Below are 107,618 nucleotides of genomic sequence, written 5' to 3'. Positions count from 1 at the left end.
AACAATAGAATGGGAAAGACTAGAGATCTCTTCAAGAAAATTAGAGATACCAAGGGAACATTTCATGCAAATATGGGTGCAACAAAGGACAGAAATGGTATGGACCTAACAGAAGCAGAAGAGGTTAAGAAGAGTTGGCAAGAATACACAGAATAACTATACAAAAAGATCTTAATGACCCAGATAACCATGATGGTGTGACCACTATTCTAGAGCCAGACATCTTGGAGTCAAGTGGGCCTTGGGAGGCATCATTACAAACAAAGCTAGTGGAGGTGATGGAATTCTAGCTAAGGTATTTCAAATCCTAAAAGATGATGCTGTGAAAGTGCTGCACTCAATATGCTAGCAAATTTGAAACACTCAGCAGTGGATTCAGGGCTGAGAAAGGTCAGTTTTCACTCCAATCCCAAAGAAAGGTGATGCCAAAGAATGTTCAAACTACTGTACAATTGCACACATCTCACACATTAGCAAAGTAATGTTCTAAATTCTCCAAGCTAGGCTTCAACAGTATGTGAACTGTGAAATTCCAGATGTTCAAGCTGGATTTAGAAAAGGCAGAGGAACCAGAGATAGAACTGCCAACATCTGTTGGATCATAGAAAAAGCAAGAGAATTCCAGAAAAACACCTACTTCTGCTTCATTGACTACTTCATTGACTTCTTTGACTGTGTGGATCACATCTAACTGTGGAAAATTCTTAAAGAGATGGGAATACCAGACTGCCTGACCTGCCTCCTGAGAAATCTGTATGCAGGTCAAGAAGCAACAGTTAGAACTGGACGTGGAACAATGGACTGGTTCCAAATTGGGAAAGGAGTATGTCAAGGCTATATATTGTCACCCTGATTATTTAACTTATATGCAGAGGACATCATGAGAAACGCTGGGCTGGAAGAAGCACAAGCTGGAATCAAGATTGCCGGGAGAAATATCAATAACCTCAGATACACAGATGACACCACCCTCATGGCAGAAAGTGAAGAGGAACAAAAAAGCCTCGTAATGAAAGTGAAAGAGGAGAGTGAAAAAGCTTGCTTAAAACTCAACATTCAAAAAACGATGATCATGGCTTCCAGTCCCATCACTTCATGGCAAATAGATGGGGAAACAATGGAAACAGTGACAGACTTTCTTTTTTTAGGCTCCACAATCATTGCAGATGGTAACTTCAGCCATGAAATTAAGAGACATTTGCTCCTTGGAAGAAAAGCTATGACCAACCTAGACAGCATGTTAAACAGCTACGGGACTGCCCCAGGCCTGTTTGGCCATACATCATGCCTCATCTCTCCCTTGCCCTTCTGGGGCAGGCCTCACTGCCTCCCTCTTCCATGCTGTGGGCTCAGTGGCCTTCCAGCTAGGATGGACGGCAGGAGGCCTGAGCAGAGCCTAGAGAGTGGGAGGGGCTGAGTAGAGGGGTACTGCCTGTCTTCCTCTCTGCCCCCAGGGCACCTGCTGCAGCTCCTACAAAGGCCCTCCCAGATTCCAGATCCTCTCTTGTGTTCCTCCAGTGACTTCATGCCTCACTTCTCCCCGTCTACTTCCCAGTGGTCCTAGGTGCCCCTTTCCTGGCATTCAATGCCCTCAACCAGAGTGGTTTTTGAGAGGACCCCAATGGATAGACTGGCCACTAGCCAATAGATAGGAAACCATAGTAAGGAACAGCCCTGCTGGGCGTCATGGTCGAGCAGACAGACGAAACAGTGACCAAATATGAAGCTGAAAGAAACTCCAATAAAACAGAAAAGAAAGTAATCCAAAACACATGCTTGGCATAGAACATTAATAACAAAAATGGAAAAGAAAAGAAAGAAAAAGCCTACCTGTAAAATTTAGGACTTGCTTTAAAAAGCATCTTTGGTTAAAAAAAATTCAAAAGAAAACTTGTAGACTATTTGTATGTAGTAGAAATTGTAGAAAATTGTAGAAAACAAAGATGATGAGAACAGAAAGTACTGAGTTGGAACACAGAGAAATCAGAGAACTAATAAACGAATCCCTAAACTGGTTTTCTGGAACCCAAAAATGAGACCAAAAGATAGAACAGTAGCCAACCTAAGAAAGGGAAAAAACAAAGGTAAAAACTTAAACTAGCCAGTGGTTAAAACTTCACCTTCCAATGTAGAAGGTGCAGGTACGATCCCTGGTTGGGGACCTAAGATCCGCATGCCTTGTGGCCACAAAAAACAAAACCATAAGACAGAAGAAATATTGTAACAAATTCAGCACAGACTTAAAAAAAATAAAACCTAAACTAGGAAATAACAACTCATACTGATGAACTCTCTAATCTCCCAAGGCCTCACAGAAGTGGCTATAAGCCACCCAAGGGCCACAAGCACCTTGTGATTGAGGCAATGAACAAAGTAGTTATATCAGGGGAACCCTTAACCACAGAGAAAGTTCTAAAGAGACTCCCAGGGCTTGATTGAGCTACTGCCACCATTTCAGATGTCACCTTCAGCTGGTCCAAGCAGATTAGAGAGGCTGAGCCCTCCCAGAAGCCCCTGAAGGATCGGCCTGAAGTTTTCTTCAAGTGGAACGAGGTCACGGGTCACGCAATTCCTTGCAGCAGGATTTCTTCGTGAATCACACAAGAGTGGAATTCAGAATCTAAGCAGAGTTCGGCTGATAAAGCAGAAAGAGGATCTTCCCTGACTGTGTCTGGGTCTTCTCAGTCCTGTTGATATTTTGTCTCTTTCAGCACGAAAGCTGCATTATTTTCCTGTCATTTCCATGTGTGTTTGGGTAGCTGGTATGGCAAGTCTTCCCTTGAGTCAATATTTTCTTTACTCATCTTGTGCCTTTATTCTGATGAATCTTAGAATCATATTGTCATGTTCCATGACTCTCAGGTAGGAAAAAAATGGATAGGATTTCTTTGTTGTTGTTCAGTTGCCAAGCTGTGTGTGACTCTTTGAGACCCTCGTGGACTGCAGCATGCCAGGCTTCCCTGTCCCTCACCATCTCCTGAAGTTTGCCCAAGTTCATGTCCATTGACTTGATGATGCCATTCAACCATCTCATCCTCTGTCGCCCCCTTCTCTTTCTGCCTTCAATCTTTCCCAGCATCACAGTCTTTTCCAGTGAGTTGGCTGTTCACATCAGGTGGCCAAAGTATAGGAGCTTTAGCTTCAGCATCAGTCCTTCCAATGAATATTCAGTGTTGATTTCCTGTAGGATTGACTGGTTTGATCTCCTTGCAGTTCAGGGGACTCTCAAAAGTCTTCTCCAGCACCACAGTCTGAAAGCATTAATTCTTTGGTGCTCTGCCTTCTTTATTGTCCAGTTCTCACATCCATACATGACTACTGGAAAGACCATAGCCTTGACTGTATGGATGTTTGTTGGCAAAGTGATGTCTTTGCCAACTGTCTAGGTTTAACACCCTATCTAGGTTTGAAATAGGAGACTGAAAAAGCTGGCTTAAAACTCAGCATTCAAAAAACAAAGATCATGCCATCTGGTCCCGTCACTTCATGGCAAATAGATGGGGAAAAAATGGAAACAGTGACAGATTTTCTTTTCTTGGGCTCCAAAATCACTTTGGATGGTGACTTCAGCCATGAAATTAAAAGACGCTTGCTCCTTGGAAGAAAAGCTATGACCAACCTAGACAGCACATTAAAAAGCAGAGACATTACTTGGCTAGCAAAGGTCCATCTAGTCAAAGCTATGGTTTTTCCAGTAGTCATGTATGGATGTAAGAATTGGACCATAAAGAAAGGTGAGTGCCAAAGAATTGATGCTTTTGAACTGTGGTGTTAGAGAAGACTCTTGAGAGTCCCTTGGACTGCAAGGAGATCAAACCAGTCAATCCTAAATCAGTCCTGAATATTCATTGGAAGGACTGATGCTGAAGCTAAAACACCAATACTTTGGCCACTTGATGCAAAGAACTGACTCCTTGGAAAAGACCCTGATGCTGGGAAAGATTGAGGTGGGAGGAGAAGGGGACGACAGAGAATGAGATGGTTGGATGTCATCACCAACTTGGTGGACATTAGTTTGAGCAAGCTCCGGGAGTTGGTGATGGACGGGGAAGCCTGGTGTGTTGCAGTCCATGGGGTCACAAAGAATCGGACATGACTGAGCGACTGAACTGAACTGAATTGAAGTAGGTTTGTCAAAGCTTTCCTGCCAAGAAGCAATCATCTTCTAATTTCTTGGCTGTAGTCACCATCTGCAGTGATTTTAGAGCCCAAGAAGAGGAAATCTGTCACTGGTTCCACCTTTTCCCCTTCTATTTGTGATCAAGTGATGGGGTTGGATGCTGTGATCTTAGCTTTTTTTTTTTAATATTGAATTTTAAGCCAGGTTTTTCATTCTCCTCCTTCACCCTCATCAAGAGGCTCTTCAGTTCCCCTTTGCTTTCTGCCACTTTAGTGGTATCCACATATCTGAAGTTGTAGATATTCCTCCCGGAAACCTTGATTCCAGCTGGTAACTCATTCAGACAGGCATTTCGCATGATGTGCTCTGCATATAAGTTAAACAAACAGGTTGACAGTAAACAGTCTTGTCATATTCCTTTCTCAATCCTGAACCAGTCAGTTGTTTCATACAGGGTTTTAACTGTTGCTTCTTGATCTGCATACAGGTTTCTCAGGAGACAGGTAAGATGGTCTGGTATTCCCATCTCTTTAAGAGCTTTCCGCAGTTTGTTATGATCCACACAGTCACAGGCTTTAGTGTAGTCTGCAGATGGTGACTTCAGCCATGAAGTTTAAAGACGCTTGCTCCTTGGAAGAAAAGCTATGACCTCCTCCTCCATTTCCTCCTCCTCCACCTTCTCTTCCTCCTCCTCCACCACCTCCTCCTCCTCCACCTCCTCCTTCTTCTCCTCCACCTCTTCCTTCTCCTCCTCATCCCAAATGAACTGTGCCTCCATAAGGCCCTTGTCCTCTCTTGGATTCTGAAAGACTTGCTCAGGCTGGCGGAGCTCATGCATCCCTTGCATGATGACTGGGGTCAAAGTGCAGACAGGAGTGAGGAAGGGGGACAGATGGGGACCTGAGGCAGAGGGGGGTTGTAGTCAATGAAACAGAGGTAGATGTTGTTCTAGAATTCTCTTGCTTTCTCTATGATCCAGCAGATGCTGGCAATCTAGTCTCTAGTTGCTCTGAGGTTTCTAAACCCAGCTTGAACATCTGGAAGTTCTCAGTTCACAAAATGCTGAAGCCTAGCTTGGAGGATTTTGAGCATAACCTTACTAGGATGGGAGACGAGTGCAATTGTCCAGTTGTTGTCCATTCTTTAGTACTGCCTGTCTTGAGAAGTGGGATGAGGATTGACCTTTGCGAGACCTGTGTCCACTGCTGGGTTTTCCAGACTCACTGACATATTAAGTGCAGCACTTTCACAGCATCATCTTTCAGGACTTGAAATAGCTCTGCTGGAATGCCATCACCTCTGCTAGCTTTATTGACAGCAGTGCTTCCTAAGGCCCACTTGACTTCACACTCCAGAATGTCTGGCTCTGAGTGAGAGACTACATCATTGTGGTTATCTGGGTCATTAAGATCTTTTTTTTACAGTTCTTCTGTGTATTTTTGCCATCTCTTGTTGATCTCTCCTGCTTCTACTAGTTCTTTACCATTTCTGTCCTTTATTGTGCCCACCTTTGGGTGAAATGTTCCTTTGATATATCCAATTTTCTTGAAGAGGTCTCTAGTCTTAACCTTTCTGCTGTTTTCCTCTATTTCTTTGCATTGGCCTTCTTGTCTCTCCTTGCTATTCTCTGGAACTCTGCATTTAGTTGGGTGTACCTTTCCCTTTCTTCCTTGCTTTTCACTTTTCTTCTTACCTCACCTATGTGTAAAGGCTCCTCAGACAACCACTTTGCTTTCTTGGATTTCTTTTTCTTTGGGATGGTTTTGTTTGCTGGCTCCTGTACAATATTATGGACCTCTGTCTAGAGTTCTTCAGGCGTTCTGTTTACTAGATCTAATCCCTTGAATCTATTTGTCACCTCCACTGTATATTCATGCTGCTGCTGCTGCTAAGTCACTTCAGTCGTGTCCAACTCTGTGTGACCCCATAGACAGCAGCCCACCAGGCTCCCCTGTCCCTGGGATTCTCCAGGCAAGAACACTGGAGTGGGTTGCCATTTCCTTCTCCAATGCATGAAAGTGAAAAGTGAAAGTGAAGTCGCTCAGTCGTGTCTGACTCTTAGCGACCCCATGGACTGCAGCCTACCAGGTTCCTCCGCTCATGGGATGTTCCAGGCAAGAGTACTGGAGTGGGGTGCCATTGTCTTCTCCCGTATATTCATAGGGGACTTGATTTAAGTCATACCTAACTGGCCTCATGGTTTCCCCCGCTTTCTTTAGTTTAAGCCTGAATTTTACTATGATCTGAGCCATAGTCGGCTCCAGGTCTTGTTTTTGCGGAGCGTAAACAGCGTCTCCATCTTCAGCTACAAAGAATGTAATCAATCTGATTTCAGTATAGACCATCTGGTGATGTCCATGTGTAAAGTCATCTCTTGTGTTGTTGAAAAAAGGTGTTTGCTATGACCAATATGTTCTCTTGGCAGAATTCTATTAGCCTTTGCCCTGCTTCATTCTGTACTGCAAGGCCAAAGTTACCTGTTACTCCAGGTATCTCTTTTGATAGGTATTTCCTACTTTTGCATTACAATCCCCTATGAAGAATAAAACATCTTTTTTTTGGTGTTAGTTCTAGGAGGTCTTCTGGGTCTTCATAGAACTAATCAGTTTCAGCTTCTTCTGTTATTTCTTGAGCACCTTCAAACCCCAATATGCTTTTGTTCCCTGAATTTCCTCCAGTCTCCTACATCCCCCTTAGTGATTATCTTTTCATCTTTATCAGGATGGTATATAAATGCTAACTCTGACAATATACAAGTAAGTATAGCTGATACCAACTGGTCAAAAATACATGGCTATAGAAAGTTAATAACAAGAGATCTGAGTGTATTATTCAAACTTACAAAGAACTAAAGATAACAGTGTGAATATCAAATGTCGTACATCAGGTCAGCAAGACCACCCTCAGAAACACCCAAGGCTGATGAGTTAACCCTTTACTACCCCTGGGGGGAAGAGAGCTGTGTCCCACCCTATAAAAAAAACCTCTCTCCATGTTTTGTGCATAGGTTGACTCTAAAAGTTGAAAAAACAAAGACAAAAATTCACATTAGGATGTTTCTGTAAATATTTTAAAAAGCCCAGTCAAAAAAAGGATTACATTTCCTTCTTATAAATCAAATTTAATGACCCCTGGGCCATTTGAAAAGAGAAATTTCTTAGCATCAAGGGCTAACTGATTCTCTTTTATTAAACATTATCAACTGGTAGAATTATATTTTACTTTGCTTCTTATTTTGGTGATAGCTTCCAGTGCAGTTCTTTTCCCCCCTGCTGTTTCTAACTGCTTTCCTTATTTTCTTGAACTAATTACCATCATCAAATTCAATTTTCTTCAAACTCCCAATCACACTATCTAACATGTTGAGTTCACATACGTACACTTTAGAAGTTTTTTTAAAGTTTTTTTTTTTTTTTTTTAACTTTTCCTCTCTCCCAGAGCCTGCCATTCTCATCTTCCAATCTGGACTGATTGCCAATCAGGCCTTCTGCCCAGTTGGCAACCTTGGTATTTCCTGTCACAGCTTTCCTGGATTCGATCCACTGTCTTATGGATACTATGTCTTCCTTTTTCTTGGCTTATGCTCTTGTTTTACTGGAGAACATCCTTAAGTAGCTTCCTAGTGAAAGTCGCTCAGTCGTGTCTGACTCTTTGCGACCCCATGGACTATACAGTCCATGGAATTCTCCAGGCCAGAATACTGGAGGGGTTAGCCTTTCCCTTCTCCAGGGGATCTTCCCAACCCAGGGAGGGAACCTAGGTCTCCCTCAATGTAGGCAGATTCTTACCAGCTGAGCCACAGGGAAGCCCAAGAATACTGGAGTGGGTAGCCTATCCCTTCTCCAGCAGATCTTCCTGACTCAGGAATCGAACCTGGGTCTCCCTGCATTGCAGGCAGATTCTTTACCAATGGAGCTATCATGGAAGTTCAAGTAGCTTCCTAAGAAAATATATTTGAGAGGTAAATTTTCTTAGGTATTACATATTATTAAATATTTTTATTTCATTGTCACGCTTGATGGATATTTTGACTGGTGTAGAATTCTAAATTGAAAATCATTTTCTCTTAGAAGATGGAAAGCATTGCCTTATTATCTTTTTAAAATTGTTGTCCTATTATCTTTTATCCTCCAGTATTATTATGAGGTCTGATTCCTATTCCTTTTTCTTGCTTTTATTTGACAAAAACTATTGTTGGCTGCTGGCTGGGCTTCCTAGATCACTCACCAAAATCCTTATGTTTTCTCTCATATTTTTTGTCTGTGTTGCTTTGTTCTATTTTCTAGGAGACTTCTTCAGTTCTATCTTTAAATATTTCAATTGAAATTTGAACTTTAATAATCACATTTAATTTCCAATAATTATTTCTTATCCTCAACTCCTTTTACATAATATTCTGTTCTTGTTCTTTGGATAAAATATTTTCTTAGTTCTCTGATATGCTAATTAAAATTTTAAAATTTCTCATGTTTTCCTCCATATTTTCTGGGATTCTTCCAAGTTCATTTTTCACCTATTTCACGTTGAAGGCTTTCTTCAAATTTCTGATGATGCTTTTTGGTTGGTTTATATTCAGCAAAGAAGGGCTGGATAGCTTTGGAGATTTAATCAGGTTTAAGGGGGATAGGTCCATTTTCCTGCTTTGACTCCTCAATGGAAAGCAAGGAGTTGAGGAACAGAGTTGCCTACATGCCTGCTGGAATCCCCAGTTTTCAACAGACGTTTCATTCAATTGCTTTAGAGAATCGTCCGGTATTTTCCCTGCAGGCCTGCTCCAGCTGCTAACTCACCTGTCTGGTAGAGGAGAGGAGGTTTCAAATGATGCAACCATTCTGTACTGGGGCCTGCAATGAATCCCCAGGTGTTCAGACCCATTTAATTCTATTGCCTTCCTCCACATGCCTGCTGATTGTGAGCCTGCTCTCTGGTGTTATATCTGGCCAACTGGCTCCCACCTACTCCATAGTCTCTCTGTCTAATATTCTAGGCTGAATGTTTCCTGCCTGTTTTACTCATCAACTAATTCCCATCTTGATCTCCAAAAAACTGTTGAAATCTGTCACTTGAGGATAACCTCCCATCCTCACCACATTCCCTTCACTCTGATGAATTTATACCTTTTTGTTCCTGGATACTCTTCTCATAGTAAGCATCTCACGATAAAGAAAGGAGATCGCCTGTGTGTGTACATGTGGGTGTGCACACAAAAATGTGAGCATGGTGTGCCAGAATCAACTCATTTCTTATCTATTTTCCTCTTTTTAGTAAGTCAAATGTTTCTTTGTCTTTTTATATTGAAGTATAGTTGATTTACAATGTTGTGTTAATGTCTGCTGTATAGCAAGATGACTTAGTTATACACATATAGACATTCTTTTTCTTAAAGAAATTCTTTTCCATGATGCTTTATCACAGGATATTGAATATAGTTCCCTGTGCTATACAGTGGGACCTGGTTGTTTAGCCATCCCATGTATAATAATTTGCATCTGCAAATTGCAAACTCCAACTCCATCCATCCTCTATATTTTCCTCTTTCTAATAAATGTAGTTATAGTAATTAATTTTTCTAGATGACCAGTTTGGCCACACAGCATAGGTTTTAATATGTAAGGCTCTCATTGTTGGTCATTTCTAAAGAGTTTATAATTTTACTCTATGTTTCCTCTTTAACCAAAGAGTTATTTTGAAGCCTATTTTAAAACTTTCAAGTGGAGAGTGCATTTTTGGTTTAGTTTTACTTTTGCCCATTCTTTTGTTCTTAAGTTTTAATTTTATTGTATTGTTGCCAGAGACTGAACTGCATGATTTCTACGTTTTGGAATTTACTGAGTTTAAAACTTTAATTCATAACCAACTTTATGAAATGTTCCATAGTGTTTGAGATATATTTGTGGTTTTATGTTTTGTGGTATCATCTGGGATGTTAGTTCTAAAATTTTGAACTGTTTTACCTTTCTTATTTTCTGTGGTCGTTTTGGATTTGCTCTAAAAACATATATGCTTTCTATCAGTTCAGGGATTTTTAGAAATAAATCTGTTTGCCATATCAGTAAAATCCTCCAGGTTGTGGCTTGTCTGTCAATTGCTATCTATACTATATTGTTCATGTTTTTTATCTTATATAGTCCCATTTTCAAGGGGATGCATTTAAAAATTTTTATAGTTGTCCCATTTTTTTTAAATGGCCCATTTTAAATTCTACTAGTAAATACTTTAGACTCCAGTTTATTTTTCTACTTTTCAATGGCAAGAGTGAAATTGTATCATTTAAGTTCCATTTATTCAAACTAAGGAATTTGGCAAGACCCTCACCATTGGTTTTCTGTTTCAAAAATGTCTTGAACACTTCCTCTTCTTGATCTAGAATTAACTTGTTAAAAGTCCATAAAAACGCCTAGATTTTGACTCAAGGAAACAATTTCCAGATTAATTTATGAAGAATTGACATCTTTATTACATCAGCTCTTCCTTTCCAGAACTGTGGTAGTTTCTATTTTTTCAGGTCTTCTTTTTTTTCAGTAAAGTTTTATACTTTTTAATATAGTTTTTTGGCATGTTTTATTGTTTATTCCAAACTGTTTTATAATTTTTGTGGCCTAAGTTGAATGTTTTTTTCCCATTTCTTTTCCAGCTTGTTACTGGCTGGATCTGTATGCCTGTATCCTAACAGCAAGGGGATCCATTTGGGGTTAATGGGTGTTTCTCTTCAGAGTGAAACTCCAAGGATAAGGTTTAAAAGAGAATGGACGATGAAGGATGTGTGTTTTATTTTACATGAATGATGTTGCACCAAAGATCTTCTGTTTCTTGCTTTGTTCCCATTAACACCATTAACATGATGTTTGCTTTAAGTTTTTTAGTAGATGATTTTGATCAGATTAAGAAAATTCCCTCCTATTCATAGTTCTCTAAGTTGTTGTTAATTTTCTTTTTATCATAAATAGGTATTGAATTTTATCAAAGGCTTTTTCTGCATATATTGACATGGTCATATAATTTGCTTGTGTTAAATTTGTTAAGTCTGATTTTCTAATTTTAAACCATCCTTGCAATCTTAGAATAAAACTCAGCTTGGTTAGGATATACCAATATATACTGCTGGATTTGGTTTGTCTAGAATTTTTACATCCATTTCCATATTTTGTGTCATCCTTTCATTGGTTTGTTATAGTAATTATATTAGTCTCATAAAATAAGTTTGAAGGAACTCTTTCTTTTCTGTTTATGATTGGAATTGTTGTTGTTCAGTCACTAAGTCGTGTCTGACCCTTTGCAACCCCATGGACTGCAGCATGTCAGGCTCCCCTGTCCTTCACTATTTCCCAGAGTTTGCTAAACACTTGTCCATTGAGTCAGTGATGCTATCGAACCGTCTCATCCTTTGCCACCTTCTTCTCCTTTTGCCTTGATTCTTTCCCAGCATCAGGGTCTTTTCCAATGAGTCAGTTCTTTGCATCAGGTGGCCAAAGTATTGGAGCTTCAGCTTCAGCAGCAGTCCTTCCAATGAATATTCAGGGTTGATTTCTTTAGGATTGACTGGTTTGATTTCCTTGCAGTTCAAGGGACTCCCAAGACTATTCTCCAGCACCACAGTTCCAAAGCATCAATTATTTGGCGCTTAGCCTTTTTTAGGGTCCAACTCTCACATCTATACACGCCTACTGAAAAACCTATAACTTTGACTCTACACCTTTGTTGGCAAAGTGATGTCTCTGCTTTTTAATACGCTGTCTAGATTTGTCATAGGGCTTCCCAGGTGGTGCTGGGAATTAAGAAACCACCTGCTAATGCAGGAGACATGAGAGACATGGGTTCAATCCCTGGGTAGAGAGGCATGGCAACCTGCTCCAGTATTCTTGCCTGGAGAATCCCATGGAAAAAGGAGCCTGGTGGGCTACAGTTCATAGGTTTGCAAAAAGTTGGACACAACTGAAGCAACTTAGCAAGCACAGGGTTGTCATAGCCCTCTTTCCAAGAGCAAGCTATTTTTTTTTATTTCATGGCTGCAGTCACCATCCACAGTGATTTAGGAGCCCAAGAAAATAAAATCTGTTACTGCTTCCACTTTTTCCCCATCTATTTGCCATGAAGTGATGGGACTGGATGACAAGATGTTAGTTTTTGAATGTTGAGTTTTAAGCAAACCTTTTCACTCTCCTTTTTCACCCTCATCAAGAAGTTCTTTAGTTTCTCTTCACTTTCTGCCATTAGGGTGGTGTCATCTGCGTATCTGAGGTTGTTGATCTTTCTCCCCGAAATCTTGATTACAGCTTGTGACTCATCCAGCATGGCATTTTGCATGATGTACTCTGCATATAAGTTAAATAAGCAGGGTGACAATATACAGCCTTGACGTACTCCTTTCCCAATTTAGAACCAGTCCATTGTTACATGTCCAGTTCTAACTGTTGCTCCTTGACCTGCATACAGGTTTCTCAGGAGGCAGGTAAGATAGTCTGGTATCCCTGTCTCTTAAAGAATTTTCCACAGTTTGTTGTGATCCACACAGTCAAAGGCTTTGTCGTAATCAATGAAGCAGATGTTTTTCTGGAATTCTCTTGCTTTTTCCATGATCCAATGGATGTTGGCAATTCGATCTCTGGTTCCTCTGCCTTTTCTAAATCTAGCTTGAACATCTCAAAGTTCTCAGTTCATGTACTGTTCAAGCCCAGCTTGAAGGATTTTGAGCACTACCTTGCTAGCATGTGAAATGAGTGCAATTTTGCGGTAGTTTGAACATTCTTTGGGATGGCCTTTCTTTGGGATTGGAATGAAAACTGACCTTTTCCAGTCCTGTGGCCACTGCTGAGTGTTCCAAATTTGAGTACAGCACTTTCACAGCATCATCTTTTAGGATTTGAAATAGCTCAGCTGGAGTTCCATCACCTCCACTAGCTTTGTTTGTAGTAATGCTTCCTAAGGCCCACTTGACTTTACATTCCAGTATGTCTGACTCTAGGTGAGTGACCACACCATCGTGGTTATCTGAGTCATTCAGACCTTTTCTGTACAGTTCTTCTGTGTATTCTTGCCACTTGTTCTTAATCTCTTCTGCTTCTGTTAAGTCCTTACCATTTCTGTTCTTTATTGTGCCCATCTTTGCATGAAATAGTTCTTTTGTATCTCCAATTTTCTTGAAGAAATTTCTAGTCTTTCTCGTTCTATTGTTTTCCTCTATTTCATTGCAGTATTCACTTAAGAAGGCTTTCTTATCTCTCCTTGCTGTTCTTTGGAACTCTGCATTCAGTTGGGTATATCTTTCCCTTTCTCCTTTGCTTTTTGCTTCTCTTCCTTTCTTAGCTGTCTGTAAGACCTCCTCAGACAACCATTTTGCCTTGTATTTTTTTTGGGGGGGATGATTTTGGTCACTGCCTCCATACAATGTTATAAACCTCCATCCATAGTTTTTCAGGCACTCTGTCCATCAGATCTAATCCCTTGAATCTATTTGTCACTTCCACTGTATAATCATAAGGGATTTAATTTAGATCATACCTGAATGGCCTATTGTTTTTCCCTACTTTTTTCAAGGTAAATCTGAATTTTGCAATAAGGAGCTCATGATCTGAGCCACGGTCAGCTCCAGGTCTTGTTTTTGCTGACTGTATCGAGCTTCTCCATCTTTGGCTGCAAAGAATATAATCAATCTGATTTCAGCGAAAGTAAAATCCAATGCTGTGAAGAATATTGCATAAGAACCTGGAGTGTTAGGTCCATTTATCAAAGTAAATTGGATGTGGTCAAACAGGAGATGGCAAGTGTGAATATCAACATTTTAGGAATCAGTGAACTGAAATGGACCAGAATGGGTGAATTTAATTCAGTTGACCATTATATCTACTACTGTGGGCAAGAATCCCTTAAAAGGAATGGAGCAGCCCTCACAGTCAACAAAAGAGTTAGAAATGCAATCTCAAAAACAACATAATGATCTCTGTTTGTTTCCAAGGCAAACCACTCAACATCACAGTAATCCAAGTCTGTTCCCCAACCACTAATGCTGAAGAAGCTGAAGTCAATTTGTTCTATGATCTACAAGACCTTCTAAAACTAATATCAGAGAAAGATGTCCTTTTCATCATAGGGGATTGGGATGCAAAAGTAGGTCAAGAGATACATGGAGTAACAGGCAATTTTCGCCTTGGAGTACAAAATGAAGCAGGGCAAAGGCTAACTGAGTTTTGCCAGGAGAAGACACTGGTCATAGATAACCCTATGGGGGAATAAAATGAGAGCAAAAGCCAGTGGACATCTAAATAGCACCCCTTTCACTGTTGCTTTATCTACCTCAAATTCTTATCACTATGTGACATTTTATTTTATACTTTTTGTATGTTCACTCTGAATCTTCCCCTACAAGAATGTTAATTTGGTGTCTTATTCAGTACTCTGCATCCAGAGCCTGGAACAGTGCCTGGTACATAACAGGGATTTAATAAATGAATGGGGGTGGGGTAGGGAATCATCAGAATCAGACGGTTCCTTCTTAACTGGAGAAGTAGCAAAAAGAGCATCGGATGGATTGGATGATAGCTGGAATCAGAGTAAAGTCGCCTTGACAGACGGTACTATCCTGAACACTCCATTAGCTAAAGTGAAGTGAAATGAAAGTCACTCAGTCGTGTCTGACTCTTTGAGACCCCATCCAGGCCAGAATACTTGGAGTGGGGTAGCCTTTCCCTTCTCCAGGGGATCTTTTCAACCCCAGGATGGAACCCAGGTCTCCCGCATTGCAGGTGGATATTAACCAGCTGAGACACAAGGGAAGCCCTCACTAGCTAAAACTTTTTCCATACTCTTAAATATTTTTCTATACCAGCATTATTGGATCTTAAGTCCCAAATCACCTCTTCCGGGCCGAGCGCTTATTTCTTTGTGTTTCCACTGCCCCCTCTTCCCACTCACCCCAAACCATCTCATCCAACCATGACAGGTTTCGTGCAAGCCTTGCCATGCACCCTCTTGCCCCACCAGAGTTGCAGGAAGGTGAAGGCTACAATTCGTTGTTCAATTATTTCCCTGCCCCTCCGAGAGTGTGGCATACGGTAGGCTCAAATGAAAGAATGCCTTCGGTAGGCCTCGTAAACCAAGGTCCCTTGTCTGGAACAATGTCAGGCAACTTTGCTGCTTCTACTGAATGTGGTGATACTGAGAAAATGCGGGTGTTGCGGGAGGCTTATAGCAATGTACTTTGTGTGTTTGCGGACAGCAGGTCAAGGGCCCGGGATGGTCGCGCAAACAGGCGTCCGGAACCGAGGCCTTCCCTTGCCCCAGCATCCGCAAAGGCCTATTAATCCTTAATATTCAAATTCCGCCCACTAAACCATCCCCTCGGCGCCCAAGCCGCCTCTTTTCCCCAAATGACGGCCGTTGGCAGCCAATCGGCAGCTAGACGGGGCGTCCGCCCCCTTTTCCCTCGCCGGAACGGACACCGAGTCCCGCCAATTGGGGGCGTCGCCACCGAGGCCCCGCCCCACCCCGGCCACCACATCCAATGGCGCGCCAGCTCGCTCAAGCATCGGGGGCGGGGCGCAGGCGCGCAGGTGCAGCTGTGCGCAAGCCGGCCGGGAGGGCGGGGCGCGACGTCGGCCGTGCGGGGTCTCGGCGTCGGCGGCGCGCGCGCTCCCTCCTCTCAGAGAGAGGGCTGTGGTAAAAGCCGTCCGGAAAATGGCCGCCGCCGCCGCTGCCGCGCCGAGCGGAGGAGGAGGAGGAGGCGAGGAGGAGAGACTGTGAGTGGGACCGCCGCGGCCGCGGGCGGGGACCCTTGCTGGGGGGCGGGGGGTAGGGGCGGGACGTGGCGCGGGAGGGGCCCGCGGGGTCGGGCGACACGGCTGGCGGATGGCGTCCCTCCTCTCTACCCTCCCCCTCCCGCTGGTGACGGCACCCCCACCCCCCCCCGCGGCGGCCCGTTACCCGCACTTGCGGGTGACCGTCTTCGGCGCGGCCTCCTCAGGCTGCCTTTGCCTGCTTTCCCCCACCCTCCCGCCTTCGGCGCGCATCCCGGCCCCCCGGCCCCGCGGGCGCCCCTGTCGCCGGGGCTTCGCCTGTCGGGGCTGCGCGCGCGTCGTGCCCTTCGCGGGGCTTCGGGCCCGCGGCGCCGTCGCGCGCCCGCGCCCCCGGCCTCTCCCTGGCTCGCGCTTTCCCGTCTCCCTCCCTCGCGCGCCCCTCTCCCGTTACTCGGCCCCCCCCCACTGGCGCGCGTGCGCAGTTCTTCTCCCGTCGGGAGAGTGCGCCACAAGGGCTCCTGGGCAGTCGCCCCCATCTCCAAGCTTTGCCTCCCCCTCCTTCTCGCCCATTCCATGACTTTCTGCCCCCCCACCGTCCCCGCCGCGAGCGAGTTCCTTTCGCATCTAGCAAGAACAAGTAGGTGGGAATTATTGTCCACCCACAAAAGGCACTAGACATTGTGTTCTTGGCCCCAGAGCTCATCAGAAAGAGGCGGTGATAGTTGCCATCAGGAGCCGTGGGGAGGGGACGGGGTGTCCAGCAGCACCCGTAGCGCTTCGATGGGAGCGCGCTCCCAGGGCGTTTGCGGGGGGGGGGGGGGGCATGGCCTCAGAATACGAGCGCCCTCCCATCCTTCCCCCCCGCCCGCCCCGCTTCGCCGGCGATCTTCCAGTTACATAAGTGGAGTGGGACTCAGTCTGTGACGGGCTTCCATAGTCCCGGAGCGCGCCCGGCTCAAGATCACCGCATCGCCGGGGTGCCCATCGCTTGGTCCCTGAAAGTTTATTTTCTTTCTAGTTTGCTTCTGAGTCACCCATACTGAAACTCAGGTGACTGATTAGTGGTGTGGCAATGTTTTTTGTGGTTTTGCACTGAAGACTTAAGGTCATGGTGAAGAGTTTAAAAGATTGCTTTCACAGAGGAGACCGTTCATGGCCTTGCTGAGTGTGGATTCCAAGGGCGGGGAAGGCTGGCTGTGGAATACACCTCTGTGGCCGTCGCTTCTACTGTGAGTGTGTTCGGTGTGGATTGGTCACAGCCGAAATGGGCTCCACCACAAAATTGATATTCCTGACTCATGGTCAGGCAGATGTGTGCTTCTCGTTTTTCAGGAACAGGAACGGGCTGCAAAGCCATTCAGAGTTGTGTCTCTGTTGTGCCGATCAGTGCCCCAAATTGTGAGATGGTAGCATAGAATTCTGTGGGTGGTTGGTGATCACAGAACCGAACCTACTGGCCTGTGAGGCTGAGTGGCTTAAGACTTGAGGACTCTGGCAAATTTTAGGCATTTTGTTACATTACAAAAATGAAGCATATTCGGGCCTTGGTAGCAAAAATCATTATTAACAGGCAGTTGCTATCCAGGAGAAATTTGGGTTCCACCGTCAGAATTTTCATCTGCATCTGAACGATTTCAACTAAGAATGCCATTAACCTCTTGGGTCCTTTGAAATATGCTGAATCTTTATGTTTTTTTTAAATCTGGTTTTTAGTTTTAGGTCTTTGGGGAATTTCCACTAGGGATTTAGGGAAATAGATTTATTTATGGGCTTTGAAGGACTTCTAAATCCTAGTCCTGGAACCTAGGGAAAAATTTGCTTTCATTTTTTACCCGGACGTATCAGAACCTTAAAGGGCACAATCAGTCTCAGAGGTGTAGAGCTGATTGAATAAGTTGCCACAGAACACCCATTCGTGGCATGTCAGCGAGGGGGCTGATCACTGAGGTGCATTCCTGTCTGCACACACAGATACACAAGCCTCACTTAACGAAGATTCCAAGGTTTGTACATCTGAGCCTCAGATGTGACCGGCAAGGGCTCTATTTTGTTTCCCATCATTGGCAGTGCGTTAGCCGCCTCGGGTGCCCTTCCAGTGAGCTGTTCCATCACACCCCTATCCCACAGCCTACAGAATATAGTTTGTCTGCAAAGTACCTGGTGGCATCTGAAGTCATGGTGTCCTAACAGCTTGAGGAAACTCTCTATGGCTTTCTTGCCAGTACACACCATACTCATTTTTGTTGTTACAAATTTGCCTGGAATGCTTGCAACCTAGAATCCCAGGTCTTTGTTTCACCTGACAGAGCACGATGCAGTCCAACCATACTCCAACTTTTGCGCTGCTTATGTTGCAAGAGGGTTCGAGTACTGTTTTGCATTTTATTTGCGATTTCCAGCCACAGCCCTTGTTTCCCGGCTGGCCCTGCCTCTTTGTGGCTGAATCTAGTGGGATGGGGAGGCACGCTGTGAAATTTGACAGAAGAATTGGCTAGAGGAGTCCAATATGATGATATCCTCCTCCTGAATACCCCTTCCCCCATGTGGAGACGGAATGAGAACCTTGCTTCTTGAACCTAGAATAAAGAAGAGCCGATGGAAAAGTGTTAGTTCCTTCCTGGAGGGCGGTTTCCACTGTTAATATACCTGCCCGGGATTATTTACATGGTAAATGATGTCTCCTGGAACCCGTGATCTTTTGTAAAGGTGAATATCAGTGAAAATCTTTTAACTGGCTAAGAGCAGTTTGTGGCCAGCTTGCCCGAGTTATCTATGAGAAGAATATTATAGAAAGGGTTTGACTTTTGCTGTAACTAGTGTTTCAAGCACAGAGGGGGTAAAACATAGTCCTAGACTGGTGGTTCCAGGGAGCGTGGCAGACACCTGTTTGTTTTCCCCACCCTTTGTTGGTGATGCGCACGCAGACCAGCCTTGTGTGGCTGGCAGACAACCTTTTTTTCTTGGGTAGAGCATTATTACTGCTCCAGTTGGAGGACCTTGTTCTCAGTGCTTCTGTACCAGTGCCTTCCAGTCAAACTGTCATTGTCACCACTGTGCCTTTACCTCAGTTTGGGTAGGATGGATGTAAAGTCTCTTTTCCTTGGACTCACTGACACAAAAGTTGTGCTCTTCTGCATTTACCTGGTCTCTTCTGCCTTTCTTTGGCATGGAGCCCCTTCCTGTTGAAAGCTTGCTTTGTACGCCTTTGCTTAAAATATTTGGTTCTACCTCTTTGATGGTAGGTATGGTGTGGGGGGGAACAGAGTGAGAGCAGGGCATGGCCACTCCCATATTTAAGAGGCGCTGTGACCATTCTGTTAGAGTAAAGCCTTGGCCTTTTTCGCTTCTTCAAGGCACAGTTAACGTTGGTTCTGCTGGTGTATGAATGTCTTGAGCATAGCTGTTTTGTTATACTGCAGAAGTCTGGACTCTTGGGATCAAGCCTTAGAAAGGCTTCAGTGCATAAGAGCTGGGGGCACTCTATATACATATATATAGGCCTGCAATTCACTGCTTTATTGGGTCTTCACCTAAGTGCTCTCATTTGCTGGCTCTTTTTTTTTCTCCACGAAATCGTGAGTTATCAGAGATCTTAAATTCAGAGCTCGAAGGAACCTTAGTTTAGGTCCCTCGGTTTACAAATAAAAATGCAATTTACCAAGAAAAAAAAAAGGCAACTGTGAAAAGTTGTGGCTCTTCTAGGGCCTCCCAGCCAGGGTGCCGGTTTGATTTTTATTATATAGCTAACTGAGTAATAGCTCAGCTGGTAAAGAATCCACCTGCAGTGCGGGAGACCCTGGTTCGATCCCTGGGTCAGGAAGATCCCCTGAAGAAGGGATAGGCTACCCACTCCAGTATTCACGGGCTTCCCTGGTGGCTCAGATGGTAAAGAATCAGCCTGCAATGTGGGACACCTGGGTTTGATCCCTGGGTTGGGAAGATCCCCTGAAGGAGGGCATGGCAACCCACTCCAGTGTTCTTTACTGGAGAATCTCCATGGACAGAAGAGCCCAGGAGGCTACAGTCCATGGGGTTGCAAAGAGTCGGACACGACAGAGCAACTAAGCCCAGCAAACCTGAGTAATACTGTGACTTTGACTTGTGAGATTTTAGAGCGTTCTATGACTCGACTGTTTAAGGGAATTCTGAGGCCTCACTGCACCTCGATAGGTAATTCCAGATACCATCCTGGTAGTTCCAGACCAGCAGTAAAAGACTTGGTTGGTGCTGCACTTCTGAGTTTGATTACATGAGTAATTGTGTGAATAGTCTCTTAAGTTGTACATGCTAGGCTTTTTTTAGTCTAAAGATAAAAGTGCAACTCTTGGGCCGGCAAGATATCAGCAATTAGCTAATATGAGGCGGTTGAGGTTTTAACAGGGAAGTGATGGTTGTCTTGATGAAAAGTATAGTGGCAGAAGACCTTCTTTGAACATGTGTTCAAAGGCAAAAGAGAAAGTATCACACTGTTAACTCAGTTTATTGAACATTTTACTGATCAGAGGCCTAAAAGTGAGTGCTCAAAAACAGTCTTGTGTATGTCTGAGGATGGCTTAGGATCTCCCAGGGTACTTGGTTTCTGTTGGTTCTGCCTGTTTTTTTTCCTCTCCTGGCTAAAGCCTTTTTACATGATGTCACAGCAGCTTGTTGCAACTTCAGCTGCTTGCAAATGACAGGATACTTTGCCTCTGCATGTCATGTGTTCTTGGGATGACATTTTGATGTTGCGTGTTCTCTGGAATATATCTTCTGTCTCTGTATGAGATGTTGCCTGAAATACTTACTGGAGATCGCTTCCTAACTGTACGTTTTAGTGACAAAATGTCCCTCAGAGGTGACAAGACCTGTGATAGTGTCAGTTCTAACACTCATGAATCTTTCCTTTAGCACTGTGTGTTATCTGGCAGTAAATTTCAGTGTATCCTTTGTTTCTAGCTAGGTAAGCTGGGAAATAGCATGGTACTTTGTCTGTATCTTCAAAATGTCCCAAATAGCCCTGGGAAAAAGGTCGTGCAGCACAATGGGGGCTTTCAACTTACGATTTTCTTTGTTTTAGGCTCCATAAAAATACAGACTCACCAGTTCCTGCTTTGATGTGACATGTGACTCCCCAGAATACATCTTGCTTCTGTAGACCAGCTCCAACAAGATTCCATGGTAGCTGGAATGTTAGGGCTCAGGTAAGTAACCTTCCTTTTTTTTTTTTTAGTATATGTCCTGGTTTGGCCATCTGTTTTTAAAAAAAAAAAAAAGGAATCAAACAAGATCTACTACTCTTGAACCATTATCAAAGTACCCCAAAGACTAAAGACATACGGTGCCAAACTGTGCCATATAATAAAAAAAAGTCACTTCCCTGAGCCCTGAAAGGTCAGTTGGGTTAAGGCTCCTTGGTAGCCACGGTATGATCCGGGGGCGGGTGTCAGATTAGAGCTGGAACTGGTGACCTGCCCCTTCAGTTCACCTTCAAGCAGGTCAGCTAAGTGGAGCTCTTCACCGGCTGCTCTGGCTCTCACCTAGCAGCCTTCAGCGTAGTGCTCTGTTTGTTCTGGTCTTGGGTAAATGACTTCCTGGTCAACATTAGCGAGTGGTGGTGGTGCATTTGCAGATACGGGAACCCACATGTGGTCCCCTAGAAGGATGACCTTCTGCAAGCTGTGGCCAGATAGCAGAAAGAAAGAAAAGAAAGTGAAGTCAATCAGTTGTGTCCGACTCTTTGTGACCCCATGGACTGTAGCCCACCAGGCTCCTCCATCCATGGAATTTTCTAGGCAAGAGGACTGGAGTAGGTGGCCATTGCCTTCTCCAGGGGATCTTGCCAGCCCAGGGATCGAACCCAGGTCTCCTGCATTGCAGGCAGACGCTTTACTGTCTGAGCCACCAGGGAATCGAGCGTGTGCATGCCACACACCTCCCACAGGGGCAGCAGAGAGCACCCTGAGGCCCTTTGGGCTCTTGAGACTCTAGAGCAGGAGGAAGGCCTTTTGAGAAGCTGGGGAGCTAGGCCCTCTGAGTCTGCCGTGCAGGGGTCCTGTCATCCACACATCGGGTGCTTGGGCACCACCACCTGGCCTTTGAATTTGGTCAGATCGAACAGTTCCTTCATTTCTAAACTGGCAGGCTCAATATCTTAAGCTTTTTTGGAGGCCACATCCACATTTGATGTTTTGACATCCGGATTGCAAACATCCCGTGTGGTAAGACTGAACACTCTAATTTGATTTCTCCATTTCTTTTCCAAAGAAAAACACGTGACTTTACACATATGCGGTCCTCAGGATTCCAGCTGACCCCCTCAAATTGTGCACTTAGTTGTATCTCTCTAGCGGCTTCTGATGCTTCAGTTTGAAGCTGTGTGGACATCCATCTTGGCCCATTTCGGGGCTGAGTGAGGGGCAGAGAGTTTGGGTGGAGGAGCAGAAAAGGTGTAGACGGAAGTGAAGAGCATCATGCTGCCTCCAAGTCACAAATTTGGTTCCGCTTCTGATCCTATGACTTAAATTGTCATTCCCATTTACCACTGCGGGGTGTGCTCTGGGCCCTGCTGACAGGACGTTCTTTGTACGCCACGTATTTATGCTGGTGGGAGTTGTGTGGCTGCTGCTTTGTGCATTGTCTCAGAAACTGTGTGGATGAAATGTAATATAGGCAGTGAATGGGTTTCTTCTGATAGATATTAAGCCTGAAGGGGTGATTGATGTTTTTAATAGTCTTTTTCTCTGATTGCACATGGATTTCATAAAACAGACGGTGGTAACTCTGTACAGTTTCTTCTAAACAATGTAGAAAGGAAGAGATGTTTTTAAAAATATCTCTTATTACTTGTGAATTGGAGAGACACAGCCGTTTGAGCTTCAAGGGACTTTGAAGTGAGCGTGAGTGTGAAAGGCGCTCAGTTGTGTCTGACTCTTTGTGACCCCATGGAGCATACAGTCCATGGAATTCTCCAGGCCAGAATACTGGAGAGGGTAGCCTATCCCTTCTGCAGATCTTCCCAACCCAGGAATCGAACCAGGTCTCCTGCATTGCAGGGAGATTCTTTACCAACTGAGCTATCAGGGAGCTTTGAAGGGAATTCTCAAAGGATAGAATCTGTCTTTAATAGATAAGTACTTGATCTCTTACTACTTTTCTTTTCCTTTTAAATAAATTATAAAAAATAATACATGCTTTTTTTTTTTAAAGAAAAGTCAAACTATTTTAAAGTATATCAGTAAAAAAGCAAATGCTCCCAGTACTCTCCACACCCACTACCCAAAGTAACTGCCGTTAATAGCGTACTGTAGATCCTTCTGAGTCTTCTTCTCAGGCTCTGCAAATATGTTCCATTTGTGTTTTTGACAAAATAAGGATCGCATGGTACGTATTCGAGATCTACCCATGTGATACGTTTCTCTGCCTCGTTTCTGTTAAATAGAAGAGTGGTTTGGTGCTAATCTACTGTCATGCAGTGTTCCCCTTTTGATTTTCTTGATGGTTCACTATTAAAGATGCTATTGAATTGAATGTCCTCAGGTGCCAGTCCTTTTGAAGAATGGCTGCCTAGACTTGAAGTTGCCGGTGGGTACTTACCACGTCGCCTTCCAAAATGTCTATCCCATTTCCCATGACAATCTTAGCAAGTGCTACTTCCCGTATTTCCCATATCCTCGCAGAATTGGATGTCCTTTTTAAATGTGTGTTTCTTGGGTTATTACTAGGGCTGAACGTCGGTGGTCACTGGCCATTTGTATTTGGTTTTTGTGAATTGCCTGTTGGTGTCTTGCGTTTATTCTTCCATCAGGGTATTTCAAGTCAGTTTATAAGAACTCTTAATATATTAAGGATATTAATTCTCTGTCATCATGCAGAGATTTTTCTTTATTACATGATATGACGATGCTCATCTAGATTTTCTTTCTTCCTAAAAAACTTGATGATGTGCTATATTCGTACATATATATTTGATACATGCAAAAGATTCATATAGTTTCGTTGTCTTATGTTTTTTGTACGGTATTTGGAATACTTGTTTTTGTATTTAACTTTGGGATGGGATAAGGTCTGGAGTCCAGCTAGCCAGTATGTCATAGCTATCTGGTCTTCACCTTTATCTTATGCCGACTTCAAGTGAACAGAGCATCTTTTACTTCTTTCTTTCTGAAGTTTTGTCTTTGTGAGGCTCTTGAGGGCAAGCCCATTAGCAGATAATGGTTTATGCATTCATCCAACAAATATTTTTGCTCCTGCTTTGAGCCAGGGGTGGTGCTGGGCCCTGCACGTGCTGCCTTCTTCACTGGCCGTGGGGTACTGGGGAAGGCGACAGAGGTCATGATACCAGCTGCATGACTCCAGTGCCCATTCCAGAAGACTCGAGAAAATAGCGGATCTTCACAAAAGTAGGTTTTAGATAAACTAGGAGGACTCCAGAGGGTGTATATGTGCATGTGTGTGTTTTAAATTCTGACACGGAAGTCGGAGCCATAGGGTAGACTGCAACATAAGCATAGTTTGTTTTCTAACTTGGATAATTGCGGGCTGATTTGTGTCTTGATTTATGATGAGGGCTTTTTGCTGTTAAAATAGTTTTATATTCAACTGCCTTGGTTGTGATGGAATAAAAGTTGCACACTGATAAAAATGGTAATTTTCTTCTATGATGATTTTGAAGCTTTCTGTAATAGCTGATAAAAATAAAGACAGGGTTTTGGTGAATGTGATCTTTGGGGAACAAGTGTAATTTTTTGTGGCTGGCATCATTTAAATCTAATAAGTACCCTCAAAACTGAAGTGGAATCCTAATTTCTTTTTGACTTAAAGAAATGACATAAGTGACATGTGATTAAGGAAAAGGCTTCTTGTGTAAGGCTGAGGTTTTTTAATGATTACTGTAAATACGTATATAACAGTACAGCATTAAAAAGGTGGTATAAAAGGTTACATGGTATAAGGTCTCCTTGCCACCCTGTCCTCAGACAACCATTTCTCCCTGAAGGCAACCATCATTATCAGTTTCTTATAAATCTGTGAGTGTGCGTGTGTAATTTTGAAATTGTGAAATGTTCATAACAAAATTTTCTGTTTTAACTATTCAATGTGCAGTTTAGTGACACTGAGTACATTCTGTTTGCTGTGCAGCCATCACCACCGTGTATCTCCAGAGCCCTTTTATCTTGCAAAACTAAAATGATAACCATTAAATGAGAACTCCCCGCTCTTCCCCCTCCCTCAGCCCCTGGCAATTGCTCATCTACTTTGTCTCCTATGAAATAGACTATTCTAGATACCTCATATTATATATTTTTATGTGTTTATATATATATTTTTTATATGTGTTTACGTATATATCTTATGTGTATAGTTTTTTACCAAATAGTAAAACACTGCGCATTTGCACCGTTTGCTCTTTTTAGTTAATATATTTTGATGCTTGTGTGGTATCAATTTCTATACAGACATGTCACTCATTTTAAGGGTTGAGGTAGTAGTCCATTATGGATACACCGTAATTTCTTAACTGATTTTCTCTTGATGGATATTTATGTTTCCAGTGTTTTTTTATTTCATTGTCGTAGTGAATAGTCTTTTATATTATACCATTTCTCACAGCTAAGTTTATCTGTAGGAGAAATTCGTAGAGCTGGAACTTGCTGGGTCAAAGGATATATGCATTTTAAACTTTGATAGATATTGCTAAATCAAGGATGGCCTTCCAATTGCGTGGTTTTAGAGGGAAAAAAACTACATTTGAGTAGATAAGCAGAAATTTGTAGAGATTAGAGAGCTGTTTATTCGGGTAGGAAGAAATCATTTTCAGCAGTTAGCATGAGAAAGCAAAACTTCAGAAGCTTCCATTTAACAACCTAATGTGAACAGAGGAGCTGAGACGGGACCCTTTATTTGGCAAGAACATCATCCTGTTCTCATTTGTGGATCTTGAAGAAAATGGAGTGTTTTTATTTTGGTACCGTTCTAACTTGCAGCGGCTCCTTGGGACTCAGGGTTGAAGAGCACCCACAGCTGCTGAACGTTCTCTCTCGTTTGTGTTGTGACGTCATAAGGAATACCCTGAAAGTATTCAGGACCATATTGCTGTCGCCTTGTTTCTCGGTGACTGTGGTACTCTTTCTATTGCAGTCCTTTTTTCACTTAGCCTGGACTAATTGAGCATCTGTTATTTGTCAGTTCCTGCCCTAGATGCTAGGGACTGTTCATACACTCAGTGATTTTCTGGTTTAAAAGACAACAGGCCAATACACCTTTATTTTACAAGGGGCTAAAGGTGACAATGGCCACTTAGAGTGCACGAAAACATTAGACAGATCCCACCTGGGTAGCGTCAGGGGAGAGACTTCTTTGAAAAGCGACCCCCACTACCCAGGACCTGAATGATAAGGCACCGTTAGATTCCAGGAGGAGGCACATGCAAAGGAGAGGGTCACGTGTCTGGAGGCTCTGATGGGAGAGAACTCGGAGAGTTCAGGGTGGGAGGATGGGGCGGCGGGGGTCTCAGAGAAGTTGCGCTGGCAGGGATGCTGGTGGCAGAGCAGACCCAGCTGGCCCAGCTGGCCCAGCTGTGCCAAGTAGGCTCGGTCTTCCTTCCAGCGGCCTCACTCTGAGAGGGTCCCGAGCCCCAGGAGGTGGTGGCAGGTGCTCCGGCCACCTGGCCTGTCCCCCCAACCCCCGGGTTCTGGAGGCCATCAGACCCCAGGGGCTCCTGTTCCACGTCTCCTCCTCAAACCTTCCTTTCCTCCCTGATCTTGGAGACCGAGAGGTTGTCCATCCCCTGAAGGTGATGAGGCTACTCCCCAGCCAGGCTCTGTGCCGTGTTCCACAGGCCAGTTTATAACCTTCGAAAGTACTTTGCGAATTCCCAGGACGATGCCCTACCACAGGTGACATTCTGCAGCTAGTGCTTTTTATGCGCTCCTTGGCTTTTGAGCCTGGGCCATGTTGCTGTGTGCAGCCCTTCATTCATTTAACTTGTCTCCTTGTGCTGTGGAAACATCTTTACAACTGAAGTCCCACCAGAGCCCTGAGGGAGAATGGAATTGTCGAGAAACAAGGATTGACATCTGGTTTATGTTTACATCCCTCGGCTCTATTAACTGAGAAGATATTTTTATTTCGCTGTTTGTGAAAACTTTCCACAAAAAAAAGGCATCCATTTTCTAGACTTATTAATAGAGCAGTCCGAAGGTTTTATTTTTAGTTTTGAAAGAAATCAAAGCAGGCTTCTGAGATAGGCACATTTTCCCTCATTTCCATCTCCTTTTCATGTTTTGCTGCTAAGACACCAACTTGAGCACTTTTCAGCATGAGCTGGCTGTCTCCATGTAGATTATTTGTGAAAAATGTAAGCACTTGGGTTTTTCTGGGGTTTCTACTGGTACTTAAGTTTTGACATTTCTTTGAAAAGTATTTTAAATCTGTATATATATATTTTAGTAATTTGTTTTTAAAATACAAATTTCTGTGTTTCTGGGTTTTCTGTTTTTGTAAACAGCAGAAGGTATTAGTCCATATTAAGTACTAATTTGGTCTAATATTTTCAGCTGTTTTTGGAATTACACTTGGCAAAAAAAAGAGACAAATGTCTGCAGTTGTGACAGTTTGTCTTTTTGTTCTTTTAACTCCAGAATAAATAATTCTAGTGAATTTTTTTCTAGGCTTGTAAGAACACAGGAATAATTTGAGTCATTGTAATAAGTAGTTAGGCAAAATTGAAAGTTTTTTTTTCAGTGGTGTGACCCTGTAAGAAACTGTTAATACAGCCTGTGAGCAACTGTGTAAAATTTCTTAACCACTCTTCCAGATTGTTTAAGACAAAAGAAAATGAACAACCAAACAAAAATACTGTTCATTATGCGCTTTATTTTTAATTTCATAAGTAAAGCATCATTCTAGGAAATTTAGAAAATGCATGTGGAAATTACTCTGGAAATTCCAGCATGCAGAGAAAACTGCTGTTACGGTTTGATGTGTATCTTTCTAGACTGAGGGTTCTGGCTCAAGTTTGAGAAGTCAGGGGTTCTGTAACCTTGGATGTACACTTGGCCTTTAGTTTTACTAACCTCTCAGTAAAAATTTAATAACAAATATAGGCAGCAGACCATGGTAGTGTTAGGAGTATCTGTGCTTTTGTCACCAATAGAGAGCAAAGATGCTTTCATATCGTATTCCATGCAGTTACAGAGATTTTGAAATATTGCTTGTGTTTATCACAACTCAAACTTAGTTGTCAGACTCACTTCCAGATCTGGCTGTTTATTTAGTGGCTTACTAAAGAGGCACATATTACTCTTAATACCAATTCTCAAAGTAAGTTGTTAATCAGTTTCTATGTATTTTATTTTATGCATTTGAAAACATCCTTCTGAGGAGTGGTTCAGAGGGCCAAAGTCCATTATGCCATGCAACTCCAGATATAAGAACAGCCAACATTTGAGTGGTCGCTGTGCCAGGGTAAGAGATCAGGAAAGCCCTAAAACACAGGTGCATTAAAGAGAGAGAGAATGACATGAAAAGTGAGTTTAAATTACTGTATCAAATATTTTTTTATGAACACATTAATATTTTCCAGATCCTGTGCAGAGTGTACTGCAACTACAACTGGCAAATAATAACCTAAAGGTTACCTTTGCTATTGGCATTTTAAATATCCTTCTAGAGTCTTCTTTACACACCTGTGTATATGTGTCTATGTTTTACTTATTGAATATTTATTTGTTTTTTGGCTGCACTGGGTTTCAGTTGGGGCACATGGGATGTTCAGTTGGGGCACATGGGATGTTCGGTCCTCGTAGTAGCATGCAGGATCTTTTAGTTGTAGCATACAGTATCTAGTACCCTGACCAAGGATCGAACTCGGGCCCCTTGCATTGGGAGCATGAGTCTTAGCCACTGGACCACCAGAGAAATTCCTACATGTTGATTGAGATAAATGGGATCATATAATATGTACTGTTGTAACTTGCCTTCTTTCCACACTGATAATGTCGTAGATATCTTTCCATGTCGATAAAAATACGTATCATCACTTTTCTCTAAAATGAAAATAACTTGTGTTTTCTAATTATAAAAGTAATAACTGTTTTGTGGGGGAAAAATGTTTTTTAGAAAATATGGGAAGAGGAAACGGAAGGATTGTCCATAAAACTGCCATCTACACATAGATAATGTTTTTATGCCGTCATTTTTAATGATCACCTGACATTTTATTGATGCCTCTACCTTGATTTAATTAGGGCTGTTTCCATTATTTCTGTGCAGCTGTGTGCTGACCATTCTCCTCTGTGCCTGTGTCTCTAGCTTGCATCTCTAACCTCTTTTTTTTTTTTTTGCTTTTCTTTTCTTAATTACTTTATTTTAATTGGGAGATAATTACTTTACAATATTGTGATGGTTTTGGGCATCTCTAACCTCTTGAGCCCCACATTGGATGGCCTCTTCAGTCTTTCCCTTGGAGTTGCTCCTAGCCGTCTCAAACTTAACAAGTCCCAAACAGAACTCATGCTCTTTTCCCTCCTTCGATTCTGCTTTGGACATGACTGAGCGACTGAACACCAACAACAATGGATCTGCTTCTCTCCCTAGTTTCTGTTTCATTAAATATCATCAGCATCCACCCAGTTACCAGTCTAAAATTCTAGGAGATGTCCTAAGTTTTCACCTTCCTCTAATCCACCAGCAAGTACTATGGCCCTCCACATTCAAAATGTACCTCACAACCAATCACTTCTCACCACCTCCACTAAGACCTCAGTCCCCACCACAAGTCACTTCTCAGACGGATGCTGTAAGACTTCAGGTCACATATCGAACAGCTTTCTCACCTACACTTGCAAACAGCTACATCCTTCATAGGCCTTTTTTTTTTTTTTTTTTACAGTGGTACTTAATTCTAACTGATTAAATTTTTCCACATACAAGTACTGGGTTCCTTGCTGCTCTGTGTTGAAGGATCTGTAGTTCATCAGGCTGTCATCCAGTCATTCATCCCATGATGGAGTTAGGTATCTATGGTACCTGGGGCAGTGTGGTAGGCAGGCTGTAGGGTGACCGACACAGAGTGGCATCTAGTTTGCATGGAGCTTGAGTGTGACTGGAGAGACAGACTTTAAATAATTTCCAAGTGATTATGTAATTACAGTGGGTTCAGTGTTCTAAAGGAGGAGTTGGAAGAGGATTCACTGTGATCATGTGTAATGGAGGAATAGCCCAGCCTTGGGAGAGATACGGAGGCCCACCCTAAGGAGGCAGTGCTGAAGTGAGGGACCAAGGGAGCAAAGCCCAGAGTGGAGGAGGGCTTTCCAGGTGGAGAAGAGTACCTGTGAAAGCCCGGAGTCTGGCCAGAGCTTCATCAACTGAGATACTTAAGCAGGCTGCGGCAGAGCAGGAGTTGGGGGCTGAGATGCAGGCTGAGAGGCTGACAAGGTGGGTGCAGGATTTTTGATGTTAATGTCATAATAGTAGGAAGCTATCGAAGGGTTAGGCTGTTTGGATTTTGATTTTATAATCAAAGTATTATAGCCACTTGATAACAGCATAACCTCGAGGTTATGGTGAAAACAACAGTCTAGCCGTCTCCTCTCCTGTTCCATCACCCAGAAATGCGATGCCAGCTTTACATGGTGTCTCCTTTGAGTTTCTTTGGTTACTGTCAAAACTAAATTGTATATTTATGCATCTTTCTTGATTTGACAATGTTGGGGAGTTACGAAAGAAGACAGCTTACATCACCTCCCTTGTTGGCATTCATATTCACAACAGTGGTTCCTGTTCCATCACCATTAGTCCATAAAACACTCCCCCTTTATGGAAGGGGATATAATAACCCTGGATCAGTATAAATGCTGAATGTTTGCCTTTGATAACTAAATTCCAGAGTAAGGAGATGGTGTAATGATCACCTGAAATGGTGGCAAAATATTTGCTGTTGTATTTTCTGTTCTCTTTGATGTCAATACAGACTCATGGAATTTTACTTATTAAATGTTTTACTATGCAGCCAAAGTCACTATTCTTTCTTGATCAAATTATTCCAAATGTGGCCAATGAGATTCCCTTTATGCTGGCACCTGTGTTGTCTTGGCATACCCTTATTAATTAGTCTTTAAGTAATTCTTTGCTTTCTGGGATAAGACATTCCATCCCAATGTGTGCTTTCCTAACCCAGAGCTGGTTCCAAGAATTCTGGATCCTTTTAGTGGGAAATGATATTTAGAATCCAAGATTTTGGTGTTAGATGTGCACACTCTTACTGGGGTGCCATTGTATCTGTTATTTTTCAGTGGACAAAGCTAGAAAACATACTGAAAAGCTTTCTTACCTCACAAATACATAACGATGTCTACAATGGAAATTAACATTAGAGGGTTTGTCATTAAATTAACATTAGCGGGTTTGTCTTCAACTTTAATTTATCCTTATATATCTTTTTCTTACACAAAAAAAGTTCATTCCTAATTAACATTAAAGGTTACTTACTTTATCTTGTAATACACATAAAATCATTAACAGATTATAATATCATTAGTACTACGAAAATAATAATTATGAATGACGTTTCAGATTTCTTCTTGTCCTTAGGATATATCTCACCAGGATCGTAAAATCAAGATTATTGTGTTCAAAAACCACCTGGAGAATTTGCTTCTAGTAGTAGTGAGGTAGCTCATTTTGGACTACCTCCCACCTCCTTGCAGATAAAAGCTAACAACTCAAGACAAAAAGAAAAAACCACTTGTTTTAAGACACTAGAGAGAGACTGAAAACAGGCAGAAACTAGAGGGAAGTCGATACCTGGAAGAAGGAAACTGCGTTAGATGAAAAACAGCTGTTTACCCATGGGCAGTCCTCCTCAGTGCTGCTGCAGGGAAACAGAGACTTTGATAGAGACCTAGACTCGAGGGTTAAGGAATAAGAGGAATGAAGACAGAAATTCTGGAAATCAGATTAGCCACAGGCAGTGGGGAAGGTAGGCAAATTCTTCATAGAAACTCTATACTAAACTCCAGCTAAGGCAGAAGGAATGAATAGAGAGTTCAACTGCTGCTCACCACAAGGAAGACTGAAGATCTCTTCAAGAAAATTAGAGCTACCAAGGGAACATTTCATGCAAAGATGGGCACAATAAAAGAAACGGTATGGACTGAACAGAAGCAGAAGATATTAAGAAGAGGTGGCAAGAATACACAGAAGAACTACACAAGAAAGATCTTCATGACCCAGATAACCACAATGGTGTGATCACTCACCTAGAGCCAGACATCCTGGAGTCTGAAGTCAAGTGGGCCTTAGGAAGCATCAGTAAGAACAAAGCTGGTGGAGGTGATGGAATTCCAGCTGAGGTATTTCAAATCCTAAAAGATGATGCTGTGAAGGTGCTGCACTCAATATGCCAGCAAATTTGGAACACTCAGTAGTAGCCTCGGGGCTGAGAAAGGTCAGTTTTCATTCCAATCCCAAAGAAAGGCAGTGCCAAAGAATGTTCAAACTACTGCACAGTTGAACTCATCTCACACGCTAGCAAAGTAATGCTGAAAATTCTCCAAGCTAGGCTTCAACAGTATGTGAACTGAGAACTTCCAGATGTTCAAGCTGGATTTAGAAAAGGCAGAGGAACCAAAGATCAAATTGTGAACATCCATTGGATCATAGAAAAAGCAAGAGAATTCGAGAAGAACATCTACTTTTGCTTCATTGATTGCACTAAAGCTTTTCACTGTATAGATCACAACAGACTGTAGAAAATTCTTAAAGAGATGGGAATACCAGACCGCCTGACCTGCCTCCTGAGAAATCTGTATGCAGGTCAAGAAGCAACAGTTAGAACTGGACATGGAGCAATGGACTGGTTCCAAATTGGGAAAAGAGGCTGTATATTGTCACCCTGCTTATTTAACTTATATGCAGAGTATATCATGAGAAATGCCAGGCTGGATGAAACACAAACTGGAATCAAGATTGCCAGGAGGAATATCAATAACTTCAGATATGCAGATGACACCACCCTTATGACAGAAAGTGAAGAGGAACTAAAGAGCCTCTTGATGAAAGTGAAAGAGGAGAGTGAAAAAGCTGGCTTAAACCTGAACATTAAACAAACAAAGATCATGGCATCTGGTCCCATCATTTCATGGCAAATAGATGGGGAAACAATGGAAACAGTGACGGACTTTATTTTTGGGGGCTCCAAAATCACTGCAGATGGTGACTGCAGCCATGAAGTTAAAAGATGCTTGCACCTTGGAGGAAAAGCTATGGTCAACCTAGATAGCATATTAAAAAGCAGAGATATTACTTTGCCAACAAAGGCCCATCTAGTCAAAGCTATGGTTTTCCCAGTATGACTCTGGGAATGATCATGACTCTCACATCCCAGTCATGTATAGATGTGAGAGTTGGACCATAAAGAAAGCTGAGCACCGAAGAATTGATGCTTTTGAACTGTGGTGTTGGAGAAGACTGTTGAGAGTCCCTTGGACTGCAGGGAGGTCAAACCAGTCAATCCTAATGGAAGTCAGTCCTGAATATTCATTGGAAGCACTGACGCTGTAGCTGAAGTTCCAATACTTTGGCCACCTGATGCGAAGAACTGAGTCATTGGAAAAGACCCTGATGCTGGGAAAGATTGAAGGCAGGAGAAGGGGACAACAGAGGATGAGATGGTTGGATGGCATCACCAACTCAATGGACATGAGTTTTAGCAAGCTTCGGGAGTTTGTGATGGACAGGGAAGCCTGGCATGCTGCAGTCCATGGGGTTGCAAGAGTTGGACACAACTTAGCAACTGAGCTGAACATGCCATACATGAAATTTAATTCAAGATTAATTATGGATCTAAATACAAAGCTTTTATTCTTAGCATACAGAAAGCAGTAATTATTAAAGGGGAAAATGGATACATTGGACTTCATTAAAACTTGAAACTTTTTCTTTTCCAAAGGTAAGATTAAGAAAATGAAAAGACAGAAGTGATTGAGAAATAGTTGACACAAGTTGTAAATAGGAAAGTCGTATATCAGACAAACGACTTATATCCAGAATAAAACTCTTACAATCCAATAATAAAAAAGACAGTCTATTTTTGAAACAGGAAAAGATTTTAGTAAGTACTTCATAAAGGAAGGCATTTGAGTGATGACCAGTTTTCATGTGAAAAAGTACTAACATTAGTCATCAGAGTAATGCAAATTAAAGCCACAATAAAATACCACTACACATCCACTGGAAGGGCCAAAACTGAAAACTGACAACACCAAATGTTGCTGAGGATAGGGGGTGGGGCTGACTGGAAACTGGTGCCAGGGAAACTCTCTGTGACCATGGTAACATCTTTTATCTTGATAGGGTTTGGCTTATACAGGTCCATATACTTGACAGAACTCATCAGATGGTGCACTTAAAATTTGTCATTTCACTGGATGTAAATTTTTCCTAAGAATGAGTTTTCATCTCTAGTTAATGGTATACATGCTAACTTGTTTGGAGATGAAGCATACTGATGAACTTTGAAATGCATCAAAAATAAGATGGATTGATGTGTGGATGAATCATGTCAATAATGGTAGAATCTGGATGATAGATATATGGGTGTTCTTTGTACAGTTTGTTCAATTTTTCTGTATGTTTCAAATTTTTCTTCATAATGTGTTGGGGAAAAGTCACTTGGAATTCTTTTCTGCGTGGTTATGTTACTGATTTGATGTAGTTAGCTTTATTTGTTTTCAGTGTTGTGGTTTGCTTTTTTCTCTTTATTTGTAGAATACAGTCAAACCTAATTTAATTGGGGAATTGCTCCTTTAGCAAATTTCTTCAGTTACGATTGTGGAATAACAGAGTTATGAGTGTCATAATGATTCTTTATGTGTGTGCTAAGTTGCTTCAGTCGTGTCCAACTCGCCAGGCTCCTCTGTCCATGAGATCCTCCAGGCAAGAATACTGGAGTGGGTCACCATTTCCTTCTCCAGGGGATCTTCCCAACCCAGGGATACAACCAACATCTCCTGCGTTGCCAGGTGTGTTCTTTACCACTAGCGCCACCTGGGAAGCCCAAAGTCACTCAGTTGTGTCTGACTCTCTGTGACCCCGTGGACTATCCAGTCCATGGAATTCTCCAGGCCAGAATACTGGAGGGGGTAGCTGTTCCCTTCTCCAGCAGATCTTCCTGAACCAGGGATCGAACTCAAGCCTCCCACATTGCAGGCGGATTCTTTACCGTCCGAGCCACCAGAGAAGCCCAAGAATACTGGAGTAGTTAGACTATCCCTTCTACAGGGGATCTTCCCAACCCAGGAATTGAACTGGGGTCTCCTGCGTTGCAGGTGGATTCTTTACCGTCTGAGCCACCAGAGAAGCCCAAGAATACTGGAGTGGGTAGCCTATCCCTTCTCCAGCAGATCTTCCCGATCCCTGGAATTGAACCAGGGTCTCCTGCATTGCAGGTGGTTTTTTGACCAACTGAGCTACCAGGGAATGGTATGTGGTGTCCCTGGGTCCTGAGAGGTCCTGGCTGAGTGTGCGCCAGGTCTCCCTGCGTGCTGTTGGGGGCCTGGGGCTCAGACGTCTCTCCACCCTCACCCCCGCTACGAGTCACTGGCTGTCTCCTCCACATCTCCAGGCTCACTGTGGCCCCTGAACCCCAGACTTGCGCATCCAGCACTGACTTGCCATCTCTGGTCGGCTTCCAGCAGGCTTCTCCAGCTGAACCTATTCAAGCCTGAGCTCCTGAGCTTCTGGTCCCTCAGGCTTGGCCTTTGCCTGGCCTCCACTTCCTAGTAAATAGCAACTCCGTCTTCTTGGTGGTCAGCTCAGAAAGCCAGCACTAGAGCCCTGAGCTGCTCGCTCCCCAGCTCTGCTCCTGCCATCCTCCTCCGGCCTCCCATCCACTGCAGCCCCCCTGGCCCCTCCAGGTCCCACCCTGCTTGAGGGTCTCAGCCCGGCTCTTCCCTCTGTCAGGAACATTCTTCCCCCAGGAATTCCATGGCTCCCTTTCCGGTCTCCTTCAGGTTGGCTCAGTGGGCTCCTTCCCAGTGCTACCCTCCCTGAAGCTGGATGCCTGCTTCCACCCAGCCACTTTCCCCTGCCTCACCCTTCCCTTCTCACCATCTCCTATATGCTGTTTGACTCAGTTTCTCCCTGCCTCTCCCCTGGGGTATCTCCAAGGCCTGGAATCAAGCACACATACTGGGTGGATGGGTGGATGAAGTCTGTAGTGGGACCTTGCCCTAAGATTTTGTCTTATACTCAGAGGGGCAGCCTAGAATACAACCTGCTCTGCTGCTGACTCAGTAGCTTTCTCTGTGTCCAAGTGCACCAATATTCTTTATGGTTGAATCAAATCTGCAATCTGGAGCAGAAAGTGCACACAAAGGGCAGATATGTGGAGTTGAAGTTTTTTGGGGGGAGGTTGTTCTTTTTTAAAACTGATTTGGCTACCTTGGGTCTTAGTTACAGCATCCAGAATCTCTCGCTGCAGCACATGGACTTTCTAGTTGGGGCGTGCGAGCTCAGTACTTGTAGCGTGTGGGCTTAGTTGCCCCAAGGCCTGTGGGATCTTAGGTCAGTGACCAGGGATCAAACTTGCATCATCCCCTGCCTTCCAAGGCGGATTCTTAGCCACTGGCCCACCAGAGAAGTCCTTGGAGTTAGAGTTTAAGAGACTTTTGGAGGATTTGCAATTAGCCCAAAACACAGTATACACTGGTGAAAATCTAAATGGCACCCACACTACTCCCCCACTTTTTTTTTTGTTTGTTATTTGGGCCATGGCACACGACTTCCAGGATCTCAGTTCACTGACCTCGGAGTGAACCCGGGCCTATGGCAGTGAAGGTGTGGAGTCCAGATTGCCAGGGAATTCCCAAGTCCTCCATTTTTTGAACAGAAAGGCGTGACTTGTTTCATTGTGCTTTACTTTATTAATAGTGTTTCACAGTTCGTATGTTTTTTACAAACTGAAAACTTGCGCAACCATTCTTTTCCCGGCAGCATTTGCTGACTTTGTGTCTCTGTGTTATATTATGATAATTCTCACAGCATTTCAGGCTTTTTCATTATTACTATATCTGTTATGCTGACTTCTGATCAGTCATCTTTGATGTTACTATTACACGGCTCAGATGACGATTAACATTTTTTAGTAATAAAGTTTTTAAGTAAAATCTGCACACTTTTTGGACAAATGCTCTTGTACAGTTTGATAGACTGCAGTCTAGTGTAAACATAACTTTCATATGCACTGGGAAATGACAAAAACTTGTGTGATTCACTTGATTGTAATACTTGGTTTTTTGTGGTGGTTTGGAACTAAACTCGAAGTTTCCCTGAGGTATGTCTGTACATCCTTTACAAGTGTATAATTTAACAGCACGATTTCCCAGGGCAGCTTTGCAAAACAGGAGAAAGGAATTTTAAAGGCTGTCAGGTGCCTTTGCCATCTGTGGCTTCATATTTGGGTAACAATATTTGTGTTTTGCCAACAGATGTGCAGCTTAAAGTACTCAGGAGGATGGCCTTTGAAGAGGCAGATCCTGCTCCTCCCAGCTGCTGGGCCTGGGGGCCTGACTGCCCCTCACTTGGGCCCCAAGCGACCCCTACAGACATCTGGTGCAGGCCCTGTAGCCAGAAGGGACAGCTGTGTCTGGCATGTTGCTTTTCCCAGCAGGTCATGAACTTCTGGAGCAGGGAGCCCACGTGACTCCTCGGGGCTTTCCCCTGCAGAGTCCAACGCCCAGCATGAGTGACCAATGGCACCCTCCCTGGGTCTCTTCAGAGCCGTAAGGGACAGGCTTTCTGGCTCACCGGGCAGCTTTGGGGCACACGTGTGTGTGTGTCCGCTCCCTGGACCTGGTGTCCCAGCTCACTCTACGGGCTTGGGCTGTTCCTTTACCTGCCCAGTGGCTCTGCTTTGTGAGGGCAGGATGCTCTGGCTAATCGATCTTTCTGAGTCTCAGCAATTCAAACTTTTGTTTTGTTTTTGTTTTGGATTGATTACGACACCCACTACTATGAAGAAAAGAAAAGGAATCCGGTATTGTAGGAGGTGGTATGTGGTATCATTAATTGTTTGATTTTTAAGCTTTTTTTTTTTTTTTTTGCAGTGAGTTCTTTGAATAAATAATTCTGAGAGCTTATCACATAGAAGGCATATGTGTTATCCTTGGTACGTTCTGAATTATCTGGATTTATTTCTGTCTCTTGAATTCACTTACACACAATTCAAAGGCTGCCTTTTTAGCCTACAAAAATAGGAAGAAATAAGCTCAGAATTAATTGGCGTTTTTCAGTAGTTTGAGTTATATTGATTGTGATAACTTGGTGAAAAAGCTGTGTAGCAAGTAAACTTCACATATGATTTATCATGAATACTTTTTGTTTGTTTGTTTACTTCTAAGTACTCGATACCTTTTTTGTTGTAAAAGAATCTCCTACTCTTTGAATCTTGGGTTTGAAGCAGGTGAATCCTAGCTTCTACTTAAAAAAGCCTAAAGGTTGAGTTGGAGGCTTGTGGTGTCCTCTTGTGTGCCCTGAAGTCTAGAGGGAGGCTGTCCATGGCTACTGTTGTGGCTCCATAAGTATCTGGGATCCAGGGCCCCTCAGTCTTTTTCCTCCATCACCCTGTGCAGGTGACTTCCACCCTCAAGTTTGCCTGTGGTCACAAGATGGCAGTTGCAGCTCTAGCCACTGCATTTTGCTTTCCAGGGAAGGAGGAGGAAGGCATGGGGGAAAGGGAAAGGGAACTTGCTGGCACACCCTCCAGCCCCATTCAGTAGTTTACATTTCCATCTCTGTGTCCCTCTTTTTTTTCCTGAGGAAGAATCAGTAGCAGTCGTTTCTTTCTCACTCATGGGTTTGGGTGGGATTCAGATCTGTTCTCAAGCCTGTTGTTCCACAGCCCAAGAGGGAGAAGCAACTGCCAGGGATGGTCTCTTCTTAAGCCAATGTCAGGAGCCCAGGAGGAGTGAATTGACACCCAAAGGCCTTTTAAAGTCTCTTCCTAATCAAAATGACTATACTACCCAAAGCAGTCTACAAGTTTAATGCAATCCCAGCAAACTACCAATGGTATTTTTCACAGAGTTACAATAAAAAGAAAAATCACAATTCATATGAAACACAAAATACCCCAAATAGCCAAAGCAATCTTGAGAAAGAATGGAGCTGGAGGAATCAACCTTCCTAACTTCATACTATACTACAAGGCTACAGTCATGGAGAGAGTATGGTACTGGCACAACAAGAGAAATATAGACCCAGTGGAACAAGATAGAAAGCCCAGAGATACACCCACACACCTATGAACACCTTATCTTTGACAAAGGAGGTAAGAATATACAGTGGAGAAAAGACAGCCTCTTCAATAAGTGGTGCTGGGAAAATTGGACATGTAAAAGAATGAAACTGGAACCAACTTCCTAATCAGTTCATTTCAGTTCAGTCGTGTCAGACTCTTTGCGACCCCATAAATCGTATCACGCCAGGCCTCCCTGTCCATCACCAACTCCCAGAGTTCATTCAAACTCACATCCATCGAGTCCATGATGCCATCCAGCCATCTCATCCTCGGTCGTCCCCTTCTCCTCCTGCCCCCAATCCCTCCCAGCATCAGAGTCTTTTCCAATGAGTCAACTCTTCACATGAGGTGGCCAAAGTACTGGAGTTTCAGCTTTAGCATCAGTCCTTCCAGTGAAAACCCAGGACTGATCTCCTTTAGAATGGACTGGTTGGATCTCCTTGCAGTCCAAGGGACTCTCAAGAGTCTTCTCCAACACCACAGTTGAAAAGCATCAGTTCTTCGGTGCTCAGCTTTCTTCACAGTCCAACTCTCACATCCACACATGACCACTGGAAAAACCATAGCCTTGACTAAACGGACCTTTGTTGCCAAAGTAATATCTCTGCTTTAAAGTTTCACAAAAATAAACTCAAGATGGATTAAAAACTTAACTGTAAGGGCAGAAACTATAAAGCTCTTAGAGGAAAACATAGGCAGTACACTCATTGACAGAAATACCACAAGATCCTCTTTGACCCACCTCCTAGAGAATGGAAATAAAAACAAAAATAAACAAATGGGACCTAATTAAACTTAAAACCTCTTGCACAACAAAACTGTAAGCAGGGTAAAAAGACAACCCTCAGAATGTGAGAAAATAATAGCAAATGAAACAGCTGACAAAGGATTAATGTCCAAAATATATAATCAGTTAATACAGCTCAATATCAGAAAAACAAGCCAATCAAAATATGGGCAGAAGGAGGACTTCCCTTGTGGCCCAGTGGCTAAGACTCCATGCTCCAGTGCAGGGGCTCTGGGTTCAATACCTGGTTAGGAAAAAGTGTGAAAGTGTTAGTCACTCAGTTGTGTCTGACTCCTTGTGACCCCATGGACTAGAACCCACCAGACTGCTCTGTCTGTGGGATTCTCCAGGCAAGAATTATGGAGTGGGTTGCCATTTCCTTCTCCAGGGGCTCTTCCCAACCCAGGAATTGAACCCAGGTCTCCTGCATTGTAGGCAAATTCAGCGAAATAGAACCCATATGCCACAACTAAGACCCAGTGCAGACAAATAAATAAATTTTGTTTAAATGGCTAGAAGACCTAAACAGACATTTATCCAAAGAAGACATACAGATGGCCAGTAAACACATGAAAAGATGGTCAACATCACTAATAGAGAAATGCAGATTGAAACTACAATGAGATATCACCTCACACCAGTCAGAATGGCCATCATCCAGAAATGTGTACGAACAATAAACGCTGGAGAGGAAGTGGAGAAATGGGAACCCTCTTGCTCTTTTGGTGGGGATGTAAATCGATAGAGCCACTATGGAGAACGGTACGGAGAGTCCTTAAAAAAAAAACTAGGAATAAATCTACCATATGACCCAGCAATCCAACCACTGGGCATATACCCCAAGAAAACCATAATTGAAAAAGACACATGTACCCCAGTGTTCGTCACAGCACTATTTACAATAGCCAGGAAATGGAAGCAACCTAGATGTCCATCAACAGATGAGTGGATAAAGAAGCTGTGGTACATATATACAGTGGAATATTACTCAGCCATGAAAAATAATGCATTTGTGTCAGTTCCGTCCAATAAAGTTGATGAACCTAGAGCCTGAAGTATGTCAGAAAGAGAAAGACAGAGTTTGTATGTTAACACATACATATGGAGTCTAGGAAAATGGTGCTAATGAAGTATCTGCAGGGGAGGAATGGAGACGCAGACGTAGAGAACAGACTTGTGAACACAGTAGAAGAAGGAGAGAGTGGGACGAATGGTAAAAGCATCACCATATATGCACTACCGTGTGTAAAATAGATAGCTGGTGAGAAGTTACCGTATGACACAGGGCACCCCACCTGACGCTCTGAGATGACCTTGAGGGAGAGGTGGGACAGGTGGAGAGGAAGGAGGCTCAAGAGGAGAGTGGGATGTGTAGTATCACAGCTGGTTGTCATATGGGGGAAACCAACACAACCTTGTGATTTGCCTCCAAGTAACAAACATCTGTTTCTGCTTTATTGACTATGTCAAAGCCTTTGACTGTGTGGATCACAATAAACTGTGGAAAATTCTGAAAGAGATGGGAATACCAGACCACTTGACCGGCCTCTTGAGAAACCTATATGCAGGTCAGGAAGCAACAGTTAGAACTGGACATGGAACAATGGACTGGTTCCAGATAGGAAAAGGAGTTCGCCAAGGCTGTATATTGTCACCTTACTTATTTAACTTATATGCAGAGTACATCATGAGAAACGCTGGGCTGGAGGAAGCACAAGCTGGAGTCAAGATTGCCAGGAGAAATATCAATAACCTCAGATATGCAGATGACACCACCCTTATGGCAGAAAGTGAAGAGGAACTAAAAAGCCTCTTGATGAAAGTGAAAGAGGAGAGTGAAAAAGTTGACTTAAAGCTCAACATTCAGAAAACGAAGATCATGGCATCTGGTCCCATCACTTCATGGGAAATCTATGGGGAAACGTTGGAAACAGTGTCAGACTTTATTTGTTGGGGCTCCAAAATCACTGCAGATGGTGACTGCAGCCATGAAATTAAGACGCTTACTCCTTGGAAGGAAAGTTACGACCAACCTAGATAGCATATTCAAAAGCAGAGACATTACTTTGCCAACAAAGGTCCATCTAGTCAAGGCTATTGTTTTTCCAGTGGTCATGTATGGATGTGAGAGTTGGACTGTGAAGAAAGCTGAGTGCTGAAGAATTGATGCCTTTGAACTGTGGTGTTGGAGAAGACTTGAGAGTCCCTTGGACTGCAAGGAGATCCAACCAGTCCATTCTAAAGGAGATTAGCCCTGGGATTTCTTTGGAAGGACTGATGCTAAAGCTGAAACTCCAGTACTTTGGCCACCTCATGTGAAGAGTTGACTCATTGGAAAAGACTCTGATGCTGGGAGGGATTGGGGGCAGGAGGAGAAGGGGACGACAGAGGATGAGATGGCTGGATGGCATCACTGACTCGATGGACGTGAGTCTGAGTGAACTCCGAGAGTTGGTGATGGACAGGGAGGCCTGGCGTGATACGATTTATGGGGTCGCAAAGAGTCTGACACGACTGAGCGACTGAACTGAACTGAACAAAGAAAAATGAAGTCTCTGCCTCCTGAGTCCCGTCAGTGAAGCCAGGTGCGTGTGAGCACATGCAAAGCCTGTTGGCAGGGAGGCATGCTCTGCTCACAGTCCACTGGGCGAGAGCAGGAGATTCAAACAGACAGCATGTTCTGCTATGTTCTCTTCTCTACCAGGACACTGTCCCAGCTCTACAAGAAGCAGGGAGATAGCTTTCCTAAGCAGAGCACACGGAGAAGGCAGTGGCAACCCACTCCAGTACTCTTGCCTGGAAAATCCCATGGACTGAGGAGCCTGGTGGGCTGCAGTCCATGGGGTCGCTAAGAGTCAGGCACAACTGAGCGACTTCACTTTCACTTTTCACTTTCCTGCATTGGAGAAGGAAATGGCAACCCACTCCAGTGTTCTTGCCTGGAGAATCCCAGGGACGGCAGAGCCTGATGGGCTACCATCTATGGGGTCGCACAGAGTCGGACACGACTGAAGCGACTTAGCAGCAGCAGCAGAGCACAGGTTCCTGTGAGGAGGGCAGACAGAGGACCTGGGTATTGAGGGCCAGCTGGCAGTGCCTGCCGCGGGGGACAGATAATTCCTTTCCCTTGGTCTACCGAAGCTCGGGGGTGGCCCTGAGACCCAGCCTTGGCCAAACCCATTCTGCCCTCCAGGACTCTGACTTTTGAATCTTAGTTCCCTGACCAGGGATTGAACCTGGGCATTCAGCAGTGAAAGCCTGGAGTCCTACGCCGTGGACCACCAAGGACCTCAACGTGGCCTCTTGTCTTCGAAGAGATTCGAACTCTCGAAAGACAGTGCGAAAGAAGTCATGGTAACGGCCTGTGCAGCAGGAAGTCAGCGAGTGATGTCTGATGATGGAGTCGTGGTGCTGCCCAGGGTGGAGGTCCAGACCAGGTGGTCCCCGCAATAACACCTGGGCTGTGTTTTCAGTCAGGCAGCTGCTGCGGGTGGCTGAGTTTTCTAGTCTTCTCTGCATTTCCAGCTTCTGCTGCAGAACTCATTTGAGACTGGAGCTAGCTAGAGGTGGTTTCTGCTGCTTGCAACTGGGACCTTGATGCTTTCACAGTTTTATCTTGAGTAGGCTGGATAAACAGGGGCTTTTGGAGCCATGTCACTTTAGATCCCGGCTCATTCACCTACTAGCTTTCAGGTCCCATTTTCCTCCTCGAGCCTCAGCATTACCTTTATTTAAATACTGCTTTTGTGACAACAGCTGAGCCTTCACTGATATTGGATGTAAAGCAGTGACTGGGAAAGTATCCTGGCCTGAGCTTTTTGATGGACTACGTATCATTTGGGCACTGGGTTAACAACCCAGGAGTACTATGAATAGCTCTGTGAATTGTACTATGAACGGGCCCCTCTGGGCAGGGAGTAAGAAAGGTCTGGAAGCCCTGTGGAGGCCCACTGTTAGCAGGGCTCTTGGCAGATCCTGACCTCTGGCAAAGCACAGTGGTACTTGACAGCCAGAGGCTGTTTTCTGAACGGAGGGATGAGTGCAATTTCTTGGGATCCTGGTGAGTCGAAAGTCTTTGAAGAAAACAGTTAAGCCACGGCTCACCCTCCAATGAATCATCCTAGGGTTAATGCCTCCCACTGGGCAGTGGGAGCAGTGATCATCGTGAGTGCCCCGGGACCAACTCTTAAATTTCCTTCTCATTCTTGACTTGAGTGCGACGGCTCTTATTGCTAACCTAGTACCAGTCCACTCATGAGCAAGAACTATGAACAGGAAACTTTTACAGAAGAGAGACAGGTGGCCAATGAAGATAGGAAAAGAGTTCTGCCTTGGTAATAATCAGAGACATGCATGGAAACAAGCACACTGCCATTTTTACTTACCAGATTTGTAAAGATTCAAAGGCTGGGTAGAAAGAAAAGACCTAGTGCCACCGAATGTTAGGCTCGGCCCCACTCTGTTGCTGCCAGCCTGGGTTGGCCTGCACATGCAGTCAGGTGCACGCCTTGCCTCTGGACATATTTGGATGCACTCTCGAGCAGGCAGCCTATGCACATGGTTCACAACTCAGGAAGTGGGAGCTCTCTGATGGTGCTTGGTCTCTCAGTGTCCGTGCCACCGCCTGGGCCCCTCTGCAGGGAATGGCTGTCTCCAGGGGTTTCTTTGTGTCCTTTGAGGTATTCTGTACACAGACACGTACTTTTAAACCTACGTTGATTTCCGTGCACCTGCTCGGGTCATCGTAGCTAAGGTGTAGTTTTGCCCATTTTGTCTACATTCCTAAGTTCGCTAGCAAGAAGCTGTACTTAGCTTTTCACCAACCTCTGCAACATCCATATTTGTCTCCCTTTTCCTTCTACTGTTGTTTTGTTTCTTCTCTTTTTCCTTAGTAACCTTCTGAGTTTTTTACTGGTTTTTGAAGAAGTGAACTCATGGGCTTTGTTGTCCTGTTGGACTTGTATATCTGCTTTCCAGTCCGTTGAGTGGTGTAAAACTTTATTACTTCTACTTTCTTGCAGTACAGTCTCTGGTTTTCTTTCTCTCACTTCTTAAGTCTAAACTTGGCTCATTGGTTTTCAACTTTTCGAACATAAGCATTTAAAACTGATCCTCAAACAATTTCAGCTGCATTGAGCCAGTTTCAGTGTACCACATCTCCACTGAAAGTCAGCTTGAAGGGTTTTTTCAAAAATTTCCTTTTAGGATTTCTCTTTGACCCAAAAATCATTTAGAAATGTGTGTGTTTTTTTTTTTTTTTAATTTACAAGTACATGGTTTTGTGGGTTTTTTTCCTAGTTGCTAGTTTTAAAAATCCAGTTCCAGCTAAATGGCACTATGCTCCAAGACTCTGATCTCTGGGGTGTCCACCTCATGGCTTGTGGAGAAGTGCAGGACCGGATGAGCATGGACTGTTGGTGGGGAACAGAAACCAGAGGAAGCTCGTCTCCTTCATCTCGTCCATTATGAAAGTGTCCTCTCTTCTTACTGTTGTTCTGCTTCCATTCACTACTGGGGAGTGTGTGTCAGTCCAGTTTGCTTATTTTACCTTTATTATTTAAGACCAAATTTTCAGTTTTAGAAACTGTTTTGACTTCCTGGTAAATCGAGCTCTTTGGTATTACGAAGTGAACCTCTTGGTAATTAGTAGTGCTTTTGCCATGACCGTTGCTTCATCTGATAGTAATGGTGCTGTGCCACCTGTGTTTTTGGTCAGCACAGCCACTTTAAATTTTCTCCTTTCTGTGTCTTTATGGATTAGATGTAGCTCATGAAAATGGCAAGTAGCTGGATTTAAAAAATTCATTCTGTTACATCCATTAACATCTGTTTAATTACTAATGCATTTAGATTTGTCTATACCATTTTATTTTGTGCATTCTGTTTTTCCCACATTTCCTGTTTTTTTTCCTCCTTTCTTGCCTTCCGCTGGATTAAGTTGGTTTTTTAAATCAGCTTAAAATACACATAACATAAAATTTACCATCTTACCCATTTTTAAACCACTGTACCACCATCTCTTGGAATGAGTTTTAATTGTTGTCATGCAGTGTACATAGTGCCATACTCTGCTTTTTCATTTACCATTTAACAATAGAACATAAGCATCTCCATTGTTATGAACTAAAGTGTATGTGTCCCCCCAAATTAGTATATTGATGCCCTAACCCTGAATGGGAGGATGTTTGGAGTGGGCCTTTGGGAGGTGACTAGGATTAGATGAGATTGTGAGGCTGGGACCCACTGGGATCAGTGCCTTTATAAGACAAGACACCACAGAGCCCACTCTCTGCCATTTGCCATGAGGTGGACACAGTGAGAAAGCAGCCATCTGCAAGCCAGGAAAAGGGCCCTCAGCAAGGAATCTCCCAGAACCTCGATCTTGGACTTCTGCATCCAGAACTGTGAGCAATAAATTTCTGTTGTTCAAGCCACTCAGTCTGTGGTATTTCAAATGGCAGCCTGAGCTGAGACACTCTTGTTAAGAAAAACAGGGAACATCCCTTGCAAGCTCACTTAGATTCCATCACAAATGTAGCGAATCTTCTTTCTTGGCTCCCTGCCCCTTACCTCTGGACGCTTTGCTGCTTCTCTGTGTGAAGCTTTCCACAAGAGTAGTTTCTGTTTGTAAGCTTCTCATCCCCCTTGGTCAGCTCCTGGGATCACATCTGCACTCAGTCCTTTCACTCCCCACACACACACACACAGAAACTGGGGGTGGGGGGTGGGGTGGTTCCAGACCAGCTACTGTCCGCCTGCCTGACCAGGATCCACTCCTGGAATCTGCAGCAGCCCACGATGGGCTGGTCCTTAACCTGTGCTCTGCAGGTGAGAACGTACCAGGCTCAGCATGTATCTTAGTAGCTTCTCCATGGCCTGTGAAAATTTGAATTTCCTTCTGGCAGCTCTTCGCTGGCAGAAAGGGGGGTTCAACCAGGTTGTGCCCTTTGGCTCTTGTCTCTTCATCCCCTCCTGCTTCCCTGGGCTGTGCGGCCTTTTCTGCCAGTATCCTAGGTGATGATTCAGTTGTCTGTTGCTGTGTGTGTCTCCTATCAGGTGAAGCCGCTGAGGGCGGGCTCGCCAAGCACAGCCTCCCCTGGTGTCCTTGGAGTGGTACGTGTTCCTCTTGTCTGTGCGTGACCTTCGTAGGTCATCAGAGCTCTGAGAAGAAGGCAGTTAGCAGCAAGGGATATAGCTCTTTGTTTTACCCCTCGAGCTGAGACATTTCAATAGAAGATTTTTCTGCATTCCCATATGTACAGAGTCAGTCTACCTCAGCCTTCAGGTGCACGTGAAACACTGGAACCGGAAACAGCTTGGGTAGGCTCAAGTGCCCTGGAGTTCTTGTTCCACCAAAGACCCATTTCAGCGGTGTGTTTCTCTTCAGCTGCACTAACTTGGTCGTGGGGAGCTGTGTATTCGAGCAGAATAGTCTCTGTGAGTGTAGCCAAGTCTGAGTGCATCTCTGGGAAAGGATCTGAAGTGGAATTGGGTGTTATCAGCACACACCTGTCTCTTAGCTCCAGGAAGCTCTCATCTTCCAGAAGGGGGTCCCACGAACCCTAGAGGCATTTTCAGATATCTGAAGTTGGCTGAGCAAGTTCTCCGCCACCTGAGTGCTGTTCCGTCTGTTCCTGCCTCAGTGGCAGTCATCTTAGGAGCCTCAGGTCACCTGCAGCTCAGTCCACAGGTGACCCTTGGGGTTTCAGCTAACATCCCGTTAGGTGGCGAGAGAGAGCACTGAAAATGAGTATGAACGGAATTGAACTTGTTTTTCCTTGTGTGAGAGAAAGGTTCACGGTGGGGGGGGGGGGGTGAGAGAGAGAAAGGCTCACAGTGTGTGTGTGAGAGAGAGAGAGAAAGGCTTACAGTGTGTGTGTGAGAGAGAGAAAGGCTCACAGTGTGTGTGTGAGAGAGAGAAAGGCTCACAGGGTGTGTGTATGTGAGAGAGGGAGAGAAAGGCTCACAGGGTGTGTGTGAGAGAGAGAGAGAGAAAGGCTCACAGGGTGGGGGGGGGTCCATCAAATTTTACCATATGTGTGTAAGAGAGAGAGAGAGAGAAAGGCTCATAGTATATGTGTGTGTGAGAGAGAAAGGCTTACAGGGTGTGTGTGTGTGTGAGTGAGAGAGAGAAAAAGGCTCACAAGGTGTGTGTGTGTGTGTAAAAGAGAGAGGCTGACACGGGGTGTGTGTGTGTGTAAGGCTCACGGTGTGTATGTGTGTAAGGCTCACAGGGTGTGTGTGTGTGTGTGTGTAAGGCTCACGGTGTGTGTGTGTGTGCAAGGCTAACGGTGCGTGTGTGTGTGCAAGGCTCACAGAGTGTGTGTGTGTGTGTGAGGCTGACTATATGTGTGTGTAAGGCTCACAGGGTATGTGTGTGTGTGTGAGGCTCACTGTGTGTGTGTGTGTGTGTGTGTGTAAGGCTAACGGTGCGTGTGTGTGTGTGTGTGTAAGCCTCACAGGGTGTGTGTGTGTATAAGGCTCACAGGGTGTGTGTGTGTGTGTGTAAGCCTCACAGGGGGTGTGTGTGTGTGTAAGCCTCACAGGGGGTGTGTGTGTGTATAAGCCTCACAGGGTATGTGTGTGTGTATATAAGGCTCACAGGGGGGGTGTGTGTGTGTGTGTATAAGGCTCACGGGGTGTGTGTGTGTGTGTGTATAAGGCTCACGGGGTGTGTGTGTGTGTATAAGGCTCACAGGGAGTCTGTGTGTGTGTATAAGGTTCACAGGGTGTGTGTGTGTGTGTGTGTGTAAGGCTGATGGTGTGTGTATGTGTGTGTGTAAGCCTCACAGGGTATGTGTGTGTGTGTATAAGGCTCACAGGGGGTGGGTGGGTGGGTGGGTGGGTGTGTGTGTGTGTGTAAGCCTCACAGGGTATGTGTGTGTGTGTATAAGGCTCACGGGGGTGTGTGTGTGTATAAGGCTCACGGGGGGTGTGTGTGTATAAGGCTCATAGGGGGTGTGTGTGTGTGTATAAGGCTCACAGGGAGTCTGTGTGTGTGTATAAGGCTCACAGGGTATGTGTGTGTGTATAAGGCTCACAGTGGGTGTGTGTGTGTGTATAAGGCTCACGGGGTGTGTGTGTGTGTATAAGGCTCACAGGGTGTGTGTGTGTGTATAAGGCTCACAGGGAGTCTGTGTGTGTGTATAAGGCTCACAGGGAGTCTTGTGTGTGTGTATAAGGCTCACAGGGTGTGTGTGTGTGCATTCAGCAGATTTGACCACGCAAGGCCCTTAGGGCCCTGGCCCTTTTTTTCTCCCTTCCCTTCTCCTCAGCCCACTGCCCGCCCTCCCACCCCCCACCCCCCCCACCCCCCACCCCAGAAAGAAGGTGGATCAACGGAAGGGGGACAGGTGAGACCAGGGTCATCTGGTCTCTGTTGTGAAAGGCAGCCCCAGTCTGCCGTCTGGGAACAGGCCTCCCTCGCCAGCTCTGCTCCACCCTTTCTCTTTCCCACCTCTCTGCCCTTGCCTCCCAGCCACCCCGGCCTGGTTCAAGCCTTCCAGCTCTCTCTCGCCTCTCCCGGCCCCATGGGGTCCAGTGTCAGACCTCACTCCACTGCTGGAGCATTTTCAGTGACTCCAGTCAGAGTCATCAAATTCCAAAGATGAGGTGGCTCAGATGTGAAGTAAGAAAACCAAACGAAGCCAGTGACTCTGCACCAGGAGAGGGTGCCGGTGGGACCCCTTATAAACACACACACACACCCCCTGTGAGCCTTATACACACACACACAGGCACCCTGTGAGGCTTACACACACACACCCTGTGAGCCTTACACACTTTACACACACACTCTGTGAGCCTTACACACTGAAAATGTGTCACTGAAAATGCTCTGCTCCACCCAGAGCAGGGTGCCGTCCTCCACGGGTGTCACGGCCCCTTAGCTGACTCCTGCCCCTCTCAGCCGTGAAGAGCTCCCGTGCTGCCCTCCTCCTCTGCCTGCCCCCTTGGGGTCAGATCTCTCCTCTCGAGCTGCAGCTTCCTGCAGCTCCCTCCCCACCCGAGGACAGTGTTGACTGTCCCACCCCGCACACCCCTGGCGGGAGGAGGAGCAGAAGTGTGTCCCCTATGGTTATGAGCCAGTCTATGAGGAACATGGGCTGTGATGCTCAAACTCCTCAAGTCCCCATGGCGAGCCTGCTCACCTGCCAGACACCTCCCTCTATTGAGAACTTGGTGCCAGGCTCACAGGCTTTGTCTGGCTGTTCCCAACCATCTCATCCCACAGGTAACTTAAGCAGGCACATAGTGGGCTTCCCTGATGGCTCAGACGGGAAAGAAGCTGCCTGCAGTGCAGGAGAACTGGGTTCAATCCCTGGGTCAGGAAGATCCCCTAGAGGAGGGCATGGCAACCCACTCCAGTATTCTAGCCTGGAGAATTCCATGGACAGAGGAGCCTGGCAGGCTATAGTCCACAGGGCCTCAAAGAGTTGGACATGACTGACTGACAGTAACAGAGGGCCCTCCTGGTGCTTGGCTCTCAACTTTTGATCATCTCGCCTCCAGTGACCTCAGCTCCCCACTACCAAGGTCACAGCCTGTACTTCGTCCTGTCCCTGGAGACTGCCCCACCCTTGGAGCACTAGCACACAGCTCCCCTGGTGACAAAGACTTCCTGGAATCTGTCAGTTTTCCCTCCTTTTATGAATCCTGCCCATCACTGTACAAACGTGTTTTCCAGTTTCCCAGCTTCACCGAGCACTCCCACCTTAGCTCCTGCCCAGTTCTCTGTTCCCTCTTTGCCTAAGCTTTTCACGACTTGTCTACTGAATATTCCCCTTTCCCACCTCCCAGTTTTCTTCTGCCCCTAGTGGATGTTTGCCTACCTGGGCCAGTGGAGATTTCTCCCCACAGGCTTGTTCTCTCCTGGAATCCCCTTCCTGCGTCTCTTCAGGGGTCCCACCGGCACCCTCTCCTGGTGCAGAGTCACTGGCTTCGTTTGGTTTTCTTACTTCACATCTGAGCCACCTCATCTTAGGAACTTGATGAGAGACTCTGACTGGAGTCACTGAAAATGCTCTATGCTTCTTTTTCATAGTTGCCCTTTCAGCTTGAACTGCGGTGGGTACACTACATCTGAAGGTCAAATCTGGCCCACTGCCTTTTTTTGTAAAGAAAATTTTCTTGCAACCCTGCCCTCCTCCTTCCTGTATGCATTGTCTGAGGCTACTCTCCCACTTCACTGGCAAGTTGAGTGCCTCCTGTAAAGCAGAAAATGCTTCCTATGTGGCCCTTGGCAGACAAAAATGCCCTAAGCCCTGCACGGAGGTATGGACATGTGTTGCTGGCTGGCTCATCAGACCCCCCCTCCCCAAGGGAGCAGGGCCAGCTCCCTGGCCACAGTGGCAGACACAGTGCTAGCTGCCCTGAGCCACCTTGGCAGCAGAATTTGGAATATTGTTCCCAGCTAACTAGATTCAAACCTGTTTTCCAGCCCTCTGGCCCACCTAATAGGCTTTCATTCCCCCCAGTTTTTGTTACTGGGGTAAAATACACTTGAAAAAAAATTACCGTTGAAGTGTAAAGAAAGAAAGAGAAGTTGCTCAGTCATGCCCAACTCTTCGTGACCCCGTGGTCTATAGCCCACCAGGCTCCTCTGTCCATGGAATTTTTCAGGCAAGAGTACTGAAGTGGCTGACCATTTCCTTCTCCAGGGGATCTTCCTGACCCAGGGATCAAACCCGGGTCTCCTGCATTGCAGGCAGATGTTTTACCATCTGAGCCACCATGGAAGCCCCCATTTAAGTGTACAATTCCATGGTATTTGGTATATTCATACTGTACAAACATTACCACCTTCCATCTTCCAGGAGCTGTTTAATCCAGTCCTGTTCTGCATAAATCAGCTAGAGTTGGTCTCTGTTGCTTACTACCAATAATCTGGACAGATCCACCTGATTGTCTTTCTTCTCCTGCCTTGCTCCTCTTTGGCTCCTCTGCTGACTCTCTCTCCTCATCATAGGGCCAGGTAATGGGAGGGAAATTGTCCATACTCATATCTAAGGGACCCTCACTTGCTCGCTGGCCTCTTCAGACATCCGTGCTGAGAAGACTACCAGATCTCTGTCTCTAGCCTTGAACCCTCAAATGCGAAATGCCTCAACATGGAAAAAAATACAGAAGTCAGAATCCTGAATCTCCAGCAGTCCACCAGCACACACATGCCCTCCCCTGATGGCACCTAGGCCAACCACAGTGTCCCCTGCTTAGACTCTGCACTACCCCCACAGCAGTCAAGGGGATGACCATGCAGATCCGCAGAAGGAGTGCAGTCTGCAGGCCACCCCCAGCTGCCGGCCCCTTTGGGCTTGGCCTTGGCCCTGGTCTCAGCTGTGAGAGCTTCCTCACCCGGTCAGGCTGATCCCAGGGCCGTGGGTGGGTGAAGGAGGGAGTGGGTACCAAACCCCTGCCCTACCATCACTGCCCAAGGCTCCAGAAAGCTCTGGAGCCTGCATTGCACTTCAACTTCTTCCCCTGCCCCGATCTGCTTGCTCTTCCTTCTGTGCATGGGTGTCAGTCCCTAAGAAACATGTGAGTGCACACTGTGTGCACCCCACACTGTGAGTGCACCTGCAGCACCTCGTGTCTCCCTGCCTGCTCATCCTGCCTCACACTCTGTCTTCCATGAACGATGACCCTCTTCAGACTGTTCATCTGATCATGTTTGCTCCTCTGAGAAAAACCCTCATCCCTCACAGAATAAAATCTCATCTATTCCTAGACATGTAGCCTATATCATACCCAGGGCTTAGAAGAGCCATGCTTGGTTTAATGCTCCACTGCAACCAGCTCCAAAGTCTCCATTTTTGAAGAAGTCCTGCATTCTCATTTGATAACACGTCTTACAAACGAGGTAGCCAGGCCTGCCTCATGTTGAGCTCCTTTTCTCCGCCTTGCTCACTTGCCTCCAGCCCATCATTCTTGCGTGTCCTGGAACCTGCCAGATTGTTCCTGGAGTTGGGGCCTTGGCTCTTCCTAGTCCTTAAGCCTGGACCCCTCTTTACATGATCCCTTAAGGCACCTGAAGAATTCTTTACCCTTTATGTTCAGGACATTGACCACCATCCCTCTCACTGATGAGGTGTGTTTTTTTTTAATCACTTTTTTTCAGAAGCATGGTGTGTTCTTTCAGCCTGCAAATGCAGCTCACCTTTGTCTCAAATTAGTTCTCTTATATATCTTTGATGGCGTCTATGTGCCATTTGGGGTTCCCTACTGCAGGGACACGAATTATCCTTATGTTGGATTATCTTTGTCTCTCTTCCAATGCTGTTAGTGTCACTCTAATTGCTTTTGCTTTTATCTCTTTCATCTGCATACAGTGTTTGTCTGATTGGATTTTCAGCTATGCATATTCTGTTTCGGCTGTCTTTAAATGTACTTATTAGTTCCTTAATGGCACATCTTGGTCTGCAGTTTGTTTCCCTAGGTTGGGAATTTGCCCTTTCATCTTACTGTGTTTTATCTTCTCATCTTTGAACTCTTATTGAGAACATGTTCTTATAAAATTGTAAGGAATTTCTTTCTCTTCCTTTTGTGTATTCGCTCCTTGGTGAAAGTTTGACTTTCCTGAGCCATATCTCCCTCCCTGTCTCTCCCCCCCCCCTTTTTTTTTTTTAAGCTTTTGGCCATAAAATGTTTCTAGAAGTACCATGTGTTTTTTTGTCAACTTGGCTCAGGCTTCGACGGCTCCGTCCAGTTCTGTTTGTTGGCTTTGCTGCAGAGGGGAGTTTTGGCTGTCTCCTCCTGGTCCGCTGGCCTGTCTCGGTGCTTTCCCCTCTAGGCTGTCGTGAGCTTGGCTCTTGTGGTTAGAACCAAGTTGCACAACCAGGGGAACTGCAGGCAGGGGGACTCTTTGGCCACATCTGGAGTTGCTAGCTTAGGAACAGTGTTCAGTGTTTTATGTCACGGCTCGCTCTAGCCCCTTGAAGGACATGCATGCCATTCCTGGAAAGGGGCACCCCAGGCTCCTGCTGGTTCCCTGAGCTGGGTGGCCCCAAGCACAGGCACCTCCTGCAGTGCTGGCCTCTAGACCTGGGACATACACGTGCTTGTGCCTGGTTCAAACTGTCACCCTGCAGAGACCAACACGCCCCTATAAAGCAATTCTATTCCAATACAAAAGGAGTTTTCAAGAGTGAGAGATGCCTCCCCAGTTCCTCCGTTCCAGCTTAGTGGAGAGGTCTCGGGGCTCTCGTGAGCTTCCTGACATGGCTTCCAGGGGTGGAGCAGCCCTGCGGCTGCTTTGTTCTCTGGAGCCCTTTCCTCAGCTGCCAGGTTGTGGCATGTGCTGCATGCAGTGTTACATCCCTTGCCTTTGCGGAATGAAATCTGCCCTTCCCACTCCTCGCTGTCTGTGTGTTTCCCCATCTTCTCTGGGATCGGGAGAGAGCAGGTATGTGGGAGGTTGGAAGCTGCCGTTTGGACCAGATGCTCTCATCTGCGGTGACTTGATCGTGTCGTGTGGTTGCTGATGCGGGTCCCCGGAAGCACATCCCAGTCCCGCCACCCTCTGTTGTCTTCAGCTCTTCCCAGGTGCGGATTCCAGGCGACTTTCCACTAGCGGGGCTGGAAGTCAGTCTTCCATTGTATTTTCTACCCCATTAGTGCTTGTACACAGGGCCACCGCTGACTTACTGATGTGTGTCTTCTCACTTTTTCTCCGGTCCCCAGAGTTGTTTCAGGGAGCGAGATTCAGTCCCTGCCAGTGACCCACAGAAACCCCGCAGCCTGCTGGTGCCCTTGCCCTGCAGGCTTCTCCGCCCTTCTGTCTGCCACGGGCAGACCGTGCTTTTCAGCCAACCTGGCTCCAGGTCCCTCTGTTGTGACCTTGAAGATTTCCTTGGGCTCTGCTAGTGGGGGTGGGGGTGTCCTGTCCCAGACTGCCCCTCCAGCAGGTCACTCATGGTGCCTCAGCTTTGGATGTCACCCCTTCTTTTTGTCTTTTGTTGCTCCTTTTCTTCAGCGGCTCCTGTGTTGTCATCAGGAAGCAAGGCTGTCAGACCTGCAGCTGCGGGGTGACCTCCACTAGTGAGAGGAAAACAAACGGTATTAAGAGAAAAACTGCAGCAGGCAAGAGCTGTGGGAGCCTGTTGCTGGGAACCAGAGAGACAGGCGCGACCAGAGTGTCTGTGCACACAGGCTGTGGGGACCTGAAGCTGGATATATGGCGAGGGGGCCCCAGGGGCCAGCTTTCCCCTGATGAGCGTCCGCCTGTTTGTGGGAGGGCTTGACATGAGTAGTCTGCAGCACAGACATGCACAGGGGCCCAGAAACATGGTGGGAGAGAAGTAGCTAGATACGGAGGCTGGGAAGAGACGAAGTGACAAAAATGTCAGTCATAAGGCTTGAGTTCTGGGTTTCCTCTCATTCTTAGCACATTTATCCAGCCCCCCTTCAATGACCTACATGGGACCCAATCCTTCCCACCCCAAGCAAGTCACACCACCTTCCAGAGCTCTCCCCTGGCTCCTGGTATCTCCTCTCTGACAACACTCATCAAAAGCGCTGTGATTTCGTTATTGACTCTTTGCTTTATAAGATTGTTTGTACTGGAAGAAAGAGAAGAAACAGATGCAGGTAGAAAGCATATCTTGTTGCCAAAGCGTCCACTATGGAGTGAATGAGGGGGTGACGTGAAACACTTCTCCCCACTCCCAGTGTCTTGGTTGTGACAACTGTGTTCAAAGTTTGCCCCTCCCTGCTGGGCATTCCAGAGTAGAAGCCATTTCTGCCACCCCGCTTTATTCCTATGGAGTTCTAGAACATTTTCATCACCGCTAAAGGAAGCCATGTGGAAGACAGCCTGACGTTTCCTCAAAAGGTTACACGTGGAATGCCCGTGTGACCCAGAAATTCCACTCTAGGTATAGACCCAAGAGAATCGAAAATATACACCTGTGTAAAAACTTGTACACAAATATCCACAGCAGCTAAAAGGTAGAAGCAACCCAGATGTCTGTCAACAGATCAATGGATGAACACAGCGTGGTGTGTCTATACAGTGGAATGTTATTCAGCATAAAAAGGGAAGAAGTTCTAATACATGCTACAACATGGAAGAACCTTGAACACATGCTGAGTGAAAGAAGCCTGTCACAGAAAGCCATATATTGTATGATTCCATTTATATGAAAGGTCCAAGCAGATCCATAGAGACATAAAGGAGATTAGTGTTTGCCAGGGGCTTGGGAGTAAGGGGCGCTGGGGAAGTACCTGCTTAGTGGGTGCGAGGTTTCCTCTGGGGGGGGTGACAGAATGTTCCGAAACTAAATAGTGGTGATGCTTGCACAACATTGTGAATGTACTAAGTGCTGCTAATGGTAGATTTTGTATCATGGGTTTTACCACAATTAAAAAAAAAGATTGATCAAACGCTCTCAGAATATTTAGCCAACAACCTTCAACTTGGCTACATGCCTAGTCATTAAACTTCTAGGGCTAAATTCCTTTCTGACTGTCATGGTTACCATGTTCTGGGCTTCGGAGATTTCATTTGGGTCAGCGTGGTCCAGTCCACCATGTGTCCCCATAGGTCCCCACGCTCACCTCTTTCTCTTAAATGGGACAGCAGAGCTACTTGGCAGAGCATTGGAAAACCTACCGTAATGATTTAGGGTAATTGGTGAAGTTGTCTATCATTTTAGTGGGTTCTCACAAAATTTAAGGTCGAATTCACATATCATGACATTCACCCATTTAAAGGGTTCAGTGGCATTTAGTACATTTGTAATGTGCATTCTAATGGGAAAGATTGAAGGCAGAAGGAAAGGGGGGTAGCAGAGGATGAGATGGTTAGACAGCATCACCTACTCAATGAACATGAGTTTGAGCAAACTCCAGGAGATACTGGAGGACAGAGGAGCCTGGCGTGCTATAGTCCATGGGGTCACAAAGAGTCAGGCACGACTTAGGGACTGAACAACAGTAACAAATGTACAACCATTGCTTCTATCTAGTTCCAGAATATTTGTATCACCCCCCCCCAAAAAAAATCCCTGTGTCCATTAGGAGTCATTCTCTATTACTTACTACCTCTGGCCCCTGGCAGTGAATATCCTACTTGCAGTCTCTGGATTTTCCTATTTCTGGATATTTCATATACATGAAATCTCATAATATTTGTCCTTTTGTGTCTGGCTTCACTTAGCTTTAACATCTTCAGTTCATGATCCATCCATGCTGTACCAGGTGTCAGAGTTTCCTTCTTTTTTTTTTCCTTTTGGCCATCATGGGGCTTGTGGAATCTTTGTTTCCTGACCAGGGATTGAACTCTGGCTCTTGGCAGTCAGAGCGCCAAGTCCTTCTTGGGACCTTCTGGCTGCTGTGATGTGTGCTGTTAGGAACATCGTCATTCATGGGCTCTTGTTTGAGTGTCTGTTCTCAACTCTCCAGGGTCCATACCTTGGAGTGGAATCTCTGGGTCACATGGGAACTCTACGTTTACCTTTTTGAGGAACTAACTGCCTGACTATTCTCCACAGTGGCAGTGTGTTTTCAAACTTGCTTATCTTTCCCACATGTGGTGGTTTCATGCTGTGACGAGGAGACTTACCGTATGGCACTGACTGCCTTCATTTGGGGAGGGTTCTATCTTTGGGCGGCATGAACTGTGTTTTGTACAGCTTTTCAAAGCATAGTTTCTTGCATCTTCTAAAAACTGGGCTATTAAAGAATACACTGAGTTCAGAACAGGGCCACTGAACTTTAGGTTCCACTGTTGAAGCCTTCAAGCAGAACCCCGTCCCTCTTCCTCCTCTGCAGAGACCTCTGAGACCATCTTGCAGTGCCAGTTTGATTGCTCTCAGATCTTTAAAGGGGCCAAAGCTGGAGACTCACAGTGCTGCTGCCTTGATGATTCGTGCAGAGAAACCTCCTGGATTCTGAGATGCTGTAGCTCGTACTGGAGGGAGAAAGAATTGGAAGGCCCAACGAGTGACTCTTCAGGACAGAAGCAGCCTCTGCCGGGAGGCCTGTTCTCGCCTCGGGTCCCAGACTATTGACGTGGGGAAGTAGCCACCCCCTCATCCTCCCAGTTCGTGGCTTCGTAGTGATGCTTGGGCTCCTGACCGGACTCCACGAGGTGGCTGACTGGAAATGAAAGGTGCTGACACACGCATCTCCCAACATGGGCCTGATGCAAGCATGACTGAAATTAGGAAAAGTCAGGATATCGCTGGGGCTCTGGAAGTGTCCTAGAGCTCACTCTGGGGGAGCCTGATTCCACTTCAAGGGAAGAATACCTTTTCAGCTACAGCCTTCACCTGGTTTTGTGGTCTGTCTCTCTTTAATATGAAATCCTTGGGGGTTGAGTAATCCCACCTGAGTGTCCATGGTCTGATCAGTGCAAGTGCCAAATGTCAGCGATCACACTCGTGGAATTCACAGGAGCCTTGGATCCAAAGAGTGCCTGGTACGGCATCCCAAGGCTGCCTCCCGCTTGATTACTGGAGGTTCCTTTCATTAGGAAAATACAGTCAGTTCTTGCCATCAGACCCCTTGGGATACAGTGATTTGGACTGAAGTCAAGATTCCTGCAACTCTTTTTCCTTTGCTAGGTCAAAGCAAGGATTTGATGTAATGTTTTTTGTTTCACGAGCATAATTAGCAAACGATTTTATTTACACAAGAGCCTTCTCTCAGTCTTTACAGATGTTTAAGATTTGTGTAGCTCTTCTGTTTCAATGTGATATGTCATTTCCTCCCCAAATCGTGTGTTTTGCTAATCACACATTGAAAAACAGAAGTTGTTATGGGAAAAACTGGATCAGAGTAGGCCATGAGAAACGTGTGTGATTTGGTAATCAGAGCTCACAAAACCAGTAACCATTGTGGTTAAAGAAGCACCAGGGCTCACTGAAGACTCTGTTGGCATTTGCAAGTGGCATCAACATCAGCTGACTGGTTTTTGCCATGACCCCAGATTGGTGCTTCCTTCCCTGCATTGTACAAGTTAGTTTTTCTGTTGATATTAAAAGCTGGGTCCTGGGCAAGGCTGCCTTTGGCAGTGATTTTTTTTTTTAAACACAGGGAAACATGTCAACACTTTCTTTCACACTCATAGCTGTACTATCTAGAGCATAATGCTATTGAAAACGTTGCAATGCTTTGAGCCACTAAAAGAAGGCACTTCTGCAAGGTTTCCAGCCTTTTCTCTTAATATATCCATGTGAAGTGAAGGCATCCTCTTTAATTGTAAGACAGCTTGGGTAAAACAGCTTTGAAATCCAGTCATGTTGCTGTCACCTCTGCCTCTGCAGACATGCTGCCCCTGTGCCCCAAGCAGGCATGCCATCACCCTCCTGAGGCCTGAAGGCTGACTCTGCTCCGAGCATCCATTTGGGGCAGTTGGAGCCCTCAAGGATTTCAGCATCACCTCCCCGGCTGCCTTCAGTGAGCCAGTCCAGTGGCCCATGTCTTCAGTCACCAGCCCTTTTTCTGCGCAAGCTGCAACCCATTCTGAAGAGTCCATGCCTGCCACTACGTGGGATGCCCCTCTATTTCCAGGCCTTTCCTCATGGCCTCAGGAGGTGCTGCTATCACTGCTTATCCCTGTCCCCGCTTTTCCCTGTCCCTGGCTCTTCTACTGGTCGGCTGTGGAGCGCCTTCTGGAGTCCTCGCCAAACAAGACTCCCTCCCTCCCTTCCCGGCCTCTTTAGCCTGTGTATTCCTTAGTCTCTGGCCAGTTTGTGAGTATTGGTCAACCTTTGTAAGCACTGTCTTCTATAGCATCTTCTGGAAGTCGTTCAGTCCTGCAATTTTGGTAGTTTCAGCCAGAGGAGTCTCTGCAGGTCTCTCTGCCTCACTGCGGGGAGCCGATCCGTGGACCTGCACCCCCAGCATGACCGTCCTCTGTGGCCACACACTCTCCGTCGCTGTAGGCGTCACTCTCGGCTTTCTTGGGCCCTCAGTGGCCACTCCGGCACCCTCTCCTGCTAACCCCAGGGTCCAGGCACCCATAGTCGGCATGTCCTGGCTGCCTCCTTGAAGCTGATGGGCAGAGGGTACCATCTTCCCTTGGCACATGGTTCCTGAGCGAGGGGACGACAGGAAAGAGGACGTGTGTGCTCTCTGGGGCGCTGTGGGGAGCAGGAAAGGCCTCAGAAGTCGAGAGCCAGGGTGACACACGGGGCTTACCCTGACTCATTGATTCCTCCAGGGAGGGGCTTCCTAGTGGTGGCAGGATAGAGCTGTTGCTGGGGTCACCCAGGCCCACCTGGTCTGCCCTGCCTGGAGCACTCATCATCAGCCCTGAAGACCCGCTGTGTCTGGCCTTCCTCTGTGCCTGGGACAGAGGACAGGGTCACCCTTGGCTGCCTCTCCTCATCTGCTCCCCCAAACGGGGAGCACTTGAAGCCTAGAGAGTGAGTCTGGTTCTACCCTGGTGTCCCCATCCAGAACTGAGGCTGGCTTCGGGCAAGGGCCGTCGACGAGCACATGTCATCTCAGATATGACCTCAGACAGGTGACCTTGTCTGCTTATCTCTGCTTTTCTTTTGACCTGTAACACTGAAGAGTTGATCAGGTGGATACCCACAAGTCTCAAATGGATGAACTTAAGAACTAGGTACTCAGTTCTCACGGTCCTCTCTGGGGCAGTGTGTGTGCACACGCATGCACACAGAGATACAGTCTGATGAAAGGGGGGATGAAAGGGGGGCTGTTTGGTTTCTTTGAAACTGTGTTTTAACAAACCCTGTAACCCTTCTGCTGGGGGGCCTCGAGTATTTGCATGGCCTCCCTCCTTCAGGTTACCCTGCCACCGAGCAGGCAGCTGAGCCAGGGGTAACTCACTTGGATTACCTCTTTGGCACCCTTTTTGCCTCCACTTCACACCCAGCAGAATGGCTTCCAGGCTTCTTTGTGGGCTTTTATTTGTTTTCAGTAGCAGTCAGAAAATCAAAGTACCAAACCACCTCTGTGCCCGTCAGTCCACAGAATTGAAAATCACCATATTTTCATAGCGGCTTCAAGTAATTTCAATTTGAAAGAGCCAGGACGTCATAGATAGTTAAAGGCTGTCTTAGTCCCATCATTGGTGCTATTAAAAACTCATTTATCGATCATTTAGGTGAAAGGGCAGGTTTTACGTTATGTCTATGCGATTGTAATAAAAATCTCTCAAAGCCCACGCAATTCATTTAGGCCAAGTTGCAGTCTGGGCACAGGGGTCTCCCCACTTGGTAGCCAAAGAATTCTCTCCTCCCCTCCTTGAGCTTCTTTTTAGTTGTTCCTTTGTGTTGAGGTGGAGACTGCTTATAATGCGGTGTTAGCTGCTCCTGCAGTGCCTCCTCGCAGGGCTGGCTGTCGCTCCACCCTGCTGCTGGCCCAGGTTTCCCTATCCTCAGTTGGTGGCACTTTCCCCACACCGGCCAGCTGTGTTGCTCCACCTCCTGGTCACGTCCCGAGTCCCCACTACCTACACCTGGGACTGTGCCTCAAGAGCCCCTGGAGCAGTCTGCCCTGCCCTGGGCATTGCCCCATGAGGAATTGCCATCCCCTGCCCCAGATCATCAAGGTGATGCTGCTGCAGGGCTGCTGTGGCATGGAGTCCAGCAGGCCTCAGAGTCCCCCAGGCCACCTGCTGCCCTCTGGGGTCTCCTGCAGGCCACTCTCCACACAGCAGCTGAAGGAATCCCATCACACCCAGAATCAAACCCGACACAGCTCCATGATCCCCCCTTGAGGCCTCCCTGCTGCCCAAAACCTTCTTCCCCATAAGACCCTTGAGACCCTCCCTCACTTTCTGTCTTTCCCTTCTTTCCCCCCAACATCGCCAAGCAGGTTCTTTTCTTCTCTGAAATCTAAGCAGTTCATGCTTTTGGACCTTCACTTTCCCCAGCACAGGCTGCCCTAGGACCTGAGCCAGCCTGTTTCCCCTCCATGGATGCTAGGCGTGTTCTAGTCTCTTCCCTTCTGTCTTGATTTTCTTTTTGGTTATGTCAACTTTTACATGATTCAGAAAATGAAATTCTGGTCCACACACCTGGCGAGTTCTGGCCCTGTGCCATTCCTCACCTCAGTCCCGCCTACCCCATGTTGGACTAGTTCTGTGCATTTCTGCTCTCTGCTTCCTAAAGTCTCTGTTTCTCCCCTGGAGAATGGCCTACCGTGGACCCCTTCCTGGGGGTCCCACCCTGAGGTTCCCACCCTGGGGTTCAGGCTACCTGGCTCTCCGTGGTGCGCACATGCCAGTGTTGGCCCAATAGGTCTTGGGCGGTGGCTGTCTGGCTTGGCTGCAGTCTTGGGCCAGTAAAAAGAATGCTATCACCAATAGCATTGTGCTCAAATGCAGAATGTTGTTTTGTGTTTCTATGGGTATGTGTTCTTGGTAGATTTCTAGAAGGGCTGGCCCTAGACGGCATTGACACCCTTGTTGGTACCTAAGGGGCATTCCTGCGGCACATGCTTCATGCCGAAGCTCACCGTAGTTACAGTATCCACAGATGCACATGAGGGCTCTGAAGAAGCCAGACTTGGCCATCAGGGCCCCGTTTTCCTGTGGCCTGGGACTGTCTGGGTTCCCGACACAGAGCTAAGCCTGGGCTTACCCTCGAGCTCTGCTGGAGACAGCCAGGATAGGTAGGAGGGCGAGGTGTGCCCTTTCCATGCCCCGTCTCCCTGGGCCTGACCTGTGAGTTCCTGGTGCAAACTCACTTTTGGGGACTGAGCCATGTCATTCGAGTCTTGTGGCCAAGGCAGGCCTTGGTGCCTTGGTGGTGGTCTCCAGGGCGTGGCCAGCAAGGGAAGTCACTTGGGGTGGGTTGTTGTGAGCCTCACGGGCCCCAGGAGGCTCTGGGGCTGAGATCTGGAACACAGATGAGTCTGGCTCTTTTCCAGGGTGAGTTTCTAAGAGAGGGCTTTGCAGGTGACTGGCTCTGAGCCCACAGTTCTGGTTTCCAGGCCTCCCTGGCCCAGGTGATGCTCTCACCCTGTTGGCCCAGCCACGAGAGCAGCATGGCCAGACTCTAATCCCAGAGTCTGGAGCCTCGCAGTAACCATTGTCCAAGGAGATAGGAGGGGGTCCTTCCAGGTGGGACCCACGCATACGGGAGGAACTGGTCTGTCAGCATGGAGGAATGAGGAGGCGCCCACCCTGGAATCAGGCACGTCCCAGTGCCAAAGCCCCGCGTGGTCAGGAGAGTCTGGTGAGAAAGACTCCCCCAGCAGGGAACTGCTCCTCTTCTCACGTGAGAACCCTGGGCAGTAGTGTCTGGTTGCCCCATCCCACTGTTTAGACAGTGCCTTTGTGACTCTTCTCTGTCTAGGGTGTTGGTACCCATTGTCAAGATAGGAGGAGACTGAGGCACAGGATGTTGAAGTCACTTGTGCAGATCCATGTTTGGAAATGGCAAAAAAAAAAAAAAAATCACGATTTGGGCTCGGTGTGGCTTACTCCAAATCTGCAGGTTTTTCCTCAGCACTGCACTCGGCACCACCTCCCCAGGGGCAGTGTTGGGCTCTTCCCATCACCAAGGTGTATTGTGCGGTTTTCATTGAACACCCATTTGAGAAAACCCCAAACACAAAAGCTTAAAGTAACACTTATGCTTAAAAACACAAAAACTTAAAGTAACACTCCCTGGGGAAGAGGAGCCCCCTCAATTTTGGTGAGTAGGTCCCTCTCCAGTGGGTGAAAGAGCCTCTCGTCATCCGTCCAACCCAGAGGCCCTAGCTCGTAACACTGAGAAGCCATCTTGGCAAGCCTGCTAGAGATGGACCTCTAGTGACCTCGGGTGACCACAGTGTCGGTAGGGTGCTGCGGGCCATCACTGTCAGCAGCCCCAGGCTCTCAAGTCATCTGTGAAGGGGAAGGGCATTTCAATCTGGGGGACGCTAGCAGGACAGCCCCTCTCCTGGGGCCCTGCCCATGTCAGGGCACCCCAGACCTGCTGGCGCCCACTTTTTTCTGCACACCAGTTTGTTCCCTGTGATACTGACATCCTTGTTTAACACTCAGGGAAGAAAAGTCCGAAGAGCAGGATCTCCAGGGCCTGAAGGACAAACCTTTGAAGTTCAAAAAGGTGAAGAAGGATAAGAAAGAAGACAAAGAGGGCAAGCATGAGCCCCTGCAGCCAGCAGCCCACCACTCTGCCGAGCCAGCAGAGGCCGGCAAAGCAGAGACCTCAGAAGGGTCAGGCTCGGCCCCAGCTGTGCCAGAAGCTTCTGCGTCCCCCAAGCAGCGGCGCTCCATCATTCGTGATCGGGGCCCCATGTATGATGACCCCACTCTGCCCGAAGGTTGGACCCGAAAGCTTAAGCAAAGGAAATCTGGCCGCTCTGCTGGGAAGTATGATGTGTACTTGATCAAGTAAGTGAGGGTGATTCCTGTCTCTCCAGAGCAGGGAAGGCTAGTGGTGGTGGTCGGGGGAGAGTCAGGGACCACCACTAAGAAACTTTTGGGGACCCCTTGGAGTGTTAGCTCCTTGCGGCTCATGGATCAAGAAAGTGTGTGTGCGTAACCCACTTCCGGTCGGGTCTTCAGTAGTGACCACTGCTGGTGGGTACGATCAGGTATGCTTGGAATGACCACCTGGGGAGGTCACTGCCCTGAGGGAGATGTCCATCAGGGCCTTGTCTGGAGGAAGAATAGCACTGGGGACACAGAGTTCTGCCATGCATACTGTGCTGATGATTTCCCAGCAGAGGGGCTGTCCTCAGAACCTGGGAACCTCTTCTTTGTGGGAGAGTCCTTCTGTGCCAATACTTCATGAGCCCTGAGAAATACAAATTCATAGGGTTCAGTCTGTTGCGTGAGGCGTGCTGGGAAAGGGGGGCTGTCTGATACAGCCTAGAGAGAGCCCCAGATGGGCTCGGAGTGCCTTTCCCACTGTCCCTCTGGCCTTTGTCCAGCTGTGGGCTGGTGGTTGGGTGTTACCTGTTGAAACAGAGTCACTTCCTAGCCAGATATTTAGAGGACGAGTGTGACTACGTTCATTTCACTTGTCCCCCTTAAATGACTCCAGACAGGTTAGCCATTTTGGAATTCACTCGTACAGTCTCATTTAATTCCAGTAACTCAGATAAAGCATCATCCTACTGGCGAATGAGGAAACTGATTCCTGGAGAGTTCAGTCTGGCAGGTAGACAGGGTCCCCGGGCCAGACCCCTTTGGGGGGCTGAGGAGTGCAACTCCCGGGGGCATCCACGTAGCAGCAGGCCACGTGGGCACCTATGGCCATCAGGCGACCCGATTGCTTCCTGTATAAATGGGACCATAGCTCCCTAGTTTTAGCTTATCTCAGCTTCTCTTAAATGTCCCTCTTGGTGAGGGACATGTCATCGAGCATGTCAGTTGCAGAACATCTCCTGTCAGAGGGCTCACCATCCACCTTCTCCTGTGCCCCACCTCCAGCATTGCTCTGGAAGCTTCTAACCTTTCTTTGTGTGTCTCCGCTTGTTCCCACAGTCCCCAGGGAAAAGCCTTTCGCTCTAAAGTGGAGTTGATTGCGTACTTCGAAAAGGTAGGCGACACCTCCCTGGACCCTAATGATTTTGACTTCACGGTAACCGGGAGAGGGAGCCCCTCCCGGCGAGAACAGAAACCACCTAAGAAGCCCAAATCTCCCAAAGCTCCAGGAACTGGCAGAGGTCGGGGACGCCCTAAAGGGAGTGGCACCACGAGACCCAAGGCAGCCGCGTCAGAGGGTGTGCAGGTGAAAAGGGTTCTGGAGAAAAGTCCTGGAAAGCTGCTCGTCAAGATGCCTTTCCAAGCTGCGCCGGGCAGCAAGGCAGAAGGGGGTGGGGCCACCACCTCGGCCCAGGTTATGGTCATCAAGCGCCCCGGCCGGAAGCGAAAAGCGGAGGCCGACCCCCAGGCCATTCCCAAGAAACGAGGCCGAAAGCCAGGCAGTGTGGTTGCTGCAGCTGCCGCCGAGGCCAAAAAGAAAGCCGTGAAGGAGTCGTCTATCCGGTCCGTGCAGGAGACCGTGCTCCCCATCAAGAAGCGCAAGACCCGGGAGACGGTGAGCATTGAGGTGAAGGAGGTGGTGAAGCCCCTGCTGGTGTCCACGCTTGGCGAGAAGAGCGGGAAGGGACTGAAGACCTGCAAGAGCCCAGGGCGGAAAAGCAAGGAGAGCAGCCCCAAGGGGCGCAGCGGCAGCGCCTCCTCGCCACCCAAAAAGGAGCACCACCACCACCACCATCACGTGGAGCCCCCAAAGGCCCCTGCGCCTCTGCTCCTGCCCCCGCCCCCACCCCCGCCCGAGCCCCAGAGCTCCGAGGACCCTGCCAGCCCCCCTGAGCCCCAGGACTTGAGCAGCAGCGTCTGCAAAGAGGAGAAGATGCCGAGAGCAGGCTCGCTGGAGAGCGATGGCTGCCCCAAGGAGCCTGCTAAGACTCAGCCCGCGCTCGCCACCGCGGCCCCGGCCACAGAAAAGTACAAACACCGAGGGGAGGGAGAGCGCAAAGACATTGTCTCATCCTCCATGCCAAGGCCAAACAGAGAGGAGCCTGTGGACAGCCGGACGCCCGTGACCGAGAGAGTTAGCTGACTTTATGCAGAGCGGATTGCAAAGCAAACCAACAAGAATAAAGGCAGCTGTTGTCTCTTCTCCTTATGGGTAGGGCTCTGACAAAGCTTCCCGATTAACTGAAATAAAAAATATTTTTTTTTCTTTCAGTAAACTTAGAGTTTCGTGGCTTCAGGGTGGGAGTAGTTGGAGCATTGGGGATGTTTTTTTCTTATCGACAAGCACAGTCAGGTTGAAGACCTAACCAGGGCCAGAAGTAGCTTTGCACTTTTCTAAACTAGGCTCCTTCAACAAGGCTTGCTGCAGATACTACTGACCAGACAAGCTGTTGCCCAGGCTTCTTAGGGTGTGCCTGCACCTCCCTCCCACCCAGTCCCCCTACGTGGTCACTAGGGACAGAGAGCACTTGAGAAGACACTCCTGGTTTGGGGGCCATCGCTACCCCAGTCTCAGCTCTCCTCTCCCCCCACACCCTGCCCAGCCTCGAGCTCCACCACCCCACCCTCCAGCCCCCCTTATGCCCACCCACGTCGGGACCAGGAGGTCCGGGGCAAAAGAGACAGTTGGATCCTTTCGAGACGGTGGAGACGGCCAGTGGCTCCAGCCCGTGTGATCCCACCCATGGGGGTACACAGACGGCTCCCCACCAGCCCCAATCCCAAATCGACCAGGACATTTCACAGGATGGGGACGTAGCACCTATCGGCCCCGGTTCTGGCCCAGCTAGGAGGGAGGCATCCTTTGAGCCCCCCTGGGTGTCGACTGGCCTGCGCCAGAGGCGACATTGGCCCAGGGCTGGCCTCCAGGAGGTAGCGCTAGACAGAGGCCACCAAGGCCACGTGCCGAGGCCCCAGCAGGCTGGCCCAGGCTACAGCTGGCAGAGTGCCACAGGCCAGGTAGAAGGCATCCCTAGCCGCTCAGAGCAGTTGTGGCCGCTAGTTCGAGCCTTAGTAGACAGGGCCAGGGGCCAGGGGGAAGGCAGGGGAAATGTTCTTCCAAAACTTTTCTAATTCTCAACTCCTTTAGGGACAGCTTAGAACTATTTGCACTATTGAGTCTTCATGTTCCCACTTCAAAACAAACCTGCTTTGCGAGCAAGCTAGCGGGCTTGACTTGGCGACCCTTTGTCCCTCAGGCCACTAGACGTGACAGTGTTGACAACTACCTGGATCTGTATATACCTGCGCTTGTTTTCAAGTGGGCTCAGCACATAGGGTTCCCACGAAGCTCCGAAACTCTAAGTGTTTGCTGCAATTTATAAGGACTTCCTGATTGGTTTCTCTCCTCTCCTTTGGTTTCTGTCTCCTTTCATTTCAGCCTTTTTATTTCTCCCCTTCCTCCCTCGTCCTCACTGCTCCCTTCCGTTCCAGGTAGCCTCAGTGCCCAACCGTACTTTGAGCCGACACTGGTCAGCTCAGGCCCCCAGAACTACCCCCACCCTTGGCCTTCCCGCCGTCCACCCCAGCCTCCCCTGCCACCCATTTCTGAGCCCTGAGGAAGCCCCAGACTCCGCTGAATCCACCCAGCCCTAGTACCCCAGCCTCTCTGAGGGGCATGGGAGAGGCAGGATCTTGCTCTCCCAGGAGTCCCCTCCTTCAGTCAGACCCTGGATTCCAGGTCTCCTCAGCCTTCCCACTCAACGGCAGTGGGTAGGAGAAGTGGACCCAGATTGGGATTGCAGAGCCAAGGGCAGCACAGAGACCCGCTGTGGCCTGCCAGCATCACGGAGTGGCCAAGCCCTGACCTTGGCCTGTGCAGGACCCAGCTAGGGTGGGGTAGTCGGGCCGGGCAGCAGGCAAAATGAGTGCAGATACCCCCTGCCACTCCTCTGAGCAGGAGTTCTTCTCTGCTGGGCCCCGTGCAGCCTTTGCTTGCTGGAGGCTGGTAAGGGTGGCTGGTACTTCAGGCTTTTCCCCATCAGCACCAGGGCTGTGGTGTTGGGGCGTCGAGGCTTGGGCTTGTTGCAGGGTGTTCATTTGTCAGTTTCAATTTGAGACCCCCGTGCTCTTAACCCTCTGTTCAGGAAGTCCTTATCTAGCTGCATATCTTCATCATATTGGTATATCCTTTTCTGTGTTTACAGAGATGTCTCTTATATCTAAATCTGTCCAACTGAGAAGTACCTTATCAAAGTAGCAAACGAGACAGCAGTCTTATGCTTCCAGAAACACCCACAAGCACGTCCCACGTGAGCTGCTGCCATGAACTGTCAAGTGCGTGTTGTCTCGTGTATTTCAGTTACTATCCCCCAGCTTTCCTCACTGCAGTGTAACCATGAAGGAGTGAAACATCTTAGAAACCATCTAGCACTTCCTTGCCAGTCCTTTAGTGATCAGGACCCCTAGTTGACAGTTCCAATCAGTAGCTTCAGAAAAAAACGAAACCGTGTCTCTCTCTCCCAGAATGGTTAGAAGCAAGGGAATTTGCCCTGTTCTGTTTGTGGAGTTGTAGCTGCCCTTCCTAGCATTTTTGTATCCATTTCTTGATGCTGCAAAAGCAAGTCCCCCAACCAAACCCACTCTGCTGTCCACCTGCTGGGCTTCACTTCTGAGTCCTCCCCCAGGAAAGGATGGGAGTTGGAAGAGGGGGCGTGTTCATTGGGGTCCCTCTTCCTCCAAGGACAAAAGGCTCCTGGCACTCTCAGAGGACCCCTGTCCACATGAGCCTGCTCTCCAGCCCATTTGTCAGGGAGGTGCCATCTGGTTTGCTGGGTCAGGTTTTGAGGCATTAATTACACCAAATCCATAAAATGTGGCTCCTGGGACCGGTCTCCAAAGCTGACCTCCCCAGCAGCTTGGCACCATCTGGTCCTGGGCCAAGGAGAGCTGGGCCTGCCATGCTCACCTCTGACCTGTAACAGTTGATTTTGGGGCTGACCGATGGTGGTGGTCGAGAACACTGTATCTCAAGTGGCGTTTCCTTTCTGCCCCAGCCTGACCTGCAGACCCCTTGCTCCCCAGCTCCTGCCCCTAGAGTTTCAAGGCTGCAGGTGGCACCTTAGGGTTTTCTCCCCCTGTCATCCACATCCCCTCTCCCCCAGATACAGGCATTACGAGCGAGTCACCTTTGGGCAGGGGTGCTGAAGGTCCTGTACCACTTCTGTCCTGGAGACAGGTGGACAGAAGGTTGGAGGGCAGGCCTAGCCTTGGAATTCTCACCAGCTGTGTCCGGCCCAGTTGGGGAGTGTGATGTTGATTCTGTGTGTACTTGAACATCGTGAAGATTCAGGGGGCATCCCTTAGGGACTGTGTCCAGAAGGCAGGAATTGATAAGACAGCTTTCAGATACCCGAGGGGCTAGGTCCGTCACATTGGGTCTCCCCACCCTGTGCCTGTCACTTGGCTGTCCTAACCTGTGTCGTTGCTGGCGTTGACACCACAGTGAGACGGGGCCCCTGGGCCACAGCAAGGTCCAGTACACGTCCCTTCTGCACTGTAGTCCTTATCAAAAGGCACAGGAGACCCCCAGAAATGCCCTGCTCCCCCCGACTCCCCTCAGCTCCCTGGACGGTGGAAGCCACAGCGGTGGCCTGGGCATGCTGGTCAGTCAGCACCTGACTTCTCTCCTGAGCCCCTATGCCGGTGCTAGCAGCAGTCTGCTCAGTGGTGGCATGCCAGCCTAGAGGCCGTGAGCAGTGGCAGTGGGACATGGAACAGCACCAGGTTGTCACCTGCCTCCCTGCCTGTCATTGCTGTGACAGCCATCATGAAGGAGGATACTTAAATAGCCACAAGTACGCTGCCATCTTTGGTGGGAGAGCAGTTTCCTTAGCTGACAGGACCTCTGGATTTGAAGTAACTTCTAACAAGCAGCGTGAGCCCAGGAGGGGACAGAGGGTGTAAAGGGAAGCCACCAGGTATAGTAGCCTGGATCTTGTGGAGCCTGGCAGTTGAGCTCTGTGCCCCCTCTCCAGAGTGTTCCTACCAGGCCTGACAAGGCCGGGGGAGGTCACAGGCATCAGCCCTAGCTCAGCACAGCCATCTCTAGCAGGGTCATGGCCCCAAATTGTTTTTCTGATGTGAGTTGCCCGCGTGGGTGGCCCAGACCATCCAGACCTTGGGGAAGTGAGTTCTCTCTAGAGCCCTGTGGGCATCAGCCTACTGACCCCCTGAGTACTGGCCAATGCCTGGGGAGGGCTAGGGGCACAGGCATGTTGCCAGGCTCGTAGTGGATTCCCCACTCTCGAGCCGACAGCCCCGCCACGTTGTGTTCCAGCTCTCAGTTGCTCTCTGCAAGGGCCCCATCTCAGCGCTCTGCTCTACTGGAGGGGTTTGTTGAGTCTGTTTTTGCTGCTTTCTCTTTTTGAAACTGTATCAATCTTTAGAAAACATAGCTGAATTGTTAGAGCTCGCTAGGATATTGCCTCACCCAGGGTCTAAAGTTCCATGTTCAAGGGGAAAAAAAGGGAACACTGAAGCCCCTTGTCAACATTGCAGAAGAAAGACCTAGGAAACCTTGAGCAAGAAACTAGATCCTGATGTTTCTGGGTGAATAAGAGCAAGCTTTTGCCAAAAAAAGGCTGATCTAAGAGGACTTGCAACCTGGCCTGCTGTGTGGCCAGCGTTGCAGGTGAAGGGGAATCCAGCCTGAAACTGCTGGGTCTGCGCCTTGGGGCCCTTGGGTCACTGGAGAGTCTATCTCTCTCTTCCTCTGTCTCTTGGGTAGCGGTCCCTGCAGGGAGACCTGCCTGTTGCGAAGCTACAGGAGCCCAGCTCCGGGTGGGAAAGGTGGGCACTCAGCAGGAAATTGTAAAGGCACGCAACCTCCTCGCTACCTGACTTCACCTGTTCCTTCTCCTCTCATCTCCAGTGAGCCTGCCCCAATTGCCGAGGTGTCAGGAAGAATTAGTTCGAATTAGGGCCCAGGCCACTAAGCAGGAGAAGGTGATGTCTCCTCCACAGCGTCTGCCTGTGGTGTGGCCTGCCCCCAAGGACAGTCCCTGGCTCTGCGCTCCTTGGGGCCTGGGGCTGAGGGAGGGCTGGGGAGAGGACCCTCATGGAAGGGGCTTCAGCTGGAGGTTTCCAAACACTGGGGAAACTTGCCTTGGCTCTGCCGGCCGCCCCCTCGGTCACCTGTCTCCTCAAGTCCTGCTCAGCGGTGAGAGGAAAAGGCCACGAGGTTTGGCTCCTGCCCACTGGTAGTCCTTCTCCCCACAGTGTGTCTGTGTCAAGTGACAAAGCTCTTCTTCCTGGTGACCCTGATTATATCCGGTATCTTCTAGACTATACGAATAGACCTGCTTGGTCTTTTCTCTCCTGGGCTTTTGTTTTGCTCTTTAGTTTTGCTTTTCCCTCTCCTGTCCCTTTTATTTAAATACACTGACTAGACACACAAAGCAGTTGAATTTTTATATATATATATCTGTATATTGCACAGTTATAAACTCATTTTGCTTGTGGCTACACACACACACACACACACAAAGACCTGTTAAAATTATACCTGTTGCTTAATTACAATATTTCTGATAACCATAGCATAGGACAAGGGAAAATTTTTAAAAACCAAAAAAAAAGAAAAAAAAAAACGGAGAAAACAAACAACAACAACAAAAACGAAAAATCCGTCTGCTGGTCACTCGTGTCCAAGCAGAGCCGTGGTCTTTCCTCGCTTCTTTCAAGGGCTTCCCAGTGCCGAGCGAAGGAGGCAGCTCCTGGATTTCGCACTGTTTTTCCCAAGCTTGTGAGTGGGGCCCCAGGGCACTGGTGTAGGCAGGACAGTTCGTTTCAGTGGGTGGATGCAAGCGTGTTCCCTGGCTCTGGCGAAGCCTAGAATGTAGTTGGCACTGCCTGGTCCCCTTTGATCTCTGGGTGGGGCAGCTGGCGTTCATGGGGGTGACCTGCCCCCCGCCGACACCCTCCAGTGACCCAGTCAGAGTGATGGTGTGCAGACAGGCAGCAAGCCTCTCTACTGGTAGGGCTTGTCTCTGCCAAGTCCGGGGGCTGCATGGGAGACAGAAGGCTGTGTCTCAATTCAGAAAGTGTGAGCTGTACCAGGTAGAACATCAGGGACCCCAGAACCACACATGTGGTCTAGCGGGTCCCCTCCAGGAGGTAGCGAAGACTCCAGAAACGTTCCTTCCTCCCCGCCCCCCCCACCATCCTATGAGTAATTGCATTTGCTTTTGTAATTCTTACTGAGCAATATCTGCTAGAGTTTAGCCGTAAGTTCTTTTTGATCATTTTTTAAGTAAGTAAAAACACCAAAAAAAATAAGAATAATATCCAGAAACTTGTTCTTCCAAAGCAGAGAGCATTATAATCACCAGGGCCAAAAGCTTCCCTCCCCGCATCATTACTTCTGAGGCCTACGTCCAAAAGAAACCCTTAGAGGCCCTTCAGGTGGCCAGGCACCCCTCAGGCCTCTGGGAGGACCTGGGCCTGGGGGATGGGCCCCGCCTTCAGTTCAGTATTAGTGGTGGGTCCCTGCCTCTTCTACCCAGCCTGGGCCAGGGGGGCAGAGGAAGCTGCTGTGACCACTGCTGTCCAGCTTCTTGCAGATGGGTGTTGGCGTGTGTCCAGTTCTGCCCGAGATCTGAAGACAGCACAGAGTTAGCCTCAGCCGGTGACCTCTCACCTGGCCTGCCCCAGGCAGCAGGGCCCACCCAGTGTACTGTTCCTGGGTTGCCGGACGGTAGTATGGCAAAGGCTTGCAGAACTCAAAACCTGCTCCTTCCCTTGCTCCCAAGCCCTCCTTTTCCCTTTGAGTTGTCACTGCTTCAATCAATAACAGCCGCTCCAGAGTCAGTAGTTGATGAATATATGACCAAATATCACCAGGACTGTTACTCGGTGTGCCGAGCCCTCTCCTCGCGCAGGGCTCCTGTACCCGGACACTGTACCGTGTGCTGTGTTTGCGCTCCTCCCCTCCTCCGCCCTCCCCTCGTCTCTCTGGGGTTGTTTCTGTTTGGGTTTGGTTTGGTTTTGAGTTCTCCTTTTGTGTTCCAAACATGAGCTTCTCTCTACTGGTCCTCTTAACTGTGGTGTTGAGGCTTCTATTTGTGTAATTTTCGGTGGGTGAAGGGAATTTTGCAAAGTAAATCTCTTCTGTGTTTGAACTGAAGTCTGTATTGTAACCATGTTTAAAGTAATTGTTCCAGAGACAAATGCTTCTAGACACCTTTTCTTTACCAACAAAAGAATTCAGAGGGAGGGGATGGTAACCAGAAGGAGAGGGGCTGTCCTCTTGCCCCAGGAGGGGGAGAGCCAAAGACAGGACCCCCTGCCCAGATCAGCCAGAAGCCACCCAAAGAAGTGACACCTAGAGCTGACAAAGTGAATAGCTGACGTGCTGCCATTTGTGAAGTCAGAGCAAAACCAGGTTTTGGTCCACTCCCAGATTAATAGCATCAGGATTATCTTTTTAAGGACAGACAAGGTTGACGTTCCTGCAAGGGGAGCCAGGAGGGGTGTGAGCAGAACCAACCACACCTCGGTGGGAGAAGGTCAGGGTGGGCCTGCGGGGCAAGGCTCAGCCTGAGGGTGGGCGTCTCCCAGGAGACCTCCACTGTGGCCACGGGTCAGGCGTGTGTGGACACGGCATTATGATTCGGGGGCGACATTACTGTTCGGGGTACCATCATCAAATCCACCCCGCCCCACAGTGCAGGACACTAACGTAACCTCTGGATTCCCCACTTTCCTGGACGAGGAGATGATGATGGGGTGGGGGGGTGCACACCCTTGGCTGTCACCTGATCCCCAGCAAAATTTGGATATGAGAAACCCCCCTTCTCGTTTCATGGCAAAACCCGATCCTCTTGAGTAGCCGTTACCTCCCAGACACTATTGAGGACTGACGAAACAGGGTGGCCATGTGCTCCCTTAGCGCCCGGGGTCCCCCCCTCTTCGAGGACAGTGCTGACCATTCGGGCATGGGGCTTAGGAATGAGAAGAATCAAGCAGGATCACCGCCCCCTCCTGAGTCGCAGGGACCCTGGTCACCCTGTGCAGAGGGAGCAGGCTCCAGCCCAGGAGGAAAAGGGCTGGAAAAGTGTGTATGGGGTGAGGGGAGTCACCCAGGACAGACTTGGCTGGAGATGATCTCCAAAAGCCCTCTATCGCATTCACCTTCAGTTTTTGTGTTTTGGGACAATTACTTTAGAAAACTTAAGTAGATCGTTTTAAAAACAAAAAAAATATTGATTGCTTTTTTGTAGTGTTCAAAAAAGGTTCTTTGTGTATAGCCAAATGACTGAAAGCACTGATATATTTAAAAACAAAAGGCAATTTATTAAGGAAATTTGTACCATTTCAGTAAACCTGTCTGAATGTACCTGTATACGTTTCAAAACACCCCCCACTGAATCCCTGTAACCTATTTATTATATAAAGAGTTTGCCTTATAAATTTACATAAAAATGTCCGTTTGTGTCTTTTGTTGTAAAACCAAGTGATTTTTTCATAAGGTTCTTTTACTATTTGAAAAGATGGGCAGCACGCAGTTTTATTTTATTTTTGTAAGTTTTTTAATACGTGTGAAAGCCAAGAATACTCAGCATGCCTTTCTAAGTGACGCGTTCGCACCTTTTGTTGGGAAGTACTGTATCCTGTGCTGTTAGCATTCTCGATAAATCTCTCTGTGAAAGTGACTCCAGGTCTGGGCTTTCATTATCAAGACAGCTCCCAGGACAGCAAGGTGGGGCACATCCTGGGAACACCCAGAAGCCAGCTGCTTTCTGGGCGCCCTGGGGAGGACAGGGCACTGGCCGGCACCCCGCACTGGCCTGCCTCGGGGTCCGCCTGCCCAGAGGGGAGCTCTGAGCCGGCAGGTGGGAAGGGCCTTCTGCAGGGCAGCATCCTGGCTGTCCCCGATGGGCTGAGGGGCTTTTGGAAACCTCCCAGCTCTGACTCCTCCGGTGCCTCCTGCCTGAGACCATTCCAAGGTCTCTGCTGACCTGCTCCTGGCTCGGAGGACGCGCTGCCTCCCCCCACCGGCTTCTGATGAGGTGGATTGCTCTCAGGAGCTCGTGGTTTCCCTACAGCTGTCCTTTATCAGGCTGCCGATGGCTTGGAGATGAAAAGAACTGCTTAGAGTTCAGCACCACAGGTACATGTATGTGAACACAGCTACTTGGAGGTGCACTCGAGCGTCCTGGCCTTAAATGGTAAAACAGAGGGTTAACATTCATGGCGTGTGTGTATCCTGAGCATCCCTGAGGTGCCAGGGCTGTCCCGGGAGCTGCAGTCCAGCAGAATTGGAAGTGGGACCAAGTCCCAGTTCACTTAGTGTGTGTGTGCCCACTAGTTCCCTCCACAGCTTGGGAGTCTCGGTAAGAGCTGTCCCTATGGGAAGCCACTGGGGCTCAGGGCATGGCTGGCTTCCTCTTGCGGAGTGGCTGCAGCTTCTGGGAAGAGGCTGCCATGGAGGTGCGTCTCAGGCCGACCTGGTTTCTGCAAACCACTCTTGAAGTCTCTGGATGGACAGCCTGTGGGCGGGGAGGGTGGCAGCCCTCAGGGGTCAGGATCAAGTGGACAAGGGGGTGGCTAGCAAAGACCTGCCTTTCAAGCTGGCGTCCAGCTGGAAAAAACAGAAGAGGAAGGCGCCCTGGCTGCTTGGCGGGAGGCGGGGAGGGGTGTCGGGGAGGCAGATGAGTGCTGAGGCTGAAGGACGTGCCAGGGGACTCCAGGCCAGCTTCCAGCTACCTGAGTATCTGCTGGATGGAGCTACAAGTGCAAACCCATGGGGGTGGGAGCCCTGGCACGTTCTCGGAACCCCAAGGAGTTGTGGCTGGGTTAAGGCTGCTGCCAAGTGCCAAGAGCAAGACAGGTGGGCAGGAAAGGGCCACACGGTGACAACGTCAGAAGCCGTGCTGAAAAGCTGCAATCCCTCAGAGGGCTTCAGGAACCCCGGAAAGGTCTTAAGCAGAAAAATTGGTGTGGAGTGGAGTGCTTTGTGCCTAAGGAAGACCCCTGAGCCGAGAGGAGGCAGGGAAGCATGTTCGTTTAGGTTCATCTAGGTCAGAGCCCCATGGGGAAGAGAGGAACCCCAGAGAAGTTCAGAGAGGTAACAGTTTCCTGGTGGCTGCTACTGTGGCTGCTACTGCTACTGCGAATGATGGAGGCATGCCGGAGGCCTGTGGGGAGGCGCCAGACAGGCCAAGTATGGTGCTCAGTGAGCTTCAGAGAAAAGGGTGGGAGCTGCCAGAGCCCGCCATCCTCAAGCATGACAAGAGGGAGGAGGGCAGCCGGAGTGAAGGTCTGTCTCTAAGAGAGTAGTAAACACGTTTTCTGTGCTAGCGGAAGGAGCCAGCAAAGAAGAAAAGAGGGCAGCTGCTGCAAAGACCTAACCACCGCTGGAGCAGGTTCCGGCAGGGCCAAGAAAAGATGGGATCCAGGGCCCAGGGGGTGGGTGGAGATGCTGCGAGCTTCCAGATCGTTCTTCCTGCCCCCAGCCTCACAAGCCAGCTGCAGAGAGTCAGCCGGGAGCCCTGGTGTGACCCACATCTGACCCTGGATGTCTTGACCCCTCTCCACCGCTTTCCCCACGAAACAGAAACCTAAAGAGGACCAGCCAGCGGCTCTCCGAAGCCCCGCTTCTAGCCCTTTCTGGAAGGCCTTCGCTGTGTCCATCGTCCCTGGGGCCGAGAAGCGCTCTCCTGCAGCCCTCGGAGCCCTCCTCCTCCGGGAAGCTCACCCGTCCGCCTCGCCGGGCCCAGGGGCGAGGCCTCCGGGAGGCGTGACCACGCGCGGCGCCCCCGTGTGGCCGGGGCTGGCGGCGGTGGCGGCGGCCCCGGGTGCCGCCCCTTCCGGCCCGCCGGGCGTCGCACGAGGCCGCCTTAAAGGGGAAGTGAGTCAGTGTTCGCGGACCCGGGCGGCCGAGGCCCGCGCCCGCCGCGGCCCGGAGAGGCCCCGGCCCGGTGGTGGCGGCGGCGGCGGCGGCGGCGGCGGCGGTGGCCATGGCCGGGGGGCCGGGCCCGGGAGACCCCGCGGTCCCCGGCGCCCAGCACTTCTTGTACGAGGTGCCGCCCTGGGTCATGTGCCGCTTCTACAAAGTGATGGACGCCCTGGAGCCCGCCGACTGGTGCCAGTTCGGTGGGTGGCCGCAGGCCGGCAGGGGCGGGCCGGGGCGGGCCGGGGAGACGCGCGGGGCCCGGACGCCGCGGCCTGACGCCCCCTGCCCCGCAGCCGCCCTGATCGTCCGCGACCAGACCGAGCTGCGGCTGTGCGAGCGCTCCGGGCAGCGCACAGCCAGCGTCCTGTGGCCGTGGATCAACCGCAACGCCCGCGTGGCCGATCTCGTGCGCATCCTCACGCACCTGCAGCTGCTGCGGGCGCGGGACATCATCACTGCTTGTGAGCGCGGCCCCGGAGACCCCCGGAACCCCCAGGACCCTGGGACAGGGGCCGCCCAGGGCTTACCTCGGAGCTCCTCCCTCCAGCCTGGGCCTAACGTCCTTCCCTCCCCGGCCTCCCAGGGCACCCTCCCGCCCCGCTTCTGCCCGCCAGCACCACCTCCCCGACACCCAGCAGCATCTCCACACCCTCCGAGGCTGCGGTTCCCGGCCACCGGAAGTTGCCGTCTCTGGCCTCCACCTTCCTCTCCCCAGGTAAGAAAACCGGGGTTGGCCTGATGAACCTCAGGAAAGGACCCCCTTGCTCCTGGCCACCCCGATAGATCCTGCCACTGGCCTCTGCCTGCCTTTCACTGGTGTCTTTGCGAAGCTTTTCCAGGCTCCCAGACTCACTCTGACCCCGAGCTCTGCCCTGGACCAAACCCAGCTGCCCACCAGCCACCATTGCCATCTCCAGCCCCCTCATCTACCAAGGTAGGTGGGTCCTGCCCCCCACCCAGAGGTTTGATGCCAGCAAGCAGTGACAGCTGCCTTTGGTCCCCTGGGCCACCCCAGGCAGCCCAGCAAGGGTGGGCTGAGGCAGAGGGGAGGATATGGGACCTCACCTGATACAGGGTCTCTTCCCACAGCCCAGCCCAGAGAGCCCCATGCCCCTCCTGCCTGGGCCCCCCTCCTCTTCGTTCTGCTGGCCCCTTCATGAGATTTGCCAGGGCACCCACGACTTCTCAGAGGAGCTCAAGATCGGGGAGGGCGGCTTTGGCTGTGTGTACCGGGCAGTGATGAGGAACACCGTCTATGCTGTGAAGAGGCTCAAGGAGGTGTGTGGAGCATCCTGGCCAGGGCCCTCAAGGGCTGTTCCCAGACTCGGGCTTTTGTGGTCCTCCCCCACCCCCTTCGCAACCCCACAGGGTTCCTTCAGCCCTCTGATTTCACAGTCCCAGGGCCCCCAGGCCCGTGCTCCTTCTGGGCCCAGAACAGGTGGGGGGGGGTGGGGGGCATGAAGTCCGGGCCACAGGAGTCTCACACTGCCAGTCCCCCCTGCCTCATTCTCCCCGAGGGCTGCAGGAGGCTGACCTGGAGTGGACCACAGTGAAGCAGAGCTTCCAGACCGAAGTGCAGCAGCTGTCGCGGTGAGCCTGCAGGCAGGGGCAGGGCCCCACCAGGACCACATGTCCGGGGACCTGGCTCCCCATTGGTCTGCAGCCTGCCAGGCCCAGGCGAGCCGGGGAACCTGGTTAGGGACCATCCGCACCCTACACCACCCCCCCTGCAATGGCCAGATGGAAGGCGTGCTGGATGCTGGGAGCAGAGCACTGAGACTCCACCGTTTCAAATAGGTTTCGTCACCCCAACATTGTGGACTTTGCCGGCTACTGTGCTCAGAGCGGCTTCTACTGCCTTGTCTATGGCTTCCTGCCCAATGGCTCCCTGGAAGACCGCCTCCACGTCCAGGTAAGCCTTGCCTGGCCTGGCCCGGCACACTGTGTCACTCTTGGCACCTGGTCTGAGCGGGACATGGGGCTGGGGTCCTTGGCCTCAGTGATCGGGACCTCTTCATGCTTGGAAGCCAAGCTCATGGGGCCTCTGAAAGGGGCCCCATCTGCTCCCCTGGGCAAACAGAGTAGCGGAAGGATCTTGGTGGCATTGCCCAGAGGGCAAGAGGCAATGGACAGCCCCTGGGCCCCATCTAGAGAGGCGCCCTCAGGACACAAGGGCTGACCAAGCCCAAGACAGGAGCATCTCTGACCTGACACTTCAGCGCTCAGGGGAAGCATGGATGGGCATCAAAGACGGTGGCTCCACGGTCTCCCCTTTCTTCCTTGTGCCCCTCCAGACACAGGCCTGGCCCCCTCTCTCCTGGCCTCAGCGACTGGACATCCTTCTGGGCACAGCCCGGGCAATTCAGTTCTTACATCAAGATAGCCCCAGCCTCATCCATGGAGATGTCAAGAGGTGAGGCGGGGAAACGGCCAGCCCCTGGGGGCCTTTGAGGGTGGCAGGAGCCCTATGGCAAGGGGTGATGCTCCCACACCTCCCACAAGCAGGGACCGGGGGTGCCTGCTGCCTGGTCCCTAGGAGCCTGGCCCTGAGCGATCCCCCTGAGAACAGGGGACGTCAGGGCTGGGGTCTGAGGGTCACTGAGCACCCAGTGTGGGCCAGGGGTGGACATGGAGGCCAAGGATGGGTTCCAGTGGTGAACAGGGCCTCAACTGCAGGATGGGGCTCTGGGGGCCACTTGCTCAGAGCCCCAAGTGGCCAGAACACCATGAGCACGGGCCACAATCCGCCACTGAGGTGCACGTCAGTGGCTCCGGTCTGATTGTCTCAGGACCAGGCAGGGGGCAGTAGGTGCAGGGGTGATGAGTCGCAGAGAGGGCTAAGGCCAGGCTGATGCCACCGCCTTCCGTCCCCAAGTTCCAACGTCCTTCTGGATGAGAGACTGATGCCCAAACTGGGGGACTTCGGCCTGGCCCGTCTCAGCCGGTTTACAGGGGCCAACCCCGGCCAGAGCAGTAGTGTGGCCCGGACTCGGACGGTGCGTGGCACCCTGGCCTACCTGCCTGAGGAGTACGTGAAGACCGGGAGGCTGGCCGTGGACACCGACACCTTCAGCTTTGGCGTGGTGAGCTGCAGGGCCCTCGACTGGCCTGGGGGTGGGGGGCTGCAGCCCCCGGAGAATCCTCCAGCAGGCCTGACCAGCTTCAGATCCCGGGACCCATCTTCCCCAGCTCGGGTGCCCTGCGCGGCTCCACACCTTCATGTCTGTCGTTTTCCATTCCTCTCCTCCACGTGGGCCCTCCAGACCCCCTGAGCTTGAGTCCCACGTGCAGTTTCTCAGCGGCCCCAGTCTGCAGCCTGCTCTCTCTGCAGGTGCTGCTGGAGACCCTGGCCGGCCAGAGGGCCGTGAGGATGCATGGCGCCCAGCCCAAGTATCTGGTGAGCCTCCTCCCGAGGCAGGTCGGGAGAGAGAGAGGGAGGGAGGAACAATCCGGAACGTGGGGCCGCCAGCCCGGCCTCTGCTGACTCATTGTTGAGAGTAGGCAGGGCCCCAGACAGCTGCATCTGCCTGGCTGGGGACAAACCTGTCTGTCCCCGGCAAGTGCCACAGGCCCTTCCAGACCCCACCTGGGTTTGGCGAGGTTGGGGGGGGGGGTCAGGGTGGGGGGTTGCAGCCCGATCACAGTGGAAAACAGAATCAGGGGACCTGGGAGAAGCAATGGTTGGGAATCGGACCACGTCCCCCCTCACCCCAGATGCCTTCCCTGGGTTTTGCGGGGCAGGCCTATTCCTCCGCAGACTGACCCAGAGCCCAAAATCCAGCTCCTCTCTGCTTAGTCGGCAGGATCCTTCACACTGTATAAGCTGGTGTGTTGCCCGGGCTCGGGGCTGTTTCCATCCATTCCCGGGTCTCGAAGGGATTTCTGCTGGAGCCGGGCACCAAATAGATCTGCACTCGGGCCCATCGTCAGCACCGCTGTGGCACAGCATGCCAGACCCCACAGGGTCCCTGCCACGGCTTCTCTGGGCAACCACCAAAAAGCTCTTTTAGAACTGTGAGGAGGTGGTGGAACCCCTTTACCCCCGCCATGCTTGGGATGAAGGCCCAGACCCTTGACGTGGTTGCCAGCTTGCTGTCTGTCCTCCAGACCTGGCGGCTCCCTGTTCCTCTGCCTGAAAGGCCACGCCCCCTGACCCCAGGGTCTGCTCCTGGTCCTTCCTGTCTGGTCCTGTCCCTCCCCATCTCCGTGGGGCTCTCCCCTCTGAGCCCTGCCCTCTCTGGCTAGTTGCTGTCTTTTGATCAGAGCCCGAGTGTCACTTGCTTGGGCCCCCCCATCGAAACCCCTGGGGAGGCCTCCCTGCTGTGGTTTCCCCTGGTTTTCGAAGCATATCGACGTCTCTCCCCTCTCAGGAAGTCAGCTCTGTGAAAGCCAGCCCAGGTGCTGGGCGCGTGGCTGGATCCCGGGGGCCCAAGTCAGCGCTGAGCATATGCAGATGAGGGCCGGGGATGGCAGCGCAAGGCACGGCCCACGGGGGCCAGACTCACGTTGCATGTCCCACAGAAAGACTTGGTTGAAGAGGAGGCGGAGGAGGCCGGGGTGACCCTGAAGGGCACCCAGACCGCAGTCCAAGGTGGGCCGGCCGCAGACACGTGGGCCGCCCCAGTTGCCGCCCAGATCTACAAGAAGCACCTGGACCCCAGGCCAGGGCCATGCCCACCAGAACTGGGCCTGGCCCTGGGCCAGCTGGCTTGCTGCTGCCTGCACCGCCGGGCCAAGAGGAGACCCCCGATGACCCAGGTAGTCCTGTGAGCTGGGGGTATGGGAAGTGCTTGAGATGCCAGTCTCCACATGTTGCTCAACTGCCCTTTGGTTTGGCTTGAACCCCCACTGAACCCAGCCAGGTACAGAGAAGGAGGCGATCGGCTTTTTACTGCGCCCCCTTCTGGGTGCCTTGCGCCACTGCATCTGCCTTTTTTGTGTCCCTTCCACCTCTTTGTCTCTCTTTTATTTATTTATTTATTTTAATTGGAGGCTAATTACTTTACAATATTGTGGTGGTTTTTGCCATATATTCACATGAATCAGCTGTGGGTGTACTTGTGTTCCCCATCCTGAACAACCCCCCCCCCACGTCCCTCCCCATCCTATCCCTCATTTGTCTCTCTTGAGAAAAGAAAGAAGCATCATTGAGGGCATCAAGGCAACAAGGTTTGCTTTCTCAAAGACAAAGAGAAGCTGCTCTCGGTCCTTAGCTTTAGTGACAACGATTCTCTTCTCTGGCCCTGACCTGGAGCTGCCCTGCAGTTCCGCCACCCTCTGTGAGGACCTGGACAGGGCCACTCACCCTGAGAGCCCCGGTCCCTCCCTGCAGGTGTACCAGACACTGGAGGAGCTGCAGGTGGTGGTGGCAGGGCCATGCCTGGAGCCAGGGCCTGCCAGCCACAGCCCCCCTTCCCCGCAAGAGAACTCCTACGTGTCCACCAGCAGGAGCGCCCTGAGCCGTGCCAGCCCCTGGCAGCCCCTGGCGGTGCCCTCTGGGGCCCAGGCCCAGGCTACAGACTGGCCGCACAAAGGTGCCAACCAGCCCGTGGAGAGTGACGAGAGCGTGTCTGACCTCTCTGCTGCCCTGCATTCCTGGCATCTGAGCCCCAGCTGCCCTGCGGGCCCAGGGGCCCCCAGCTGGGTGCCAGCACCCCTCGGGCAGGCTGCCTGCACCCAGGGGGGTGCCGCCCGAGAGTCGAGCTGGGGGAGTGGCCCGGGTCTCCAGCCTACAGCTGTGGAAGGTACCAGCAGGGGAACTAAAGGCCTCCTTTCCGGGCAAACCCCATCCTCCCGACCCCAGCCTTCTGGGAGGAGAGACCCAGGACCCGCCATGAAGCTCCATCTGTCCTTAGCAAGTTGCAGGCTGCCGTCTTGGGTTGGGCTGCTCGCCTGACCCCGGAAGGTCCTTCCAAAGACGGACCATCCTGGGCCATCTTGTCTCACTGGGCCATGCCCCCAGCTGGCTGAGGATAGGCCAGGAGTGAGGCAGGCCCAGTCCATGACTGGGCTCCAGGCCTTGCCCACAGACAGAGTGCTCAGGACCTCTGTCCTTTGGGAGGGCAGGGAGGGAACTAGGCTGGGGATGGGGAAGGCTCGCGAGGCCAGCAGTGAGTGTCAGCAGGGAGTTCCCAGAGGCTCAGGGAGTCCTCTCTCCACCCCAGGATCCCTCCTGGGCAGCTCCACATCCTCGCAGCCCCCGCAGATCGTGATCAATCCGGCGCGACGGAAGATGCTGCAGAAGCTGGCATTGTATGAGGACGGGGTCCTAGACAGCCTGCAGCTGCTCTCGTCCAGCTCTCTCCCAGGTACCCTCCAAGAACAGGGGCCTTTGAGAAGTCATGTGCCCTGGGCACAGCCCGGTCCTGTCCTGTCCCACCTCCCTGTCCTGCCAATACTCCCTCTCCCCGTAGTCCGGGATTGCCCGTGCCTGTACTTCCAAAACATATGAAGCCCCTGCTGGGCAGGTTCCATTCAAAGAAATGCTGCTGAGGAATGGAAACCACTAAGTCCAGAGAGCACCCCGGGAGTGAGGGCTAGGGCAGCCCCACTGTCGGCTAACCGACTGGCATTTCCTACCCACTGTGCAGACTCGGGCCAGGACCTGCGGGACAGGCAGGGGCCCGAAGAGAGAGACGAGTTTCGGAGCTGAATCGCCCGCCTGGGCCGATCCCCAAACCTGGAAGTCCAAGTTCTCATGGTCGAAAGTTCTCATGGCCCTCAACCCCTTGGCAGCCCACGGGCATTGGGGGTGGGGGGATTCCATCCGCCTGGAGGAGGGTGTTTGGTGGCCCTGGCACTTTTGGGGTGTGGGCACAGGCTGGGCTTGGAGCCCCCCACCCTGAGTAGGACAGGGACATCTTCATGACCTGCCCTCAGTCCAACATCTGTGGAAGCAGAAGGCCACTGGCCCTGGAGGGGCCAAGGAGGAGCTAGAGTGGGCACTGCCAGTTGGGCAGGGCATCTGTAGCCCAGGGCTACAGGGCACAGAGCCATCGAGGCAGGGTCCCTCCCAGCCTCGTAACTGGGAAAGACACAGGTCTGGCTGGCCCGTGGTTCAGTCCACAAGCTGGAAGTGGGGGTTCCAAGAGGCCCCGGGGAGTCCCACAGTGCCTCCCACCAGGCCAGTGTCTGCAGGCTGCCCTGGAGGACCAGGAGCTGGTCCGCTACCCAGGCCACCCCTCGGTACTGTGGACAGTCACGGAGCCAGGCTAGGCTCTCCAGACCACAGGCTCCGCCCCTGGGCACAGCTTGTGGCAGAGGGGTCACACCCCCCCCACTCCAGGTTTGGCTTGGCACACACCTTGTGTCACCCAGACAGTGAGAAGCCCCAAGAAGGCAGGAAGTTGGGAGCCAGGCAGACAGGAAGAAAAAGACAAGGGGACTCTCAGTTTTCGGAGCAAGTCAGGGTTTGTGTCACTGGGTGTCTCTGAGAGCAGCCCAGGGCTGTAGCAGAGGCTCCAGATGCTTCTGTGTCTGCAGTCGTGAGTCACACTACAGGCCCCACGTAAGCGAGGCATCGGTGGAATCCAAGTTGTCCTGGAGTAATAAAAGCTTACCCTTCCATCTCTGGCTGTACTCGTAGACTTTGTGGCAAAGCCCTGAGCTTGTCCAGGGACTTTCTTCTCAGGGTTCTTGACTGTCCAAACCCAGACACCAGTCTCCCACCCCACCCCCAAATCCTCTGCAGGTACTTGCTTCCTCTCCCAGTAAGCCACCATGCTGGTGACAGGTCACACAACACTACTACCCAGGAGTACTTTCACAGGGTGTTACCTTTTCCCCTATGTTACACATTTTTATTGTAAATGGCATCTTTATTTCCTTTTCTAACTGCTTGTTACTCCTGTATGGAAGCACAGTTGAGTTCTGTCCATTGGCTTTGCTTTCTGTCACCTTGCTTCAATTTACACATTAGCTCTAATAGTTTGGTAAATACCGTGGGATGGTTTATGCACACAACCATCTCATGTGCAAATAAAGACTGATTCACCTCTTCCTTTCCATTCTGTATGCTGTTCTTTTTTAAATTTATTTATTTATTTTTTTGTTTGGCTATACCGTGCAGCTTGTGGGATCTTAGTTCCCTGACCAGGGATTAAACCCAGGCCCATGGCAGTGAAAGTGCAGAATCCTAAACACCGACCCACCAGGGAATTCCCTTTGTTCTTTTTCTTACCTTGTGACACTAGCTAGGGCTTCTGGTCTGGTATTGAATAGAAGTGGTGAAAGGGGACATCGTTGCCTTGTTCTCAGTATTAGCTGCAGAGTGTTATATTTCACCGTGAAGTATGATGCTACCAATAGAATTGTCATAGGTGTGTTTTGTCAATGTGGTAAACCCCATAAGTTGATTTTCTAATATTAAACCAATTTTATATTCCTTAGATAAAAACAGCACTTGGTCATGATGTTACCCTTTTATATATTGCTAAATTCCATTTGCAAATATCATTTTGAGAATTTTTGCATCTGTTCATGAGGGATACTGATTTGTAGTTATCTTATAATATCTTTACCTGGTTTTGCTATCAGATAGGCTTTCATACAGAGAAGGCGATGGCACCCCACTCCAGTACTCTTGCCTGGAAAATCCCATGGACGGAGGAGCCTGGTAGGCTGCAGTCCATGGGGTCGCAAAGAGTCGGACACGAGTGAGCGACTTCACTTTCACTTTTCACTTTCATGCATTGGAGAAGGAAGTGGCAACCCACTCCAGTGTTCTTGCCTGGAGAATCCCAGGGACGGGGGAGCCTGGTGGGCTGCCATCTATGGGGTCGCACAGAGTCAGACACGACTGAAGCAACTTAGCAGCAGCAGCAGCAGCATCAGGCTTTCATAAAGTAAGTTGGAAAGTGTTTCCTTCTCCTCCTAGGTTGTTAAAGGGCTCATATATGCTTAAGTGTTACTCCTGTAAATGTTTGATGGAATCACCAGTGAAGTCCTATGCATCTGGAGTTTTCTTTTTTTCTTCTCTTTTTTTTTTTGAGTTTTCTTTGAGGGAAGGTTTTTCATTATAAATCCAACTTCTTTAATTAGATATCAGGCCCTTCAGATTTTGTTTATGTGTCAGTTTTAGCAGTTGGTGTCTTTCAAGGAATTTGCCCGTTTCATTTAAGTTGACATAAACTTAATAATGCCCCCTTACCCTTTGATGTCTGTAGGATATATAGCAACAGCCCCTCTATCATCCCCAATACTGGTAATTTGTTTGTTTCCTTTTTCTGAATTTATTTTATTTTTGGCTGTGCTGGGTCTTCACTGCTACAAACAGGCTTTCTCCAGTTGTGGCGAGTGGAAGCTACTATTTGTTGGGGTGCACAGAGGCTTCAGTAGTTACGGCTCATGGGCTTAGTTGCTCTGCGGCATGAGGGATCTTTCTGGACGGGGATTGAAGTCATGTCTCCTGCTTTAGCAGGTGGACTCCCAACCACTGGGCCACCAGGGAAGTCCCATGTCTTTCCGTTTTTTTTTTTTTTTTTGGATCAGCCTAAATAGAGGCTTATCGATTTTATTGATAATTTCAAAGAAGCAAGTTTGGTTTCACTGATTCTTCTCTATAGTCCATTTTCTCTCTTTTATTAAGTTCCACTATCATGTCCTTTCTTTTACTTGTTTTGGAGTAATAAATCTTTTGGGGGGTTTAATTTGCTCATCTTTTTTTCCAGCTTCTTAAAGTAGAATCCTAAATCAGTGATTTTAAAAGTTTCTTTTTCTAATATAAGCATTGAAGGCTATAAATTCCCTTTGAGAATACTGTTAAGCCGCATCCTACTGATTTAGATATGTTGTTTTCATTGTCATTCAATTCATAATGTTTTCTACTTTTCCTTGTGATTATTTTCTTTAACTAATGTCTTACTTAGAGGTGTATTTTGTTTCCAAATATTTCAGGATTTTACAGATACCTGTATGTTTTGTGTTTTTTTAATTCTGTTGTGGTCAGAGAATTTACTCTGTATAGTTGCAATCCTTTGAAAATAATTGAGACTTGCTTCATGACTTAACATATGGTTTAGCTTGATGAATGTTCCATGTGTATTTGGAAAGAGTGTATATTTGGCAGTTGGGTGGAGTATTCTGTAAGTGTCAGGTCAAGATGGTTGACAGTGTTTGAGTCTCTGGATTGCAGTCTCCAGCTGTAACTCCATCTTTCACCTTTCAATTCTTTTAGATTTTGCTTCATGTATTTTGACATTCTCATTGGGTACATACACGTTTAGGATAGTGTTCTTTATAAATTGGCTCTTTCAATATCATGAAATGCCCCTCTTTATCTCTGCTAATGTTCTTTCTTTTGATGTCTGCTTTGTCTGGTGTGGATATAAGTGGCTACTCTCAACTTCCTTGTGCTTAATTTGTTCCCTGGTGTAGCCTTTTTTTTTCAGTTCTGTGTCTTTGAATGTAAAGTGCACTTATAGACGCATATGGTTCAGTGCCACTTTTTGTTTTGGTTTATCTTTTTTAACCAGTTTCATAATCTCTACCTTTTTAATTGATCTGTTTAGTCCATTTACATGTGATAGTGAGGTTTCAGTCTATCAACTGCTTTTTATTTTCTATTTGTCACATCTGTCCTTTGTTCCTCTTTTCCTCTGTCCCTAATATCTTTTGATTAATCACATGTTTCTTAATATTCTATTATTTCTTTCCTGTTGGCTCGTTGCTCTAATAACTGAGACCACTGGTTCTACTCAGGAGCTGCATCATATCCTGGGCATCATATCCTGGAAAGTACCTCTAGGCAGAAATGCCAGGCTGCTCGTAGCAGTCACGACATTTGTTTTCCTTCTGATCACAGTCTGATACTGCCGTTGTCCAATATCTAAAAATAGTTGTTTCGAATATTTTGTCTAGTTTTCTAGTTGTTCACGATGAGAGGGCTATTCTGGCCGGAATCACAACATTCCCCTCTTCTGAGGAATTCTTCAGTCCTAAGATGACCCCATCTTTCTCCTGCAGGATCCATTTGTTCCTCACTCCTGGATCTACTTTCATCAAATATGTTCTAGTAGCTTCCAATCTTTCTTTTTTTTCCAGTCTCATGTGATTTGATTTTAATTTTTCTTGAAATGCAGTAGGTTAACAATGTTTCAGGTGTACAACAGTGTTTCACTTATACACTATAAATATATCTATCCTTTTCACTTATACACTATAGATATATCTGTTCTTTTTTAGATTCTTTTCCATTATAGGTCAGTCACCACAAGGTATCGAGTAGAATTCCCCATGCTATACAGTAGGTTGGTTAGTAGCTTGAACCATTCCTTTGACGTAGCACCTCTCTCCAAAGCATAACCCCAATTTTCTATTCCTCTTTATGGACAAAGTTCTCAAAATAATTGTCTCTTTTCTTACTTTTTTCCCATTTCCTTTTCAAACCCTTCTAATCTGGCTTCGACCTGCCCACTCCACCAAAGTGATGTCCAAGACACCACTGACCATGTTTCTGAATCTCGTGACTCCCTTCTGACTTCATCCTCCGGGCCTCTGGGTGCCACCTCTGCGATGTTGCCTGCTCTATCCTTTATGCCACCCCTTCACTACCTCCACTCACTCCTTTTCACCCAGATGCCTACCAGACATGTCCTCTTTGATGTCTCACAGGTGCCATAAACCTAAATGACAAAATAGAACATTGGATTCCCAGCTCACTGATGTTGTTTGGCTATAGACAGCCAGGTGACAGCCACCACTGAGATCTAAGTCAGCACCAGTTATCTATTGTCCCAAATAGCCACCTCAAAACAGGCTGAAACGATGACATTTATTTTGCGAACCCACAACGTGGGCAGGCCTCTGATGGGTACAGCTCAGTGTCAGATGGAGTAGCCAGAAGGCTGGTTGCTGGGACCACTCAGGCTTCTGCACATGTCTGGTGGTTGACACTGGGGATTTGCCAAGTACCTTGCCGAGGCCGGGACACCTATCTGCGCATACTGCTTCTTCGTGGCCACGTGGTTTCTTCCCAACATGGGGGCTTGCTTCTAAGAGTGAGCCCCTTGAGATGGCCTGCTGGAGGCCATATCACTAGTTTTGGTCTGGTTTCCACTGCATCCTCAAGGGGGAAGCGATTACAGTCCAGCTTTTGGTGTGAGGAGTGTCAGAGGATTCATGGACGTGTTGAAAACCAGCACGGGCATTTCCTTACACAAAGAGGACCACTTTGCTGGCCTCGAACACAGAAGGGTCTGCTGTGTCCTTGAACTTCCCAGAAATGGAACCGCGTAGATGGGCCCTGTTGTGGCTAGCTTCTTTCACTCAGCATGTTGTTCAGAGATGCAGCTGAGCGGTAGCAGCAGACAGGCCTTCATGCCTACATGCTCTTCCATTGAACACACAGACCACATTTTACCCCTTCTCCCCTTCATGGATGTCTGGGTTGCTTTCAGTCGGGGGCTGGTATAAATAAAGGTGCCATGAACATTTCTGTCAGTGTCTTGGTGATGGATGCCTGCATTTCTCTTGGATGTTCTATGCACTAGGGTTTTAGCCTAGAGGCAGAACCACTATTGGTTACAGATAGGGTTCGGCCTGCCGGGGTGTGTGAGGCTGTAGCTTCTGCCTCTCTTGGACCTCAGGTCAGCAGGCCTGGCTTCTGGAAAGGAGAGACAGCCATTCGTGGGAAAGCAAACCCCAGTGAAGCCTGCATTGGTCTCACCATATCCCCATGGTGCAAACAGCCCACAGACAAGCCAGTGCACAAGGTCACACACGCAGCAACCCGCAGGCATGCTTCCCACAGTTCTCAACTCCAAACCACAAAGGCACTCCGCCCTCCACCAGCCTTCCTACCCCCTCCTCATCTGCCAGATCGCACCCAAATTTCTTGTTAGGCCAACCTTGACCTGGGATCACATGTGGAGGGGAATTCTGGGAAATTCAGAAATTTCAGTTCAGCTGGAGTGACACAGTATCAGAGCAACCCAGGCACATATACACATGGGATGCATGTGGTCAGCTGTAGCGGGTCCTGCCAGATGTTTTCCAGTGTGGCTACACCAGTTTACCCCCTCTCCCCAAGCAGTTCGTGAGCATTCCAGTTGTTTCACATCCTCACGGATAGTTGGTGTTCTTGCGTGTTTTCATTGTAGTCATTCCAACAGGGCTCTGAAGGGCTATCTCATTGTGGTTTTGGTTTGCATTTCCCTGATGACTCATGGTCAGCGTCCATTCATCTGCTTGTTGGCCATCTGCAGGTCCGCTCCTGGGAAAGGCACACCGCCTGATGAGGCCCTTGTTGATATGCAGGGCTTCTGTGTCCATTCAGAGGATTTGTCTTGGATGACAAGTGTCCCATAGCATCTTCTGCCACTCGGGCTTTATCTTTTCACGCTCTGAATGACATTTTTTGATGAACAATTCTTAATTTGAATGAAGCCCAACATAGTGATCATTTCCATTTGGGTTAAGAGATCTTTTCTGTTGGTCTGTGCACTGCTTAAGAGATTTTGGCTTCCTCCAGGGTCATAAAGATATTCTCCTTTGACTTCTAGACACTCCATTGTTTTACATTTCATATTTAGGTCCATGCGATACCTCAAGTTGATTTTTGTTTCTGGTGGCAGGTTGACATCAAGCTGTCCTTTTTGTCCCCACATGGACATCCTATCTCTCCCACGTGTGTTCAGTCGCTCAGTCATGTCTGACTCTTTGTGACCCCTTGGACTGTCACCCACCAGGCTCCTCTGTCCATGGGATTTCCTTCTCCAGGGGATCTTCCTGACCCAGGAATCAGACCCACGTCTCCTGCATCACCTGCTTGGCAGGCAGATTCTTTACCGTGAGCTATTGGGGAAGCCTCCAACAGTAAGTAAAAAGACCATCCTTCCCCAGTAGATCACAGTGGGGACTTTGTCATCAACCTACTGGCCAGCTCTGTTCTCTGTTCCATTACACCAGGCTTTCTGCCTTCTTTCTATCAGCACCGTATCAGCTTCATTACTGCTGCCTTAGAGCAAGTGTCTATTTCTGTGAGCGTTGAGCCTTCAGGTTTGTTCTAGATCATCTGGTTTTTCTTCCAAATTGATCTTCCAGTTTTTCTAGACTCTTTGCATTTCCACATAAATCGTAGAGCAGTTGGAGCTCTCCTCCACTGCTGCTGGGAATGTCAAATGGGTCAGCCACTTTGGAAAATGATTTGGCAGTGTCTTAAAATGTCATCATCCCCTTATACGACGATACACTCTTCCCCGGCTAGCATCTGAGAGGAGCAAATTCATCCATCCACACCAAGACTTGTACGTGAGTGTTCACAGCTGCTCTAATCACAACAGCCAGACAGTGGAAACAATCCAAATAGCCATCAGGTGACTGCGTAAACTGTATGTTCATACAACAGAGGAAAACTTAGCAATAAAAAGGAATGAACTATTGGACTCAGAGTAACTACTGAGTGAAAAGAGCCAGACCAAAAAAAGCACACAATTCTAGGAAATGCAAATTTATCTCTCCTGACAAAAAGCTGGTGGGTGGCTGGTTTAGGAATGGGTGGGGATGGAGGTGCAAGAGACGGGAGTCACCAAGAGGGAGGGGAAACTTTTGAGGTGACGGTTTCATAGAACTTTCAGAGGTCTAGGTTTTCGATTATGTGCAATTGATTTTATGTCAATTCTATCTCAAGATTGCTGTGTTGGTTTTTTTTTTTTTTTTTCCAAAATACAATGTGACTCTTTTAAGCAACATATTGTTGGGTTTTTTTTCTATTTAATCCAGCCTGGCAATCATTGTTTATCCACTGACATTTTAATGTAATTGCCCATATGGTTGTATGTGTGTTTATTGTGGTAAATATACATGACATAATATTTATCATGTGAACCATTTGCATCCGATTCAGTGGCCCTGGATACATTCACAGTGTTGTGTAACCATCACCACCATTGAAACCTCCCAATTTTCTCATCATTACCAACACAAACCCTGTGCCCACTAACCAGTGACACCCCATTCTCCCTCCTGAGATGCCCATATTGTCCCATCTGCTCTGTGTTCCTTCCTTTCTCCTTTCTCACATTCTTCAATGTCACTAGTGTCATCCCTCTTGGGTTACCCTGCAGATCAGGTCTGCAGCCCTGCATGTAGCCCTCCCCCAGCACTCCTGGCTTCATAGTGTCTGCATGGTTTCACTTATGCTGCATTGACCACATAGATTCCCTTTCTAATGCTCTGTATGCCTTCCTGCTGCTCTGGTCTTCCACCCTGGATCCCTCTATCCCTCCCTTGCTTTATTTCTCAAATGACTTCATCTCTTGGCTGAAAATAGGGTCAAGAAAATAATGAGAGGATAACATCACCACCAGAGCCATTAACGAGTATGAACCATCCTCTGCTGTTCTCTGCTCTTGACTCCTGCAAACATCACCAAATCCCCTCTATGGGCCCCATGACCTAGACGTCAGTGTTTTTTGAATAACACTTTAAATAGCAAATATTCTCTGGATGGACCTCTGCACGCAGAGGAAATGTGGGGCTCCTTGACGTGTTTATCAAGAGGGCTGGGGTAACTATGCTGGGGTCTGTGACAGTCTTTCTTGGCTATAACTGACATACCATAGCGTTCACTTGTTCCAAGCTGCAAAAGGAAATGGCATGCCCATCAGCAGTCACTGCCTGTGTTTCCCTGTCCCCCTTCCAGCCCAAGGCTACGCTTAGTCACTCGGTAATGTCCGATTGCGGTCCCATGGACTGTAGCCCGCCAGGTTCCTATGTCCATGGGATTTTCCCAGCAAGAATACTGGAGTGGGTTGCCATGTCCTCCTCCAGGGGATCTTCCCAACCCAGGGATCAAACCAGAGTCTCCTGCATTGCCAGGCAGATTCTTTACCACTAGCTCCACCTGGGAAGCCCCAACCCAAGGCAATTATTAACTTATTTGCTCTCTCTATGGTTTTAGCTATTCTGGACATTTCACATAAATGTGATCTGTTGTGTCTGACTTCTTTCCCTGAGTAGCATGACTTTCAGGTTCAGCCACATTGCAGCCTGTGTCAGACCTCCATTCCTGTTGATGGCTGGATAATATGCCATCGTACAGAGAGAACACACTTTGTTAATCCATTCTTCCATAGATGGAAATGTGGGTTGTTTCCACTTTGGGGTGCCTGTGAATAGTGCCACTATGAACATTTGTGTATGTTTTCCTGTGGTTGTGTTTCATTTCTCTGGGAGTGGAATTGCTAGGTGGTATGGTAACTTACATAGAACATTTTGAGGTTCTATTTCCACAAGGGCTGCACCATTTTACAGCCCTGCCAGCAATGTGTGAGGGCCCCAAGTTACTGTCTGTCCTTTTGACGAGCACCATTCTAGTAGGTGTGAAGGGCCAGCTTATTGTAGTTTGCAGGTTTCTACTTCCTTAATGGCTAATGGTGTCGAACACCTTTTCATGTCAGGGGCATTTCCCTTCAGCCTGAAGAACTACCTGCAATATTTCTTACAGGATAGGTAGGCTGGCATTGAGTTTCCCCAAACTTTGCCCGAAATGTATTTATTTCACTTTCATCTTTAAAGGTTATTTTTCTGGGTATAGAACTCCAGGTTGGCAACTTTTCCCTTTTGGCACTGTTTCAGGTATCATCCTATCACCTTTCATTATTTCTGTTGAAAAGCCCACTGCTGCTGCTGCTGCTAAGTCGCTTCAGTCGTGTCTGACTCTGTGCGACCCCATAGACGGCAGTCCACCAGGCTCCCCTGTCCCTGGGATTCTCCAGGCAAGAATACTAGAGTGGGTTGCCATTTCCTTCTCCACAAAAGCCCACTACCAGTCTTATTATAATGCTTCTGCAGGGAATGTTTCATTTCATTCTAGCTGCTTCTGATAGTTCTTCTCTGTCTTGGGTTTTCAACAGTTTGACTGTATGAGGCACCTGGTGCCTAGCTGTGATTTTCTTTGTATCTATGTTGGTCAATGTTTGTAACATCCTTGAACCTAGGATCTGATGTCTTTTTGTCACTTCTGGAAAGTTCCTGGCCACTATCTCTTCAAATATTGCTTCTGTCCTCTTTCCTCTGTAGCCGCTCGAGCAGGCCTTGTTCTCTGGTGACTACAAATTGTTCTTGAAAAATATACATTTTTACCAACTTCCCAAGGTGTTTCCAGGGAGAGTTAGTTCTGATATACTCTTATCAATTGTGATCAGAATGAAAAGTCACCACAAGTTAATCTTGACATCTCTCATTCCCTCACTCATACTCCCAACACAGCTAGCCAACACATCTTATCTTCTTCCACACTGTATATCTCTCCCCTCTGCCTCCTTTCCTGCCACTTGGGTCTCTTCATAAAACTCAGACATTATAAGGTTGGTCAAGACAGATCTGTGCCCTAGCAAGCCAGAACCAAATCCAAGCGAAGTTATGTCCCTTTGCTTTTCTCTCTGTTGAAGGGATGAACCACACTAAGCTCTCCAGCTAATGCTGGGTGGTGTTTTCGGCTTGCTTGTGCTCTAGGAGCCACCAGTTGCAAAAGGAAGCTTGCTTTACACCATCAGTAGGAGGCTCTGGGATGCCGGGCCACAAGTAGAAGCTGCAGATTCAGTAGTGCCAAAGGAACGGCTGGCAGAGGGCAGGGGACCTGTGGTCTCCTAGGGACAGAAGAGACATCACTCTGCTAGTGACAATTTAGAAGAGAGGGTCGACGCATCCTAAAACCTTCATTTTTTTTATCCTCTCGCCAGATTGCAGATGTGACATCAGAAATCCTCCCTCACTGTTGTTTTTCTAGAAGAGAATGAAAGTCAGCAGGCACAAACAGTGAATGGAGACCTCCCTCCTGGGCTAGGTTTTCTGCTGAGTCATTGCCTTAATGGTTCCCCGAGATAACTGGCTCCCCGTCTCTTAGCCTGTTTCTAAGGCAACCAGTGAGCAGGCTGGGAGCAAAGCCAACTTGGGATCAGTAGTCCCATTCCTGGCCACCATGTGGTCAGTTTTTTTCCTAGCCAGAACATTTTTAGAGTCCTTTTTTATTTTTATTTTTTTCAGAAGAACAAACCTTGCCTTTTAAAAATACCTGCTTCTCATGGAGAATCCCAAACAGCCTAGGAGTATAGTTTATGAAGACAAAGCCCTTCTGAATTTCCCTTCCTGCATCATCTCCTCCCCAAGGGCAGAGAGCAACCACGCCAGCCTCCATGGTCTACCAGCCGCTGCTCAAAATGGTGCTCCCCCAGCCCACCCCGCATCCAGCTGGGTGCCCAAAGGCTGCTTGTAGGTGGACCCCCACTTTTGTTCCTTTACGGAACTGCGGAGCAGACACTGTCTGGATACACTGTCAAGTGATGCACGTGGTCCTCTGTTGGGGAGTCACTTAGGTTGTTTCCAGTTCTTCTCTTTGTGCTTTTGCCACTACAAACAATCCTGCTTCCTTGCACGTGTATTTTTACACACTGAGGCAATGGTATTTTTTAGGTGAGACCCTCAGGAGCTGGATCACTAGCTCATTTTCGTAGACATAGCCTACGTGGCCTCCAAGACACCAGGTATTGGCCAAAGTTTCACCTTTGCCAATTCACTGGTGAAAAAGCATAGCTTGCTTTTTATGTGCATTTCTTTCAGTTTGAGTGGTGTTGGATGTTCTTCATGGGCCCTTTTGAGTTTCTTTCCATGTGAGCGACCTAGTTACAGCTTTTTCTTATTGGGAACAGAGAGTTCTTTCCATATCTAGGATGATCTGTGTTCCAAGTAGTCTATCCTCATTTGGGACACGTTTTTAACTTTGTTCCTGGTACTTGCCATGCAAAACTGTACAAATCTTCACCTGTCAGAACGGCTAGCATCAAAAAGACTACAAATAAATAACAAATGTTGGCAAAGACATGGAGAAAATGGAACCCTCATACGCCATTGGTGAAATGGATAAGTTGGTGCAGCCACTATGGAGAACAGTATGGAGGTTCCTTTAAAAAGTAAAAATAGAACTACCACAGGACCCAGCAATTCCATTCCTGGGTATATGTCAAAATAGTCTCAAAAAGTAGAAAAACCGAATCCAACAAGAACCACACATGATATGAAATGATATGCAAAGTTTGTATTCAGCAAACTGTTCTTACCTTTCACAGAGGCATTCTCACAGTGGGGTGAGCCCACGGAGTGTAAGAAGGAATGAGACTTGGGGGACCCTGCCTGGCTGAGGCCTGCTGGGGGCTGGGGCCACATTTCCCCCAACCTGGTGCCACCATCTGTCTTTGAACACAATTCTGCCTCTTTGCCTAATTAACTTGGGAACCTAACACAGCCTAAGTTGGGGATACATGTGTGTGTGTGTGGTCCCTTGCTACCTGTGTGCAGCCACTCGGGGTGACCATGGGAGTCCCTTCCCACCTTTTCCCAATTGCAGCTGTTGGCAGCAGACTCCTCAAAGACCACAGGCAAAACCTTTTGACCTGGCAAAGCTGAGCTTACTGGACTCAGTGTAAAGGCAATGAGGAAGGACACCACCTCAACCGAGGAACCTAGAAAAAAGACTCGGAGCCAGGAAAGTGCACAGTGATATCCAGGTGGGAATCTGGGGGCAAGCCAAGGGTATGACATGGTCACTGTGGATTGATTGGTGGACACAGCCTAGGGTTGGGTCTTCACCTAGGGTTGGGTTACAGTCTTACCTTCCTGGACTAAGTTTGTCCTGGAGCCAGAAGCTCATGTACTCTGCTCTGTTCCCAGTTTGACAACGCAGTGGGAAAGGATGCCCAGTCCCAGAATTGTCTTGGGGACAGGATGGTCTGTTTGTTCCCAGTGTGATGTAACACGGGACTAGGAAAGGATGCTGGTGTCAGATTTCACAAGAGCCTTAGGCCCCTGTTGGTGCCCACTCACTCCCCTGTGAGGTCACCAAGATGATTCTTGGTCAAGCCAGGCCAAAATTACTTCAGCCTGCGCTAAGAGAGACCACGACCTTGTCAGAGCCTTAGAGACTTCTTAGAAGGGCCAGGTCAGGGGTGAGATGTTTTTAATTAGATTTTTTGAGTCTGCTGTAAGGCTGGACTTTTAATGATGGGATCTGATGGGGATGGAGCCAACCTGACTCAGGATTGGTGGACTCTGCTGAGCCAGGGCTTTGAAGGTAACTGCAAGAACAAAGGGCCCTCTGCAAAGCCGGGGCTGTTATGCTCAGTTGGAGGCCGTCACCCTGATGAGGGCTGGTTAAAGAAGGTCATGTTTGAATAAATGGATTTTGAGGAAGCTCCTGAAATCAGCAATAAAGTTATTTACAACTTCTACATCCTAGACAAGAATTTCCTGGCATAGCAGAGGCACCGGGAGCTAAGAGGCTGGGTGACTGTAGTTGTGGTTCTTGCCTGAGCAGGTCAAAAGCTGCTGCAGTGTGGGGGAAGCCGCCTCCCCCGGGACTGAAAGTTACGAGATGGTGGGTGTCAGGTGGGCTTTCTTGCTAACTTCTACCCAGAAGTATGTCCTACTGAGGGACCCCCAGCAGCAAGGGCTGTGGGGTCAGCAGGGCTGAGAGGTGAGAAAGGAGGCAAATGCAAGGTGGATGGATTCCTGGATGGATGTGGAGGACAGAGGAGCCTGGCATGCTGCAGTCCATGGGGTCACAAAGAGCCAGACACGACTTGAACAACAAAACAACCCAGATTAATCCTCAAAATTATTCTCCAGAGTGAAGGATCCAGACAGTAACTCATCTAGCCTTTTGGCTTGAGATATATATATCATGAGGAGGGCATGGCAACCCACTCCAGTGTTCTTGCCTGGAGAATCCCATGGACTGAGGAGCCTGGCTGGCTATACAGTCCATAGAGTCACACGGAGTCAGACACGATGGAAGTGACTTGGCACGCACACATGTATATCATATATCAGGTTTTGAAGCTAGCGTCTATCACAAATTTCACTTTCCAACAATGGCTGGAGTGATATCCCCCACACCATTTGCTTTTCCAGAACATTTCCACTCCCTCATCAGAAGGTAGAGTCCCCTTGGCCCTGGGCAGGCCTTTATGACTGCCTTGACTAGATGGAGTCTGGCAGAAGAAATTAGTAACATCCAAGGCGAAGTCCATCTCTTGAGAGGCTCACCCTCACAGGCCCCACACTGTTAGGGAGGTGACCCAGAGGGGCACGTGTGCAGAGGGACCATCCAGCACCCACTTGCCCATGTGGCATCTTGGCAAAGATGCCCAGCCCTCAGTGGGCTAGCCCCAGCTGACACCACATAGAACAGAGATGAGCCCTGCCCATGATTTGGACCCACCAGCCAAATGGACCTTTGGTGTTGATTTAAGCCACTGTTCTGGGGTGGATAGTGAACTGGAACACCAGCTATTCCAATTCCTGTGTTATTAAGCGAACTGACTTTTTTTTTTAACAATTACCATTTTGACCACTTTGAACTGTCCAGGTCAGTGGTATTTTAAGTTCAGATCATTCACACTCATGTGCAGCCATCACCACCATCCATCCCCAGAGCTCTTTCCATCTCTGTGCCCAGGCCCTGGCACCCAGTCTCCTACCTTCTGTGTCTGTGTGCTGGGCTGCTCTGGGGACCCCATACCATAGATAATACACTCTTTGTCCAGTTGTGTCTTGGGTTATTTCACTCAGCATAATGTTTTCAAGGTTTGTCCATGTTGAAATATGTATCAGAATTTCTTTCTTTTTGTCTACTCATCTGTGAACACTGATGTATAAGTACCTGTCCCAATCCCCACTTTCAATTCTTTTGGGTAGAATTGTTTCAAATACCCTTCTGAGATCTTCTGATGTCATGTTTTCCTCCTTGGATGTACTAATATTGCTAATTATAGTAACATCATTTGTAGTTGAATCACCTCTGCACTCTTGGAATGAACTCCACTTGGTTATGGCATTGTGTAGTCAGGTAGTCGCTGAGTCGTGTCCAGCTCTTTGCGACCCCATGGACCGTATCCCGCCAGGCTCCTCTGTCTATGGGATTCTCCAGGCAAGAATACTGGCGTGGGTTGCCATTTCCTTCTCCAGGGGATCTTCCCGACCCAGGGAACGAACCCATGTGTTCTGCATTGGCAGGCAGATTCCTTACCGCTGAACCACCAGGGAAGCCCCGGGTTATGGTATATTCATTTCTTAATCTGCTTTTGGCTTGTCTTAGCTAATTTTTAATTTTTGAACTGTGCACCAATATTTCAGTGCAAAGAATCTGCAGTTTTCTTTGTGGTGTGTTTGTTTTTTGGGGGGGTGGGTAGGGATTCTTTGTCAAGTCTGGAAATCAGGTCAGACTGTCAGTCAGGCCAGAAGTGTCCACGGAGCACCCCGCCCTGCTTGGACTCTTGGAACTGAGCCCTGGAGGGAGAACCACGGGGAGTCACCCTGTGTGCCACTCTCAAGAAGGTTCTTTCGGTTTCATTAGACACACTTGGAAGCTTGTCTTTACTTTCTGGAATACAGTGGCACGACCCGTTTCTGAAAAGCCAGAAAGGATGCATTTGACAACTCTCCCCTTTTGCTGTCTTTCTTCTGGGGACAGTGTCGGAGGTGTCCGCAGCCAAGTTGGCAGAGAGGATGGGCGAGGCCACCGCTCAGAAGCGGAAGACACCCCGCGCCGCCTGGCGGGGTCCCGCGGTTGGGGCCAGCGGGCCGGCGCTCCTCCCTGTGGGCCCCTCCCCGCCTCCGCCCTCCCCTTCCCCCTTCCTTGCACAGCCCCGCCCTCGCCTCCTGCTGAGCCTTGTCGGTCACTGGGAAACGCCTGAGAAGACTTCAAGGACATGGCTGTGCACACACACACCAAGATGACTAACACTAAAAAGACTGGTCATAGCAAGTGTCGGCAAGGGAGTGGAGCCAACAGCGGTGCAAACTTAGCCAGCCACTTTTCTTACGAACTTGAACTTCACCTGCCCAGCCCCTCTCAGCCAGCCATTTCCCTTCTAAGTGCAGTGCAAGTCGCTCAGTTGTCTTTGAGACCCCATGGACTGTATAGTCCATGGAATTCTCCAGGCCAGAATACTGGAGTGGGTAGCGGTTCCCTTCTCCAGGGAGTCTTCCCAGTCCAGGGATCAAACCCAGGTCTCCCACATTGCAGGCGGATTCTTTACCAGCTGAGCCACAGGGGAAGCCCAAGGATACTGGAGCGGGTAGCCTATCCCCTCTCCAGTTGATCTTCCTGATCCAGGAATCAAACCAGAGTGTCCTGCATTGCAGGATGATTCTTTACAAACTGAGCTACCAGGGAAGCCCATTCTCCTTTTAGGTGTGTAGCAAAAAGCAAGGAATGCACAAGTCCATACAAAGACTTGTACCTGCATGTCCACTGCAGCTATTCTATGATCCCCCAGCTGGCAACAAACTGAATAAATGGCCATCAACAGAGCTGCAGGACCTCCATATCACAGACTGCTGCTCAGTGATAAAAAGGAATGGACATGTTGATACGGGTATGGATGTCACTGCGAGCTTCCTTTCATACCAACATCTAGAACTGCAAAAGGAATCTGGAGAGTTTTGCTTTGGGGCTGAGTTTGATGGCGCCTCCACTGTGTGTATGGAAAGTTCCAGTGGTTACACTTAGTATGTTTTGGCTCAATAAAAATAATGTAGATACGTAAGCTCATAAAGTTGTAAATTTTACTTTAAATACCACTTTCACTGTTAGCCACCAGTTTTATTATTTCCTTCTCTCTATTACTGTAGTTCTAAGTCTTTTTCTTTTTGGCTGCACCAGGCATCTTGGGAGATCTTAGTTCCTGGACCAGGCAGCCTCCAGACAGAGTCCTGGTTCCTACTCAAAGAAATATGCATAACAATATCTTTGAGCCCCCACCCAGGTGGAGGATGGTAACTTCAGACTGAAAAGATTCCAGGGGTGGGGGGGTGGGGGGGGTGGGGCACAGCTCTATTGCCTCACCACCAACCAATCAAAAAGGGTCACAAACCCTGCAACCCTCACCCCAAATGTTGCCTTCTGTTTCCGGGGACCAGAGATGACCATCCTGTTAGGTCTCCTGTTTGGCCCCTGTCTATTTCATCTCTGAGAGGGGCCAACAGTTTCAAACTAAATTGCTGTTATTACAAGGGTGAATGCTGGTTTCAGGCCAAAAATACCTTGACTTAGATCTGGTAGAGAGAGACTTCTGCTCTGCTAGGCAGGCCTACAGCCATGCACAGCAGGAAGAAGTTACAGAAGAAAGAGACCTCTGCCCCAATTCCCAAGAAGTATCTTGAGTATGGAGTCTCTCAGGGGGGAATTGTTAGGGGAAGCACACTGATTGAAACCGCCCACCCTGGCCAGGCACCATAGTAAACATTTGCAGGAGTTGTTTTATGACAGGAGATTCTGATAAGGAATAGGGAACTAATAAGCCACCACCAACCGGAAGAGTTTGGGAAAGGTCGAAAGGAGACACCACGTGTCCATCCACTTCCCAGAATCCCTCTCGCTAGCATCCATCTTGGCTGAGTGGTGCGTGCACCACCAGGAAAGACTCTGAATTAGAATGATTGGCCAAAGACCACCCGGAAACTAATCCCATCACCATAAAACCCGAGACTGCAAGCCATGTGGCAGAGCACTTCTCCTGGGTTCCCTTACTCTACTGCTCTCCACCCGGGTGCCCTTTCCTAATAAAATCTCTTGCTTTGTCAGCACATGTGTCTCCTCGGACAATTCATTTCTGAGTGTTAGACAAGAGCCCGGTTTCGGGCCCTGGAAGGGGTCTGCCTTCCTGCAACACCTTCAAGGAAAGCCCATGGAAACCTCCCTGTAAGGTGCTAGATGTGTCTATTTCTCCATGGAGTTCTGTCCATTTGTGCTTTATATATTTTGAAACTATTGTAACATCTTCATAAAATGTTGTAGGTTTGTCTGATATTAATATAACTACACCAGCTCCCTCTTGGTTCTTAGGTGCCAAGTAGATCTTGTTTTTCTCCTTCCCTCACATGTGATCTTTCCACAGACATATGTTTTAGGTGAGTGTCTATTAAACAGCATATGCCTGGAAGTTGTGGTTTGGATGCAGTGTGACAATGTCTGTAATCTCTGACAGTCCCACTATCTGAAGTCCTCTCAGAGTTGACATCTGTTGTTTGTTGTGTCGGCCACCACAGAAGCAACCCCCCCTCCCCAGCCCTGTGGGGCTGGCTCAGCTCATTGTGGATGTCACACTCTCAGCTCTCCCACCTGTTTGGGTTGTACACTATGAAGAACAATCTGGAAAGAAAGCCCATCTGAATGGCAAGGACAAAGAGCTGCAAATGATAAACATTTCAGATGGCTGCCTGGCAAGGTCAGAGTGCTCTCCAGAAAAGCTGAGGGGCCCCATGACACAGTAGAGCGCTGATTAGAGGGCTTTGAAATTAAGCATGTATGTTCAAACCACAATAGACCCTGTATCACGCCCACTAGGAGGCTTACAGTCAAAAATCATTAAAAAAAAAATTCAGTAACAAGTGGTGGTGAGGATGTTAAGAAATCGAAAAACTTGTGCACCGTGGTAGGAATGGTGTGTCCAGTCCTCCAACAATTCAACAGAAAATCAGCCCCTGTCCCAGCACAGCCCTGTGAATGCACTAAAAACACTGAAACATACACATTAACAGCGTGAATTGGGGCATTCTCTGGTGGTCCAGGGGTTAAGACTCCACACTTCCAATGCAGCAGGGGGGTCTCAGGTTCGATCCCTGGTCACAGAACTAGGATCCCACAAGCCACATGGCCCAAAAAAAAGTTATCAAAAGTAACACGAAAGAACATGAATTATATGGTGTGTCATTCAGATCTGAATTTTTCAATGTATTTTCCAAACGAAATTTGGCTCCCAAGCCATGGTAGCAAGGGCTCCAGTTACAAAGACCAACGTAGCAGCCAAGAGCAGGGCAAGCCTCACCTTCGCCACTTCCTACCCCCTTGGACCTGAAGGTCGTTCACCTCCTCTAAACTTACTGTTCTTGACAGTAAGGCCTCCATCCTCCCTGGAATGATATGTGTTTCCTCATCTACAATGCCGCCGAGAGATGCAGCCCTGGTCGGGAAGGGTGGCCAGGACACCACCTGGTTCTGTGCATACACTTTCCTGATCTGCTGGGTTTGTTGGTTTTCTTAAGATTTATTTATTATTTTTGGCTGCACTGGGTCTTTGTTGCTGCATAGGCTTTCTCTGATTGCAGTGTGGTGGCTTCTCTTGTTGTGGGTCATAAGCTCTAGAGTGTGTGGGCTCCAGAAGTTTCGGCTCACAGGCTTAGTTGCTCCGTGGCATGTGGGATCTTCCCTGACCAGGGATGAAACCCATGTTCCCTGCATTGCTAGGCAGATTCTGAACAACTGGATTTGCTGGGAAGCCTGTGACCTGCTTTTATGTGACCTTGTCCAGTGCTCATATGAGAGGTGAAACTGAGGCACAGAAGGCTGACAAAATGTATGCAAGGTGTCCCAGCTCCTGAACTGCAGACGTCAATGTGGATTTTGAAACTGTAATTAAGTACTGATAACATCAAATTTGGGCTTCTCTGGTGGCTTCCCTGGTACCTTCCCTGGTAAGGAATCCATCTGCCAATACAGGAGACCCAGGTTTGATCCCTGAGTTTGGAAGATCCCCTGGAGAAAGGCAATGGCAACCCACTCTGGTATTCTGGCCTGGGAAATCCTATGGACAGAGGAGTCTGATGAGCTACAGTCCATGGGGTCGCAAAGACTCCGACACGACTTAGCAACTAAACAACAACAAACATCAAATGTAGCATCTTGACCATTTTTAAGTGTCCAGGTTGGCGGCATTAAGTATGTTCATGTGGGTGTGTGTCCATCCCCAGAACTGCCCATCTTCCCCAATGGAAACTCTGTCCTTATTAGACTCTAACTCCCCCTCCCCAGCCTCTGCCCCCTCCCCTTCCTCCTCTCTCTGTCTAGGGTCTGATGATTCTAGGCGCCTCATACAAGTGGAGTCATACTGTGTCTGTCCTTGTGTCTGGCTTATCTCACTGACCATCACACCTTGTTGGTCCAGTGGTGTTGTAGCGGCTGTCTTTTGAAGGCTGAATCACACTCCTTTATGGGGCTGGACCATATTCTGTTCATCCAGGCATGCATCAGTGGACACTTGGGTTGTTTTAAATGTTTCAGTTATTGCGAATAAGGCTGCTGTGAACACAGGGGGACAAGTATTGCTTCAAGGCCCTGCTTTCCCTTATGGTGGGGAGATCCCCTTCAAGCAGGATTCCGGGATCCTATGGTAGTTGTATGTTTGATTTTTCTGGGCAGCTTCAATTTTAAGCCAGGAAAGGCAAGCAAGAAAGCAGTGCAGTTCTAGTTGGCTGCCATCCGCGTAGCAGACAGCAACCCTTCTCCCAGCACCATGTGCTGGTGATGCTTGGCGCACAGAGACTCTGTCAGGCAGTCATTTCAGCAACCACTGTGGCTGAAGCACAGGCATGCTGCATGCAGGCAGATCCTCTAGCGATGTGCTCACACGTAGGCAGGGAGTCCCAGAGAGCAGCACCAAAGGAGGAACTCCCCGGCTGGGTACCCAGGAGCCCCGGGAGCAAACGTCCACAGATTGGGTCCTGCAGCTGGTGGGAGATGGCTCTGGACCACGTGGTGCATCTACAGAAGTTTAGAGCATGTGACAGTGGGCAGTGGGCATGGCTGCTCGTCTCCCTCCACTCCCAGGAAAGGTCTCAGAATGTGCCAGGGAGTGGGTTACACCGAACTCCTGAGGGCGGCTGCCTCTGGGGTGAGAGGGTAGGGTAGGGTCAGGATCCCGATGTGATCTGTGAGGCTGCACGGGATGGCCGAGATAGTGGCAGTGCAAACCCCATGGAAGATGCCCCAAGTGGAAGGCGGGCAGGGCCGAGAAAGATGAGGCAGAAGGAAAACCAGAAGTCAGCGGTTCTGAAGTACAATGGAGGGCAAGGATCCAAGTGAAAAGCAGGAAATGGAAGAAAATACTAGAAATGCATGAAAATGGTTAGAAGGACCCTGGGCCCCATCATTCAGCCCAGGCGGCGGCGGGCAGCCTCCAGGTCACTTAGAAGAAAGGCATCCACGGCTCGAGGGGCACGTGGATCTGCAAACACCAGGAACCTAAGCACCGCTGACAAGGGGCTAGTTACGTGGCTGTCTGGGGGCTCTCTTGGGAACTGGAATTGCCTAATTTCCATTTACCCAAAGATTTCCCCTCATGGAGGCCTTCATAGGAGAGAGGGAAATGCTTACCTGTGGGATGGGGCCAATTTTAAGTGCCGAGAGACAAAACCTCCTTTGTCCTCCAACCTTTGATGAAATGCATTTCGTGAGGTTTGGGCATTTCCTCTCGGCCATGTATTGTGACTGTGAATGGCTTTGGTCAAGTTCAGTTCAGTGAACTTCCTGTGAACAGTGATGATAGCTGCACTGTTTGGTTTCTGAATGTACATTTCAACTATTTTAATTTTTATTCTGAATACTTTTAGAATACATGTTTATAAGGCAAAATATCTGAAGTAGCTATTAGAGATGTTAAGATTTGACAAAGGTATCTGATATGTGCACAAGAACCCCAAAAGCTACAAGGAAAAAGACAGACATATAGAAATCCATGATTAGGGAAAACCTGCAACCACCTTCCTTTAAGAGGCCCACAAAAGCAAAAGACAAATGAGAGTAAGAAAACATGTATCATCCACATGACAGGTGAATGACTAATATAAAACAAGCTTCTGCAAACTTTTGGAAGAAAAAGTCCAAACTGAGGAAAGGATATAAACAATTTATGGAAGAACAAATCCTAATTTTCAATAGAAAGCATAAGCATGAGTTGTGCACAAGTGTGCATGTGTGTGCGTGCATGTGTGTGTGTGTGTGTGTGTGTGTGTGTATGTGTGCAGAGGGGCATGAGTTAAAGTCACAGCAAGATCTTGCCTCGCCCCCATCAGATTGGCACAAAATGAAAAAGCCTGCGACACCTTGCCTGTGGCTGGGGACCCTGGGAGGCCTCTCTGACCACCGTCAAAGACATAGTATTTTTGTGGGAAATACTATTGTCAGTGGGAAAGGCAACGCGAGTGTCCTCTGAGTTGCCCCCTGAGGCTGACTCAGAGGAAGGCAAGCTCTAGGGCACAAATGCAGGAGGTCAGGTGAGGGCAGCACGCATAGATGTGGCTGCAGCCATGCCCAGCACTGACTGGGAAAGACAGGTGCGGGGGCGGGGGGGTGGTGAGTCCGATGTCGGGGCCACTACAACCCTCGTCTTCCCTGCTGTGAGCCTGGATACCTGCGTGATCAGAGCGAAACCGTTACCACTACTTTTGGCAGGGGCAGGAAGGGGCCAGGTGGCCACGCCACGGTCACTGTCTCCTGGGAGAGGTGAGGCCGCACCGTGGACGAGGCTTTGGGCCTGGAGGCTGGCAACCTGCCTTTCTGATGCTCAGTGATGAAATTTGCAGCCCAGTCGAACATCTAAGAGTTTCAGTTTCTGCGGAACGAGGGGGTTGGCACAGATGCTTTCTGAGATCCCACCCAGCTACGGAACCTCTAAATCAGGCCAAATGTGGGGAGTGGGCCCATCTGCCAACCACTGGCCTCTCTGTTGTCCTCTGGCATCTCAGACAGGGCTGGGGCTGGGCTAGGACCAGCCCCAAAAGGCAGGACTCACCAGGGCTGGAGGGGATACAGGAAGCTGTGTGGCTGACGCTGGCCACCCTTTGAGAAACGCTGATCAAATACACAGGCCAGAGAAGGAAGGTTCCAGGCCTCTGGCTTTGGTTGGATTGGCTCAATGCGGGGTCATCTGATTTGGCAAATGAAATCAGAACACCCTATTAAACCTGAATCTGAGATAAGCAATGAACATTTTCTTAGTATAAGCACATGTGCGACACTGGAGACACAGTGGTCCTGAAATATCATTTGTCATCCTGTATTTCATTGGACCATGTCAGGTGGGAGGCCTGCCAGGAGGCAGTGGCTTTGGGCTTCTGAGGGTTTCGGCCCCCCTGAAGTGTCCCTTCCACACGAGTCTCTGCTTTGGGCGGAGTGCACCCTGCCCAGGGTCTCCCCACTCACTCTCCCCACCTGCACACATTGGCGTGTGTAGTTCTCCTGGTCTCAGTGTGCCACTTGTTTCCTGTGGGGACCCAGCTTGACACAGGAGTGGAACGACACCCAGAAGGTTCTCAGGTTATTTATTAAATGGGAATTGGTTAAAAAAAAAAAGAATAAGAATGAAAAACAACTAAATACGTTATGGGTACTTGCGGCTCAAAGATATGGAATCAATGAGGCTATGCAAAGCCCCATTCTCAGGGGACTCACACTGTCAAGGAAGGAAATGGCAACTCTGAGAGAGATAGCAGAGCAGAGGGGAGTCAGAGCGCCCTCCCCCACCCCAATCAGACCCTGGTCCTCCCCCGGCCCTCCACCCTCCCACCTCCATCTCTAACCAAGCCATCCGAGATATCACATGTTCCCCTCTGGCCTCTTCAA

At 48.4% G+C, this 107,618-nt stretch overlaps 2 protein-coding genes across 2 annotated transcripts; both read left to right on the top strand.

Moving 5' to 3' along the window:
- Nucleotides 1-15,723: 15,723 nt before the first annotated feature.
- MECP2 (methyl-CpG binding protein 2) lies at nt 15,724-74,873 on the top strand. The gene is made up of 3 exons (XM_052662845.1): nt 15,724-15,852; nt 63,880-64,230; nt 65,329-74,873. The coding sequence occupies exons 1-3, from the start codon at nt 15,791-15,793 to the stop codon at nt 66,410-66,412; spliced, it is 1,497 nt and encodes a 498-aa protein (XP_052518805.1). The 5' UTR covers nt 15,724-15,790; the 3' UTR covers nt 66,413-74,873.
- Nucleotides 74,874-77,288: 2,415 nt separating this feature from the next.
- Nucleotides 77,289-85,211, top strand: IRAK1 (interleukin 1 receptor associated kinase 1). The gene is made up of 14 exons (XM_052662976.1): nt 77,289-77,424; nt 77,518-77,685; nt 77,808-77,939; nt 78,055-78,158; nt 78,314-78,502; nt 78,750-78,814; nt 79,022-79,136; nt 79,519-79,637; nt 80,100-80,307; nt 80,556-80,621; nt 81,746-81,982; nt 82,557-82,968; nt 83,389-83,532; nt 83,815-85,211. Exons 1-14 carry the CDS (start codon nt 77,289-77,291, stop codon nt 83,874-83,876), a joined length of 2,157 nt encoding a protein of 718 aa, XP_052518936.1. The 3' UTR covers nt 83,877-85,211.
- The last annotated feature ends 22,407 nt before the right edge of the window (nt 85,212-107,618 follow it).

The sequence above is a fragment of the Budorcas taxicolor genome, chromosome X (assembly GCF_023091745.1).
Source record: "Budorcas taxicolor isolate Tak-1 chromosome X, Takin1.1, whole genome shotgun sequence".
NCBI lineage: Eukaryota > Metazoa > Chordata > Mammalia > Artiodactyla > Bovidae > Budorcas > Budorcas taxicolor.
The sequence above is the reverse complement of the archived record's forward strand: the minus strand, read 5'-3'. Positions and strand labels throughout refer to the sequence as shown.

Bases quoted from the DNA above. Each gene is read 5' to 3' on its own strand.
- MECP2 (XM_052662845.1), top strand. From the start codon at position 15,791: ATGGCCGCCGCCGCCGCTGCCGCGCCGAGCGGAGGAGGAGGAGGAGGC. The intron at 15,853-63,879 runs GTGAGTGGGACC...TTTAACACTCAG, and splicing joins GGAGGCGAGGAGGAGAGACT to GGAAGAAAAGTCCGAAGAGC. The intron at 64,231-65,328 runs GTAAGTGAGGGT...TTGTTCCCACAG, and splicing joins TATGATGTGTACTTGATCAA to TCCCCAGGGAAAAGCCTTTC.
- IRAK1 (XM_052662976.1), top strand. From the start codon at position 77,289: ATGGCCGGGGGGCCGGGCCCGGGAGACCCCGCGGTCCCCGGCGCCCAG. The intron at 79,137-79,518 runs GTAAGCCTTGCC...GTGCCCCTCCAG, and splicing joins AAGACCGCCTCCACGTCCAG to ACACAGGCCTGGCCCCCTCT. The intron at 79,638-80,099 runs GTGAGGCGGGGA...TCCGTCCCCAAG, and splicing joins ATCCATGGAGATGTCAAGAG to TTCCAACGTCCTTCTGGATG.